Below are 136,891 nucleotides of genomic sequence, written 5' to 3'. Positions count from 1 at the left end.
CCTTACATAGATTTCTTTATCTAACTCTGCATGTAGGTATGCAGTTTGTATATCATATTGAAATACATCAAGGTTAAGTGCTGATGCTACCACCAAAGCTGTTTTGACACTCTCTGTCCTCACAGTAGGAGAATATGTGTCTGTATAGTCCTCTGGGTATTTTTGTGCGTAGCCTTGGGCAACTAATCTAGCTTTGTACAGATTATTGCCTCCTTCCAAATTTTTAATCTTATATATCCACCTAGTACCAATAACAGTTTTGTCTTTAGGTGCGATTGTGGGAGTGAATACATTTAATCCTTTTAAACTTTCCATTTCCTTTTTCATGGCTAGTTCCCATTTCTCTTTTTCTTCACGAGGAAGTTTTAGTACTTCTTCGTATGTATTGGGTGTTATTGGTTCATTATTTACATTCATTACGTAATCTTTATATTTGTCTGGCATTTTGTTCCTGTTGTTCCTAATTGTTCTTTCTGGTTTACTATTGTTGTCATGCATGTATCTTGCTTCCTTTTTTGTTAGTGTATCAGTTTTTATTTTGTACTGGCTATTTGTCCAGGTTTTGGTCTTATTTTCATGTTTATTTGTACTTTGTTTATCTACAGTTCCTTCCTTGTGATATTTTGTTTCTATGTGTTGATTAGGAAATATTTCATTTAAATGTAATTTAGACCAGTTGGCCTGTTCATGGAACACGGCTGTTCTGGAAACTATAAATTTATTATTGCCATCAATGAATCTATATCCTTTTGTACCAGTTTCGTATCCCATGAATCTAAGTCTCCTGGATACATTTTCTCCCTTTCTTCTCAATTGTTTGGGTATGTGTACGTCTGCAGTGACCCCAAAAATATGCATATGTGCTAATTTTGGTTTTCTATTATACATTACTTCGTATGGTGTTTTATTTATAATACTGGACCAGGTTCTATTTTGTGTATAATTTGAATAGTGTAATGCCTCTGACCAAAATTGTTTACTTAAGCCAGCATCCTCTAATGTACATCTAATCATAGTTTGTAGTGTGGAATTTTTCCTCTCTGCAATTCCGTTCTGGAATGCAGAAAATGGACTGGAAGTGTAATGTAGCATTCCTCTATCCTTTAGCCATTGAGAGAATTCTCTAGACATAAATTCACATCCTCTATCTGTCATAATTTGCTTTATTCTAATATTATGCTGTGTTTCTATGCGCTTATAAAATTCCTTAAATTTTTGAAAAGTCTCATCTTTATGTTTCAATGTGTAAACAAAACCATAACGACTATAATCATCCACTATTGTTAGAAAATAACGTTTCTTATATGTGATTGATGGAGTAAGTGGTCCTACTAGGTCCATGTGTACTAAATCAAAAATTTTGTTAGTTGATCTGGCAGATTTTTTTGGTCTAGGGCTAGTTTTTAGTTTTGTAGACTTACATACTGAGCATTCCAAATAATTTTCACAATTTTTTATTTTGACACCTTCTGCGTGTTCAGTCATTTTTTGTACTACAGGAAAACTGGCATGGCCTAACTTCCTATGTAAGATGTGAGCACACTCATCATGGATTGGTTTACCTATCTTTGGTTTCTTTATGTTGGGTACGTCATTCTGATCATGTGGTATCATACAATCATCATTGTCACTATTGCTAACATTTTCATCATCTATTTCCATACATTCTTTAACATTTGAATCAATATTATGTAACCATTCTTCTTTTGTTATGAGGTAGGGCAAGCCCCCTTTAATTATCACAGTGCCTATTTTATTTTTATTTTTCTCTAGGAATGCTTCTCCCTTTGAGAAAGTTATATTGATATCAGAGTCTTTACTTAGTTTTATGGCACTCAATATGTTATGAGGTATTTCGGGTATTAACAATACCCCCTCTATTTTTCCTAAACCAGATAAAATCACATTTCCTCTGCCTAGTACTTGAACCTTTTCTTGATTGGCTACTTTTATTACAAATTTATCTTCTGTAAAAGAAGACAGTATATCTTTATTGTTAGTGGTATGATTTGTAGCCCCAGAATCGATGAGCCAATTATTATTTTCATTTTGTTGGGATTTTGTATTGTCATGTTTATTTAATCCATTTAGTGAACCAGATTTTTTATCTCTTAAGTTTTCTCTGCCCCCTCTATTTTCTCTATAATTTGGTGGGCTTCTACATCTATGCCTTTCTATAGAAGACTGTCTATGATTGTGTTTGTTCATGTATTCTGGTCTGTGCCTTTCTTTTGAGAATCTGGGACAATCTCTTCTGTTATGTTCTTTGGACCCACAATTATGGCATCTATATGTTTCATTATATTTTTCTTGGAAAGCTACTTTCCTAACAGGTCTAAGTTCTGAGTGATTGTTAGATCGATTTTTTCTCGAATTGTCTTCAGCTATCAATTTGTTGGATAAACTTTCTATTGACAAATATCCTAAGTTAATGGTATCAAGATGTGACATGAAATTATCCCATGATGGGTCAAGAGAGTTAATAATAACACTTTTCATTGTTTGGTCTGAAATAACTTCTCCCCTTAAATGCAGTTCAGCCCTTATTTTGTTTAAACATATTAAATGCTCACTTATAGAAACCCCTGGTTTTACTCTAGATGAAAAGAATTCCTTGGACATCCTTGTTGTAGTGGCTACACTGTCACTGTAGAATAAATTAAACATATATTGAACAATTTCTGAAACAGTCAGATTAGATTTGATGCTATAATACATTGCAGGAGATATGCTGGCTATTATTAGAAAAAAGGCTCTATGGTGTAATCTATCTATTTTTAAAGTCCAAGGTCTTCTTGGAGGATTAGTGATAAAAAATAATAAGTTCTCTTTCATGAAAATAACTTGAAGCTGCTGGTACCATTCTTGTAGATTAATACCATCAATTCTTAACTTTGGGAAGTCACTAGGTAAGTTTCCTGTGTTATTTTGACCATTACTTACAATCTGAGGCAGTTCGTGGTCTTGCAAGTGTAGAAATTCGCAGAATGGTGTAGGGATGTCAGCAACGAGTCTGTGTGGTTCCTTTACGAATTCAAATCTTCCTGGATTGTTTTCCTGACTTCGCGCATGCGCACTGCTCATTCTGCCCTTGACTCCGTCGTGGAAGGTTCTCTCCATTGCCGCTTGCTCGTTCGGCTCCTCTCCCGATGAGTCGGTCTCTGGCTCGGTTTTTGGTGTCCTGGTAACTGCGATCGTCCTTTTCTTTCTCTTTCTGGATATGTCGCTTGCTTCTGTTTTTGGAGTAGGAAGGAATCGGCAAGGTTCCCTGGGCTCTGGCGTCGTCGCTCTTGAAGTTGGGGTGGAGGCGTGCAGGTCTCGAGGCATCGATTTGTTCGCTTGCTTCTTCGGCGATTCCCTGGTGATTTTTAATTTTGGCCCAAATATAGTAAAGAGTGTTTTTATTGCTGATTCTATTTGTATCTCTGTTGGTGTTTCTTCAATTTCCGTGTCTGGTTTTTCTGAGTTATAAAGTCTTTCCTTTTCGTTTTCAGCATCGAGAGGATCTTTTCGCGCCAGAGATTTTGAATTTTGTCCTTTGATTGGTTCAGTTTCGCTCATCTTGGAAGTTTGTTGAGAACAAGATGGCTGCCATTCAAAATTTTGCGCGGGATCAGTGTTTCTCTCTTTCGTTGTAATTTTATTTGTAGGTAAATCGCTCACCGTTTTCGAGTCCTTATTTTCATTTGTGTGAATTTCTTTTCCTTTTGTCATTCCTTCGCTTTTTATGACGTTTTTGATTTTTGCTTTGAGTCTTAGCAGTTTTAATATCTCAGACCCGAGAGGACTGCTTTTCAATTCCTTTTCTTTTTGTTCATCTATTATTTCTTGATCTTCTTCCATTTCTTTGCTGTATGCCCTGGTGTTGGGCCTATCTTTTTTAGACATGTTTAAGTTCTTATTGAGTCAATCCAACCATCCTCTGCTACCAGATTGTTGCGATATTTTCTGGATCAGACTCAATAAATTATTAAAGAATTAAGAGTTCAAATATAACTCCTTTTATTTACACAAAGGCATTCTATATTCGCTGAATATTCATAGATAGAAGCAGGGAGCTTGTGGAGAGGAGCTCCTTATATACATAGGGGGTGGAGTCATGAAGATGGGTTATGAGTCATGAATACATTAGGGACCATAGAATAAATTAACTCTTGATATTCTTATATACACTATTTACACATTAGAGAATAAGGCATTTACATCTAACATGCACATGAAGAAGATGGAACTGCAAGATCTCAGCTCAGCTTTCCAATCAATGGGGAGCCCCCCAACTCCATCTGCAGACTTGGCTTAAGAGGGTCTCCATTTGCAGAGAAATGAAAGTTTGTGGCCACAATCTAGATCATTCCAAGCCAAGTACCCTGAAAGGAAGAAACACGAATGGTGATCATCTTAAGAGCCTGAGATGGCTTAGGATTCGGCTGTGTGCAGAGTATCTTTTCTCAAATACACCTGCCTGTCCACTCACGGGTGGTGTCAAGTACAAATAGCTCCAACACGCAAGAATCTAGCCAACTAACGGTCAGAGGTAAATTGGCTCTGGATAAGGGCCAGCAGACCTCCAGAGGACTGGACTTGCATCTCCTGTGGTGACACAAAGACTTCAAACAGATGACAAGCTTAACTCCGACTTCCAGCTCAGCTACAGGTGGGGTGGGGCCATGCTGCAGGCTCCCCTCATCTAAGCATTGCCACCTGATGGGATCTGGGAAGGGTCGGTGGCTGCCTCCCTGCTCTAGAACAATCTTCCTGCTGAGCTACAACGGACTCGACTCTTTCATGAAGGCAGTTAAGACCAGGGTCTTCCCTCAAGCATTTGGGTCTCTGCTTGGGGGATTCTGGGAGTTGAAGGCCACGCTTCTTAAAGTATTTAAATTACAGTTTTGGCACATCTGGGTTACTTTTTAAGATGAAATACAGTTGATGTTTTGGGTTGTATGTTTATTTTTGTTGCCACTCAGAGTCCCCTTGGTTGAACTGGGTGGCCATGGAAATATCAATGTCTGAAAGAAAATCAGGCATTCACAAACCTCTCCAGCTTTGAAATGGCAGAAAGAAGCAGTTAGACTAGGTTGCCTCTGCGACAAATGCTGAGATGAGGAAGTACCATTTTGTGACACTCTAGAAATGTCTAACTTTTGCCTCTTAAGGTTCTCCAATAAGTACTTTAAATCAGCCACACCAAAAAAGTCTCCTTCAATAGGAGCATTATTCCCAAGATCTGTATGGATATCTCCGTTTCCTTCCCTTCCCTTCCCTCCACTCTCCTCCCCTCCCCTCCCCTTTCCTTCCCTTCCCTTTTCCCATTCCCTTCCCTATCTTCCTTTCCCTTCCTTTTTCCCTTTCCTTTTTCCCTTTCCTTTTTTGCTTCCCTCCCCTTCCTGTCTTCCCTTCCTTGTCTTCCCATCCTTTCCCTCCCCTTCCCTATTTTCTCCCTTCCTTTTCCCTTTCTTTTTTCCCTTTTCTTTTTTGCTTCCCTTTTTTGCTTCCCTTTTTCTCTTCCCTTTTTTCCTTTCCTTTTCCCTTTCCTTTTTTCCTTCCCTTCCCTTATTCTCTCTCCTTTTTCCCTTCCCTTTTTCCCTTTCCTTTTTTCCTTCCCTCCCCTTTCCTGTCTTCCCTCCCCTCCCCTCCCCTTCTTTCCTGGAATTACAGATACAAACTCCGACCACCCTAAGGTATGAAGGCTTTTCATACTGACCAGATGAAGGATGGAGACAGACGCAATACTCATTAGGAGGCAAGTTGTTGGGTTCATAATACATCCACTTTCTATAGGTGTCTCGCGATCCATCAACCCAGCGCCATCCAGTACTCTGTGCAATGCAAAATAAAACATGTTGAGGTGGGTGAGTGGGGGACACAGGGAGGGGGAGTGGGAGAGAGAGAGAGATTTTCCGATTCTAAATTTAGCTTAATTTAATTCAAAGGGGGAAGTCCTGTTAAATAGGTTTTTGTGCAAGCGTGCACCACACGCCTGTTACAGAGACTCAGTTAGACTCTTTGGATACATAAAGCAGTATATAAGTCCAAGTGCTATTGCTACTGCTATCGCTCTTGCTATGCCCGGAATCCAAGGTCTCTGGGGCTGCAAGGACACCTGAGCCCTTGAGTCATGACCCATCTAGGAAACACCATCAGCATTGGAAGGGAGTGTGGGAGGAGGAGGAGGAAGAGGAAGAGGAGGAATGGTCTCAGGCGCTTCTTAGGAGAAGGAAGGGGAGGGGGTGGAAGCTCCCCTGTACCTGATCGTGCCTCCCTCATAATGAATAAACGGGAATAATAATAATAATAATAATAATAATAATAATAATAATAATAATAGTAATGAAAGAGCGGGGGAGGGCAGTAAGTGCCGGCTTCATCCAAAGGAGTTTTCAGGGAGGTTGTAAATCACTACTCAAGAAACATCCCTTTGGAAAGAGCTGCTAATTGCTCAGAGACAGGAGGACCAAATACTCACCACACTAGAACCTTCATCTCGTCGGAGCCCAATCCAGACACTACCACGTTCTATGCTTTCTTTATTGACATAGGCACCAACGGATTTTGACTGCTTGTCTGATTTGAAAGATGCTAAATGGCCTTTCCATCTGAACTGACACTCTTGCTGCAAAGAGAGAAGAACCAAAATTATCTTAGCACCAACAAACCATGTTGTCCCTCTCATGTCTGCTACTATCCAGGTCTACCAACCCAGGAGTCCTGCAGTTTGGGCAGACAAGGTCCTCTCAGCTATGTTCCTGCAGTAGAAGTTCTCCTAAGAGGAGCTGCAAATGCGAGCATGACTCTCTTGCCCAACAAGGAAAAATAAAGAGAAATATATATTGGGGAAGATGACTCTCAGGCTTATGAGCGAGGTAGGAGAGTGGTGTCAGCGGTGGGATATCCATGAAAAAGTGGCACATAAAAGCAAGGTGTGGGAGAAAGAGGAGAGGGAAGGAGGTGTGCGTTTGTGTGTGGACACTCTTAGAGACAAGGGGCCACTTTGGAACAACATGGCTTGAATTTTTGAAGGTCCACAATTGGGCTTGACAATTCAGTCATTTGGTGAAGCAATTGCTAAGTAACTGCAACTGCCATAAGTATCAGGATTGGCCATAAAGATACCTTTTCATTACGGTCATAACTGTGAATGGTTGCTAAGTGAGGACACCTGTTAACCCTATGATTGTTGGCCTTGTTCCCACAACATGGATAAGACAATAGCCGAGTTGCACAACTTGTTAAACCACACAATAACTAATACCATTTAAATGTAGCAGTTAGATGTCTCATTCGAGTTTTACTTTCCTTGACAAATTTCACTCAGATATTGAAGTGAAGCCATGCCTTTAATCCCATTAAACTGAAGGGAATCCAACAGAATTATTGAAATATTTTACTTGACTCTTTCTTGTAGACTTTTATCGTTATCCTTTTTTAAAAAAAGGAGAATCATACAGCAGGTGCTCTTCATTCAAAGAATGACATTTTGACGTGAAGTTTGGAAAAACTGGGCCAAAATAATGGGAATTCTTCCCACTCAGGTGAGTTACCTCAGCATCTTCAAAGGTGAACCGATCTTCATAGAATTTGAAGCAATTCCACTCACTTCCGTCTTTATAGGCAAAGGTGCCAGAAGGACAGATAGTCCGACCACGCGGACCTGCTGGGAAAACAGAATAAAAATGGACTTTTTCTTCAAGGACAATAACAAGGCTGAGAAATCCTTGAGCAAAAGAGACCTTTATAACTACTTAATAAACATTCCAGAGAAGAAAAAGATTTTATTCCATGAAAAAAAGCTGGAAGGAGTGACTTAAACCCAATGAGTCATTTGGAATTAGGATGGATTTTTATCGGTCTGAAATTTGTAATTGAAAAAGTCATAATGTAAAGTGGGTTTGAAAATGTATTTTTTTCCTTTTATATTTAATGCTTAAGTCATTCCTAAAGCTTGTAAAATATTACTGAAAGTGTGTTAGAAAGTATGTTAAGAGAAAATTGTAAAGAAAAAATGTATTAGCTTAAAGAAAAGTTTAGAGTTTTAAAAAGGATAAAACAGTTTTTTCCCCCTTTAAGGTTAAAGAATCTATAAGAATACAGTGAATTTCATGAATATAAATGGTGATAGTTTATAAAGATTATAAAATGCAAACAGAAATATATACTATTCCCACTGCAAGGAAGATAAAGCAGAAATGGTTAAATTGAATGCTTTATTCAAAGAAGAGAATATGTTTAATTAAGTTTTTTATTTGAATATCACTTCTGGATTTTGTGCTTGTGATTAAATTTTTTGGGGGCTGATTTGATAGATTTGTTGTTATAGAAACGGCTAGTTATATACTAATGCGTAGAAGTTAAAAGCTGAGCCTGTAAGGTTGCTATTTTGTACTGTGCTAAAAGGAGTCGGAAGTCAACATTTTTTTTGTTTTTCCCTTGTACCCCGTATTTTCTGTCCCCCCCCTCTTTTTCCTTCCCCCGATTTCCTATTTTCATTCTTCTTTGTATTTCATACTTTGAGAAAACAATAAAAGTAAAAACTTGAAATAGAAACAGAAAAACAGAATGAGAAAGCCAAGAGAACAAGAGCAGAAGTGAGAGACACCGAGATGGCTCTTGGGTTCAGTGGGCAATCAGTTTTCCCCAGGGGCCACATAAGAAACTGGGACTGTTCTGGAGGGCCAAACCACAGGGCTATGAAGGTCTGTAGGCACGCAGGCACCCACATACACAAACTGGAAATAAAAAGCTGCCTTCAAGATGAAAGCAGTGCATCGCATTGTGTGCATGACGTACACTTATTTGCATTTGATTTGTAACTTCCGACTGACCTCACGTGGGCCAGACAGAGAGAGCCGAGGGGCCAGATGTGTCCCAGGGGATGTAAAATGCCCAGGTCCTCTTTAGTGGGCAGATGCCAGCCTCATCCTGTAGGTACCAGTATTTGGGGTCCACATAATGAGACCCGGAGGCCTTCTGGAACTCCATGCCTTTCTGGGTTGGTCTAAATGGATCATGGCTAGAAGTAGAGGCTCCCCCATTAAGAATAAAACATTAAAATAAGCCAAGGACTAGATATATGGGGACTCAGGGGGAAACAGGATGGAGGTGGGATATATCAACTTTGCTGGCAACAACTTACCTGCCCAGGTAAGGCTGCCCAAAAGGCCAAAGATGAAGCAACTGATGAGAAGCATCTCCAGACCTGAGGAGGGAAACAGAAGTTGAGAAGAACCTTGAATGTCCTCCAACAATGCCAGGCCACCCCCTTTCGGGCGTCCCTTCCCAGAAGGAAGAACCGAGCACTCGTCTCAACCATGAAACCCACCTGTTCATCTCTGGATTGCAGCCCCCTCCCCTCCCCAATACTATCCTGAGCAATTGGTAGAGACCCCCGTTCTGCCAGGAACCACAGCCTGTAATTCTCAAAATGTTGGTTCTGAACTTCTGGCCCTCATAGTTGGTTTTCCCCCATTGTGACTATTAAGATCTGGGTCACAGCAGAGGTGATCCAGGACGTATGGATGGTGTAAAGTCAGAGCAGGCTACCTGGTAGAAGAATTTGGAGAAGGGACCCTTAACTAATCCTCAACCCCAATGAACTCAATGCCTAAATGGAAGGGATTCATGTTTTAAGGTCCCCGTCTTGATTTTCCTCTTCATCTCTACTGTGGACAAGAAAAGCAATCCTCCCTTTCACCCACCCACCCAGTGAACCACCTTGGCTGCCAAAAATGGACAAAGAAAGACATAAACACACACAATGCCAACCATCGATCTCTTATGAGAGATACAGGACTTTCAGTTGCTTATAACCCAAGATGCCTCGTCAGTCAAATAAATTATCTCTTCTATCTTTTTGTCCTGGAGTTCTTGCAAGGGATGTTGAAGAATTTCAAACTACAGGCATTCTTTAAAAGGGGGTGAAGCTTTTGCATCTGGAGATCTCCTGATTTTGTTGAAAACCCTTTTAATCAGAGCAAGAGACATACACGCATAGCTGTGAGAGCCGAAGTTCCCTGAAGCTATTGCTATTTGGTATTGAAACTTTTAAACAAGAACATTGAAAACCAATCTAAATGAATATAAAGTAAGGAAGTCAAAAGAAAGGAAAGAAAGATCAAAAGGGGGGTGGGGAGACTAAAGAAAAAGAGAAAAGAGAAAAGATAGGAAGAAGTAGCTTCTGATATTCTTCACAGCAATTATAAGTACAAATATGTTATAATCTCTCTCTCTCTCTCTCTCGTTACATCATGTTACCCTTATTTCTCTAATCTATGACTCTCACCTTCAAAGAGGGATCCAATCTGAAGGAGAAATCCTCTAGATCACCAAGGTCTGTGTTCCAGCTTATATACCCCAACTCACAGGCTCACACCCTGCCCGGCAAGATAAGGGGATCCAAAACAGGATGGAAATTTCTGGAAAGCAGGTGTCGCCCACATCCTGCAAAGGACAGAGAAACCTATCACTCAGCTGTTTTCTTGGGAAATCTCCAACTTTTATTATTTTATTATTAAGAATCCATCGAAGATGTTTGATCCTGGACAGATCAGGGATAATGATTGCAACAGTTTATGGTAGATTAGAAGCCATTGTGGACTGACTGCATGTAAATTATAAGAACAGATTGTAAACAGAGAGCTTTAAAGTTTAATTTTGTTGTTTGTTTTACTTGTTAATGTTTTTTTTAAAGAGTAAATAGTGGATAGGTCAAATTAGCTGGCCAAAGAGGGCTGTAGAAGTTTATAAACTGTAGGCCTGTTTTGCAAGGGAGGGGAATTCCCGTATTTTTTGAGTATAAGACGCCCCTTAGTTTTTGGGGAGGAAAATAAGAAAAAAGCTGATTGGCGGGTGGATCGGCCTCCCAGAATACCACCAATCAGCTGTTCGCAGAGATGAATTTTAGCAACAGGTTTGTTGGTTGTGAGCTCTGTGCCTTGCTTTTTTTTCTGCCTCTGAAACTTCTGAAAACTCCATTTCAGAAAAAACTTTTTTTTTTTGCCTCTGAAACAGAGCTTCAATTTCTGAGGCTTTTTTCCTGAAGCTCTGTTTGGCGGCTTTTTTTCTAAAGATTCATTTCTGATCCTTTTTTCAGCCTCAGAAACCTCCGTTTGTGAAGCTGGGCAGGGCTTTGGAGTATAAGATACTGTTAGGATTGATGGTTCTACCCCAACCTTTTATGACCTATGTCTTTCTCTTACAGATGTATGTCAAGAATTACCTGAGGATCACGTGGGAGAGTCCCTTTTATACTCAGAGGGAGGAGTTTAGAGGTAAAGTGGGACTATGGATGGTGAGATTAAATTAACCCTTGCTGGGGAGGATGAAACATGAACTTGAGAAAGATGAACTTGAGTTAGACATTTCATCTGACAGATACACCCAGATTCTCACCCTCTTTTTGGGGGGAAAAAGTGTGTCTTTACTCCAAAAAATACGGTATTATTGTTGAAATGTATTTATCAGTATTTAACTAAGAGAGACAATTTATGTGTATGGTCAGGTTTTAATTATTATTTATTTTTCAGGCATATTTTTTTTTAATCTTTTCTGGTTTTGTTTTGTTTTTGTTTCCTTTTTTTCTGTTGAAGTTTGTATTTTAACCTTGGAATGAAATTTTTAAAAAATAATTTTAAAAAAAGAAATTGCAAATGAGTTGTGTTTTGGACTGAATTTATCCTAGAATTTCCTCCTTTGATATGACCACTCATAATATGACCTTGATATGACCTGTCATAATATCTATGATTATGACCTATGATTTGCTCTTTATATGTACACTGTGAGCTTATGCACCAGAGACAAATTTGTTGTGTGTCCAATCACACTTGGCCAACAAAGAATTCTATTCTATTTTATATTATCCTGGTTTGGGGCCAAACGACCAAGAACAGCATGTCATAAAATAATATAACCACCAAGAACAGCATGTCATAAAATAGTATAACCATATAATCATCTTGGTATTAATAGTCTCTAAGATAATAAATCATAACCAGGATCTGCTTTTTACAGTGTTTTTATTTCTTTATGGTGTTTTGTGAGTGTGCATCTTTCTCTCTGTATACATGTGTGCATGCATTGGCATTCCACTTTATCCCATTAAGACCTCTGGTTGACCATGGTGAGAATAAGTGGACTGCAGAAATGTTTGGCCTGGCCTGGCATCAGGATCTTCTTGGGTACCACTTTATAAGAGCTTGGTAAGGCCACACTTGGAATATTGCATCCAGTTTTGGTTGCCATGATATAAAACAGATGTTGAGAATCTAGAAAGAGTGCAGAGAAGAGCAACAAAGAGGATTAAGGAGCTGGAGGCTAAAACATACAAACAACAGTTGCATGGTTTGGGTGTGTCTAGTCTAGTAAAAAGAAGGACCAGCATGACATGATAGAAGTCTTCCAATATTTGAGGGGCTGTCACAGAGAAGAGGGGGTCAACTATTGTCCAAAGCACCTGAAGGCAGGACAAGAAGGAATGGATGGATGGAAACTGATCAAGGAGACAACCAACCTAGAACTATAGAGAAATTTCCTGACAGTGAGGACAATCAGTCAATGGAATGGCTTCCCTCCAGAAGTTATGGGTACTCCATCACCGGAGATTTTAGAAGAGATTGGACAACCATTTGTCTGGAAGGGTCAAGGGTCTCCTGCTTGAGCAGGGGTTGGACTAGAAGACCTCCAAGGACTCTTCCAATTCTTTTATTCTGTTATCTACCAAGAAATACTTAGTTCTAGCACGGGGCCTGAACTGTTCCAGTTCACAATCGCTGTCAATTGAATCCTCTTCCACCCTCCATGCAGGTCAACTCTAAGGAGACATGATTTTTAGAGAGCTTTAGGGTTGATAGGAGGAGACCTTTTGGCATAGTACAAAGGGTGAACTTTCCTATGAGGTCATGTTCTTAACAATTAAAAATATATATGGGGGTTCCTGAATCCAAAGCAAAGGGCTTGAAATGTCAGCTGCTGGGAAACACAGTTGCTCTTGTCCTCCACTCCAAACTTGAGAGATTCCCAAGGGACCCACTTCTGGAGAAGGAGAAGAGGAAGAAGAGGAGGAGGAGGAGGAAGAGGAAGTGGAAGTGGAAGAAGAAGCAGCAGCAGCAGCTTGGATGAGAAATGTTTTCAAAGAAAACTTGGAATATTGCATTCAGTTTTGGTCGCCACACTGTAAAAAAGATGTGGAGACTCTAGAAAGAGTGCAGAGAAGAGCAGCCAAGATGATGAGGGGACTGGAGGCTAAAATATATGATGAACGGTTACAGGAACTGGGTATTTCTAGTCTAATGAAGAGATGAGAAGGACTAGGGGAGACATGATATCAGTGTTCCAACATCTCAGGGGCTGCCCCAAAGAAGAGGGAGTCAAGCTATTCGCCAAAGCACCTGAGGGCAGGACAAGAAGCAATGGGTGGAACCAGTGATGGGATTCAAGTAATTTAACAACCGGTTCTCTATCCTAATGTTTTCTTCCAACAACCGGTTTGCCAAACTGCTCAGAAAGTTAACAACCGGTTCTCCTGAAGGGGTGCAAACTGGCTGAATCCCACCACTGGTGGAAACTAATCAAGGAGCGAAGCAACTTAGAAGAAATTTCCTGACCATTAGAACAATTCATCAGTAGAACAACTTGCCTCCAGAAGTTGTGAATGCTCCAACACTGGATAACCTTAAGAGGTTATTTAACCTCTTAAGAAGAGGTTGGATAACCATTTGTCTGAAGTGGTGTAGGGTTTCCTGCCTAGGCAGGGGGTTGGACTAGATGACCCCCAAGGTCCCTTCCAACTCTGTTATTCTATTTCTATTCTAAAAAACCAAGAAAATTCAGTTGCTTTTGGAAAATCACCTTTGGGTCAACCATGACTTGGATTCTTGAGTATCTCCATAAAAGATAGTCTGGGAAGAATTTTAATAATTGTGGAATTTTAACTCACAATTAGATTTATTCCTATACTGTCTTTGACCCTCCTTTTGATTAGATGGAAAAATGAGGACCCAGAATGTTTGGGGCAACATGGTGACTCTGTAAACTGCTTAGAGGGGGCTGCAAAGCACTTTGGTGCAGTGAATGTCTAAGTGCTATTGGTTATTGCTATAAAGGACTTTCACCTTTCCTGTAAATATTACCAGTCTCTGTATCTCACATGGTAGCTACCACAAGTGCTGTTTCTATGCTCTTGAATAGATTTTTTCTAACTCTTCGAGTAGCATGTCCAATGTAATTCTTATGTGATCCTGGCTCAGATCAGACCAGAATTTTCTTCTAACACTACATTCAAGACTGCTAAATAAATTTCCCATGTCCATTGGGAAGTTTAGCAATTCTTCGATTTAAAATATGAGCCTCACACAAGCACCTTCCCAGGAGTCTCATACCTTTTATGTGGAAATATTCTGGACATACCAGATCTGGGGGTCTCCAGATATTCAACTCAAAACGCATTGATGTTGTCTCCTCAAATGGTGATGAAACGTTTGCAGCCAAATGGCCAAGCTCGGAGCTCAAACCAACAGCCTAATATATACAATGGCTTGTATGGCTTCATGGCCTGAAGATTGTTGGTTAAGGAACCAGGTTTTGGGTTTTACTCTGTTTTTCATTGTTGTTGTGAGTTACTCAAAGTTGTGTTTTGTGATGAGCAGCCATACCCTTAAATAAATAACTCGCCCTCCCATGACACCCCTGACATACCCCTGACGCTGGAGATATGACCTCTGTGTGGAAGACAAAGCTAAGTCCTTCAAAAACGTGGTGGCTGTTAACTACGGGTGTTGGAAGAAATGTCCTTCTGGGTTCAGTTCCAAGTGGGGGAAAAGACACTGGAAACACGGTGGCTACTTGGAAAGATGGTTTTAATGGTGGACAGGATCACATGGCTTGAAAATCTTGGGTGAAGAGGGGAAAAAAGGTAAGAGATGCTGAGGGTGCCTGGGTTTTATGCCCTCTCTGGGTTTTTGAATTTGAGCTTGTATTCTGATTGGTTGTCAGACTTCCATGGGGCCATGCAGGGGTAACTTTGTAGGTTGTCTTTTTGAGTCCCAAGCTTGGTTGAGCCTTGCTGGGTGATGATGCAATGAAGGGGCTTTGGGCAATTCCTACTATGGCTCTGCCTGAAGGAGGTAGATCTTTGTTATGTAGAATAGACTGGCCCAGGCCTTCATGGCCCATTGACAAAAGTGTGTGGGAGGGGGCTGAGTTTCTGCCTCCCTTTTATGGGAAATATTCTGCCCTTTTAATATTTCCTAAAATATCTCATTTTCCTAGGAGAGGGTGGGTGCTATCTTCCTACAACGGGGAGTGACTTCCAGGGTACAACTGCCTTCCATGTTTTACCTACTCCAATCTCTTCACTGGGGGTGGCCTCTTTACAACCTATGGACTTCAACTCCCAGAATTCCCGAGCCATGCTGGAATTGAATGGCTTAGGAGGAATGCTGGGAATTGAAGTCCACAGGTCATTAAAGGGCCATCATTGTTCATCCCTGCTCTTTGCTGTTGGGTTCCCTTAAGTCCTTACATTGCTAAACAAGGAGATCTTAGTCCTCGCAGCTGAATTGAACTGGCGTCATCTTTAGGGAAGGCTTCTTACTAATTAGCTAGTTAGTGTCAAGAACACTTAACTGGCAAAGTTGGATCAGGAAGTTTTCCAACTCTTCGTGTCTGAGGCTTTACTTGAACCTTGAAAGGGCCCCATTGGGGAGGCTGTTGATGGGGTGGAATTAGCATCTGGGGAGATGGCTTTGTCAACCAGGCTGTTTTTCTGGAAGGATTAAACAAGGTGCAAAGGGAGTTGTTAACTTTCTTGTCACAATCACAGCCCTCCGGTCTCCTGGGCTTCTTGAGTTCTTCCATGCCGGGGAGATGCCATCAACTTAATTGTTCTCTTCTTTGGGCATGAAAAGGAGGGATAAACTGAGGCACTCTCCCGACCAACTTCTTCACCTGCCCCCAAGGTGTGTTTCTATTCTGAGATCAACATGAACGTACAAAGTTGTAGGGATTTTTAACACCGCAGTTTAAGTTGGCTTTTTGACATTTTGACCATGTAGGTTTTTTTTTTTTTATTGCAAAAGTTTTACAATTACATTTTCACCCCTTTTCCTCCCCCACCCCCCCAAACTTCCCAACCTCCCTAACCCTCCCTAACCCTCCCCTCCCCCCTGACTTCCCTATAATATACTCATACTCATAAAGAACTCTAATATAACACTTATATATAAACTTGAACCCCTTCCTCCCCTGTATAATTTCTCTCTTTATCTCATTACATTAAAAAATTTCTAGTACATTATTTTCAAATAAAAGCTATTTGATACTTTCTAGTTTGATATTTGTTCTGAACATATTCTATCCACCTTTTCCATTCCCATTCATAAATCTCTTGTGAACAGTCTTTTAAGTATGCTGAAATCTTCGCCATCTCTGCAAAACTGGCCATCTTCAAAGTCCATTCCTCGATAGCGGGCAAAGCTTCATTCTTCCAGTATTTACCTATCAACAATCTTGCTGCTGTTATCATATACAATATCAATTTTGTTTCACCCCGTGTAAAACCCTTAACTATACCCAATAAAAACAGTTGTGGAGAAAATTGAATTTTTTTTCTCAAAACATTCTGCATGACCCACCAAATTTTTATCCAAAAAGCCTTAACTTTCCTACAGGTCCACCAAACATGATAATACGTAGCATCCAAACATTCACATCTCCAACATTTTGGCTGAACATTAGGGTACATACATGACAACTTTTTGGGATCTAAATGCCATCTATAAAACATTTTATAAAAGTTTTCCCTCAGGTTCTGCGACTGTGTAAATTTTACATTCTGAACCCAAATTTTTTCCCATGTTTCCAACATCACTGGTTCTTCAAAATTTTGTGCCCACTTAATCATACAGTCTTTAACTAATTCAGTTTCTGAATCCCTTTCTAGCAAAACATTATAAAGCCTTTTGATATGCATTGGACCTTTCTCTCTTATATGTCTAACCAATTCTTCCTCGTGCAACATAATACCAGTTTTTTGGTCCTCTTTCCATCTCAATTGTAATTGATTATATTGAAACCAAGTTAAATTAATCCCTTCGTCCAACAGTGTCTGCAATGTCTTCAGCTGCCATCTGCCCGCATCTGTAAAAAGAACCTCTTTGTATAAAAACCCCCCGAGTGACATTATATTTGTATTCCACAAAGTATGACCAAGATCCAGCCATAGCGGTATTTTATAATCCCATTTGAGTCGGTGCTTCTTCCAAACTCTCATCAAAGAATCTCTAAGTATATGACTTTTAAATACTTTATCTATTTTATCGTCGTAAAATAAGTAAGCATGCCATCCAAATTCAAGATCAAAACTTTCTGCGTTCAATATTCCAGTCTTTTTCCTTCCAAACCAATCACTTGTTAAAGTTAAAGCTGCTGCATCATAATATAGCTGTAGGTTTGGAAGTTTAAGACCTCCTCTTTCTGGAACATCTTGCATAATTTTCAATTTCACTCTCGGCTTTTTCTCATTCCAAACAAACTTATTAAGTCCAGTTTGCCAGACTTTCAATTGTTTATCGCTTTTAAGCACCGGAATCATTTGAAACAAAAAAAGAAATCTTGGCAAAATGTTCATCTTAATTGCCGCTATTCTTCCAAGTAGAGACAGCTGCAGTTTTTTCCATGTCTCCATATCTTTCTGCACCTCTCGCCACAACACCTCATAGTTATTTTGAAACAATTTCATGTTTGATTCTGCAACCTGAACTCCTAGATATTTTACCTTAGGTACAGTTTCAAAACCTGCCCTTCTTTCAAGCTCATGTTTACGATCTTGCGTCATGTTTTTAGCTATCATTTTAGTTTTTTTTGGATTCAGTCTAAAACCTGAAAGTTTACCATAGTCTTGTATAATGTCCTTCATCAGGATTATTGATTCCGTTGGTTGTGATAGGGTAACAACCAGATCATCTGCAAATGCCTTTATTCTGTAATCCTCTTGCCTAATCTTTATACCTTTCAAGATATTAGAGTCCCTTATTGTATTTAACAAGACTTCTAGTGTTAAAATAAATAAAAGTGGGGACAGCGGACATCCCTGTCTTGTTCCTTTTTCAATTTTAAACTCTGTTGTCAAGCTTCCATTAATAATAATCTGTGCCTTTTGCTCTTGATAAATTGCTGAAATCGCCTGTATAAATTGATCCCCAAAGTCCATCTTTTTTAAAGTCTTTAGTAGAAAATTCCAATCCACTCTATCAAAGGCCTTCTCTGCATCCAAAAAGACCAGCACTGCAGGAATCTGTTTATTCTTCTCAAGATATTCCAATAAATCTATTACTTGCCTTACATTGTCCTTCATGTGTCTGCCCTCGATAAATCCCGCTTGATCCTCATGAATCACCTTTTGAATTACTGGCATCAACCTGTTGGCTAATACTTTCGCATAGATTTTATAATCTGTATTCAAAAGAGATATTGGTCTATAATTCTCTGGTTTTTTAGGACCGATTTGTTCTTTTGGTATCAAAGATATGTAAGCTGTTGTCCATGATGGGGGTATTTTACCCCCTTGTTGAATATTGCAAAATAAATCTCTAAGTTGTTCCACCATTTCAGCTTGCAAAGTTTTGTAATACACTGCAGTCAAACCGTCCGTGCCAGGAGCTTTAGCTGTTTTTAACTGTTTAATTGCTACTATTATCTCCTCCTCTGTTATAGGATAATTCATTCTTTCCTTTTGTTGTTCAGTAATTTTTGTAACTCTTTTATCATTTAAATATTTTTCTATAAGTCCATTCTGCACCTCCTCTTTGGCATATAGTTTAGTATAATAGTCCACAAAAGCTTCTTTAATTAATTTTTGTTGAAAAATTTCTTTCCCTCCAATATCAATACTATCTATAATCCGTATACTTTGTTTTTTCCTCAATGTGTAGGCCAACCATCTGCCCGGTTTATTAGCGTTACAAAATGTATTATGCTTCGCATATTGTAAGTTTGTTGCAACTTGTTCCGCCATAAGCATTTGAAATTGGTCTTTCAAAAGTTTTATAGCACTACTTATTCTTTCATCTGTTGGATTTTTAATAAGTAACTGTTCTTTATTCTTTATTTCTATTTCCAGTTCAGATCTTTTCTTTTGTCGAAACAGTCTGTGTTTAGAGTTCATGTAGATAAGTACCCCTCTCATATAAGCTTTACTTGCGTCCCAAACAATTTCAATTGGGGTACCTTTATTCAAATTTATTTCAAAAAATTCTTTCAGATGCTTTTTAAGTTCCGTTGTATTTTTTTCATATCTAAACAAGTTCTCATTTAATCTCCAAGAACGTCTCTCAACCTTATCCATCTCAATTTCTATCCATACTGGGCTATGGTCAGTCAAAGTTCTTGGAAAAATCTTTGTTCTTTTTGTCTTGACAAGTAAATCATTTGACAGCAAGATAAAATCAATCCTAGAGAAGGATCTATGTCTATCAGAAAAGAAAGTGTAGTCCAATTCTTTTGGATTATGTATTCTCCAAACATCTTTTAGTTCCATATCTTCTTTCATATCAAAAAAGGTCTGTGATAATCTGATTCTAGACTTTGCCAAACTCTTTTTATCTAATTTAGAATCGATTACTCCGTTCCAGTCTCCCATAATTAAAATAGATCTGTAATCCCATTGCAATATTTTAGTATGTAACATCTTATAGAAATAGTCCTGTTGTTGATTGGGAGCATAAATTCCAATCAGAAGAATTTGGCCATTTGCTGTAAGCAATTCAATTGCTACAAACCTACCATCTTCATCTGCTTCTATAACTTTAGCTGTTAACTTTTTATTTACATAAATAACCACACCGTTCTTTTTTTGCGAAGTTGAGGATATAAAATGTGTTCCTAGTTTGGAGTTTATCAGATATTTTTGATCTTGAGTTGTGATATGCGTTTCTTGTAAACAAATTATATCATTATTAAATTGTTTCAAATATGTAAATAATTTCTTCCTTTTCTGTGCTGAATTCAACCCATTAACATTCCAAGATAAACACTTAAAGGTCATCAGCCTCTTTCTGGAGCACAGAGCAAAATACTTGAAGATCATCCGAAAGCTTCGATCTCGCTCCTCCCACAGCTCCAATCTCTTGTGCAGTAGTCTTAACTGCCTCCTTATTTTGTCTTTCCTGTTGTTGTTGTTGCTTTTGTTTAAGTAACTTAGATTGAGCTCGAGTTATACGTTGGTCCTTAACTTCAATCATCCGAGTCGGGTCCAAAATTGGAGAAGATTCCAGCAAGGGATCATCCAAAAAACCTCCTTCTGCACCTTGCACTTCTACTAATTCCTGCTTGGACTGTTCTTGCAGTTCTCGTTGAGGTTGCTTCTCTTCACTCTCTTTAATCTCCAAAACTGTGGATGTACGTGGAGATGGTGTTCTTTCCTTAAGAATAGTAGTATAAAAGTGTTGTGCCTTCTCCACGGTATTCAAACGGCATCTTTCTCCCTTATATCTAAAAATTATCCCTGCTGGTGCGTCCCACCGGAAGGGTATCTGTAAATTTTGCAGTTCCTTGACAAGAAAGCCAAATTCCTTTCTAGCTTTCAGCATTTTAGGAGGCAATTCTTTATAAATTCCAATTCGTGAGCCCCCCACTTGTACAGAAGTGAAAAAGGATTTTTGCAGGATATCATTTCTTATTTCTCTATCTGTGAAATATATGACCACATCTCTAGGTAATTGTCTTTGTCTGGCCACCCAAGAGTTCACTCTGTAAATTTTATCCATTTTATGAAAAACCACATCAGGATTAACTTGTAGAATCTTGGCCAAGGCCTCAGAACAAACTTGTCTCAAATCCTGTCTCTCCTCCTCTCGAATTCCCCGAAGCCGTATGGCGAACTCCATTGCCCTGAATTGTATCATAACAATCTCGTCTTCAACTCTCTGCATTTTATTATCAACATCAGCAATTTTATAATCATTGTCTTTCATCTTGACATTAACTTCTGATTTAAGTTCTTCAACTTTAAAGTCAACTTTCCCAATAAATTCTGCCAGGCCAGATGCCACTTCTGATATTTTTTTGGTCACCTTGTTCTGATTCTGTTTCACCATATCTTTAACTTCATTAATTTCCTGCATAAATTCCTGGTGTGATTTTTGAAGTTTATCATCTATCCCCTGATGTGATTTTTGAAGTTTATCATCTATCTCCTGTTGAGATTTTTGAAATTTGTCATCCAGAGTTTTAGAAATAAATTCTTTTAAATCTCCCACATCAAATTCTTTTTTCTGAGTCTGTAACTGCTGAGCAGGGGGAAGTTGTGTCTCATGTTTATGTGTGGGGGATCCCCCCCCTGTTGCCTTCCCTTCCTGCTTCTTTGAGGCCATCCTACCACGTGATCTAGTTTTTCTAAAGAGGGAAGTTCCTTTTCCTTTCCCTCCTGCACAAAGACTTCTAAAAAAATCCCCCAGATTTGATCAAATAAAGGTTGAAGTAGAACAGAGTCAAATATTAAAAGGGAGATATTTTCCAATTGTTTCTCTTGTGACAAGCAGAACAACTTTGTAACAACTTGGAAACTTTGTAACGAAGCAAAGTAACTTCACCAATCCACACTCGCTGGCTCGTTAACTCTGAAGCTAAGCGCCATGTTTTTTTCAAAGCACTTTCACTCATTCACGTTTTCTCAGTTTGAAAAGTCAACAAAGCGCTAATACTTGCGTTTCCAAGGTTCAGGATTCAGTAGTTTCACTGTTGATTAAAGCTGGTTCTTTCGCTTTAAATTTCCTGCAGCCGGCTTGTTCTGCGAAAGCAGAATCGTCCCACGTCGCCCGGAGTTTCAGCAGGTTGGAAGGGAACCACGCCTGTTCTCTCCCCAGAAAGGTCCCTGGGGGGGTTACAGGGGCTCGACCTGTGCCCTGCGATCTCTCCTTCTTCAATCCTGTGGATTTAGAAGTTTTCGAGCCGTTTCTTCGTCTCGAAGCGGCTCTACAGGCGGCGGGGCTGGCGGAGCTTCAAAGGACACCGCCGTCGCCGAGAACCAGGAAACCGGAAGTCGGCCTACCATGTAGGTTTTTTAAGAGTTGGTCTTTGGAAGCAAAAGTCTTCCTTCCTTCCTTCCTTCCTTCGTTTCCTTCCTCCCTCCCTCCCTCCCTCCCTCTCTCTCTTTTTCTTTCTTGCTTGCTTGCTTTCCTTCCTTCCTTCTTTCCTTCCCACCGTCCCTTCCTTTCTTCCTTCCTTCTTTCCTTCCTGGCATAAAATGACTTTACTCCCATCTGCCCATTTTTTCATAAACATATTTTTTGTTGTGGTTGATGGGCAAAACTTTGGGGAAATTGCAAGGCAACTTCTATACGCTCATTATTGGAAGAATGTGACAATACCCACAATGCAAGTGTGGTTGTTAAAGCTGGGGGAGCTGGCTGGGACAGCAAAACTTTCAGCTCTGGTTAGAAAAAAAGAGACAAGCCAAATTTAATACCAATTAGAAGATACATTTGAAGCTTTTTCAAGAAACAGAAACCATGACATACTGAGTTGATGACCAGTAATATTTACAAGTTATAAAGACAAATGGGAGTTTACATTCCAATTGTAAAGTGGAGTTTTATCTATATCTGCTATAAAGGGAACTGGAATTCTTTGTTTGTCTTTTTTTTATTGCACCTGTCATTTCTTTGTTTATTCTGTCTTCTAGCCTGCTTGACTATTTATTGTTAGGTTTTTATTTCTCCTTTTAATAAGCTAATAAAGATAATAAAGGTAAGACTCTGCATGGGATGTGCCCATCCACAGATAGCTGAGAGAATCTCTGGGCTTGGTGGTTTTCTTGCAAATGTTTCATTACTCAAACTAGGTAACATCATCAGTGCTAATTTGGGGAATGAAACATCCGCAAGAAAACCACCAAGTTCAGAGAGCATCAAAGACCCCTCAGCTCCCTCCCTGCAAACCCCACTCCCTTCCACTGATGATGTCACTTAATCAGGTAATGAAACGTCTGCAAGAAAACCACCCAGCTCAGGGAGCACCGGGGACCCCTCATTTCAGCCCTGAGCTACAAATGTTCCCCTACGGATAGCTGAGGTGGCCAGACATGGGGAAATCCTACCCATAACTGGAAAGGGCTGAGGCTCTGATCATGGCAGCAGCCGAAGAGGCACTGAGCGCCAGACCCATAGAAGCAGGCCTCCACCACCACCTGCAGCCAAGGGGCAGCCTACGCCGGGAGGCCTCCAAGGCAGCCCAACACCCAGCGGCAGGGGGTAAGATGGCACTGAACAGCACAACCAGGTAGCTGGCATTGTGTAGTAGAGAAATATTTACATCATAAGTCTAGATGGGAGATCCACAAGAGGTCAAGGAGAACAAGAAAGTTGAGGTCCTATGACCCAGACAGACAAGCCAAGTGTCCCAAAGGTGCTTTCTTTCAAGAGACAACTGGACTTTGTTTTTTCTTTGAAGATGTTTCGCTTCTCACGCAAGAAGCATCAAAGAACATCAAAAGACAACATCCAAGAAAAAGTATAGCATCAAAGGACACTACAACAGAACACTCATCACAGCATCAAAGGACGGCACCAAAGAACAATCAGAAGCATCAAAGGACACTCCAACAGCCAGACAGAAGCTACTTGAGGAAGTAATATTCATTTACTACCAAACCCTTTCATACTACTTTACTTCATTACTCATTGATTAAATGATATTTAATGATGTTTATTGATTTATTAATTAATTGATTAGCATTGATTAATTGATTGTCTAGTTGATTAATTGATTGTCTAGTTGATTAAGATAGATTATTGGATAGATTCACGAGGTTGAAATGAATGTCATAAATAAAAATTAACTCAAATGTCCTAGTGACATTTCAACCTAGAACATGTGGTTGCTCCTGTTCTAGTTTTTGGGAGTTTGAGTAGCATTTTCCCTTCCCTTGCCCCCTCCCCGCTCCCAGAAAAAAACCCATGCAGGTATCTTCTTTGCACAATGATCTGTCTGTAGCATTCTTGGTGCTCTCTGAGCTTGATGGTTTGAGGCAGCATTGATGATGTTGGAGTGTGGTGGTGGCCTAATGGTGAAGATGCTCACCTCCCCCTTGGACGGATGTTTCTCTCTCAGGGCACAAAGAGAAAATATCTGCTGTGAACTCCATGTAGGTGACAGGAAGGGCATCTGGCCAGTAAATGCTCAGCTCTATTCAGTCAGAGTGTCAGCCAGCCTGCTGCTTGCTGCCATGGAAACGGGGGGAGGGCTCAGTGGAGAATTTTTCTTTGCAGCTTTGCAACTCCAGTCAGGACATTGCTTATCTCCCCAAGCTCATTCCTTCTAGCTTTGGTATGCAGCAGCCAGATGCTTGCCCTCTGGTTGCCTAGCTACCAAGGGGGTTGAGCTCTACAGTTTGTTTCAATTTGCTGCTTCGCACGCTTTTGACTCAGATCTTGCCTGAAACTTGTTGCATTCAGTACTCTCCTAGTCTCAGCTCAAACACCCTAGAAGACACACAACCTGAGGACCCAGTTTGTGGGGGCAATAAGCTGACTTTGTATAAAATATACAAAAGTATGAAGGCTATTGCTTAACGCATTGTAAGCCGCCCTGAGTCTCCGGAGAAGGGCGGCATATAAATCAAATTAAAAAAAAAAAAAAAAAAACCTCTGGCTCCCCAGACCCTGCAGGAGGTGCCAATGAACCAGAATACGGACATCCTGAATGCATTTCTTTCCTTCCGCTTTTGCTGGTAAAGTTTTTGGTCTGGTTTGGTTCAGGGATTCTCCAGCTACCCACCCTGTGTGGATCCTTTTCTCTCCAGGGGGACATTATTCCCACAAATCCCTATTTCTCCTCTCATTAATCTCACATTTCCCTCTGAGAAAAAAGGCAGGAGAGAAGAGTATATTCATGAATTGGAATAGAGGCATGGTAACAAGGTCAGCCAATGAATAGGCATAGCAACAAAGTCAGCCAGTTGGGAACTGAGACTGGAGCCAGGGCATGTCTTAGTCTGCAGCTTCTGAGTCTGTGCAGAGAAACCGAAACCAGTGTGTAAACTTGCCTGCTCTGTGCTCAGATCTAAAATGAAACTAACTGTTCTCTCCTGCCTTGTGTTCTGCCTGAAGAATCAACTATCTGTTATTATATAAATAAAGAAGTTAATGAATCCAGCTGAATCATTTAGCTGCGTGTGCTTCTGGATTTGATTTTTGCAAGAAACTCTGACAAGAAGGACCCCAGGAAAGGAGCTGATAAGGTTGCATTGTGTGTTTTGTGACCAGAAAGTCATCTGCAGAGACAACACCCTCTTTCCTCTGAGGCTCATTCAGTGAGGGGCCCTGGACCCCCTGGGAGAGAAAAGCCAAACTCAAGACAAGGGCAGAGCAATAGACTTTATTATCAAGGAGGGGGCAAGTTCTTCAGAAAGAGGGGAAGAGAAGCAAGTCTAGAGGGCAGAGAGGAACCAACTGCTTGACCTTCAGATGGTCTTTGTGGAAAAGAGGTTTTGCACATGAAGAAGATGGAACTGCAAGATCTCAGCTCAGCTTTCCAATCAATGGGGAGCCCCCCAACTCCATCTGCAGACTTGGCTTAAGAGGGTCTCCATTTGCAGAGAAATGAAAGTTTGTGGCCACAATCTAGATCATTCCAAGCCAAGTACCCTGAAAGGAAGAAACACGAATGGTGATCATCTTAAGAGCCTGAGATGGCTTAGGATTCGGCTGTGTGCAGAGTATCTTTTCTCAAATACACCTGCCTGTCCACTCACGGGTGGTGTCAAGTACAAATAGCTCCAACACGCAAGAATCTAGCCAACTAACGGTCAGAGGTAAATTGGCTCTGGATAAGGGCCAGCAGACCTCCAGAGGACTGGACTTGCATCTCCTGTGGTGACACAAAGACTTCAAACAGATGACAAGCTTAACTCCGACTTCCAGCTCAGCTACAGGTGGGGTGGGGCCATGCTGCAGGCTCCCCTCATCTAAGCATTGCCACCTGATGGGATCTGGGAAGGGTCGGTGGCTGCCTCCCTGCTCTAGAACAATCTTCCTGCTGAGCTACAACGGACTCGACTCTTTCATGAAGGCAGTTAAGACCAGGGTCTTCCCTCAAGCATTTGGGTCTCTGCTTGGGGGATTCTGGGAGTTGAAGGCCACGCTTCTTAAAGTATTTAAATTACAGTTTTGGCACATCTGGGTTACTTTTTAAGATGAAATACAGTTGATGTTTTGGGTTGTATGTTTATTTTTGTTGCCACTCAGAGTCCCCTTGGTTGAACTGGGTGGCCATGGAAATATCAATGTCTGAAAGAAAATCAGGCATTCACAAACCTCTCCAGCTTTGAAATGGCAGAAAGAAGCAGTTAGACTAGGTTGCCTCTGCGACAAATGCTGAGATGAGGAAGTACCATTTTGTGACACTCTAGAAATGTCTAACTTTTGCCTCTTAAGGTTCTCCAATAAGTACTTTAAATCAGCCACACCAAAAAAGTCTCCTTCAATAGGAGCATTATTCCCAAGATCTGTATGGATATCTCCGTTTCCTTCCCTTCCCTTCCCTCCACTCTCCTCCCCTCCCCTCCCCTTTCCTTCCCTTCCCTTTTCCCATTCCCTTCCCTATCTTCCTTTCCCTTCCTTTTTCCCTTTCCTTTTTCCCTTTCCTTTTTTGCTTCCCTCCCCTTCCTGTCTTCCCTTCCTTGTCTTCCCATCCTTTCCCTCCCCTTCCCTATTTTCTCCCTTCCTTTTCCCTTTCTTTTTTCCCTTTTCTTTTTTGCTTCCCTTTTTTGCTTCCCTTTTTCTCTTCCCTTTTTTCCTTTCCTTTTCCCTTTCCTTTTTTCCTTCCCTTCCCTTATTCTCTCTCCTTTTTCCCTTCCCTTTTTCCCTTTCCTTTTTTCCTTCCCTCCCCTTTCCTGTCTTCCCTCCCCTCCCCTCCCCTTCTTTCCTGGAATTACAGATACAAACTTCGACCACCCTAAGGTATGAAGGCTTTTCATACTGACCAGATGAAGGATGGAGACAGACGCAATACTCATTAGGAGGCAAGTTGTTGGGTTCATAATACATCCACTTTCTATAGGTGTCTCGCGATCCATCAACCCAGCGCCATCCAGTACTCTGTGCAATGCAAAATAAAACATGTTGAGGTGGGTGAGTGGGGGACACAGGGAGGGGGAGTGGGAGAGAGAGAGAGATTTTCCGATTCTAAATTTAGCTTAATTTAATTCAAAGGGGGAAGTCCTGTTAAATAGGTTTTTGTGCAAGCGTGCACCACACGCCTGTTACAGAGACTCAGTTAGACTCTTTGGATACATAAAGCAGTATATAAGTCCAAGTGCTATTGCTACTGCTATCGCTCTTGCTATGCCCGGAATCCAAGGTCTCTGGGGCTGCAAGGACACCTGAGCCCTTGAGTCATGACCCATCTAGGAAACACCATCAGCATTGGAAGGGAGTGTGGGAGGAGGAGGAGGAAGAGGAAGAGGAGGAATGGTCTCAGGCGCTTCTTAGGAGAAGGAAGGGGAGGGGGTGGAAGCTCCCCTGTACCTGATCGTGCCTCCCTCATAATGAATAAACGGGAATAATAATAATAATAATAATAATAATAATAATAATAATAATAGTAATGAAAGAGCGGGGGAGGGCAGTAAGTGCCGGCTTCATCCAAAGGAGTTTTCAGGGAGGTTGTAAATCACTACTCAAGAAACATCCCTTTGGAAAGAGCTGCTAATTGCTCAGAGACAGGAGGACCAAATACTCACCACACTAGAACCTTCATCTCGTCGGAGCCCAATCCAGACACTACCACGTTCTATGCTTTCTTTATTGACATAGGCACCAACGGATTTTGACTGCTTGTCTGATTTGAAAGATGCTAAATGGCCTTTCCATCTGAACTGACACTCTTGCTGCAAAGAGAGAAGAACCAAAATTATCTTAGCACCAACAAACCATGTTGTCCCTCTCATGTCTGCTACTATCCAGGTCTACCAACCCAGGAGTCCTGCAGTTTGGGCAGACAAGGTCCTCTCAGCTATATTCCTGCAGTAGAAGTTCTCCTAAGAGGAGCTGCAAATGCGAGCATGACTCTCTTGCCCAACAAGGAAAAATAAAGAGAAATATATATTGGGGAAGATGACTCTCAGGCTTATGAGCGAGGTAGGAGAGTGGTGTCAGCGGTGGGATATCCATGAAAAAGTGGCACATAAAAGCAAGGTGTGGGAGAAAGAGGAGAGGGAAGGAGGTGTGCGTTTGTGTGTGGACACTCTTAGAGACAAGGGGCCACTTTGGAACAACATGGCTTGAATTTTTGAAGGTCCACAATTGGGCTTGACAATTCAGTCATTTGGTGAAGCAATTGCTAAGTAACTGCAACTGCCATAAGTATCAGGATTGGCCATAAAGATACCTTTTCATTACGGTCATAACTGTGAATGGTTGCTAAGTGAGGACACCTGTTAACCCTATGATTGTTGGCCTTGTTCCCACAACATGGATAAGACAATAGCCGAGTTGCACAACTTGTTAAACCACACAATAACTAATACCATTTAAATGTAGCAGTTAGATGTCTCATTCGAGTTTTACTTTCCTTGACAAATTTCACTCAGATATTGAAGTGAAGCCATGCCTTTAATCCCATTAAACTGAAGGGAATCCAACAGAATTATTGAAATATTTTACTTGACTCTTTCTTGTAGACTTTTATCGTTATCTTTTTTTAAAAAAAGGAGAATCATACAGCAGGTGCTCTTCATTCAAAGAATGACATTTTGACGTGAAGTTTGGAAAAACTGGGCCAAAATAATGGGAATTCTTCCCACTCAGGTGAGTTACCTCAGCATCTTCAAAGGTGAACCGATCTTCATAGAATTTGAAGCAATTCCACTCACTTCCGTCTTTATAGGCAAAGGTGCCAGAAGGACAGATAGTCCGACCACGCGGACCTGCTGGGAAAACAGAATAAAAATGGACTTTTTCTTCAAGGACAATAACAAGGCTGAGAAATCCTTGAGCAAAAGAGACCTTTATAACTACTTAATAAACATTCCAGAGAAGAAAAAGATTTTATTCCATGAAAAAAAGCTGGAAGGAGTGACTTAAACCCAATGAGTCATTTGGAATTAGGATGGATTTTTATCGGTCTGAAATTTGTAATTGAAAAAGTCATAATGTAAAGTGGGTTTGAAAATGTATTTTTTTCCTTTTATATTTAATGCTTAAGTCATTCCTAAAGCTTGTAAAATATTACTGAAAGTGTGTTAGAAAGTATGTTAAGAGAAAATTGTAAAGAAAAAATGTATTAGCTTAAAGAAAAGTTTAGAGTTTTAAAAAGGATAAAACAGTTTTTTCCCCCTTTAAGGTTAAAGAATCTATAAGAATACAGTGAATTTCATGAATATAAATGGTGATAGTTTATAAAGGTTATAAAATGCAAACAGAAATATATACTATTCCCACTGCAAGGAAGATAAAGCAGAAATGGTTAAATTGAATGCTTTATTCAAAGAAGAGAATATGTTTAATTAAGTTTTTTATTTGAATATCACTTCTGGATTTTGTGCTTGTGATTAAATTTTTTGGGGGCTGATTTGATAGATTTGTTGTTATAGAAACGGCTAGTTATATACTAATGCGTAGAAGTTAAAAGCTGAGCCTGTAAGGTTGCTATTTTGTACTGTGCTAAAAGGAGTCGGAAGTCAACATTTTTTTTGTTTTTCCCTTGTACCCCGTATTTTCTGTCCCCCTCTCTTTTTCCTTCCCCCGATTTCCTATTTTCATTCTTCTTTGTATTTCATACTTTGAGAAAACAATAAAAGTAAAAACTTGAAATAGAAACAGAAAAACAGAATGAGAAAGCCAAGAGAACAAGAGCAGAAGTGAGAGACACCGAGATGGCTCTTGGGTTCAGTGGGCAATCAGTTTTCCCCAGGGGCCACATAAGAAACTGGGACTGTTCTGGAGGGCCAAACCACAGGGCTATGAAGGTCTGTAGGCACGCAGGCACCCACATACACAAACTGGAAATAAAAAGCTGCCTTCAAGATGAAAGCAGTGCATCGCATTGTGTGCATGACGTACACTTATTTGCATTTGATTTGTAACTTCCGACTGACCTCACGTGGGCCAGACAGAGAGAGCCGAGGGGCCAGATGTGTCCCAGGGGATGTAAAATGCCCAGGTCCTCTTTAGTGGGCAGATGCCAGCCTCATCCTGTAGGTACCAGTATTTGGGGTCCATATAATGAGACCCGGAGGCCTTCTGGAACTCCATGCCTTTCTGGGTTGGTCTAAATGGATCATGGCTAGAAGTAGAGGCTCCCCCATTAAGAATAAAACATTAAAATAAGCCAAGGACTAGATAAATGGGGACTCGGGGGGGGAAACAGGATGGAGGTGGGATATATCAACTTTGCTGGCAACAACTTACCTGCCCAGGTAAGGCTGCCCAAAAGGCCAAAGATGAAGCAAGTGATGAGAAACATCTCCAGACCTGAGGAGGGAAACAGAAGTTGAGAAGAACCTTGAATGTCCTCCAACAATGCCAGGCCACCCCCTTTCGGGCGTCCCTTCCCAGAAGGAAGAACCGAGCACTCGTCTCAACCGTGAAACCCACCTGTTCATCTCTGGATTGCAGCCCCCTCCCCTCCCCAATACTACCCTGAGCAATTGGTAGAGACCCCCGTTCTGCCAGGAACCACAGCCTGTAATTCTCAAAATGTTGGTTCTGAGCTTCTGGCCCTCATAGTTGGTTTTCCCCCATTGTGACCATTAAGATCTGGGTCACAGCAGAGGTGATCCAGGACATATGGATGGTGTAAAGTCAGAGCAGGCTACCTGGTAGAAGAATTTGGAGAAGGGACCCTTAGCTAATCCTCAACCCCAATGAACTCAATGCCTAAATGGAAGGGATTCATGTTTTAAGGCCCCCGTCTTGATTTATCCTCTTCATCTCTACTGTGGACAAGAAAAGGAATCCTCCCTTTCACCCACCCACCCAGTGAACCACCTTGGCTGCCAAAAATGGACAAAGAAAGACATAAACACACACAATGCCAACCATCGATCTCTTATGAGAGATACAGGACTTTCAGTTGCTTATAACCCAAGATGCCTCGTCAGTCAAATAAATTATCTCTTCTATCTTTTTGTCCTGGAGTTCTTGCAAGGGATGTTGAAGAATTTCAAACTACAGGCATTCTTTAAAAGGGGTGAAGGTTTTGCATCTCCTGATTTTGTTGAAAACCCTTTTAATCAGAGCAAGAGACATACACGCATAGCTGTGAGAGCCGAAGTTCCCTGAAGCTATTGCTATTTGGTATTAAAACTTTTAAACAAGAACATTGAAAACCAATCTAAATGAATATAAAGTAAGGAAGCCAAAAGAAAGAAAAGAAAGATCAAAAGAGGGTGGGAGAGACTAAAGAAAAAGAGAAAAGATAGGAAGAAGTAGCTTCTGATATTCTTCACAGCAATTATAAGTACAAATATGTTATAATCTCTCAAGTTAAATCATGTTACCCTTCTGTCTCTAATCTATGACTCTCACCTTCAAAGAGGGATCCAATCTGAAGGAGAAATCCTCTAGATCACCAAGGTCTGTGTTCCAGCTTATATACCCCAACTCACAGGCTCACACCCTGCCCGGCAAGATAAGGGGATCCAAAACAGGATGGAAATTTCTGGAAAGCAGGTGTCGCCCACATCCTGCAAAGGACAGAGAAACCTACCACTCAGCTGTTTTCTCGGGAAATCTCCAACTTTTATTATTTTATTATTAAGAATCCATCGAAGATGTTTGATCCTGGACAGATCAGGGATAATGATTTCAACTGTTTATGGTAGATTAGAAGCCGTTGTGGACTGACTGCGTGTAAATTACAAGAACAGATTGTAAACAGAGAGCTTTAAAGTTTAATTTTGTTCTTTGTTTCTTTTTCCTCATTTGGAGCTGAACCCCAATGGACATTTCTTCCAACAGAGCAAAGTTGAGTTTTATCTATATCTGCTATAAAGGGAACTGGAATTCTTTGTGTGTCTTTTTTTTTTATTGCACCTGTCATTTCTTTGTTTATTCTGTCTTCTAGCCTGCTTGACTATTTATTGTTAGGTTTTTATTTCTCCTTTTAATAAGCTAATAAAGATAATAAAGGTAAGACTCTGCATGGGATGTGCCCATCCACAGAGAGCTGAGAGAGTCCTTGGTGCTCTCTGGGCTTGGTGGTTTTCTTGCAAATGTTTCATTACTCAAACTAGGTAACATCATCAGTGCTAATTTGGGGAATGAAACATCCGCAAGAAAACCACCAAGTTCAGAGAGCATCAAGGACCCCTCAGCTCCCTCCCTGCAAACCCCACTCCCTTCCAGGACTGATGATGTCACTTAATCAGGTAATGAAACGTCTGCAAGAAAACCACCCAGCTCAGGGAGCACCGGGGACCCCTCATTTCAGCCCTGAGCTACAAATGTTCCCCTACAGATAGCTGAGGTGGCCAGACATGGGGAAATCCTACCCATAACTGGAAAGGGCTGAGGCTCTGATCATGGCAGCAGCCGAAGAGGCACTGAGCGCCAGACCCATAGAAGCAGGCCTCCACCACCACCTGCAGCCAAGGGGCAGCCTACGCCGGGAGGCCTCCAAGGCAGCCCAACACCCAGCGGCAGGGGGTAAGATGGCACTGAACAGCACAACCAGGTAGCTGGCATTGTGTAGTAGAGAAACATCTTCGCAGAATATGGGCTGACCATCATAAGTCTAGTTGGGAGATCCACAAAAGATCAAGGAGAACAAGAAAGTTGAGGTCCTATGTCCCAGACAGACAAGCCAAGTGTCCCAAAAGTGCTTTTTTTCAAGAGGAAAAAAGGGCAGGAAAAGGACTGCAGAAGGCCATCGTGGCTGAAAACAGAGCCTGAATGGGCCGTGTGCTGCCTCCCCGAGCTCTGTTTTCAGTGGCAGAGGGCTGCAGGAGGCTGTTGTGGCTGAAAACGGAGCCTCAATGAGTGACAACGAACTGGCCATGTCCACCCTGGCCATGCCGTCCCCCCTGGTCCCCCGAGGTCAAACACAACCCTGATGCGGCCCTCAATGAAATGGACTTTGACACCCCTGTTCCAGTGGGTCTCCTGCTAACTGCGCTCCGATTTTCTGCAGCTCGTTGCATCTTTGGCGGATTGTGGTGGGAGCCACCGATCTCTCCAAGCTGCCAGATGACGTGCAGACACACACCGTGAGCAAAGTGGTCCTCCATCAAGATTATAATCCCCTCACGGAGGAAAACGACATCGCGCTGATCAAGCTGGACAGCCCAGTGACGTTCAGTGACTACGTGCAACCAGCCTGCTTGCCTCGGGTGACCATGGGCTCCGAAACCAACTTCACCAGCTGCTTTGCTACAGGCTGGGGAATCACGGCTGAAAACAGTAAGGAGACGGACTCCCGGAGGGCCAAAGGAGCCCTTGGCAAACCCTGCAGGGCATAGATTGCTGAGTTCCTAACGAGCTTTCCTTTTCTTCCCACAGTATCCCAGCTGTGGCCTTACGGAGGCTTCGTAAAGAGTTATTGTCCCTTGGACACCTGTGGGGGTCTTGTTCTTGGTTCTGAAGGAATGTGGGGCGGGGGGTGTTGGGAAGGGAGGAAGTGTGAGCCTCCACCAGGTGGCAGAAGCCAAATTAATCCACTCCCTTTATCTACTCGGAGGTGTGAGGACCTCCGATGTCTTGCAGGAAGCCAAACTGAACATCTTGGACACCCAGAAATGCAACAGCAGCGATTGGTACAATGGGGCGATGAGCCCCCACACCTTGTGTGCTGGCTATGAGGAAGGAGGGATCGACACTTGCCAGGTAAGGATCCCCCTACTCTTACTCTGCTAGCCTCGGTCTTCTGCTCCGTCTTGTCCCCAAGGTACTTTTTCAGGAGGCAACTGGACTTTCTGGTTTTTTTCTTTTGAAGATGTTTTGCTTCTCATCCAAGAAGCTTCTTCGGCTCTGGATGGATGGAGCGGAATGGAAGGAAATATATTCCTTGCAGATAGCTGGTCATTTGCATCCTTTGAGAGAAAGTCCGGTTGCCTCCTGAAAAAGTACCTTTGGGACAACCATACCTGGATGGCTAAGAATCTCGACAGACTTTTAGGCAAGCCAAGTACTGGCCAATCAAGTAGACATAGCAATAGTAGACAAGAAGACAGTGATGGTGATACATGTAGTGGTGCCAGGAGGCAGCAACATCAGGAAAGAGGAGAAGTAGCAGAGCCTGGAGGAGGAACTGGAGGGGATGTGGAAAGGCCAAAGTGGTCCCTGTGTGGTAGGAGCACTCGGGGCTTGTGATTAAGCTAGAAGTGGTTCTCCAACAGATCCCAGGGAGGACATCCGAGCTCCCTGTCCAGAAGAGTGCTAGGAACAACTAAGATCCTGACCAGAACCCTCAAATTCCCAGGCCTCTGGGAGGGGACCCAAGATTGAGGAAGACAGACTCCCCATCAAAGGGAAAAGGCTTTCTTTACAAAAAGATGTAATGCTATGCATCGTTTTGCAGGATTCATGTCATCTCCAATATGGCAGAATGGGACAAAGATGATTGGGGGACTGGAGATTCACACATATAAAGAACAGTTACTGGAATTGGATATTTCTGGTTTCATGAAGAGGAGGAGTGACATAATAGTCTTCCAGTATTTGAGGGGCTTCCCCAAAGAAAAGGGAGTCAAGCTATTCTGCAAAGCACCTGAAGGCAGGACAAGAAGCAATGGGTGGAAACTCATCAAGGAGAGAAGAAACTTAGAACTAAGGAGAAATTTCCTGATAGTGAGAACAACTAATCAGTGGAACAACTTGCCTCCAGAAGTTATAAATGTTCCAACACTGGAAGTTTTTAAGGAGAGATTGGATAACCATTTGTTTGAAGTGGTGTAGGGTTTCCTGCCTAGGCAGGGGGCTGGACTAGAAGACCTCCAAGGCCCCTTCTAACTCACCACGACCAATTCACTGTGGGACAACTCGCCACAGGACAACCTCTCTGGGACAATTCGATTCTTTAAAATAATTACAAAATATTTTAAGTTTTGTCATTCCCATTTCATTTCCCCCTCCTTTGGCATCCTTTCTTTAATGATTCTATTCCACCATTTCTTCAATATTAGTGTAACTCTTGTCCTGTGCAGAGTTGGCTCAGGTGAATTGTCCGGCCGTGAGCTGTCATAGACCCAGAGCACGGGACGTTTCCTTCCCCGACACCTGACCAGAGTCACTGGTCCATTTCACTGCCTGGATTTCATGTGCTTTGCCGTACCAGAATTCTTCCTTTTGCTTTGTTGAAGAAACTGTGGTGGTCTGGTTTGTCCAGAATGCTCAACTCCGAGATTTTATGGATCATTACGGTTCTGTCTTGTGAACCAGGCTTTAATTTCAGTCCTGAGAAGGTTCTAGAACAGGGGTCTCCAACCTTGGCAACTTTAAGACTTGTAGCCTTCAACTCCCAGAGTTCCTCAGCCGGCAACTCTGGGAGTTGAGGTCCACAAGTCTTAAGGTTGCCAAGGTTGGAGACCCCTGTTCTAGAATGTGTCTACCCCCAATGTGGGTTGAGTCTTCTTTGCTTCAGGCGCTTGGCTTCCCACATCCTTTCTCTCCAATTTGCTTTGATCTCCTTCATGAACCAGCGTCCTCCACCTCAGTTGCAAATTAACTGCAATTTATAATAGTAATCACAGAGTATAATGATGGGAAGTTGCAATCTTATAATTAAAAATTATAAATGATAGTTATAGAAGTTCCCAACTCTGCTATTTATCAATTCCGCGCTGAAGTGTTGAGAAAAATTGGTATCTCAGTTAATAAAACGTCTGTAAAATCATATCATTTTGAACTCAGGGGTGTCATTTTCCCTTCTTTCAACTTGGAGAGGGCTTTCATCCTCAGGAAAGAATCCTTCTTTGCACTTTTGAGAGTGTTATGTGGTTTTCAAAAAAAAAAAAAAACAAGATGGAGGCTTCGAACACACAGCTGGGGGGTTAAGGCACCAAGCTAGAAAGTGAGAGACCGTGAGTTCAAGTCCCACCTTAGGCATGAAAGCCAACTGGGTGACTTTGGGCCAGCCACTCCCTCTCAGCCCAACCTACCTCATGGTGGTGTTGTTGTTGTGAGGAAAATAGGAGCGTCAGAAAATTGTTGTGTTTGATATGTTCGCCACCTTGAGTTATATGTAAAAATAAGAAAGGCAGGAAAATAATAATAAAATAATAAATAAAATAATGAAGTATTAAAAATATAAATGAAATGAAATGAAATGAAAAATAAAATAAAATATAAAATTATAAATTAAAATATAAAAAATATAAAAATTAAATAAATATAATAAAATAAAATAATCACAGCCCAATTCCCATGCATGATTAAAAAAATCATTTGATTGGGCAGTTTTTATGGCTACCTGGGCACTTAATTCCTCCTGCGACCCTCTCATTGGCATCCTTACCATTCCCTTGACAATTTGCTAATGCTTTGCCACTTGCTCAGATTCGGTGCCACTTTTTCGTCTTATCTAACAATATATTTATTTTTATGTCATTAAGAAAATTTATAAGGCTGACCCACAGGGACTCCGAGTGGCTTACAGACATAAAACCCCAATACAAAACCCAATTAAACCCTGAAAGGACAGGAATAATTTACCAATAAGATAAATAAGTTTGGAGAATTTGTACCCAAAATAGGGATGAATGTAATTAATATTTTTTAAAAAATCCTTGCTAATTGTTCCATAATATGGACTCTGGGCAAATATAACCTCATTTTTCATTTCTGGGGAAGTTCCAGCTGCCCACACCTGGGATTGAGCAGGTGTCGCCCTTCCATTGAACAAGGATGTATTTGACCATCGGGTCTAAAAAGCAGCAGAGTCCGCTTGGTTGGCCAGAGAGAGAGACTCATAAATAATCTAATTTATCTGTTGGTTTTCAGGGTGAAAACCCTTTATCTCCTTCCCAGATGGTAACAAATATTTACTGTCCAGGTGGAGGCCAAGGCGGAACAGGTGAAGTCTTTCCTTAAGGTTGGTTCCCTTTTGGAAAAATGCAACTCTCTTGGGTTTGATACTTTAGAATAGGGGTCCCCAAACTTGGCAGCTTTAAGACTTGTGGACTTCAACTTCCAGAATTCTCCAGCCAGCTATGCTGGCTGGAGAATTCTGGGAGTTGAAGTCCACAAGTCTTAAAGCTGCCAAGTTTGAAGACCTCTGCTTTAGAAAGATATAAAATACGGAGATCAAACTCCAAACTCTCCAAAGGAGGAGATGATGCTTGGAGGATCACAAGGGAGGGACTTTCTGGGGTCCTTTGCTGGACAACCCAGAGTCTAAGGCAGGCGTGTCCATCCTTGGCAACCTTAAGACTCCCAGACTTCAACTCCCAGAATTCCCCAGCCAGTTATGCAAGAGGTCAGAGGTCTTAAGCACAAGGTGGGGAGGGCGCACGTCCATCTTACAGCTGCCTGGGGCAAGACTGCCCTCCCCCTCCAAAGGGGTTCAGGGTGTAAATCCGCAAGGCAAAAGGCGCTTTGGCATGTGGGCAAAATCTGTCCCAGAAACCAGGAACCTAAGAGTCAATAAAAATTCTAAGGCATCTACCTAAAGTTGCCTGGAAGTTGAGTCCTGGCAACTGGACTTCCAGTTCTCCTGAGAAGATCTTCCAGTTCTCCTTAGAAGTCCACCAGTTGCCATGACTCAACTTCCAGATAGTAACCCAAGACATTCTAGATTGGAGGCAGGTCTATCCCGGTTAGGGTCCCACCTTCTGGACGTCATCCTCGGTCCCAGGTGCTTCAAGAGATCCAATGCAGACTGATCCGCCCAGCCTGGAAACCCTGCCCTTCTGTGAAACATCCCAGGGAAGGTGAGAATCAGTGAAGACTGTACATGGTTCACACACGTGTGTCTGATCTTTGGCATAGGAAGTGGGGCAAAAACCACTCTCCACTGGGCATCTTCCAACAGCAAAGTTCGCACGCTGTAAGGAAGCCTCAGTTCATGAGGACCACCTGCTGGTCATGGCAGAACCTCAGTTGACATCCATGAGAGGAACTTCAAGGTGGCTAATCCTGCTCCATGTAGCCATCTTGCAGGTGGCAACCGATGACTGCATGAGCTCCAACTGTTTCTCTACGGAGCTGTGGCTCCTCGTGTTGGTACCACTCCTCTTCACTGAAATCTGGGAAGAAGAAGGCAATTTCCTTGCTGGCTGAGGCTGCAGAATCTGGGGGGAAGGAGAGAATAACAGAGTCGGAAGGGGCCTTAGAGGTCTTCTAGTCCAACCCCCTGCTCAGGAAGGAGACCCTATACTATTCCAGACAAATGGCTGTCCAGTCACTTCTTAAAAACCTCCAGTGTTGGAGCACCCACAACTTCTGGAGGCCTTCAAGAGCCACCTGTGCCACCCTTTTCTACGCATTCAGCTCTGGGGCTCACCTGAGCCATGGACAGTGTTCCGGGTATCGGTGAGGCCCAAAGTCCCACGGATGGAGTCTGGAGCCATGTGGCGGGCACGATAAACCTTGGTGGGACCCATCAATGATCTCCACCGTGTGATGGCTTCCTCGTGAGCCAGGATATAAACTCTCATGGGGCCACTGAAAAGGCAAGGAGAGATAAATCAACGAGACTCCCTGGTCTCTGCGTATTTCAAAATCCTTATCCTTCCTTCCCTCCCTCTTCTCCTTTTCTTCCTTCTTTCCTTCTTTCCTTCCTCTCTCCCCATCACTCTTTCCTTCCTTCCTCCTGCCTTCCATCTTCCTTCTTTCCTTCCTCCAAACCTAGTACCCTTACAATCTAGAACAACACCTGCGTTCCCCCATTTGGAATATCAAGAGAAAAAGTGCCTTGATCTACAGTAGCCCTGGAGAGTTCCTCAAACCTCATAGAATAATTTCTGGCCATTTATGAGTGGGCTTCTGCTGCCTCCTGGTGGTCAACACAACACAACACAACACAACACAACACACAAGTGCTTTTTGATTAGGTGCCACACATCCATCCAGTTAGGGGCCAGACAGAAGGGCCCCTGCCTGGTCTTCCAGGTCTCCCAACCAGGCTAACAGAGTCCATCCACCTTATACATAGATTCCTAAATTATAGGAGAAGTTTTATTAGCTGTTGTGTTGCCTTTGAGATATTTGTACCTGTGTTTTTTTTTAATGTGTGTTATATACACACACAAACACACACATACACAGGTACAAATATCTTGATAGAAGAGGCAACACAACAGCTAGTAAAACTTCCTACAATTAAAAAAAAAATTCTCACAAAACAATCTAAACATTAAAAAAGGTGCATAAAAATAAAATAACGCCCCACATCCTACACATTAAACACTTTTCTATATATATATATATTTTCTTTTTTGTCTTCTTGGATTTTTTTTTTTTTAATTCTGTATTTTTGTATTTTAACTTTGTTTTATATAAAATAAAAAATATGCATGAAAAAAAAAGAGAAAAATTTCTCATCTTTCCCATTGCGAATCTGTTGGGAATTTCTGCTATTTCTCAACTGGACATACGCGTGGATGGGGTGAGTTATTTATTTATTTATTTATTTATTTATTTATTTATTTATTTATTTAATGAATTTTAGCTGCTCCTGCCCTTTCCATCTGGTGGAGAACTGAGGCCCCCGTTCTAATGACATGGTAAATTTTTAGGGCACCAGGCCTCTCCGCCTCTTTTGCGTCAGGAGACCAAGGTATAATATGGACAAGGGTCTCCCCAAAAAGAAAAAAGCCAAGATGGTGGCTGGGACCAAATGAGTCCTGTCCTTTTTCCCTACTTTTTCAACATTCCCCTTCCTCATCTCGCCCTCCTTTAGAACAAAACTATTAAGTGTTTGGTGTGAAGGCAACTGGGGGAACCAGAGGCCTTTGAGGGGGAACAGGAAGGAGGTCTTCTCACCACCAGCTCTGGACCTACCTGGACATGAACTCCACCAGCCTCTGGTAGAAAAAGCGCCCTGGAAGAAGAAGAAGAAGAAGAAGATGATGAAGAACAAGGAAGTTTCTGCTCTGCTCGCTCTCCACCCTGCTGGACCTCAATGCAAGCAAGGCCCCACCGCATGACTGAGGTGTAGGGCTGGTGTGCTCCAAAGTGGCTTGGATCCAGCATGGAGGGCCCAGCACATCAGCTCGCCCCAACTTTCAGGTAGGGATGCAGCAGCCAAGATGGCCAAGGCTTACAAGAACATTGTGGACTTCAGCTTTGATCCCTGACCCCAGGATGTCATCCGACCCACAGAAAGGACCTGGAGGAAGGATCTGACCCATCCTTTTCTTCAGCCCAACTACATGATTGTCTGCCCATACCTGGATCAGGTTCACCCAGGACGACTCTCATCTCCATGCCCCATGAAAGACACGGACATGGTCAACATTAGGAGGCCCAAATTTTAATCTCTAGAAAGCTGGAGATTATTTCTTCAAGGCCCCAAAATGGGGACTTGGGGTTTTTAGGCTCCCTCTACGGAACCCCTATGGACTTCCTTTACCTGGATATGAAGATATTTGGGGGATAGGAAGCCTCAGACCATCAGAGGAACTCTGAACTGGATCAAACCCAAGGGTCATCTACTCCAGCTTCTGTGACATCCACAGGCCAACTGGGCTGCACTGGGGAGGATCTCAAGACTGGACTGGAGGACAAGAGACCCTTCCCCAGTCTTTCCCAGTAACCAGGATTTCAGCCCCTGATGCACCTGGAAGCCTTCACACCAACCTGAGTGCTCCTGGTAGAACCTCTGACTGTCCTCCTTACTCCAGAGAAGGTCCTTTGTCCGGACGATCAAGAATTTGTGGCTCAGGATAGTTTCATGCACAGCCTAAGAGAAGGCAGGAAAGAATATAAGGGGAATGTCTGTGGAGACTCTCAAGTCATCCTGGTCCTGGTTGTCCCAAAGATGCTTCTTTTTCACGAGGCAACTGGACTTTCTGGTTCTTCTTTGAAGATGTTGCGCTTCTCCAAAACATTTTTGAAGTGGGTCATCACTTATTTGCCTAAGACTGGTCCCAAAATGGAGAAGACCTTAGCTCTCCAACAACCAATTTCCCCTGGAGGTCTGCTGGACTACTAGAACTCACACTGAATGACCCTAATCCCAATTTTTAGAGAGAAATAATCCAGGCACAAAATGCACAAAATCATCCAAGCAGTGGAAACCTCAAATCAGGGCCAGCCAATTGCACCAGGAGGAGGTATCACAGCAACAGAAGGTCTAAGCTTCCTCATCTACCCAGCTTGATGGTGACCCATGGTCTACCTGATGCACCACTGGAAAATCAGAACCTGACCTGGACCTCCAACTCCTTCTATAAAAGGAAGGGAAGGGAAGGGAAGGGAAGGGAAGGGAAGGGAAGGGAAGGGAAGGGAAGGGAAGGGAAGGGAAGGGAAGGTGGGGAGACACCTTACTGTGGGTTCATGAATGTGCTGGAGAATGTGGTGTGGGTGAGGGTCTCTTCAAAGACTGGGGTGCCACCAATGAAGCTCTTTGAGGGGACCTTGGAAACCCAGCATAGCAAACCGCTCTCGGTGCAACCCAAATAAATCTTCATGCCCTCAAAATGCGGGGAAAGCCATGTCAACTGCAATCCCGAGAGGACAAGATCCTCCTTGACCAGTGGACCTCTGGAGGTGACCCTTGTTCACCCATCACAGCTCTTAACTCTACCAAACTTCAGATGAGGCAGGGGGGCAGCTTTCCATCCGTGGCTTGCACCCACCCTCGAGGGTGGACCACCAGGGCTGGATCAAGGTCAACAGATGTCCTAAGCGGAGGCCAAGCATGGAGTTATCGGGTCCTTCCGCTGCTTAACTGGCCGGATGTGAAGACTCCATAATGGCTGAAAACTGGAGTGGAGTGTGGCACTGAAAGAGTTATGGGGGCGATTGGCTGGGTCCCTCTTTCCTTGGGGGTCCTGTGCACCTGTTGCTTCATGCAGGCGTGTTGAACACCCTCAAGAACAAGCCTGACTTCAACCACAGCTCTTAACGGTTTCTCCGCCTTGGTCTCTTTAAGGAAGGTGGACTTCAACTCCCAGAATTCCTCAGCCAGCTTTGGAACTCTGGGAGTTGAAGTCCTCCAGGCTTAAAGAGACCCAGGTGGAGAAACCTTGCTCTAGAACAGGGGTCTCCGAGCTTTGCTGGCTGGGGAATGCTGGGAGTTGAAGTCCTCCAGGCTTAAAGGGGCCAAGGTTGGAGAGCCCTGCTCTAGAAGGCCCACTTGGGCTGCGGGTGGGGGGGATTGCACGAGTGTGCCAGCCCCTCCCCCGGCCTGCCCTTTGCCTTACCTCCAGCACCAGCGGGTGGGCCACCGCGTCGGGCTTGACGACGGCCAGGGTCAGCTGCAGGGCCCGCCGCAGCCCCGGCCAGGAGGCTCTCATCGTGGCCCCCGGGGGTCTCGCTCTGCCAGTCGCTCCGTTGCAAAGGGCGGCGCACCAGCACGGGCCCTTCCGCGGCTGGGACGCCTTTGCACGCTCTTGCACGCCCCTCCCCCGAGCGGCCAGGAGGAGCCGGAAGGGAGGGGTGGCCGGGACGCCTTTGCGCGCTTTTGCACGCGTGGACCCCACACTCGCTGCCCCCCCGCACACGCACGCACGCGCACATAGGTGCCCAGGGGGCAGGAGCTGTGACACCGTTGCACATTTTGGCACCTCCCTCTCGCTTGCGAGGCTCCTTTGCACACCCTGGCACGCCCTTTCCACGCTTCCCCCTCCCCGAAACGCAGCCCGGTTTGCCAAGGGGCGCAGGACGAGAGAAGCCCCCGGGACGCTTTGGCACACTCGGCGTCCCCCTCCGGCTTGCAAGGGGGAGCGGGAGGCCGGGGCCCACTTCTGCACGCTTTGCCAAGGGGCGCAGGGCGAGAGAAGCAGGGGCGGCGCTTTGGCACACTTCCTGGTTCGCAGGGGCGGCCGGGACGGCTTTGCACGCTTTTGCACGCCCGGCGCCCCCCCGCCCCCTTCCAGGGCTGGCCAAGGGAAGCGGGAAGGGAGGGGCGGCCGCCTTCCCCGAGTCCCGCGGGGCCGCGCGCAGCATCCGGCCGGTCGCCTGGCAGCCGAGGCGGCGTCTCCTGGGCGGGGAGCGGGGCTGGGGGGCGGCGGTGGGAGAGGCGCCCGCGGGCGCAGCCTTGCAGAGCCGGGGGAGCGAGGCTGCTTTGACTTCCCTTCCCGGGAGCCCCGCCGTCCCTCGCCAGCCGGTGCGCGGCGTTGCATGGCCAAGGCGGGGGGTCCCCAGGGGGAGCCCCCCAACGCCGGGCTGGACCAGGACAAGTACGACGCGGCGGAGAACGTGAAGATCATCTGCCTGGGCGACAGCGCCGTCGGCAAGTCCAAGTGAGTGGGGGGGGGGCTCCCCTTCCCCCCCCCACGGAGGAGGGTCTTCTTCTCGCTCAGCCCCCCCCGCCCCCCGCGCAACCGTTGGGCAGCGCTCCGCTGCTCTGCGCCCCTCCCCTCCGGAGCCCGAGCCACGGGAGAGGGTCGCGACCCCCCTAACTCTGCAGCCCAGGATGGGGTCCCTGACATCGCCCGGCCCCCCCCCCAGAGAGCCCCAACGGCCGATGGGGGCTTCGGAGCAGAGCGGGCTCAACTGCCCCACGGGTGGTCCCGGGAGGGGAGGGGGGCTCCCAGGGTGGCCACCTGAGGACGCAGCCGCTCCGCTAGATGCTCCAGGTGCTCTGATAGGCACGTCTAGACGATCTCTAAGGCGACCTCTGGCTGGGGAATCCTGGGGATTGAAGCCCCTCCGCCCCACCGCTGGCTCGGGTGGGTTATGGATGCGGGTCTGGTTGCGTCCCTCCAGACAGGTTGCCCAAGCTCAGCACCGGGTCCCTGGGAAAAGGAGGCAGCTGCCTTCACCCCATCCGCTGAGATGCTTTCCGGCTCCCTCCTTGGTCCTCTCTGAGCCTGGTGGAGACATTTTCTTGGAGACATCTCATGACCCAACTAGGGAGCGTCATCAGTGCTGGAAGGGAGTGGAGTTTATGGAGGAAGGGGAGGAGAAGGGGTGGAAGAGGAGAAGGAGGGAAAGGAGGAGAGGAGAAGGGGCAGGAGGAGTGGAGGAAGGAGGAGGAGTGATGGAGGAGAAAGGGAGAGGGCGGAGGATGGGCAAGGACAGTGGGGTCCTTGGAGTTCTCTGAGCCTGGTGGTTTTCTTGGAGACATTTCATCACCCAAACTAGGTAACAATAATCGGTGGTAGTGCTAGCCCTGATGATGTTATCTGGTTGGGTCATGAAAGGTCTGCAAGAAAACCACCAGGCTCAGAGAGCACCAGAGTTCAACCCTACAAATATTCTCCTTTATTGCTTCTGCTTTTCTTTCTTTCTTTTTTCTTCTTTTTTGGTGACGCTGGCTTAGCACGTTTTGTGGATCCCAGCAACACACCAGGGGGGGGGGGGTGTCCAGTGGGATCAGGTGGTTGTGGTTATGCAAGGCGAGCTTGAAGGTGCGGTGGGGAAGCAGGCTATGGTGTGAATCCACCCAGGCTTGCAATGGCTTGGTGGAGCCTTCGGTCCTTGCGTGTAAATTTGCTAAGGGGTCTTCCTATCGGGGTCAGCTGCCTTCCTCCAGGTGGACTTCAGTTGGGCATTAGGGGTGTGGTGGTGCCAGGGAAGGTAGGATGGTCAGTGGTTGATCCGAAATCTGTGGGGCTCAGGAAACCAGAAGCCAGGACTGAGTTTGAGAACAATGAGAATTTATTCCATGGTACCCACAGGCAGTCCTCGACTTACGACCAGAATCGAGCCCAGAATTTACATTGCTCAGACATTTGTGAAGTGAGTTTTGCCCCATTTTATGACTTTCCTTGCCACATTTGTTAAGTGAGTTGTTAAATCAGTAACTTGGCTGTTAAGTGAATCTGGTTTCCTCCATGGACTTTGCAAAAGGGGGTTATGTGACCCCCCCCCGCCCCCCGCCCCAGACACTGCAACTGTCATAAATATGAGTCAGTTGCCAAGTGTTCAAATTTTGATCACGTAACCATGGGAACGCTGAAACAGTCGTGTGATAAATGGTCATAAGTCGCTTTTTTCAGTGCCGTCGTAACTTCGTAACTAAAAAAAGTGTTGTAAATCCAGGACTACCTGTACACATAATAATCTGATCTAGTAATGGTCAAGGGAAATGAGAGTCAATGGACTTCATGGGGAGGGGGAGGCTGGTCTTAGGTCTCTTTTGGGGGTGTAAGGACTCCAGACCAATGATGCCTTTGACCCCCACCCCACCCCCACCCTGGGCTCTGCCTGGCCCTCTCCTACAGAAGCTGGACCCGGTTTCCTCAATGGGGCGTTTTCCCTCTTTTCCAGATTGATGGAACGCTTTCTCATGGAGGGATTGTATCCTTTGACACTTGGCCAACGGGGGGAAATCCCACCCCAGGAAAAGCGTGCGGAGGAGTCTCCTCGGCTCTTGGGGGACTAAAACCAGCTGGAGTTTCTTCCAGCATCCAGAAGGAACCTGGCCTTCCCGAATGGACGAGCCCAGAAGATTCGGATGGCCCAAAGAAGGAGAGAATTGGAAATTAGCCAGGGCCTTTCTTCCAATCTCTCCTCTATCTCTCCATCCATCCCTCTTTCTTCTATCTATCTATCCATCCATCTATTGTGTTCTATCTATCTATCTATCTATCTATCTATCTATCTATCTACCCTGTTTCCCCCAAAATAAGACCTCCCCTGATAATTAGTCCAATCGGGCTTTTGAGCGCATGGCAATAAGGCCAAGTGCTTATTTCAGGGTTCAAAAAAATATAAGACAGGGTCATATTTTCAGAGAAACACGGTATCTATCTATCTATCTATCTATCTATCTATCTATCTATCTATATCATCCATCCATCCCTCTCTTTCTTCTATCCATCCATCCGTTATGTACTATCTATCTGTTTGTCTGTCTAGCCATCATATGTTCTATCTATCTTTATATCTATCTCTACCTCTGATCACTGTATTATATCTAATCACTATCTTCGATCTATCCATCCATCCATCCATCCCTATAATCTCTCATGTATCTATATATTTATCTACCTACCTACTGTACCGACCTATCTACCTTCTACCTACCCAGGAAATAATTTAATGAAATAATTAAAGCTGTAATTAAGATACAGGTAGCCCTTTACTTGTGACCACAAATGAGCCCAAAACTTCCACTGCTAAGCAGGTCAGTGGTTAAACGAGTTTTGCCCCATTTTATGACCTTTCTTGCCCCAGTCTGTAAGTGAGTAACATGGTTGTGAAATGAATCTGGCTTCCTCCTTGACTTTGCGTTGTCAGAAGATTGACCAGGAATGATACAAGGTCTCCAGCCTTGAGCAGGGGGTTAGACTAGAAGACCTCTGAGTCCCTTCTAGCCGTATGATTCTACGTCCTGTTCTAAAACTGTCCTAAACTCGCTCTAGGGTTGGGTGGGCTGATGCTGCATTGATGGGCTCGCCTCTTCTGAGGAACCTCTACTTCGCGCCTTTCTTTCTGAAGACCACCGTGGTTTTCCGCCTCCTTTCCTTGACCCTGACCCACAGCAAACCACAGCAGCTCTCGACCTTTGCCCTGACCCTCTACAAGTACACAGCCAACGTGGACGGCAAGACAGTTCTTGTGGGTAAGCGCCTGCTGGACGCAGTTGGGGAGACCATCGTGTAGAGTCCACTCCCTGATCTCATTGGGTGGGACCCCATTCTGATAACACATCTGTCCATGGCTTGAAGTTGCCCATTGAGGGACTGAGAAGCTTGCTGGATGGGAGATGCCCCTGGTCATTGGGTCTCAGCAGCAGATCCTTCATCTCTTTCTCTCTCTCTCTCTCCCCGGCACCTACAAGGGGCTCAGAGAGTCCACACATGTTCAGAAGATCCCAGGTTCGAGGAGGCTGACTTAATGGATCTTCTGATTTAGAGAAGCGGCCCATTTGAAGATGGGTGGACTTCCAACTCCCTGCTGGCTGAGGAATTCTGAGAGTTGAAGTCCACCCATCTTCAAGCTGCCGAGGTTGAGAAATATTGACCCAGAGAGATTCTGTTACTTAAGTGGGTCCTTTGTGAGCTGTGGAATTCCTGCCTTCCAGACTTCTGGGACACTGCCGGCCAGGAGCGTTTCCAGAGCATGCACCCGTCCTACTATCACAAGGCCCATGCTTGCATCATGGTAAGGAAACGGGCACATGGGGTTTGGGGTGGGAGTTGTCCAGTGAGAGCCAGGGGGTTTTTCCGAGCAGGCAAAATGCTTGAGTGAGGGATCTCTTCAGGATGATAGAGATCCTCCTCCTGACTCCAGGGCTCCGTTGTCTTCACCATTTTTCTGATGCTGGTGGGACAAAGTCTTCCATTTTTTTCTTGGCCCTCCACACGGGAGGTGCCACAGAGCCAGAAGAGCATCTTCTCCAGCTCATTCCACAATCCCTCTTCCCACCCATTCCACTGCAGCCATGGAGCCACCACACTCGGTCCTGATCAATGAGAGTGGGAAGATTGCTCGGCTGATGTTTGGAGCGAGTAACCAAATCCACGTGTAAAGGGTTCGGTTAGCTACTTCATTTGCTCGTGCCTGTTTCACAGGAATCTTCCCAGACCGGTAATCTGCTCCTGGACCAAACTAGAAAAGGTTCAGTGGCATTCAAGGAAGATTGGATCTCGCTGCCAGTCCTGCCTCGACTTGAACCCAAGGCAAGGACGATCCATGACTTCATTTTTAGAGTCGGGTATAGTTTTACTACAGTCAAGTGGAAGTACAGTGAAACAAAACCAACTCTGAGGTTCCCGCACCAATTCCCTAGAGAAATCCCCCGTTTCCTACCTCTGCCCTCCTGCTGCTCCCCTTGTGTGCAATCATATTCAAAACAGATGTTTTGGGAACGGTCGTCCTTGGAATTGCAGCTGCATTTTTCTCTCTGGCCAAGCATCCCTGAAGCCTTGTCTCCAGCTGGCATAAAGTACTTCGGAGTTTCCCCCCCCTTCCCCTCTCCCAAACAGTTTCCCTCCCCCGGGAGTCTATGACAGGCTGGCACTGAGGCAAGCGGGAGCGAGGTGGCAGATCTGGTACTTGCCCTTTTTTGCCTACGTAAGGATTCCAGACTAATTCCCCACCTGACTCCTTCTCCAGTCTTGGCTGGTCTCTCACTCTGGCATGTTGAAATGTTGAACAAGCCTACAACGTCTAGTGCAGGGGTCTCTAACCTTTCTCCAACCAGCCAGCTGAGGAATTCTGGGAGCTGAAGTCCAGAAGTCTTAAAGTTGCCAAGATTGGAGACCCCTGGTCTAGTAGATGTTTCTTCCTGGGATTATTTGCACCCTGAGCTTTGTCTCACCAGGATCTGAGATTTTGGTTGTAGTTGGATTAGCTCACGATAAGCTGTCCTCTTCTTCTCCCCCCTGCCCTTTCCAGGTCTTTGATGTCCAGAGGAAGGTCACCTACAAGAACCTGACCAACTGGTATAAGGAGCTGCGTGAATTCCGGCCTCAAATCCCTTGTATCGTCGTGGCCAACAAAATAGATGGTGGGCCTCCTCCCCTTTTCACCTCTGGGAAGTCCACCGGGGGAGGAGATCTGATTCTTGGACGAGGGGGAAATCTTCTGGCCTTCAGGTTTTTAAGGCCACACAACACCCATTGCCCCAAGACTGCTTCCTCTTAAAGCTGCACCAACCGGTCTAGAACGAAAAGGATGTTTTCCATTGGAAAATGCAATATAGCAGAAAGTTGGAAGGGATCTTGGAGGTCTTCTAGTCCAACCCCCCTGCTCAAGCAGGAAACTCTATACCGTATCAGACAAACGGTTGTCCAATCCCTTCTTAAAGTTGTAAATGTGAACTCCTGGGGGCGATGTCTCTGGTGAGGAGCTTAGGGGAGGTGTCAGCCTGCAGGGCTGCAGTTCCCCAACTCAAAGTTGTCGCTCCCATCCAGCCTCTCTGAAATGGTAGCGGTTTTCCTGCCTGAGTAGAGGGTTGGACTAGAAGACCTCCAAAGGTCCCTTCCAACTCTGTTACCCTGTAAGAACCTGCCATGTTTGGGCAATTCATTCCTCGGTGCTTCTTGTTGAAAACTCGGCAGTTGGGTTATTTCAGTCACCGTATTAAGCCCGTAGATCCTTCCTTGTCTTGGGCTGCGTCACCTGGGACCTTCCTGGGTGAAATGGGCTTCGGCCCCTCCTGGAAAGGCTCTGAGGTCACCCAATATTCTCTCTTGCTTTTTTCTAGCCGACCTGAAGGCCACGCAGAAAAGTTTCAACTTTCCCAAGAAGCTCAACCTGCCTCTCTACTTCGTGTCTGCAGCAGATGGCACCAACGTTGTGAAGGTGGGGGAGGAAGACTCGGATTCCTGGCTGAGGGGGGATGGCGGGGGGGCAGGGAAGGGGTGCCCAGCGGGGGTCTCCCTGGTTGACCTCTGCGTTCTCTTCCGCAGCTCTTCAGCGATGCCATCAAGCTGGCCGTGGCCTACAAGCAGAACTCGGGGGATTTTATGGATGAAGTCCTGAAGGAACTGGAGGTAAGAGAGCGCCTTGGGCGGCTGTGTGGGGCTGGAGGCACATTCTCAGGTGGGGAAACCCCTCCCTTCCCTCCCCTCCCTCTTTCCTTCCCATCTCCCTCCCTCTTTCTTTCCTTCCTCCATACCTCTTGCCTGCCTGCCTTTCTCCTCTCCTTCCCCATCCCTCTCTTCCTGTCTCTTCCTTTCCCTCCTTTTTTTTTATTTATTTTTGAAAAAAAAATTTTTTTTAAACAAAACTTAAAATATAAAACAACTATCATCCATTACAATTACCGAAAGTGTATTGATTGGTTACAAATCTTTTGTGCTTAATCCCCTATCCAGCATTTTCTTATTTATTTATTTATTTTATTAGTCATATTTCTATGCCGCCCACTCTCCAAGGACTCTGGGCGGCTTACACCAAAGACAGTATCCTAAATAGCATATTGCCCCCAACAATCTGGGTCCTCATTTTACCCACCTCGGAAGGATGGAAGGCTGAGTCAACCTTGAGCCGGTGAGATTTGATCCACTGATCTGCTGAACTAGCAGTCAGCTGAAGTAGCTGCAGTACTGCACCCTAACCACTGCGCCACCTCGGCTCATTTTCCTGCCTCTCTTCCTCTTTCTTTCCTTCCCTCCTCCCTCTCTCCTGCCTCCCTTTCTTCTTTTCTTCCCTCCTTTCTTTTCTTCTCTCCTTCCTTCCTCCCTCCCTCCCTCCCTTCTGTCCATCTGGAAGCCTTCTCTTGCCATGACCCTTTGCCATGTGGCTGCAGAGATGGTAATTGCAGGCCACTGCCCTAGAAGAGCCCAGGCGTGGCGCATCTGTTTGGATCTTCTTTCTCGTTTCCTTGTAGAACTTTGAGCTAGAGGCGAAGGAGGAGGACTCCCCCGCAGAGGAGGCCAGTCAAGGGGAGCCTTCCCCGGTCCACCTGAGCCCCGGGAACGAGTAACCGTGGGCAGCCCTCCCTGCTCAGCAGAGGCCGCCAGGGACCTTGGAGAAGGCCAGCAGATGGAGGTCAGCTCTGCTGCCCTGGGAGGAGGCGGAGGGCGGACCAGGCTTCCTAGCCCAGAGAGGAGGGGCTGCCGGCTCTGGTAGAGACCTCGATGCTCATCAAGGCCCCCGTTTCACTTCTAGAAGGACCCTTAGTCTCTGTTGTTGTTGTTGTTGTTGTTGTTGCAAAGATTCCACCTGGAGAAATAAATTTTGGAAGTCTGGAAACCAAGCCTGGTAGCTTCTCTGAGAAAGCAAAGGGGCAACCTCTGGTTGTGTTGCACCCTGAGAAAGGGAAGGAACTCAGGCGGCCTTTCATTGGGTTGCGTCTTCTGCAGCACAACTCCTGGAGGAACACAAGCACAGCAGGCCCCGCAGTCTAGGAAGGTTGTGTGAAACCATCACGGTCCAGTGTGATGTCTTTACGGAGACTCTGATCCCCTCCGAAAATGGAAATTGTCTCATGCCCCCACCCCACCCCCACCCCCCTCCGGCACCTTTTCCAGACTAGATGATGCCAAGAAACCCTCATCTCCACAACAGGTGAGGAATAGGTATCCGAAACTCTTTGAATACAGGTAGTCCTCGGCCTACGACTAACACGGAGCCCAAAATTTATGTTGCTAAGCGGAAAATTTGTTAAGCGAATTTTGCCCCATTTTACGACCTTTCTTGCCATGGTTGGTAAGTGAATCTGGACTCCCCCACTGACTTTGCTTGTCAGGAGGTTGCAAAAGGGGATCACACGATCCCAGGGACACTGCGACCGTCATAAATACGAACCAGTTGCCAAGCGTCCGAATTTTGATCATGTGACCACAGGGATGCCACAGTGGTCGTATGTGTGAAAAACTTTTCTCCTGGGTCATTGTAACTTTGAACGGTCACTAAATGAACTGTCGTAAGTCGAGGACTACCTGTGTTTCATCAACGTTGGGACAACATGTCCCATCGGATCCATTTGCTCACATGATTCGGTCATGGAGGGTTCATTGGGATCGCTCCCCAAGGCTGCTTCCCACAATCGTTGGTTGAGTTGTACTTACCATAAAGTTAGGTCCCGAGGCAAAGTCCTAGAGAGGTCCTGTAAAACAGGGATCTCCAACCTTGGCAACTTTAAGACTGGTGGACTTCAACTCTTTGCTTTGCTGGCTGAGGAATTCTGGGAGTTGTAGCCCATCAGTCTTAAAAGTTGCCAAGGTTGGAGACCCCTGCTGTTTTAAAGCTAGCCTTCTCTAGGAATTCTGACACGGTCTTCTTTTCCTCAAATGGCCCCTCCCCGGTTCTCTGGGTTTCACAGAGACTGACCGTTAGGTGGAGAAAGACTTGGTGGTCAGCCGTAATGGGCTAAAAGGGCCGCCATGAAACAGTTTTGATTTGTGATAGCTGATCATTAGGAAATTCCTGAGCCTAGCAGGACTCACCTGAGCAAAGGACCCTTCACCTTTTCAGGAATGGGGGACGTTGTGAAGTAAAGGACCCCCAACAGTAACTAGCATGGGTAGGTGGTCTTTATTGAAAAGGCAGCACCCCCACCCCAAACAACAGCTGGCCTCGGAAGTGGAGAAGGTTGATGCTTCCTGGCACTCCGATCATCAGTAGCTGTGCTCCAGATCCAGCAGTTCTGCCCTTTGGTCAAGCTGACCAAGTCTACCTTTGGGTGAAGATCTGAAGTAGAGAAGATCCACCTCCAATCTTCACCCAAAGGCAAGTTTGGCCGGGTCAACCCAAGTGAAAGAATGGACGCTTGGCAAGGGTAAAACTGCTGGATCTGAAGATGGCACCGCTACCGATGAACAGACTGACAGTAAGCATGTTGTGGTGCAAGGAAAGGTGCCAGATGCGGGGTTGGCCACGGGGCAGATTGCACCGCCCAACTATATTTGTCTGTGGATGCTGGATGCACAAGCACCTGCCAACTCTTCAATGCCCTTCAGATGGTTGCTCATGGCCAGGTGGAACAGTGGAAGGGACAACAGTGAACTGGGCCAACTTAACTGATCCTTCCATGCTTCAGGGAGCTAAACTGGGAAGTTGTACAAGATGCGTGGGACATCCCATCACAGCAGAGCCATCAGACAGGTCACTTTTAAGTCCCTACAGAGTCAGGGTGAGGACACCTTCATGACGCTGCACTGCTGTTGGGCGGCCTAAACGTGTCCGGAGTTTTATACGTGCAACAGGGACCCAACAGCCGCTGATCAAGTGTGCAGAACTGAACAACTTTTACAGCCGACTTGACAAACAGAAGTTCTCCGGTTAGGAAAGATGGGTTTAGAGCAGAGGTCTTCAAACTTGGCAGCTTTAAGACTTGTGGACTTCAACTCCCAGAGCTGGCTGGAGAATTCTGGGAGTTGAAGTCCACAAGCCTTAAAGCTGCCAGGTTTGAAGACCTCTGGTTTAGAGGCATACAGGGGGGCAAAAGGGGAAAATGAAGAGCCTGGGACCAGAACGGGTACATTTTGTAAACACATTTTGATATTTACATTTTGTAAACAATAAAACACATTGCCAAACATCTGTTACAAAGAAAATTGGGGGGAGACGGGGACAGGATTTAAACTTACAGGGATATAGATTCCGATTCTTAGCCTTTGTAGAAGCTGATCTTCATATTAAGGGTTGCTTGTGTGCGCAACAAAATAGTTACGCAACCCAACGCAACCTTGCCTTCTCCAGACGGTGCTGAGGTCCCAGGGAAAGATTAGATGCAGTGGCCTCTTAATCCATTTTTGTGCAGCCTGCAGGTCTGGCCCTGCCTGTGGTCACCACACTGCTGCCTCAGAAGCACCAGGCACGGAGGGAGCTCGGCTCACCACCCTGAGCTGTGTAAAATTGCCCCAGAGACCCAGCACTCGTGAGATTAGCAGAACCCTGAACAAAACTTTCGTTTCTGGTTTCGATAAGCGTGCTGCCACAGCTCCCCGGAGGATCTTGCTGGCATTGCCAAGAGTTCTCAACTTCGGTGGCACACCTGCCTGTCAAAGGCACGCTGGCTCTCCTTCCAGCTCACCAGGACTCACCAGGCAGGTCACCCTCCGGTGGGCTTTCCGACTCCTCGAGAGAAGCCAGATCGCTGTCCTTGATGAGTTTCAGGTTCGACAAATCGGGCCAGACCCACACGACGTCTTTCAACTTCCTAATGATGTGCAAGAACTTCTGAATCACCCTCAAGAACTTTAGCACGATGTTGTCAGTATGGGAGATTTCAATGATGGGTATGATTTTACGCTCAGCAATCAGGTGGGATGGGGCCTGGGGGCTTTGGGGGTTCGGATGAGCTTCGGGGTGAGGTTGCCCGGAGGTTTCGGGTTGAGCCACCATTTCTGGTGAGGATGGAGACGTGGGCAGTGAGGTTGCAGATTGGAGTGTTATGGATAGAAGGGGAGTTTCAGGCTCCAGTTTGGGTTCTGTTGGATGGGTCTCAGAGTGAGTTGGGGCTCCTGATGTACTTTGAAGTAGAACTACATCATGAGCCGTGGTTTCAGGTTCTGGTTCTGATGTGGTTTGAGGAGAAGGTTGGGTCTCAGGGTGAGTCGGGGCTTCCGATGTACTGTGAATTACAATTACAACATGAGCTGGAGTGTCAGTTTCCGGTTCTGATGTGGTTTGAGGGGAAGGTTGGGTCTCAGAGGGATTCGGGGCTTCCGATGTAGTTTGAGGTATAGTCAAAGGCTGAGTTGTGGCTTCAAGTTCTGGTTGAGACTCTGTTTGAGAAGATGGTTGAGGTGGAGCTTGGGATGTAGGTTGAGATGTGGTTATAGACTGATGTGAAGCTTCAGGTTCTGGATTTGTTCCAGGAGAAGGTTGGGATTCAGTTTCAGATGTGGAGCCAACCTCTGTTGGAATTTCAGGTTCGGGAAGAGGTTCGGTTTTGTGTTGAGGTGTGATGTGGAGAGTAGATTGAATTACAGGTGCGAGTGGAGATGTGCCTTCAGTCTTCAATGGAGATGGAGGTTGAGGTGGAGTTTTGGATTCCATCTCAGATATTATTTCAATTTCAAGTAGAGGAGTGGCCTCGGATTGAACTGTGGATTCAGATAGGACTTTGGCATGAGAGGAAGATGAAGATGACAGGACGTGGGATGTTGTCTGACTTGAGGTTTCAGTCTTGGGTGAAGTTGGAGATGAAGGTTGAGGTGATGTTTGGAGTATGGATTGAATTATAGATGCAAGCAGAGGTGTGACTTCAGCCTTCAATGGAGTTGGAGGCTGAGGTGGAGACTTGGATATGGGCTCAGATATCTCAATTTCAAGTAGAGGAGTGGTCTCAGGTTGAACTGTGGATTCATATAGGATTTTGACATGAGAGGAAGATGAAGATGACAGGACGTGAGATGTTGTCTGACTTGAGGTTTCAGTCTTGGGTGAAGTTGGAGATGAAGGTTGAGATGACGTTTGGAGTACGGATTGAATTATAGATGCAAGTAGAGATGTGACTTTAGTCTTCGATGGAGTTGGAGGTGGAGACTTGGATATGGGCTCAGATATCTCAATTTCAAGTAGAGGAGTGGTCTCAGGTTGAACTGTGGATTCATATAGGACTTTGGCATGAGAGGAAGATGAAGATGACAGGATGTGGGATGTTGTCTGACTTGAGGTTTCAGTCTTGGGTGAAGTTGGAGATGAAGGTTGAGGTGACGTTTGGAGTACGGATTGAATTATAGATGCAAGTAGAGATGTGACTTTAGTCTTCGATGGAGTTGGAGGCTGAGGTGGAGACTTGGATATGGGCTCAGATATTATCTCAATTTCAAGCAGAGGAGTGGCCTCGGATTGAACTGTGGATTCAGATAGGACTTTGGCATGAGTGGAAGACAAAGGTGACAAGGCCTGAGATGTTGTGTGAGTTGGAGAAGAAGATGAAGGTTTGGCATGAGGTGAAGTTGGCGCTTGGGTTGTTTGAAAGAGGACTTCAATTTGGAACGTGTTTGGAGATCTGGCATGAGGTTGGGTTGTGGGCTTCGATGGGACTTCAGAGGTGGACTGGGACAAAGGTTGTGTGTTAGGCCAAAGCAGAGGTTGTGCAGTGGTTGGAGGCCAGAAGAAGACTAAAGGCTGTTTTTGAGAAGTGGTTTGCAACGGAGTTGAGGGTTCCGTTGGGGTTTTGGTGGCTTCGGGAGCTGAGGGGGGAGAGCTTGGGTGGGGAGTTGATTCGCTCTGGAGTGAAACCTTGATTGTGGGCATGGGCATGGGCGTGGGAGGGGGCTGAGGCATTGGGCCCGCCAACTGCTTTATCCACGGGTAGAAGTGTTGTGTGTCAGTATAGACTCCCGGCTTGTGTGCTTTCCCACAGCCCTGCCCCCAGCTTGTGAGTCCAATGATCCAGAAGGGTTGAGAGCCATCTTCCTGACACATGAGGGGGCCACCACTGTCTCCCTGGAACAAAACACAGGGAGGAGGAGGAGTGAGGGTCGGTCTCGGACTCGAAACCAAACAAGGATGCCCCCAAAGGAGGAAGAGTATGGCGGGCGGAGAGTTAGGTGATTACCATCTCCCTAGGCACCCAAAGAGGTAAAAGAGGCAGCCTTTGGATGGACATGAAAGAGGGAGCTCATAATACAGGCAGTCCTTGACTTACAACAGTTCATTTAGTGACCGTTCAGAGTTACAACGGTTCTTTGAATGGTACAGGATCGTTTTTCACAGTTACGACCATTGCAGCATCCCCGTATTGTAGTGGAGAGCCATCTGTCTGGGAGGGTAGAAGGGCTCCTGCCTTGGGCAAGGGATTAGAGTAGATGACCTCCAAGTTCCCTTCTAGCCCTAGGAGTCTATGCTTACAGGCAGCCCTTGACTTACAATAGTTTGTTCAGTGACTGCTCAACATTACAACGGCACTGAAAAATGTGACTTATGACCATTTTCCACAGTTACGACCTTTTGATCAATCACAAGGTCCCAATCACGTGATCAAAATTCAGATGCTTGGCAACTGGTTCATACTTACGACGGTGTCAGTGTGTCCCGGAAGTCAGGTGATTCCCTTTTGCGACCTTCTGACGAGCAAAATCCACGGGGGAAGCTGGATTCGCTTAACCAACCGTGTTCCTAACTTAACTCCTGCCACGATTCGCTTACCAACTGTGGCTGGAAAGGTTGCAAAACAGGGCGAAACTCACTTAAGAAATGCCTCGCTGAACAACATAAATGTGGGGCTCGGTTGTGGTCGTAAGTCGAGGACTACCTGTATGCGGAAACTTTCCTAGTGCTGAAGGAAGGCAAACGAGAAGTGATGGCCGATTCTGAAGCACCCCAGTCAGGAAGTCTCCGCAAGACCATTGGCATCCATAAGGCGGGGATGTCTGCCCCTCCCAATGCCAGCCCTGGCAGAATCGAGACGGCCATCCCGGTCACCGTTGACCTAAGGATGCTACCTACCCCGAGAACTGCCTGTTCCTGCCTCAGTTTATACTCCAGAAACCAATAAGACAAGCTGGAGTAGGGCTACAAGTGGTTAGAGTGCAGTACTGCAGGCTACTTCTGCTGACTGCCGGCTGCCAGACGTTTGGCAGCTCAAATCTCACACCAGGCTCAAGGTTGACTCAGCCTTCCATCCTTCCGAGGTGGGCACAATGAGGACCCAAATTGTAGGGGGCAAGAGGCTGACTCTGTAAACCGCTATAGCTATATGCTGACATTCGGATCTCTCTAAAGTTCCCAGTTCTAAAAACGCAAACCAGGAGGCCAATGCAAAAAAAAAAAATCCCCTCATTAGATGTGTAAATTAAGAGAAAGAGGACACAACGTGCAGAGCGGGAAAGGTGCATAGAAAAATTTGGGAAATGCACACAAGTGTATGCAGAAGGACAATGCAGGGGAAGGAATGGCAGAACCCAGCGGTGGGGTTAAAAGATGGATTAGCCTAGAACCAATACATAGCCACAAGCAAATTAAGTGCAAACCCCCCCCCTTGAATTCCATTGACCGTTGTCTAAGTCCTCGCAGGTGTTGTCCATTAGTTCAGAATAACAGAGTTGGAAGGGACCTTGGAGGTCTTCTAGTCCAACCCTCTGCTCAAGCAAGAGACCCTATGCCATTCCAGACAAGTGGCTGTCCAATCTCTATTTACAAGCTTCCAGTCTAGGACCAAAAGCATTTGGACTTTCTTAGGGGTTTCACGTCTCCGCCAAGAAGCTTCTTCGGTTCTCCAGAATGAAGAACTTCTCCAGAACGGAAGAAGCTTCTTGGATGAGAAGCAAAACATTTTCCAAAGAAAAAACAAATGTCCAGTTGCCTTTTAGAAAAGCACCTGTGGGACAACCATGAATGGATGATGGAGAATCTCCATAGATACGTATAGTTGGTTGACTCTTGCTATAGGAAGACCTTGTGCCTTCTTCAACCTGGTGCCCCATATTGGGGTTTCAATTGTGATGGCCCCGCAGCCTTCCAGGACTGAACCTTGGGCCCAGAAGGACCGTGTAAGGGAAGGGGGTGCAATGTATTCCCAGGCATCATTTTGGGGCCCAAGTGGGAGTCCCCCCGGGGTCTTTACCTGGCAGATATCCGCTCCTCCTTCCTCGTAACCTGCACAGAGAGTGTGTTCCTCAATGGCCCCATTGTACCAGTCGCTGCTGTTGCACTGAGCCACAGAGAAGCGGTTGACCTTCACTTCGTGCATGATGTCGGACACCTCCCTGGCTGCTGAAATGGAAGGCAGATGCTTAGCAGATGCAGCCCCACTTTCCCCTTCATCCCGGAGGGGCTTTCAGCCAAGGGCCTTCCTGGGCGAGAGCAGCAGGGTCTTGGCGCTGGTGACCCTCGAGAGATGTAAGGGCCAGCATCCCCCAGGCTATCCTAAGTGGCCTTGAAGGAGGGGGAGCCTCCTTGAGGCCGGGAGGTGGGAGAAGAGAAGGAAAGGAGAGGAAAAGAGGAGAGGAAAACAAGAGAAGAAGACAATGAAAAGATAAGAAAACATCAAGTTTTCTTGGCGAGGAGAGCAGAGAGAGAAGGGGAGGGGAGAGGAGGGGAGGGGAGGGGAGAGGGAGGAAGGAGATGAGAGAAGGAGAGAAGAAGGGAAAGAAGAGGCAAAACCCAGAATGGTTCCAAGCAGATGATGGTGGTGATGATGATGCATCAGAAACTGGCAAACTGCAAAGAAATTATTTGCAGGAATGCAAATAATTTTTGTTTCACAAAGGTACACTAGGATGGTATAAAGCATCAGGGAAGAAGTGTGTGTGTGTGTGAGAGAGAGAGAGAGAGAGGGAGAGGGAGAGAGTGATTGGCTGAGTGTGCCTTCTGTCCAGTCCATGCTCACTGTCACAGCTATTTAGGGGAACCAGGAAGTCTCCCCTAGCAGCCGCGTTGTGAGTGCAGACCACACTCACTTTGAACTTCTAAAAGAGCTCCAGATTCCACAAACTTCTTCGCCACCAGTTAGTATCACAGAATGGCGCTTCAATCCCACCCAGCCACACCCTCAACGCCCAGCAGGAAAATGCCACACGTGAAGGAACAGAGAAGCTGCCAAGGGCACCCGGTGAAGGATGCAGCTGTTTTCAGTCTCCCTTTGGTGGAGAGCGAAGGAAGACCCTTCCTGGGGTTGGGCTTCTAAGGTGCGGGGAGGTGGCCATGCCCGGGTGGCACAGAGGAGGGGTTCTCACCAGCTTTTCCTAGGATGCCCCAGCCGCTGATGTAGCAGTGGTTCAGGAGAGAGACGGTGACAGTCATGTCAGGCAAGCAAGCCGGCTGGATGTAGTCGCTGCATTTCACCGGCTGGTCCAGCTCCATCAGAGCGATGTCACTGGTCTCCGTGCTCCTCTGGTACTCCTCATGGATGACTATCCGCTTGATGTAGCGCACGTGGACCTCGGAGCCGAGTGAAGAAAGCCTCCATGCGCCAATCACCGCACGCCAATGCGGGAGGTCCCTGGGGAGAGACGGAGGGTCAGCCCTTTCTGACACCTCAACAGCTGGGTCCCAGAGGTGCTTTTGGGGTTTTTTTGTCAATAAGGCAACTGGGCTTTCTTGTTTTCCCTTGAAGACTATTTCCTTTGGGCCACTCACTCACGTAAGAATCCACATCCCCACCGTTTTGATTTTCCGAAAAGGCCTGAAGACCCAACTCTGGCACCTGGCCCAGGGCCCCACAGGGACATGTCATTCTGAAGGTGGTTAATGGACAAAGGTAGGATCCCACCTTTCCATCTTCGTCAGTTGACATCCTCTCCTTTGGGGCAGCCCCTCAAATATTAGAAGATCGCTATCCTGTCACCCCTAGTGCTTCTCTTCATTAAACTAGACACCTCCAGTTCCTGCAACCGTTCTTCCTATGTCTTGGCCTTCGGTCCCCTAATCTTCCTCTCCCCTTGGAGTCCGTATGAAGCCCATCCCTCTGAGAGGCCCTTCCCCTTCTGACGCTTGGTGCCACCGCATGGCAAAGGTCTCACCTTTTGTTTGAGAAGCAGTGGGCCGCAGTGAGAATCCATCGGCCAGAAACGAGGGAGCCTCCGCAGCTGTGCTTGTGTCCTGTTATCGTGGGGAGCTGCAAACTGACGACCCAAGGCCACGCCCCAGGCTGGACATCGGCTCCGCCCACCACCTGCTCACTTCGCCCATGTCTGAGCACTAAGGGGTGTCTTCCGCAAACACTGGATGGAGAAATAAGCATTGCTTCCTGTTCACAGTGCTTTACAGCCCTCTCTAAGCGGTTTACAGAATCAACCTCTTGCCCCTAATAATCTGGGTCCTCATTTTACCAGCGTTGGAAGGATGGAAGGCTGAGTCAACCTTAAATTGGTCAGGATTGAACTCCTGGCAGGAAGCAGAATTAGCCTGCAATGCTACATTCTAACCACTGCGCCACCACGGCCCTTCCTTCCTTCCTTCCTTCCTTCCTTCCTTCCTTCCTTCCTTCCTTCCTTCCTTCCTTCCTTCCTTCCTTCCTTCCCACTTAGCAGTAGCACTTAGACTTATATACTGCTTCACAGTGCTTTACAGTCCTCTCTTATTGGTTTACAGAGTCGGCATAATTGCCGCCAACAATCTGGCTCCTTGTTTTACCAACCTAGGAAGGATGGAAGCCTAAACCAACCTTGAGCCAATCAGGATCGAACTCCTGGCTGCAGGCAGCCGACACTCAGCAGAATTAGCCTGCAGTACTGCATTCTAACCACTGCGCCACCACGGCTCTATAACCCTAACAGTGCTAGCCAAGATGGTGCTTGGCCCCTCACCCACATGTCCTCCTTTCTTCTCCCGAGCACTGGTCTGCTTGGAAGCCTCATTCCAAGGGCTGCCTCTTGGAACCCTTCCTGGATCGGGCCCATCCCTCCTTTCCCCTTCTTCTCTCTTACTTACTCGCAAGTATCAACTATGGTGTGAGTGGGCCAGACGGCAGCCAGAATCTGGAGTGGGAGGAGAATGCATCTCATCCTCTTGATGGCTCCAGAGGCTCCTCTGATTGCCGCATTCTCCCACCGGCCGTGACGTCACAAGCGCCCCCAGCCCGATTGCAGCCAATCAGCACTCAGGCAGTATGACCTCACACGGAATGTGCCAGCTGCAAGCAAGCATTGGTCTCCTTCCAAAAGCCTTGGAACATCTGGCCCAGATGATGGTGGAGACAAAGCCGCGTCATTGGAGGAGTAGCTAGCCACGATCTGGCCTGCATTTTGGGAGGTTCTTCTGAGAAGCACCCATCATTCGTGGTCCTCCCTCTGTGGGCAGCAGGACAGAAATGGAGGAGGGATGAATGAAGGCAAATATAGGTGTCCTAGGATAATATTACAGGATCCAATCTGGATCTGTCACTGGGACCAGAAGTTTACTCTTCCGAGCTCTTGGACTCATGCTAGAACCCATCCTAAGGGAACTTCTCTCTTCCAGAATATGTTCTTTGGGCTATTCTATGAGAGAAAAGGAAGGAAGGAAGGAAGGAAGGAAGGAAGGAAGGAAGGAAGGAAGGAAGGAAGGAAGGAAGGAAGGAAGGAGAATTCCACAGTCAACCTGACAACTTCTCAACCTTGGCAACTTGAAGGTGTGTGGACTTCAACTCCCAGAATTCTCCAGTCATAAATATGGCTTCAGTGTTGGCTGGCTGGGGAATTCTGGGAGTTGAAGTCCACACATCTTCAAATTGACATGGTTGAGAAACACTGACCTACCACACCAAGAAAGCAGGGCCTTGGCCGGCATTTCTCCAAACTTTAAACAGTATTCATAACTGGCCCTTCTTTCAAAACCATTTTTTAAATATAGGCTCTTCTGCCAAAAAATCACTGTATGCAAATATTCTTCTGATTTCCTTTCTCAGTAGATTTCTCCAATCTCTGGCCAGGATCAACTACTGCTCTTCAATACCAGCACAATGTTAGGTGTTGCCTCTGCCCGGTGAAGCATCTTAGCATTCCTGCCACGAAATAAATAAGAGACATTTTCCGGAAGGAAACACTTTATTTTGGGTGTGTTTTTACAGGAGGACATCTGCCAGAATTCATTGGGTCTCAGCTAACCAAGGTGATGGTGTGAAGCCAGGGGGGCTCTGGTGAAGCTCTTTCTCCTTCCAAAAATGGGAGTACAGGCTGGGTAGATGTTTGCCAGAACATTAGCTCCTGCGCCATGAAACCAGCCATTTGCGCCCTAAGGTTGCCTGAAGATCTTGTCTGGGCTCATGAAGAAAGTTGGCAACCATGTTCCTAAGCCTTCTGAAATTTGGCTGGCGTTGGAGCTTGGGGCAGGAGCTAGGTGCCAACTCTGTTTCCAATGGCGCATTTATAAAAGTGGCTACAGAAATCTGATAAATGATAAAATATGGGGCAAATGAAAAACAGGACGCAGGTTGTCAAAAGTTCAGGAGCTGGGTGGTAGGGATTACACCAGAAGGATGCTGGTCACGGATGCTTCATCTGGGCCATGATGGGATGGAAGTCCCTGGTTTCCTTAGAGTTTGGGCCTGTTCCAGTAATGAGGCCTGGGCCAGCGAAATTGCGTGGTGTAAGGAGCAGCTGTGAACCTTTTCCGGGGCATCCTATAAATTATACTAGGTCCCATGCCCCAGCCTAGGAAGGCGGTAGTGGGAGTGGCCCACTGGGGTGTCATCGGAAAGAAGGTGAAGGGTGTAAATTTCTTGGGGGGTCCTGTGTACCTGGGCCTGGTGGTGAGTTTGACACCCCACTGGCGTGTTGGAAGGCTGTACGTATTGGCTGCGGGGAAGTACCCAACTAGCCTCCCGTTGACCTTTTTGTAAATGGGGTTGAGGTAATACGCTCCCGTGAACCGGCTTGGGGGTGGAGGAGTGGGGGTGCGTGGGGTGGTTGGTCTGAATGGAGGAGAAAGACCAGAGGCGGGGGGGTTCGCCATGATGTCTTTGATCCAGGTGAGGAAGAACTGGGTGGAGGTGAAGACTCCCGGCACTCTGCCACTGGAGCAGCCGGTGCCCCAGCTGTTGAGACCGATCAGCCAGTAGCGCTCGGTATGGGACTCCCTGCACATCAGGGGCCCACCACCATCGCCCTGCAGGAAAGAGGAAGAAGACACATCGTGTGATGACCCGGGACACGGCACAGAGAGAACACAGGCAGCTGGCAGTTCAAAATTGTTCCAAATTTCCCCAAATGCTCCCACGTTTCTGGCAAGTCCCAGAGCAAAGTGATCACACAAACACACACCTCAAGCAGCCTCTGGCTGCATATAGTCCAGCCCAACACTCTGAGCAGTGCAACTGCAAATCAAGAAATCCAAAAAGAATGCAAGGACTCTTGGGAAGTTTAAAGGTTGGCATTCAACACTCCAGGAATTCAGTGTTGCTTCCCCACAAATGCCCCTCCCCACAGTGTCTTCTTAAGGCTCAATCCCCAGATATGCCTTGTGAAGAGGGGCGGGACACTCTCCTCCTCAGTAGTTGGGTCAGCCTGCGCTGTTCTCGCCTTCTCTCCACTCTCCGTGCTCGAGGATCAGGAATGGGCAGTCCTTGCTCATCGCCTGAGCTCTGTCTTTTATGTTCACTGCTTAGCCTCTCTTGGTCATCCTTCCCCACCTCTCCCTGCCTACAAGCCGTCCCAATCCTGAAAGGCCCTGGCCTGACTGGCCCTGCTCCTCCCCATTTTCCTCCCAAGCCAATGAAGCCGCCCCCTCAATCTCTGTACGCTTCAGTTCTGGCTCATCTTCCTCTGCCAATTCAGGCTCCGACGGGGACATGGCACATCACCCAGTGGTGTAGCATCACCCATGTGCACGCAACAGCACAAGGCTAGAGTCTCAGCAATCACTTTTATACCGCTTTAGAAATGCTTATAAACAATGGACGAAGGGCTGCCAAAGTTGATGGAGTTAGCAGGGAGGGCTAAATTGGCTGCTTCGTTGTGATTACCCATTTGTGGTCTTCCTCTTAACTTTGTTGTTGACAATGAAGTTTACAAATAGGGGTCCCATGACCATGGGATCCCACAGGTGTCATAATTGGGAGTCAATTGCCAAGCACCTGAATTGTGATCACATGACCCCAGGGACGCTATGATGGCCACAGCTATGAGGACCAGTCATAAGTCCCCTTGTTGTCTCCACCCCCCAGGTCATGGTTGTCCCAAAGATGCTTTTTTCCCCCCACAAAAGGCAACTGAACTTCTTTGGTTTTTATTTGAAAATGTTTTGCTTCTCATCCAAGAAGCTTCTTCAGTTCTAGGTGAAGAACTAAGAACTGAAGTTAGAACTGAAGAAGCTTCTTAGATGAGAAGTGAAAAGTTTTCCAACAAAAAAACCCAAGTCTAGTGGCCTTTTTGGTAAAAGCATCTTTGGAAAAGTGTCCTTGTTCAGCGCCGTCGTAACTTCTAATGATCGCTGAACAAGCAGCCCTTAAACGAGGACTACCTCTGGTTCTCTCTGCAACACCTCTCGAACCTTGGAGAAGGCCAGGAGAGAGCCTCTGAAGACCAGGCCCGATGGAGGGAGATCTCTGCTCTTGGCAACTCACCCGGCAGCTGCCCTTGGTGGGATCCTCCGAGATGGCACAGAGGTGCTCCTCCCTGATGAGGGTGGCATACTGTTCGGAGCTGTTGCAGGTATCCCTGGAGACCAGCGACACTTCGGCCTCTTGCATGATATCCGAATACGGGGCCTTCTCTGTGGACAGAAGAGAGGGCTGCATCACCCCACCACGATCCCCTTGGCTGACCAGCTACCCGCTCACATCACCCTGGCCTCAGCGGAGGTCTCGACCCCCAGCTTCAGGTGGGGTCAAACGGAAGGGCTGATAGGCAGAGAACCATCATGGAAAGTCCCCCTGCTTATACAGGTAGTCCTCAGCTTACGACCACAATTGAGCCCCAAAATTCTGTTGCTAAGTGAGACATTTGTTAAGTGAATTTTTCCCCATTTTATCCGCTTTCTTGCCACAGTCAGTAAGTGAATCACTGCAGTTGTTAAGTTAGTAACACCGTTGTTAAGTGAATCTGACCTCCCCATTGACTTTGCTCATCAGAAGGTCACAAAAGTGGGTCAAGTGACCCCAACCGTCATAAATATGGATCAGTTGCCAAGTGTCTGAATTTTGATTGTGTGTCCATGGGGATGCTGCAACGGTCATAAGTGTGAAAAATGGTCATAAGTCACTTTTTTCAGTGCCGTTGTAACTTTGAATGGTCACTAAAGGAACTGTTGTAAGTCAAGGACTACCTGTGGTTTGATTAAGCTCCCATAACACCGTTGACCTTGTTATTGAAATAAGTCATTTGCTGGCTTCACACTGTGCAGCCAATCCTAAACTAACAAAGTTGGATTAACACAACAAACGAACACCCTCTCTCTGCTTTAAATTAACCAAGTTCCACTGCACAACCCTTTGACTGGGAGAAGGCTCCTGCCTGGAGTGCGGGGTTGGACTAGAGGACCTCCAAGGTCCCTTCCTTCTAGGATTCTATTTCTATTCTATTTCTATGTTTAGATCAGGGTGTGAATGGGACTGCTACCTTTTAAAGCCCACCTTGGGAGGGCAGCCGGGGGGATAGGATAGTTATTGGTTTCTAAGTCCTGTTCTTCAAAAGAAGGCATTGAAACATCAAACTCAACTCACCTCTGTCTATGCAAGAGAAGCATTTTTTAAAAAATATTATTTTTGGTTCTCTGGATCAGCTTCTGTCAATCACTGAACGTGGCAGGGAGAGCCGGTGCCCCAAAGCAATGCCATACCTTTAAGGAGATGCATGCAAAGGTTCCTGATTGGCCAAGCTCTGGGTCAACTGTAGGAGAATGTTCTCCTTCCTGCCCTCACTAGGACCAAGGATGCCATCAGAGAGGGAGGGGGGGGTTCCTTAAGGGACACAGGAGACCCATTTTTCCTCTCCCTGCTTCCCTTCTGATACTCCTGTGCTCAACCTCAGCACCACGTAGTTTTTAATACATCCCCAAACTATGGCGTGATGCCTTCAAGAGCTCCTGACCGATGGTCGGGTGACTCTCAGACTTTCCTCCAAACACCTGACAAGGTGTTGGGGAACGGAACCCAGAGAGTGCCTAGAGCCCCAGTGTTCCTAGGGATGGGGATAAGGGGCGGGTGGGGTTTCTTTATCGATGGATTTAATTTTTGGAGGCTCTCACTCCGCATGATCGTGATGCCCCAGCCGCAGATGTAGCAGTGGGTGAGCAAATCTATGACCAGGTCTTCCTCCGGCAAGCAGGCGGGCTGGACATAATCGTTGCAAATCACGGGTTTGTCCAGCTCTACCAAGGCGATGTTATTCAAGTGATTGCCCTGGTCGTAACGTTTGTGGTCCACGAGCCTCTTGATGACCCGGTTCTGGGCATCAGGCCCAGGTTTGGAGCGCTGGGTGGCCCCAATCTGTATCCTGAAATACTCCACCTTCAGGTACCTGGGTGAAAGGGGAGACAGGAGATCACGTTAGAGAAGAGGAGGTCAACTTTGAAGAGGTCCAATGACGTCCTGGAATGGGGAAGGCAATAGCCGGGATCCTGACCTCACCGTACAATCCCCACGTGAGCCCTTGCAGTTTAGGAAGTTGGGATGCCAATGGGGAAGGAGGAGAACTTCAGGCTTGGCTGAAAGAAGGGAGCCTTCCTCCTTCTCTGAGAAAAACAGCAATCATCTACCTGGCAAGGTGATCGTGTAGCCACTCATTCATTACCTGCTGGGTGAAAGAAGCCCTGAAGGAAGTCTTCTTGTGCTTCTTCCTAAGATTATTTCTTATGCTGAGGGGAGTGGGGGACAAGCAGAAGTGTTGTGCCTGTCGGCCACCAATCGCTCTAGCAGGCGACTCAGAGGAGGAGAAGGAGGGTGGGAGTTGGGGTCAGCATCAAGGCAACCTGAGAGCTCTGAGGGGGAAGAGGAAATGGAGCTGGCTGAGAGAGAGAGAGAGAGAGAGGAGGAGCCTGGGCCGTCCGTCAGCCCTTAGATGGAGGGTCAAGAGCCCCCAGGTCTGGAGGAGGCTGATGTGGAAGAGGAGGAACAGCTGGGCCCAGTGCCTGACATGTGGCTGCACAGAAGTCAGAGGAGAGGAGAGCAGTGGAAATCTATGGACCGGTCCTTGGGAGGGAAGAGCCACCGCTGCTAGCGAAGCCTCATTCTAGCTCTGGGGATAAAAGGTAGGTGGGGGGAGATGAAGAGGTGTGGCCGACAACTATTCATCTCCCTGCTGGACAGACTTGTTAGCCTGCTGTGAGAGGGGGAACATTTATTTAACTACAGAGGGTTTGCCGTGTTTGGGAACCGGGTTAGAACAGTGAGAAAAAGCTGAGACTCAAGAGAAGACAAAGAGTCTCAAAAAAAGCCCCAGCAAATCAAGCAATAATAATGTTGAGTCTGGGTTGAAATGCCAAAAGGGACACTATGAAAAGACATGTGGTAGAAGACCTCCACGGTCCCTCCCAACCATATTGCTCTATGTTCTAACTGAAAAGAATCTTCTGGAGGTATCTCTGGACTTCTGTGGCTTACTTTTCTCTATAAATTTGCATGTTTCTACACTTCTCCCTTTTGGAGGAGACCCCTTAAGAAGTTCTGAGTGGACTCTACTTTAAAGTTGGAAGCATGCAACTTTCTGGCGATGGTTGGACTGTGATAACCATGCTTCTAGTGCTGAATGCTTAGAATGGTGGCATCCACAGATCAACCTCGATAACCGTGCTTCTAGAGCTGAAGTCATCTGGAATGGTGGCATCCAGAGATCATTATGGAGGGCTCATGTCTTGCAGAAAATGGAACTAAGTTGGATCTCGTCTCCTTGATAAGATAGTTGACACAATACAATTTCTCTTAAAGGTCAGTCTGGAAGAAGACAAGGCCAAGAAGGTGCCAATTAAGTCCAAGAGATAAAAAGAGTCATCAACTCCTTCCTCCTCATATGATAGCTTCTCGACCTTGGCAACCAGAAGACATGTGGACTCCAACTCCCAGAATTCCTCAGCTAGTATGACATCTTCTGAAGTTCTCAACCTTGGCAACTTGAAGAAGTGTGAACTCCACTCCCAGTATTCTCCAGTCAGCTGACTGGGGAATTCTGGGAGTTGGAGTCCACACATCTTCAAGTTGCTAGAGTTGAGAAACATTGACCTAGAGACTCTGGTCCCCATTTCTGCTCTTGGGACACCTGGACCTCCTGCCCTCTGCTGAGTTGGGTGTTTGGGGTTTCACTCACTTTTGAATGAGGAAGCATTGAGCCGTTGAAATGACCCAGCGAGAATTGATCAAGGAGCCAGCACAAAAATGGCGGAATCCCTGCCGGGTCGGGAACTGGAAGCTGACTGCCCAGGGCCAAGTTCCTGGCAGGGAATCGACCCCGCCCACAATCCGCAACATGCCATGGCTCATGGCTAATGGCCGGCTACCACACACCCTCCTGCAAAGGAAGATGGGATGAGTGATTGATTGATTGATTGATTGATTGATGGAGCGTATGGCCTCCACAGAGGTCCTGCAATCTCTGATGCACAAAACTAATAAAACACATTATACATACAAACACAAATAATATCAGGCTATGCACAGGTATGCGACTTGCAACACTTCATTTAGTGACCGTTTGAATTTGCAATGGCTCTGAAAAAAGTGACCTCTGACCAGTTTTCACACTTATGACCGTTGTAGCATCCCCCGTGGTCACGTGATCAAAATTTAGGCACTTGGCAATTGATTCATATTTACGACGGTTGCGGTGTCCCAGGGTCACGTGATCCCCTTTTACGACCTTCTGACAAGCAAAGTCCATGGAGGAAGCCAGATTCACTTAACAACATTGACTACTGTAACAACTATAGTGATTTACTTAACAACAGTGGAAAGAAAGGTTATAAATGGGGCAAACTCACTTAAATGTTTCACTTAGCAACAGAAATTTTGGGTGCAATTGTGGTCGTAAATTAAGGATTACCTCTAGTGCATCAGCAAATACACACACAGAGAGAGAGAGAGTTGTATGAACCCAGCCCATGGATGTGACTGAACTAAGACTGAAAGGTGACTATGGAGATTCTCCCTCAGGCAGGTCCTCATTGCCCCAAAAGTGCTTTTTCCAAAAGGACAACTGGACTTTCTTGGATTTTGTTTTCCTTCGACAATGTTCATCTTCTCACCCAGAAACTTCTTTCACCAAGATGTTCTTCTCAGAAGAAACTTCAGGAGGATGCTTTCTGTTAGAATAGAATAACAGAGTTGTAGGGTCTTCTAGTCCAACCCCCTGCTTAGGCAGGAAACCCTCTACCATTTCAGACAAATCTTTGTCCAGCCTCTTCTTAAAAACTTCCAGTCTTGGAGAATTCACAACTTCTGGAGGCAAGTTGTTCCACCGGTTAATTGTTCTCACTGTTGCAAAATTTCTCCTAGTTCTAGGTTGTTTCTCTCCTTGGTTAGTTTCCATCTGTTGCTTCGTGTCCTGCCTTCAGGTGCTTAGGAGAATAGTTTGACTTCCTCTTCTTTGTGGCAGCCCTTGAGATATGGGAACTCTGCTATCATGTCCCCCCAGGTCCTTCTTTTCATCAAACTAGACCTACCCAATTCCAGCAACCGTTCTTCATATGTTTTTGCCTCCAATCCCCTAATCATCTTTGTTGCTCTTCTCAAGAATGGTAGGAAAGAAATATGGGAGACCCAGGTTTTTTCCTCTTCTTCCTCCTCCTCCAGGGTCCAGTCATGGCAGTCTGGAAACTTCTGGGACAATCCCAGCAGCACCTCAAGGTCACACTTCCTACTGCTGCTTTCCTTGCCCAGCTCCAACAACCATCCATCTGGCTGAAGTACGCAGGCCCCATGGCACCAGGACAACCAAATGTCGCCAATGGAGTCACCCACTCCAGCTGTGGCCCTCACTTACGTGCAAGTGTCCTCTTCATCATCATAGATTAGACAGAGCACATCAACAGCCCAAAGGAGCAGCAACAGCTTCTTCATCCTACATCGCTCAACAAATGTCAGGCCCCACCTCCTGCTCCCAGGGCTCCTGACGTCACAAACTGTCCTTTCAGTCCCCGGCCAATCAGCCAACAGACAATATGACATCACACTGAAGAACCACAATTCTTTGCTGCCATTGGCTTTAGAAGGGTTAATGGCAGGGTCCCAGTTTGGGCATCTGGGCGTGGCCTTCAAAACTCTTCAACCTTGCCTAGGAATGGAACCCATGGCACGTGTGGGGGGGGGGCAGAGAGGGCTCAGGAACGCTAACTGTCTTGCTGAGTCAGCAACAACAGGAGACCTGAGCAAGAAGCAAGCTGTGAAGGAAGTGGTGGCATGGAAGATGCTTTTGTAGACCTGCAATCATGGCTTTGCAGTCATCTGCAAACATATTTTGCTAGGAAGTCGTTTGCATCATTCTGCCCATCAGAATAACGAAATAACAAGTTGGAAAGGACCTTGGAGGTCTTCTAGTCCAACTCCCTACTCAGCAGGAAATCCTAAATGCATTTTAGAGAAGTATCTTCTTTGAAACCTCCAGTGTTGGAGCACCCATAACTTCTGGAGACAAGTTGTTCCACTGATTAGTTGGATCAGGAAATTACTCCTTAATTCTAAATAGAACATAGAATCATAGGGAAGGGAACTTGGAGGTCTTCTAGTCCAACCTCTGCTCAAGCAAGAGACCTAGACCATTTCAGACAAATGACTGTCCAATCTCTTCTTTAAAACCTGCAGTGTTGGAGCACCCACAACTTCTGGTGGCAAGCTGTTCCACTGGTTGATCGTTTTCACGGTCAGGAAATTTCTCCTTAGTTCTAGGTTGCTTCTCTCCTTGATTTCCACTCATTGCTTCTTGTTCTGCTGGTTTCTCTTTTGACAAATGAAAAGAAGGCCTGCTTATCTGTGGTTTGTTCTGGGAAAGCCTTAAAGCGACTAACAACAACAAAACTGTAAGAAAATTGGTTGTGCAGCCAGTTATGTCTTCTCCTCACCTACTTTCAGTAAGAACAATACCAGGACTCCCATTTCTGCCAATTGAGCCCAGGTTCTGCCACTCTGAGGCTACTGAGAGACCTGCAAAGCCGCCCAACCCAAGCTTGCTGCCTCTAAGGTTCTCCAGATGCAGGTGACACAGTATCCACACACCCCATAAGCTGCTAATCTTTGGATAACCACTAAATGATGGCAACTTGAAACAAAACTGTCAACTCTTTGCTATCTCTTGGTTGTCTCAGTTTTCTGCAGCCCATCTACAGGAGCCCTACGGTCTGCCAGATGTTGCTAAATTAGATCTCTGAGGAGTCCAAGCCAGCTTGGCTAAGAGGGAAGGATGATGGAATTTGGAATACATCAAGCTCTTTTGGGGCCAGAGGTTCCTCACTCCAAGTTAAGTGTAGCAGCTAATACTTTCCACTTTCAGGATTAATAATTGAGAAGTAACATTAGATGTCAGATCATGTTTACTATGTGTTCTTCAGTTGCCATTAAAGAAGAATTGCTCCCAGATCATGGGAGGTCATTGTTACTTTGGATTCTTGGACTGTTTTTGGAGGACTTTGTCTAGTTATATTTACAAAAAATGTAAAGAAACCGGAACAGATTCTGAGAAGAGCTGCCAAAATGGGAAAGGGCATGGAAGCCAAGTCTCTTGAGAATGGTGAAAGAATACAGATGTTACTGATAGAAGAGAATATTTGTAGCTCAGGGTCCTTGATGCTCTCCGAGCTTAGTGGTTTTCTTGCAGGCATTTCATGACCAGGTAACATCATCAAAGCTATCCTCAACAGTATCATTAATGATATTACTTAGCTGGATCAGGCAAGAACGACAACCAAGGCTAGAGAGCACTAAGGACCCCACAGATGTTGTTGTTGTTGTTGTCCTCCTCCATCCTTGTAGCACTAATGGAGTTTCCTAGTTGAGTAGTTTGCTGAAGAGATGATGGAGGAGAAATATAATAGCAGCATACAAACATCTAAAGGGTTCTCCTGTACAAGAGGACATCTGCTCTGTTGAGAAGGACAACATAACCTCCATCCTCTCTGCACCATCAACTTTTGCCCAGCTTCTCATTGGCTTCAACTTTCTTGGGAGGAGGAAAATGGGAATTCCTTTCTCAATTCTCTAATCCACGATGGCACCATTTTTACATAAATCTGAAGAGGCTAAATTTCCCAGTGTATAATTCCAGACCACAAACATCTTCACATGTTCAATATTAATTTTAATTTTTTTTTTATTTTAACGTGCACTTTGAAGAACCCAGTATGAATAAAGTCCTATGAGAAATTCCAAGGAAAGTTAGTTATAAGAAGGCGAAGTCCATGTTGCAAGATAGCCTAACTTTAACCGGGAATGTTGGAAAGAATGAGGGGTTGGGATTGGGGATCCCAGCAGAAGAAATGACTTTTGGTTTATGGCCAAACAAGGATGGGGACCAGGCCATCATCTTCCTTCCTGTTCTCTTCTGTCTTGCTTCTCTTAAGAGATCTACCCCCTTTCTGGTCCTCTAGGGGGCAAGAGCATAGCAGACTGACTGCCAGGCTGGGCAAAACTTGGATTCCAATTGTGAGAGATATAATGACCAGGGGGTGATAATTGTGGGTTTGGTTGCAGTTGTAATTGACGTGAGGCCCAAGTTGCCCCAAACCGCCCAGGAGCCCTTGTCCTATGATACCACTTTCTGGGAGTTGTCCTCAAAGGTAGGGTCATTCCCCATAGGGCAGGCCCCGTCCAGGGACGGTGAGTAGTATGGGGTCTTCTCCAAGAAGGAGTCATGGTTCCCCACTTTGACGGTCTTTGAGGAACTAAGTACCATCGTGTGGGAGGAATGAGGTACCATCGTGAGGGCTTCCACACAGGAGGAGGCCTGAGAGCAGGGTTGAACCAAGGAGGAGTTGAAGGCTTGGGGCGAGCCGTGAACCTAGAGGAAGGTGGAGGCCTGTACCCAGGTGTGAACCGAGGGGGAGGCCTAAACCCAGGTATGAACAGAGGGGGAGGCCTGGGCCTAGGTGTGAACCGAGGGGTAGGTGGAACCATGGGCCCAGGGGTGAGCGAAGGGAAAGCTGAAGGCTTCCACATCACCTTTTGGGTGCTGGATTGGATCGGGGATGTTGGCTTTGCAGGAGGCCAGACCTCAGCCAGTACTGGCTTGTGGGTAGCCTTGTAAAGATTGTTTTTGGTCATGGCTGTGATCCAGTCAATGTAGACTTGTGTGGAGGTGAAGACACCTGGCTTCCGAACTTCAACACAGCTCATTGGTCCCCAGCTGGTGACTCCAATGACCAAGTACCGCTCGGACCTTTCTTCCCTGCACATGAGAGGCCCTCCGCTGTCACCCTTAGGGAGGAAGAAAACATTCAAAATTAAAAGCAGCTCCAAAAGAAAGGCCTAAACATTCCAGAGATCAACTTTTGAAACTCTTCTCAAGTCACTGAAAGACACGGGGCCCAACTAAGTCACCAGCCTAGATCCACCTACCTGACATGTAGTAACTTCTCCAGTCTCGTGTCCAGCGCATATGTTCTCAGGCCGGATACGCTTGTTCCACCAGAATAAGCTGCTGCATGTGTTGTGAGGTATGAGTTTAACAACCCCCTCTTGCATCACGTCTGGCCGCCTTTGGGCTGTGAACAGAAGAAATCACCAGCCTGCATTTCTCCCATGCCCAAAGATTCATGGGATGGAACACTCTCTCCCAGGGAGAACCAGAACAACAGAACAGCAGGAGCTGGAGGTCTTCTAATGCAACCCACTGCTCAAGCAGGAGATAGGCCGGGTCTCCTGATGGAGCAGAAGGTTGCGTAGAAGACCTCCATGGTCTCTTCCAACTCTGATATTCTATTATTCCCCATGCCTTCCCCAGTGTGGAGACCATTTCAGGTCTTTCACACTCTCTTTTCTGTTGGAGGTGCCAGAGGTACGTTGACTCGAACCCCTGAGCTGAGCCCCTTTTCCCCCAAGTCTCTCACATTTGACTTCCATGGTTCCCCAGCCACTGACAGAACATTGGACCAGCTTTGAGATTGTCACACTCTCGTCAGGCAAACAAGCCGGCTGGATGTAGTCATTGCAGCTGACCGGCTCAGTCAACTCCACCAAGGAAATGTCGTGTTGGATCCCTCCGTCTGTGCTGTTGAGTTCGTTCTTGTAGAGCTTGTGGTTGATCACCCTCTTGATTAAACGGTTCTGGGCATCAGGACCAGGCTGGGAGATCCGGTTGAGCCCAAGCACCACCCTATACCATGTGATCTCACTGGAATGAAGAAGAGATCCATGTCAACAGACGTTGAGGGTCTGCCCAGAGCCCTGGACCCTCCTCCTTACAAGCAGGAGGCTCTGCTGGTAAGGACAACAGAAATAGAAAGTCTGGACAGCCCTTCCTTCCTTCCTTCTTTCCTTCCCTCCCTCTCCTTCCTTCCCTCTCCTTCCTTCCCTCCTTCCTTCTTTCTTTCTTTCCCTCCCTCCCTCTCCTTCCTTCCCTGCCTTCGTCTCCTTCCTTCCTTCTTTCCCTGCCTCCATCTCCTTCTATTCTTTCCTTCCTTCCTTCCCTACCTCCTTCTCCTTCCTTCCTTCCCTCCTTCCCTCCCTTCTTTCCTCCCTTCCTCTGTTCCTTCATTGAAACTAATGTAAGATGAGAGAAACACTGAAGATAGGAATATAACTTTTATAAGGAAACATTTGTGCATGAAAAAGAAAAAGAGAGAAGGTGTGAGGGAGATAGGAAAGAGAGAGAGAGAGAGAGAGAGAGAGAGAGAGAGAGAGAGAAAGTAAGTTTATTCGGGAAATCATAAGGTAATCTGAAGTTATTTCAGCCTACCTACAGTGTGGGACCTGTTCTTTGCTGTCCTCCTTTCTGGAGAGATCAAATTCTCAAATTAAAGAGATCAGACTGAGAAAGGAAGCCGGAGAGGAAGGAAGGAGGGAACCCTTGATAACCTCCGGATTAGAGGAAAGCAGAAGAAGAGACCTGCATCTGGATCAACGCCAGACTGGCCCTATCAAAGGACCAAGGACTTAACTCCCATAAGGATCCAGGCTACCTGGTTGGAAGATCCTGCAGCATCACACCGACACACACACCCCGCTCCCCCAAGAGGCAGCAACTCTTTTGCTCACTCTTCCAACTGAAAGCAGTGGGCGGCAGTCAGGACCCAGCGAGAGCTGAGCAGGGTTCCTCCACAGGCGTTGACGAAGCCCATTGGCGATGGTAGCTGGAAGCAAACCTGCCAAGGCCACGTCCCCGGGAGAGCATCTGTGCCCCCCACAACTCGCAGCAGGCCATGGCTAGCTGCCATCGGACGCCGTCCACAGACGCCACTGAAGAGAAGCACAAATGGAGAATGGTCAGGAGATGAAAGCTGTAGATCCTAAGGATAAGCAACCCACTCCACCCTGGAGAACAATGTCATGTCCCGGTCAAACCCTGAATTTGCGGAAGAAGACGAGCAGGAGTTGGAGCCGAGGGAGACCAAGTGGGTGACTTCATTGGCTTTGGAGGAATGTGGGGAGGAGGCAGGCCAGGGCCCCTCAAGAGTGGGACAGTTTGCTAGCAGGGAGGAACAGGGGCAGGAGGACCAAGAGAGGCTAAACAGTGAAGAATGAGAGACAGAGCTCAGGCGATGAGCAAGAACCACCCCCTCCTGATCCTCGATCACAGAGAGTGGAGAGGAGGCAGGAACAGTGCAGACCAACCCGACGACTCAGGAGGAGAGAGCCCCACCCCTCTTCACCTGGGGATAGAGACTTAAGGAGACTCTGTGGGGAGGGGCGTTTGCCAGGAATAAACGCTGAATTCATGGAGTTTTGTGTGCCGTTGCCAATGTTTGGCGTTTCCTGGACTTCTTGCTTTATTTCTTGCTTCCTGGATTAATTGCCTTGTCCCTTTGCTTCCTGGACTGACTGACTTATTCCCTTGCCCCGCTGGATTTCTTACTTTGCAGCCATGGTGCTCACAGCTTTTTGCTGGACTACTTGCAGCCAGAGGTTGCTGAAGGGGTGTGTGTGTGTGTGTGTGTGTGTGTGTGTGTGTGTGTGTGTTCCTAGTCCTTTGCTCTAGGACTTGCCATAAGGTGGGAGCGTTTGGGGGAAAGTTGGAGTGATAAAGGGGCAATTTGAACTACCAGCTGACTGTTGCCTCTGTGCCTTGCCCCGGGTCTTCACACACAGATTCTTCCTTCCCAGAGCTTTGATGCTATTAATCTGGAATGTTTGCTTGGCCCCATCTCTGCCTCCAGTACCTGTCAGGTCTTGCAGGTAGGGCAGTCACATCTGGCAGAAGGCAGAAGCCCAGGGATGCTTCCCATGGGACAGGGGTGTTACCCACAGGGCCCTCCTTTGCCACTTACTCGCAGGTGTTCTCTTTGGCTGGCAAAGCGGCCCCAGAGGCGTGCTTCTCCTGCAACATGGCAAGGACCAGGACTGGCAAGAGCTGCCATCCCATCTCCGGACAGGCTCGGGTGCTGCTGCTCCTCCTGCATCTTCCTAGAACCCATGACATCATAAAACCCAGGTTTCCTGGTTCTCTTCCCTCAGCAACCCAGCTGGACATCAATGCCCACCTGGGAGGAGGCAAGTGGGTGATTGGACAAGCAAGATGAGATAGAACCACCGGGAAGACCTGGGAAAACAAGAACAAGAAACCAGAGACATCTCAGCAAGTGAGATGATGAACCACCCATGACGGTTCAATTTAACTGATTTATTGCTAAATGCCCTTGTGCAAGAATCTTCTCAACCATGTGGGCACCTGGTTAGAATTAAATAAAGCTCAATGGCACTCAAGGGTAGTTGGATTTAGTTCATTGGTGACTACGTAGTGATTCTAGGCTGATCCCTCTTTTCATCACTCCCCTTGTTCTGCCAGTCCTTCTCCCACAATCCAGCCGTATCCCATTTTTCTTTAGGAAAGTTTTGTTTGCTTGTTTTTTTTAAAAAAAAGTAGTCAGCCCATCAAATCCAATCAGTAACACTAGCATCTGCTCTCTGGAGACTGTAGATTGGAGAAAGGGAAGTGAGACAGCATTTGAAAAGCGTAAGCAAATACTTCAGCCCAAAATTTCTAATCCTTGAGTTTCCCAAATAAATCTGGTTTGGAAAAAAGAATTTGGGTCTACCCATTTCTCAAATCAGAATCCGTATTGGTGAATTTGAGTTTTATCAGCCTCCCAGTGAATGTTGTCTGACAGCATTTGGGAAGAAAAGTAGTTAGAGGAAGCGAGTAAAGTATCTGTAAAATATTTCATTTAGGATATGTTTTGCTTACGCACAAAGTGAGCATTTTCTAAGCATTTTGTTAGTGTACTTTAAAGTTAGGATTGCAAAGTGTCCCCATCTCTGCTCCACCCTCACAACCCTTTAAAGCATTGTCTCCCAACCTTGGCAACTTTAAAATATGTGGACTCAACTCCCAGAATTGCTGGCTGGGGGATTCTGGGACTGAAGGCCAGATATCTTAAAGTTGCAAGGTTGGGAGACACTGCTTTAAAGCAATGCAGTGCAATCAACCTGAGAGCTACAGAATAACAGTGTTGGAAGGGACCTGGGAGGTCTTCTAGTCCAACCCCCTGTTCTGGCGAAACCCTGTACCATTTCAGACAAATGGTTGTCCAATCATCTCTTGAAAACTTCCAGTGTTGGAGAATTCACAACTTCTGGAGGCAAATTGTTCCGCTGATTAATTTTTCTAACTGTCAGGAAATTTCAGCTGTCTTAACTATGCTTCCATACCTTGCCTTTAAAAAGGAAGGTGTGGTTGTTTTAACTGGAGGATTACAGGAAAGCGGGGCAAGAACCACCGGCTTCACCTAGTGTTTAGGGCAGGGGTCGGCAACCTTAAACACTCAAAGAGCCATAAAGGTCCTAACCGGAAGCCCCCTGTTCAATTCTGGAGCTGACCGGAAGTCCGGTTCCCCCACCATAGAGTTTCCTCCTAGCACGGCGTCTTTTTTCCTATGCTGACTGGAAGTCTGGTTCCCCCACCACCACCATAGAGTCTCCTCCTAGCGTGGCATCCTTTTTCCTCTACCTGTCCTAACCAAAAGCCCTATCAATTGTGTAACCGGCGACAAGGAGCCGCAGCAGAGGGGTGGAAAAACCACATGTGGCTGCGGGTTGCTGATCAGCCGCGGGTTGCTGATCCCTGGTCTACGGCTTCTCTAAGAGGGACTCCAATTTTGACCAGGATGGACTTTTCCTGATTCTGGCTCCAGACAGCGTTCAGGTCAAAGCTACCATAGCACAATCTAGATCAGTCTGGATGCCCACTGTGTTCTGGAGAAGATCGGTGGATCCTTGAACTTCCTCAGCCTGTGATTTGTAACTCAGTCACCTGATTGGGGAATGGTGGGAAAAAAATCTTCAAATAGGGTTCATTATTGATTGGATTTGGTGGCTAAGAACACGTTTGAGAGTCACTAAAAGCCAAGAACAAATATCCAAGTCCTTAAGACAGTGGCAATGGTTAGGAGCAACCAAAGAGCACCAAGAGTGTTTGCAAATTGCCCTGTGCATTAGGGAAGCCCTGACAGATAACTTGGATCATCTTGTAGATTTTGACTCCCCCCCCACTCCTTTCTCCACCCCACAAGAAACCTTCCTGCTCAAGAACCTTTGGTGAAGAAACTAGTCCTAAGTGCACTGAACGTATGTAGTTAAAGTTCAAGAGAACCATGAGGAAGTTCATGACCAAAAGAATGCTTGAACTTTTATGGCTAAGAATATTTGAGACGTAAAACTTCCAGGGGAGATATGGTGGTGAACTAAAGACAGCTCTTCAAAAGTGGCGAGGACGTGGGAACTTGTGAATAAATCTGTTCTTTGGAACCTCTCCTGATGAAGAGAGGATGGGTGATTACCCACAGGTACTCTGGACGGCTGATCCTCACAAGGAGACTGCAGGGCAGCAATTCTCCATGGGTTTAAGTGCCAGGAGACGACAGGACTAGGCTATACTTCAAGTTCTTATATCCATGGTTTGCCAGGAGTGCCAACTGTACCCTGTCTGTCAACGCAGAAGCTACCGCACAGATATTAACTTTATTCTATCTAGGCTGAACATCTGCAGGTAAGAGCTGATTCATCTCACTAATGGGCTTGATCCACTCAGACATTTAGAGGGAGGCTTTCATCCAAGCTGTGAAGATCAAACACAGCGAGAAAGTTGTCCTGTGGCATTCCTGTCATCATCTTATGCCGAAAGCTAGATAGTTTCTCATTTCACCCAACTTTTTCTAGGCTGAAATTTTAACAAGCCACCATTTATTGGAGTAAATAAATTTCTATTTTAGCTGGATGTTGGGCCCAGAAAGATAGGACGCCAACATTTTAAAGGCTCTAATAAATGAAGATCATTGTGTAGTGGAATAAGCCGTGCAACCCATTAGAAGAAGCACCACTTTATTGCTAATATAGAATTACAAATGCTGCTCAACAGAAGACCAGCCTGCCCCAGGAAAGGGGCAGCCTCCAGTCTTTTCTTTGAAATAGTTGGTAGGCATGAATGAAGCCAGCTGCTGAGCGATCCAGGTGTCTCCTTATCCAGGTAGGCTCTCCCCGTGAGTCCTCCAAAACATCAAGGCCTCAGAACCAAGCATCCACAGCCAATCCTGCAGCAGCGGCTGTTTTACTACTGCAACCTCCAGCATCTGTTGTGTCTCCTCTCTCTCTCTCTGTTTACATCGATCTGTTAAAGGGTGACTATCTTCTCTTGGGCAACCCAGCTTGAGACTGGAGTAGGAGGAAGGGAGGGGACAGACCCCCCCAAACTGTATGCTCTTGAAGCTTGCTTGACAGATGGGAAGGGGAAGGCAGAAAATGACTGGCTGATTATGGAGTGGGGCACTGGGCCTACTTAGGGGACCTGCTCCATCTCGAGTACCAGATGTAACTCAAGGGGGTCGTTGGGCGAGACCATTTCTGGACCTGCCACCCTGAAGGGGCAGTGGTTTGAAGGGGAGGCCTGGGCATGTTCCAGTTAGGGTAGTATCCACCATAATAGGGAGCTCTTGTCCTAGTCACAGCCACGTTGCCCCACGTCTGGGGTTGCTGTGCACCATATCCTGGCCAAGGCACCGCGGTGGGCCTGGTTCTGGGGGGAGGCCGGTAAACTGGAGCCCAGCCTTGGTTCCAGTTCTGCACATCCTGTGAACCCCATGGGGACAGGGTCTGAACAGGAAGTGGGGGTGGGGGCGGGGGTGGGGGTGCTAGTGGCTGTGATGACAGAAGGTCCTGAGGCCAAGGCATGGTGAACGGTGGGGTGGGTTGCGTACTAGGCCTTGTCTGAGCTGCAGCCCAGTTCTCAAACTGTTGGATTTCATTTGCGGAAGGTGGCCTTGGAGGAGACATTATTGGCTTTGGCCTGGGTTGAACCCAGTTCTCAAGCTGCTGGTTTCCATTCGAGGGGGTGGTTTGTTGCCACAGCTGATCAAGCGGCTTTGACGGGGGTCTTTTTTTGGGTGGGCGAGGAGTCTTGAAAAAGTTCTCCTTGGTCATGTCTTTGATCCAGTTCAGGAAAAGTTGTGTGGAGGAATAGATGCCGGGCCTCATGGACCTGGCACAGCCAGCCCCCCAGCTGGTGACACCGACAAGCCAGAAACGCTCGGACCTTTGCTCCCGACACATGAGAGGACCACCACTGTCACCCTGCGCGAACAAGAAGAGGAAGAACATCAAATACAGGAACTGTCAGGTGCAAGAAATCAGGAAGCCAGGCTGTTCAAATGTGTACAAGTTTAATCCGTGTTAGTTCTCTACAAGAACCTGATCTACTAATGATCAAGGCAAATTGGCAGCTGATAAGAGTTAATGGAATTCAAGGAGGACTAGGCTTAGATTTCTTGTGGGTGCAAAGGCAGATGGCAGTCTTCCAACATCCTGAGGGGCTGCCACAAAGAAGAGGGGGTCCACCAAAGCACCTGAAGGCAGGACAAGAAGCAACGGATGGAAATTAACCAAGGAGAGAAGCAACCTAGAACTAAGGAGGAATTTCCTGACAGTGAGAACAATTAACAAGCGGAACGACTTGCATCCAGAAGTTGTAGTTGCTCCAACACTGGAGGTTTTTAAGAAGAGACTGGACAACCGTTTGATTGAAATGGCATCAAGTCTGCTATCAAATCATTTTAGCCCTACTTCGCTTTGATAGTAGCCTGCCACACAAAGTGAGGAGTGGTAATAGCGGGATGTAGGGAGGGGGCCTGATAGGAACCAGAGGTGCCAAACCTTAGGACTGTTACCAAAATAACTAATTTGAATCTCATTGGACAGAAGCAGGATAACCAGAGGGCCTGGGAGAAAGGGAAATAATGGGTTTACACAGGACGTCTCAGATCTGGCTTTGCTTACGCTGTAACCACTTGGCTTTAGTAAAAGTATAGTAAAAGTATACCTTTCACTACAACATATGGAGTTGTGGGTCTCTCTTTCCTAAAGGCCCAAGCTGGGACCGGACTGATATAGGGTATAGGGCAGAGACACCAAGTGCCAAAACTGGAACATTCGTGTATGCATGCCGGAGCCTGGAAACCAGAAGAACAGCTGGCCCTGGCACATGCGTGTGCTGGAAACCAGAAGAGAAGCGTGCCATAGGTTCACCATCATGGGCATGGGGTCTCCTGCCTGAGCAGGGGGTTGGACTAGAAGACCTCCAAAGTACCTGCCAACTCTGTTATTCTGTTCTTCTGTTACCTGGCAAGTGTCAATGCCTCCTTCCTCATGCCCAGCACAGAGATTGTTGTGATGGATTTTCTTGTCGTACCAGGCAGTGCTGTTACATGTGGTTGTGGGGATGAGGTTTACTTTGGCTTCTTGCAGGATATCCGAGGTCACATTTGGCTCTGTAAGCAAAAAAGATGTATCTATTTGTTAAATTTATCTATTTAAATTTATTTAAATGAATGATAAAGGGAAGAAAAATGAAAGGCAGGTAAACAAAAAAAAGGAAAAAAAAAAAAAGGAAAACAAAGACTAAGGAACGCATGTTCACCAGAATAAACATCACAGGTGATACTGGCCTACACAAGCCCATTCCCTCAAGTGTCACCCTAGACACGGGTGTCAAACTCAAGGCCCCGGGCACATCCGGCCCGTGGGGGACTTAGATCTGGCCTGCAAGGCCACCCTGGGAACAGTGAAGGACCGGCCCACAGTGCTTCTGACACACAAACAGAGCTCGGGGGGGGGGGGCTGCACACAGTCTCCCAGGGCCCTGTTTTCAGCCTAGATGGCCTCCTGGTGCCCTCTGCCAACAAAAACGGAGCCCGAGGGAGCATGCCCACCCCAGCCACGCCCACCTTCCCCCCCCCCAGGGTCAAACACAACCCTGATGCGGCCCTCAATGAAATCAAGTCTGACATCCCTGCCCGAGAATTAGCACGTACACACATCTACACCAAGGACAAGCTCCCCTCTAAAGCAGCCCTTCCGTTCTCCAGTCTCTCTGTAGCTACCTCCACAGGCAAGGCTCTTTGCTTTTGCGAATAAATAAGCCTCCTTTCCTCCCAACGTCTCTGGATTTCATTTTGATTTGCTCCTGCCCAACCCTGACTCGAGTTGGAACCCCAAATTATTCTTCGGTTGAGGGAAGATCTCAGAGAGAACGAGTGCTAAGATCTGGCTAAGATCTGAAAAAGCTGTTTGCCTTGAACGGCTTTCCAACATCTCAGGTCTGGAAGAACCAGAAAGCCCCACCAGAGAAGAAAACAGCTGCTCAAGTTGTGTTGTGACTGGAGATTCCTTCTTGATGGACATGCTGGAGGACTCACTTGAGACATCGGTTACTCCCCAGCCGCTGACGTAGCAGTGGGTCAGCGATGAAACCTCCACACCCATGTCCGGCAGGCAGGCAGGTTGGATGTAGTCACTGCAGTTGATTGGGTGGCTTAGCTCCATCAAGGCCACGTCGTTGAAGTGGGTGGAACGTACGTATTGCTGGTGCTCCACCAGGTTCTTGATGGTGCGTTCCTGGGCATCCGGACCAGGCCGAGAAAGCTGAGCAGCACCCAAAACCAGCTTCCAGTGTTCTAGGTATCTGGAGCAGAGAAGGCAAAGGGAGGCCGTAAGCGTATGGAAAACGGGGGGAAAGTGGGATTAAACTAAAGCTAAGAAAGGCTGACAAGGGGATGGAGATGGTTCATGGACTTTACTACAAGGAGTTAGGAATCAAAATCTGTGTGTGTCTTCTGCGTCTGGGAAGGTGCTCAGACCATCAGCCTGTCCACTTAGAGTAGATTTGATCCTACAACCCTATTAACTACTCAATCAATCAGAATAGAGCTGGAAGGGACCTTGGAGGTCTTCTAGTCCAACCCCCACCCCTACCCCGGCCTAGCAGGAGACCCTACACCATTCCAGACAAGTGGCTGTCCAGTGTGCAGAGAAGAGCAACAAAGATGATTAGGGGTCTGGATGCTGAACTGTGCAATGAACAGTTGCAGGAGCTCAGATTTTAACAGATTAATAGAGTTAGAAGGGATCTTTTAGGTCATCTAGTCCAACCTCCCGCCCAAGCAGGAAACCCTACACTATTTCTGACAGTCTTGAGTGTTTGGTATGCAGAAAGAGGTGCAGGATAGGTTGTCCCTCAAGCTTTATAGGATTTTTCTGATGGTTATTCAGATAGTTGCTTTAGTTTGGCAAGATTCCTGCCTATGGGTGAACAGCAATAAGGAAACTATTCTGAGCCATTCATCGTGTCATTCTTGATTCCTTGTGCCTGACCATCTCCATCTGCAAGCCTAACTAGACACCCCTGACTCAGCCAATCGGGACAGGAGGCCCTTCCTTCCCCTCACCTTTTGTTGAGGAAGCAGTGGGCCGCTGTGATGACCCAGCGAGGGCTGATGAGGGACCCCCCACAGGTGTGCTTGTAGCCAGTCAGGGTGGGTATCTGGATGCTGACAATCCAAGGCCACGTTCCTGGGAGCGCATCAGTGCCACCCACGATCCGCAGGTTGCTACTGTGACTGGAGGCCAAAGGACGGCGGCCACAGACATCCCTAGGGAAGAGAGAAATGTTGGTTAGATGTGGGGCAGGAGAGCCTGTGAGAAGAGGGCTGAAAAGGTCAAGATCGTGGTCACAGTCAGAAGAAGAGAAGAACAGAGTTGGAACATGTCAGGGCATTGATTAATCCCATGTTTGGCTCTGGGACAAATCACCCTGGTTAATTAGAGGATGGATCGTGGCTCCTCCTTGTTGCAATATTCTGAAAAGAAACGCGAAGAAAATTTCTCTAATAAAACTCATTTATTTGTTATAAAGAAAATAAAACACCTCACTAACTAAGTAAAGTAATTGCTACATTTTGGCAAGCGAGGTCTCCTGCCGGTCCAGACGGACCTTTCTGGCAAGAGAACAAAGGAAAGAGTGTGTGTGAAGCAAGTGAAAGGAATGCAGACATGCGTAGTAACTTTTGATAACAATTCTTGGCAAGGTACGGAAAGTCTGATAGTCCAGAAATGATGAGCTCAGCTGGTAAATAAAAGAACGCAGTGACAGAACGGACCTTGGAGGTCTTCTAGCCCAACCCCCCGTGTTTGGGGATTGTTATGTGTGTTGGACCTGGTCTTTGGGTCTTAAGTGAATTTCATTTTATGGATATACTGTGTATACACATAAAATGACAATACTGTTGTCATTAAACATCCAATGTCGGAGCACTCATAACTTCTATTCCACTGGTTAATTGTTCTCACTGTCAGGAAATTCCTCCTTAGTTCTAGGTTGCTTCTCTCCTTGGTTAGTTTCCATCCGTTGCCTTCAGGTGCTTTGGAAAATAGGTGGACCCCCTCTTCTCTGTGACAGCCCCTTAGATATTGGAACACCCCATCATATCATGTGAGCAAGGCCCCACTGTAGACCCCACTAATGCAAAGGAGGCTCAGGGTGGCAAGGAGACAGATGAAGGAGGCCTAAAGCAACATCTGCCATCCTACAGAGTCATACTCATAGACACATTCCACATTGGAATGGAGCAGTTTAAAACCCTGAAAGGAGAAATCTGCAACTGGAAAACAGTAGCACACTCAAAATCAAACCTCAACCATGCAACATATTGAAGCCGCTTCGTGGATGAAGTCTTAGGAGGCTGATTCTGTACTCTAAGCCAGGATGTTACTAGCATATTGTCCACATGCATCCGCTTGGTTTGTTGTCAATTCAATCATGTCGGCCATGTTCATCAGCTGAGCATCACCACCGTTTGCATGGATGCTGTCTTGGAACCCCACAGGGAGACATGAATCTTTCCACCACTGGAACCCAATAAACACATGAAGACCAAGAACAGGGCAGAGTTCTCCATCACAAAGGTTCAAGAGAAGCTGCCTGGCATTCATCCAGCTGAGAGCAATCTGATGGGGAAACTGCTCCTCCCTCTACTTATGGCCAAGCTAGACCTGCGTAGGTTCCAAGGAAGGTGGAGATACAGGAAGGGAACTGAAGCCTGGGGGTCTGCAGCAACCTGCCTTCCTTGCGCGATGTGGACATCTGATGTAAAGGAGGCCTAGGCAGGGTTTCCTCTGTGGGCCCAAGGGCTGCAGTTGGTGGATCTGGAGACCAGAGAAGCCAAGTCTGCTGAGGAACAGGCATTGTAGAGCATTAAAAGCACTTCCTCTGAACAACCCCTGGATCTGACATGACTCACCCACATCTGTTATCGTATGCATGTGTAGACCATAACAGAAAAAGGACCAAAATATGAAGAGGTAACTGCTTCATCCTACATGTCTCAAGAAGTGCTCAGTTCCATCTTGGGCTTACGACATTCCTCATGACGTCACAAACCACAGACCACTTGCCTTCCTCCAATCAGCATGCAGCCAATATGACATCACACCAGTTCTCTGCTTCCTTTCCAGAGGAGACCCTTAGTGAAAGTTCTCCAAGGGGCTGGCCTGGAGCATAGTTGCTTAGCAACTAAGGTTGACAGGCAATAGGCAGACTCATTTGATTTTCCTGCCACAGATTTGGTGGTCAGAGTGACATTTTTAGTAAGATTCCAAACTCACATCATGAGTCAACAAGAAAACATTGGGTGGGTTGGACCCTCTTAGTACCACCCCTCTTAAGAGGTAACAGTGGGTGGACAGTGACTGTCTTAGGCTCCGGACTCTTCAACTTCTTCATTAATGACTTAGATGAGGGGTAGAAGGGGAACTCATCAAATCTGCAGATGACACTATACTAGCAGGAACAGCCAACACCCCAGAAGACAAGCTCAGGATCCAAAAAGATCTTGAGAGACTTGAACAATGGGCCCCATCCAACAAAATGAAATTTAATGTGGAGAAAAGCAAGTTTTTACACTTAATCAGGAGAAACCAAAGATACCAGTATAGACTAGGTGAAACCTGGCTCAAAAACAGGGAGTGAAGGAGGGACCTTGGAGTCCTAGTGGACGATCACTTAAACAAGAGCCAGCCGTGTGCAACGGCAGCCAAAAAAGCTAATACAATTTGTGGTTGTATAAACAGAGGCATAGAATCAAAATCACGTGAAGGATTAGTGCCGCTTTATAAAGCCTTAGTAAGGCCACACATAGAATACTTGCATCCAGTTTTGGTCACCACATTACAAAAATGATGTTGAGACTTTGGAAGAAGTGCAGAGAAGAGCAACTAAGATGATTAAAGGCTTGGAGACAAAAACATACGAAGAACGGCTGCAGGAATTGGGCACGGCCAGTCTAGAGAAAAGGAGGACAGGGGGCGACATTTTTAGCATTTCATCTCTGATATAAGAATTAAGTCCAGTAGAGCTGGCCTTCTACTTCCCTCCTCTACCTTTTAGATGACCAAATTGTCAGCTAGGCTCATAAGGAACCTCTCCAATCTCCCAATTGATGCCGGAGTAGTTAAAGTCCCCCATTACTACTGTGGTGTGTTTCCTACATATAGATGGAAAAGTTCATCTATTTCTTCTGCTTGGTTGGGTGGCCTTTAATATACACCTGTGGGAATGTTATTCTTTGACACTGCCGTAGTACGTACTTTGACACAACCATCGAAATTCTTGTCACTGGTCTTTGCCCAATTCTTTGGGACCAGAAAAAGGAAAAGCAGTTGCAACCAGTCTTGTACATTTTTACAAAAATTTATTTGAAGTACATGCATTTTAATCATCTCTTACATTCATTGGATCACTTGAGAAGTTCCGTTGCACAGAATACTTTACCTGCACAAGGGAAGACCCCCTTCAGCAAATAAAGTGGGCCGCTGACCAGCAACAGTTGGGTCTGGGATTGGGTTCAAGAATGTGGGCGGCGTCTGAAAGGCCAATGCTTGGGCCAGTTGGAACTCCCACTGTAGCCATAGTAGGAGCCCACCGTAATCGTCTTTCGTTTGGGCTTGGGAGGTGGGACTTGTGGCTGAGGAGCTTTGGTGGTGGTGGTGGGAGTGGTGCTGGTTGTACTACTTTCAGTGGTGGATTCGGTGGTGGATTCGGTGATGGTTTCAATGGTGACTTCAATGATTTCTTCCGTGGTGGCCTCGGTGGTGGATTCAGTGATGGTTTCAATGGTGACTTCAATGATTTCTTCCGTGGTGGCCTCGGTGGTGGTTTCAGTGGTAGTAGCAGTGGTTGTTGAAGTGGTCATCAAAGAACGAGTAGTATTTTCTGTTTGTAAGTAAGGCCATGGATTTCGCAGTAAGGCTGTTGTCTTTGTTTCGGAGGTTGGCTGGGTTTGGATAGATATTTCTTGCTTCCTTGGAGTTTGTTCGGGTGGAGGTGCGCTTGTTTCTTCTGTGGACGTTGTTGGTTTAGGTGTCGATGGACTAGATGTGGTTGATGGTGTTGTCTCTGGGAGCACCTGCAGCACCACCTTCTCATGGGTAGTCTTTTCTTTTGTGTAGCCTAGGATCCAGTCGTAGAAGTTCTGGGTAGAAGTGTAGACTCCAGGTTTCTGGGCCCTGGCACAGCCCAGTCCCCAGGCAGTCACTCCCACAATCCAGTAGCGTTCGGACCGGTTTTCCCTACACATCAGAGGCCCTCCACTGTCACCCTGCAGGAGGAAGAGAGATCAGCTATGAAGGGAACAACCAGGAAGAGAAGTGAGGAACAAAGAACTTGCTGCTGTGTTGGAAAGGAGGTGCAATAGAATAAGGAACATTGAATAACCAAGTAGGAAGGGACCTTGGAGGTCCTCTAGTCCAACCCCTTGCTTGAGCAGGAGAGCTACCCCCAAAGGTTATAGCTCTGGATGAATACCAAGACAGAACATGAAAATCATATAGCATGTGATTTTTATAACATTGTCATAAACATTAAATCAAAATTACCTACGTCTGAGATGAATGATCAGAATCAATCAATCAGAATGACAGCCCAGAATGGATGTGGGTATAACCTGCTCACACACCTGGCAAGTGTCAATGCCTCCTCCTTCAAATCCGGCACACAGGTTACTGGCGGAGATGCTTCCGTAATACCAGTTGCTGCTGTTGCACTTCTCGGTGGAGATGAGGTCCACCTTGGCCTCCTTCAAGACATCTGATGGAGCCTTGTCTGCAAAGGAAAAAATAGTGGCTGAATTTTTCCCGCACATTTTTTTGCTGATGGAAAAGAATATTTGTAGATCAGGGCTGAACTTTGGGATCCATGGTGCTCTGTGAGCTTAATGGTTTTCTTGCAGATGTTTCAGGACCCAACTAAAGGGCCTTCAGTGCTTGAAGGGAGGAGGAGGAGGGGGGGAAGAGGTGTCTTTGGTGCTCTCTGAGCCTGGTGGTTTGCAGATGTTTCATAGCCCAACTAGGTAATATCAGTGCTAGAGGGGAGGGGAACATTTAAACAAAGAGCAAAGTCACTTCCTTCCAGCACTGATGATGTTCCTTAGTGGGGCAGTGAAATGTCAGCAAGAACGCCACCAATCTCAGAGACCATCAAAGACCCCACTTTCCTTTGCATTGAACTGCCGTCTTCTTTTTCTTTATTATTTAAGCAGTTCCCATGTTCCACTGCCAAAAATCAGCAGGCCTTCCCCTCTCCCTGGGGTAGTGATGTTCAGTGGGCAGTTGTCTCTGATGGGAGAAGTCATGAGGTGAAATCCTCCTACAGTCACTCAAGCAACTGTGCCCTTAGGAATTGTGCAGCCAATCTGAAGTCTACACGTGGGGGTCCAGTTGTTTGTGCCTGATAGACTCTCACCTTTCTCCCGCGTATAGCCCCACCCGGCAATGTAGCAATGGATCATGCTGGAGACGTCCACTGAGCTGTCCGGAAAGCAGGCGGGCTGAATGTAGTCGGTGCACTTCACAGGGTCATCCAACTCTACCAGGGCAATGTCATTGATCTGCTGGCGGGGCTGGTAGTTCTCGTGCTGCACCACCCTCTTGGGGAAGCGGACCTCTGCATCGGGGCCTGGGTGGGACAGTTTGTTCGTGCCAAACACCAGCTCCCAATTGGTCAGGTGCCTGGGAGAGAGAAGAGCACGGAAGCTTCATGGATTCCTGCCCCAAGTTACTGTTCTGTCTACATCACCATCCAACCGCACAAAGCAGGCAGCCGTCCCAAGAGAGCCCTTGAGGCAGAAGGAGAGCGGGCATCTTCAAGCAGCCTCAAAATAATGAGCCCCCAGCCTGTGGCGGGAGATCAAGGCGAAATCAAGGAGAGGACCAACCTAGAACTAAGGACAAATTTCCTGAGAGAACAAATAATCAGTGGAACAGCTTGACTCAGAAGTTGTCGATGCTCCAACGCTGGAGGTTTTTAAGAAGGGACTGGACAGCTATCAGAATGGCATGGGATCTCCTGCTTGAGCAGGGGGTTGGACCAGAAGACCTCCAAGGTCCCATCCAACTCTGCTATTCTGTTTTTATGTGGCATGAGGAAAGATGCTGTTGGGGAATTCCCAGCCAAGTGCGGAGGGAGGTATCCAGTGGGGAACTAGCCTTGAGTCACTGCGCAGCTACAAGAGATTAGGACTTGCTAAATTCCATGGGGCCTTATCTGTTTGTTCCCAAGAGAAAGAGAGCAGTCTGGGGAGGTTCTTGTACATATACTCATTGAATACTCAGGGGTATCTACGGAGTGCGGTCAAGATGGCAGCTGTGATGGCGTGATGAAAGCTTCACTTATTTATTTATTTAGCCTATGGCATTTATAGAGGTCAGGCAATCACTTAAATAAAGCATCAGCAAATTAGATAGACAGACAGACGATAGATAGATAGATAGATAGATAGATAGATAGATAGATAGATAGATAGATAGATAGATGACAGACAGACAGACGATAGAGACAGAGAGAGAGGGGACAATACAATATACAAGATAAAATATTAAATGAAGATAAAACTATAATAAAACCACCATAATATGGCACCATAGAGTAGCAATGGGATAGATAGGGCATGCAGATTACCTTCACAATGGTGCACCCCAGACAGCGTTCTGTCTTAACTCGTGGCTAAAAGGCTAAACATGCAGCAACTGAATTGGATATTTCCTCCCTTACGGTCAAAAACTACAGAGGCAGCAATTAGATTATGTGTTTTATGTGCCCACATGATGTTCCTACAAAACAGGCAGCGCTTCCTGCACACCTCCTGAGCTAAGCACCTGGCCCCTCCCTCACCTGATCTCACTCACCTTATGTCTCTGAAGCAGTGGGCTGCCGTGAGGATCCACCTGGCGCCAATGAGCGACCCTCCGCAGGTGTGTTGGTAGCCAGACTTGAATGGGGTCCGGATGCTGACCATCCAGGGCCAGGTGCCTGGCATAGTGTCCATGCCTCCCACAACGGGGAGGGAGTGGCTGGGTGCCAAGGGGCGCCTGCCGCAAAGACCTCTAGAAACAGCAAGAGCAAGGAAACCTTGGTAGCCTTTGCAGGCAATCCTCCACTTACGACTGGGTGCTTAGTGACTGTTTGAAGTTACAATGGGCCTCTCCAGAGCTACTTACAACCCAGTTTCATAAGTTCCAATGGCCATTCCCTTGCCATGAACATGTGGCCTTTTATTTATGGTATCCTATGATTTTTGGCATTATTTTTCCAGAAACCAGAGTTTACTTCCAGCTCCCAGCAAAAGACAATTGCTGGATATAATGGATTCTCTCGAACAGCTTCATGCTTGAAGAACCTACATCGTTGAGAACAACTAGCTTGGGGAGCGAAGGGGTGATGAAAGTGGTGATGAAGGAGCAATGATTGCCCTACAGAGGGCGCACTTCCAAAAGCTATTCCCTTACTGAGCTGCTGGAAACCCACCACTAGGTGGCAGAAGAGTGCAATGCACCCGTTGGTTGGTGGATTTATCTTACTCATAATTTCTCTATCTCTGCGTTGATGTCTGTGTGTTTGTGTGTTTTTGTGTGTGTTCTTGTAACAAGACACATCGCTGCCCCCTTCAAATCAAGGAGCTAGCAGCTCTTTCTCAATGTCATTGGAATAACAGAATAACAGAGTTGGAGGGGACTTTGGAGGTCATCTAGTCCAACCCTCTGTCCTAGCAGGATACCCTATCCCAATCTAGACAAGTGAGTTTTCAGTCTTTTCTTAAAAGCCTCCAGTGATGGAAACCAGTGGCTTCAGAGTCGTGAATGCAAAGGAGGAGATGATCTGGATCTTGGTGGAAAATCTCCAGAAAGGTGGACCGGAGGGGAGAAGGAAATATAGATGGAGGAACACCTGCTCCCCTTTTGCTCTGCAGCTTCTAATTTTAAGGGGGGCATTCACTTTCACCCCGCTAGGTGTGTCCAAAATGCAAAACCTGGACAGGTTGGAGAAGATCCACCTGTCAGCGGCCATGCTGGAAGCCTCCTGGGCTCATCTCCATCTTATTCCACAGCCCACACTGGGGGGAGTTGGCCTGCCCCACATTGCCCCACCACAAATTTTGGGTTCTGATTGGGCTTTTTCTTGACTGACTGATGGTTGCTGAGGAGCCTGAGACTGCCTGGCAATGGATCTCCAAGTTAGGAGAGGTTCTCCCTTGTAACCTGTGGAACTGCCAGACGTCCCTCTTCCTCTGCAGAGAGAGGGGACTGGACAGGGACCCAACCTGCTCAGCTTGCTGCCACCTACTTGCAGTTGTCCTCCTGGGCATGCATCGTCCGGATTGTGATGAGGGCCAGAAGACAGAGGAGCAGCCTCCTCATCCTCCAGGTCTCTCGTGCTTGACATCATAGAATGTGTGCTGTGTGACATCAGGCAGAGCCACCTGCGGTCCTTAACATTCTCTGTGGAATGTGGGAGCGAGGGAGACCAGCCGGCTGAATGGAGGCCTTCAAGGCTGGGCAGGACAGAGGGACAGCCAACCGCATGGGAGACCTTCACCACACGCCGAGGCTAGGTGGAAGAAAAAAGGCTCTGTCTATGCTTGGTGCTCTCTGAGCTGGGTTGTTTCCTTGCACAGATTTCATGACCCAACGAGGCAACCTACTCACTTCTAGAAGGGACGGGGGGTTTGCAAAAGAGGAGCAGGAGGGGGATTGCAGAAAGGAGGAGGAGGAGGAGGAGGAGGAGGAGGAGGAGAAGGAGGAGGACTGTGGTGCTGTCTGAGCTGGGTTGTTTCCTTGCACAGATTTCATGACCCAACTAGGCAACCTACTCAGTGCTAGAAGGGACAGGGGGTTTGCAAAAGAGGAGCAGGAGGGGGGGTTGCAGAAAGGAGGAGGAGGAGGAGGAGGAGGAGGAGGAGGAGGAGGAGGAGGAGGAGGAGGAGGAGGAGGAGGAGGAGGAGGAGGAGGACTGTGGTGCTCTCTGAGCTGGGTTGTTTCCTTGCACAGATTTCATGACCCAACTAGGCAACCTACTCACTGCTAGAAGGGACGGGGGGGTTTGCAAAAAGAGGAGCGGGGAGGGGGATTGCAGAAAGGAGGAGGAGGAGGAGGCTATTCTCATCATCCTCTAGCACAGGGGTCCCCAACCTCTCGGCTATGGGCCACTACTGGGCCGTGGTCTGTTTGCAACTGGGCTGTGCATACAGTGGGCTGGTACATGCATGCACGCATGGAGTTCAACCTGGGCGAGTGGCAGGCTGGCGTGTGTGCACATGTGTGTGCAGCTCAGGTTGTGGAAGTTGTGCACACCAGCCTAATGCTCATGCAAGTTGAGCTGCACATGCACACCAGCCTGACCCTCGCCTGGCCTGGTTCCCCTCTCCCGCCCTCCGCCAGGCTGCCAAGCCACAAACATTGGGACTGCAGCTACCCGCTTTATGGTTGTCCAGCCAGCCCGTGTTCTTTGATGGCCTGGTTTCCTTTGACCGCTAACTCTTCCCCACATAATTGCTTCCACTGGTGAATTCCCCCACATGACGTGGCCAAAATAAGTGAGATGCAGTTTTGTGGTTTTGCCTTCCAGTGACGTGTCTGGTGTTGTGCTCTCCAGGACTTGCTTGTGGGTCACCTTTGCTGTCCGAGGAAGACACAGGAGCATCTTCTCCAGGACCGCAGCTCAACCGAGTCTTGCTTTTTTAAGGTCCAGCTTTCACAGCCATCGGTAGCTACGGGGGACACGATAAGTGGAACAGCCTCCGTTTAGTGGCCAGGCTGACGTTTCTCCAGTTGTGCACCTACACAGCTGCATTTCCAGCTGATCCTGCCCGTGTCACCCTCCACCACACCATGCTTACTCTTCTGGATGGCAGCACCCCTCCCCCACCTCCCACCCCAGCCAGCAATGAAGACTCTTGAGAAGAAGATTCAGAGCCCACCATGACAGGATGTAGACAGGCAGGCAGGCTCTGCACGTGGCTGTCCGAGCTGCCTGGGCTGCTGAGCTCTAGCAATGCAATTTCATTGACCTTGATGTGTGGACTCCCCATCCCTTCCCTTCCCTTCCTTTCCTCTTTTCTTCCTTCCTTCCCTTCTCTTCCTGTCTTCCCTTCCCTTCTCCCTTCCCTTCCTTTTCCTTTCCTCTTTCCTTTCCTTCCCTTCCCTTTCTTCCCTTTCCTTCCCTTTCATCTTCCTCCCTCCCTCCCCCTTTCCTTCTCTTCCCCTTTCCCTTTCCTCTTTCCTTTTGTATCATCTCATTACATTCTATTTTTAATAACCTGGTGCTTTGATCGACTTCAGATGGCACACCCTCCCATTCTCAGCTGGCCCAATTAGATGCACCTCATCTAAGAACCTGGAGAAATTCATTGCTGCAAGATGTTAATGACTTTAGTCAACTGGATGGGACAAGGAGCTCTTTTCCTGCAAGAGAAGGAGAACCAAAACCCCAGATATGGTTTCCCCTCCCCCGCCCCAACTGTTTCCTGTGCTTCCTTGGTACTCAACTGCTTTGAAACTCATCAAATTTCATACGCCACGCATTTTTCCCAGGACTCGTTTGTTTGACACTCAAGCTAGAACATGTCGGTGTTGGCTGCTTTGTGACTCACTACATTATTTCTTATGGGAAAAACTTGTTTTGTACTCATTGTTTTTGGTACTCATTGTGCCTTCCGGAGCCAATTAACAAAGAGTATCAAAGGTACCACTGTACTTGTCTTGGGTTGTTTTTTTTTTTTTTTTTTTTTTGCAAAGGAAGCAGACTTGTTCAAACAACAGAGAATCACATTTAATTACATATGAGATCCACAAATGCCTAAGCACCATGTTTTCTGGCCACTAATATGGCTGACACCGCAGTGGAAGGAAGTTTTGTGCTGTTTGCCTCAGTCTTCATGTTTACCAGGAAGGAAAGGGATTCTTGGCACATCTCCTGACCTTTGTAATCCTCCGAACCCCCTTACAGTCCCAAAGTCATCAGTGAAACAAAGGACGCCAAAGCAGAGAGCTTGTTGGCCTGGTGTATTGGCCATTCAGTCAGATGTCCATGTGTTATAGTGATGTCCAGGGCTTAATTTGGGGGCCTTTGTCCAAAGATGCTCATTAAAAGATCTGATCCTGATAAAACATCTGACGTAGGCTGTATCACAATTGTGTTTTCCCATCATCACTGCATCTTTGGGAACACACAGCACCAGCCCTGAAGGATGGGGCCAAATAATTGTCTTGGGCAAAGGGCTGGCATCTGCTCCTACATGTCCTCAGAGGCAACGGGCCAGTTGAGGAGACCCTGAGGAAGGGCCATTGAGAATGGAGGTGCTGCTTTGGCCAAAGGACACAGAAAGTGACCATGGAGCTTGGAGGTAAACTCTAGGGCCTAGACATGCATCTCTGGGAACCTAGACACAAGTATCCGTTTTGCAGTCTCTGGAGGTTCCCAAATCAATGTTACTTTTAGAAGATGGATAAAGAATATCAGGTTTCTCAAGAACTTTCACATTTCAGCTGCCTCTAAAGGAACCTCTGAGGACTTTGGAGAATGTTTGGTTACTCTGCAGTAGTAGACACACAATCCACAAAGAGGCAACTAGGCAACTATTTAGGGAGAATTTGGATGAGTGAGCTGGTGCTTCACAGTATCTCTTTGGACCTTTACGGATCCTCCAATATAGCAGCTCTGACATATCTATGGAGTTGCCACGTCATCTTCTATATTGGGGGTGGGGAACCTTGGCCCTTTTATGACTTGTGGACTTCAACTCCCAGAATTCCTGAGCCAACATGGAAGAAGAAGAATTCTGGAAGTTGAAGGGCCAAGGTTCTATATAAAAGTTCTATCTACAGCATCAGCAAATGGTGGACATTGGTGTCTGATCAAGCTGCTTCTGATAGAGACAATCCAAATTTGCTTTTACTCCTGAAGTGAAGTAGGAGATCTATCACTAGGCTTGATCTGCAGGGATATTGAGAGGGGCTAGAGCTGTGGGTCTGATTTGGGGGAAAACTACGTGCAGGTTCTAAGGTGAGCATTGCCTCTACGGAGATGTCTAGAAGTTCAAGAGATGAGGATAAAGTGTTAGGGTGGATGGATGCAGAGGGCAGAAGGATGCTCGGTTTGTCTCTGGGGAAAGGCACGTCTAGAGATTGGGGGCAGTGTTATAATTTGGCCTTCTGAAAAGCTTTGGGGAGTGTCATGTTCTGCTGGGGGAGTATCTAGGACGATTTGCTATCACCATCTCTGGGTTCAGAGGTGGGGAGGAAGGGACTTCTGTGGGCAGAAGCACTCTGTCTGTCTCCTGCGTGATGCCAGGGGCTTCTGGAGGGGGTTCTTTGGGCAAAGGGATGGCGTCCACCTCTGGAAGTTCAGTCTCAGGGAAGTAGATCAGGTCTTCCTTCAAATATTTCTCGGGGTGCTGTGTGAACGCAATTTTGAACTCTGGAAACACTGTTGCATGTTTAGCCCAAGCTTCCTTTGAGGGTCTCTTTTCCTCCTGGAGAGGCTCCCGCTCCGTCTTCGACATTTCCCCCTGGATCCACTCGAGGAAGGGCTGCGTGGAAGTGTAGACTTCTGGGTTGGTTCCCTCACCACAGCCCTTGCCCCAGCTGGTAATCCCAACCACGTAGAAGGGAGAGGTGGGGGAGGTCTTGCACATTAAGGGTCCTCCACTGTCCCCCTGGAGAGAGAGAAAGAGAGCAAGAGAGAGAGAGAGAGTCCCCTTGCGTGAAGGAAAGCTATAAAACAGAGGTCTTCAAACTTGGTAGCTTTAAGACTTGTGGACTTCAACTCCCAGAAGAAGTCCACAAGTCTTAAAGCTGCCAAGCTTGAAGACCTCTGCTATAAAGCATTGAATGCAGTATCTTCACTTGCTGTGGAGCGTCCAATCCTTGGGAAACAAAACACCCACACAATATTTCTGAGTCTTTCTTTTTGCAAGCTGAAGGGCTCAACTCCTTGAACCTTCCTTGATCAGATTTGCTTCCAAGCCAGGATCCTCCCGGGAGGCCCCACGTTTCTGCTCTGGCTTCTCCACCTTCCACTTAAGTTGCCGTGTCCAGAACCAGACCTGGGACTGCAAGGCTATCCAATCTATGTCTAGCCCAATGGTACTTGGCCTGATATGAACTCAGTGCCTCTAGGAATCCATTCCAAAGCCACCCTGGCCCTCTGCCTGCGGTATTGCACGTCTGACAATGCACCAGGTCCTCTAGATCAGAGGTGTCCAACCTTGACAACTTTAAAACCTGTGGACTTCAACTCCCAGAATTCCCCAACCAGGAGGAAGAGGGGGAAGGGAGGGAGGGGGTACATAGAACATAGAATAACAGAGTTGGAAGGGACCTTGGAGGTCTTCTAGCCCAACCCCCATCTCGAGCAGGAGACCCTAGTCTCTTTTGTGAAAACCTCCAGTGATGGAGCCCCCACAACTTCTGAAGGCAAGTTGTTCCACTGGTTGATTGCTCTCTCCATTAGGAAATTTCTCCTTAGTTCTAAGTTGCATCTCTCCTTGACTAGTTTCCACCCATTGTCTTTTGCTGCTTTGGAAAATAGTTTGACCCCCTTCGCCTTTGTAGGAGCCTTTCAGAAAAAGCACCTTTGGGACAACCGTGACCTTGGTGGCTCAGAAGGTCCATGGTCATCTAGAGAAGATCGTCCCTAGGCTGACTCATAGGGAGAAAGCAGGAGATGAGCAGAGCTACTCAGAGGCCCAGTGAACTATCAACCATCAGGGTTAGAAGAAAGAGCTCCTTACATGGCAAGTGTCAATGCCCCGATCCTCATATCGGGCGCACAAGGTGTAAGGACTCATGGCCCCCTTGTACCACCAGCTGCTGTTGCATTTGCTGGTCTCCAGAATCTTCACTCTGGCCTCCTGCAAGATAGCAGAGGTCTGCCTGCCTAGAGCAAAAATGAAAGATTAGCTGGATATTATTTTTCCCGAGATTTTTGCTCTTTGTGACTGACTCTTCCTTCTGTAAGAACCTTTCGCCTCCTTTCACCCTCCCCCTCCCCCATTTTCCTCTGCACCTGGGAGCTCCAAAGCCATTCTCTGCTGGGTACGTCACTGGGCAAGCCCAGAAAGCCCAATGAACTGCAAATCCACAATAGCGTCACAACCCCAAGGGTGGCCACCCACTTCCTGGGTGTGTGTAATAGTAAGGCAGGAGCCTGAAGAAGCAGAGTTCACCACACAAACCGTCACTTGTAGCACCGACAACATTTTCTTTTTCTTTCTTTTTTTTTTATTGAAAAAGTTTTTCAAATACAGATTTTTCCCCCTTTTTTTCCCCCCCTCCTCCCCACCCCACCCCGCCCCACCCCCCCTCCCCTTTGACTTCCTCATAGTAAAACCCTAGTTCATAACAGATTATATCATACTTTACTATCCACATACTCAATCTCCATATACTGACCCTTTCATTTTAATAAGATTATCATACCCCCCTTATACTATGCTATAATAAGCATTTCAAAGTGGCATTCTATTATAACATTGTCTAATAACTCCTGATTTAACATAATATTATTATATCTCCCAATTTAACAATTTCTACTCGTAGTCTACCCTTTTACTACCCCCCAGACTATATGACATTTCAAAACATACTTCCATTCTAAGTATTCAAAAAATCCCATATCATTTCGGACAAATGGTTGTCCAATCTTAGAAACCTCCAGTGAGGGAGCACCCACAACTTCAGGAGGGAAGCCGTTCCACTGATTTATTGTTCTCATTGTCAGGAAATTCCTAGGAGTGGTGCGGTGGCCTAGAGGTAGAGCTCTCGCCTCACAATCAGGAGGCTGTGAGTTCGATCCTAGGTAGGGGCAGATATTTCTCTCTCTGGGCACAATGAGAATAGATCTGCTGAACAAAACTCCGCATTGGTGACAAGAAGGGCATCCGGCCAGTAAACACTCTGCTAGCTCCATTCAGTTGCCCAGATTCCACCCCACGCAAGGGATTATGGGGTCGTTAAATGATGATGATGATCGTCAGGAAATTCCTCCTTAGTTCTAGATTGGTTCCCTTACCCACCTCCTCACTTACCCCTCTGTGTGGTGGTGCGCCAGCCACTGACGTAGCAGTCGGAGAACAAGGCTTCGGAATCCATGTTGCTGTGCGGCAGGCAAGCTGGCTGGACATAGTCGTTGAAAGCCAGTGGGTTGCTGAGTTCTACCAGGGCAATGTCGTTGGCCTCACTCTGTGGGTTGTAGTCTTGGTAGGGGACGATGCGGTACACGGAGCGTAACTGTACGGTGTCCAGCAGGCTGGAAATGTCTGTGGCACCAATGACAATCCTCTGGGACTGCAACGACCTGTGAGTGGGAGGCCAATTGATGATGTTTCAAAGTGAGCTCTCCACGTTAGCATCAACTTCCTCTGGGAGGAAGGGGAGAGGCAATTGCTCCATGTGAGTAGTAGGTGCGCAGGCGCACCCACACAACTCCATTTCTGTGAATGGCACAAGCGCCCGTCACTTGCACAAGTGGAGATTCACATGCGAGTGCAAGCACCCACTGCTGGCGCGAGTGACGATGGCCACGAGAGCACCAGTGGCTGCTGCTCCCACGCGTGATGGTTCAGACACACACTGCCCCACCGCCTGTGCCGTCCAGTTCCAAACAGGCCGCAGCCAACGGGGGTTGGGGACCTCTGATCTAAACTCTTGCAGTGCACCTCCCAAACTCCTGAGCTCTGAAGGCCATGGCACATGTAAATCCTTAGTATGTCACATGCGAATGACGTGTGGACTGAAAATAATTGCTTTGAGGGCACATGTTAAACTTGGAAAGGAAGTACATCTTCAGTATTGTGACAATACTGCAGCCCTGGAGAGTTAGCTAAACATTCATAGAATTATAGGGCTAGAACTTGGAGGTCATCTTGCCCAAGGCAGGCATCCTTCTACCGTGTTTCCCCCCAAAAAAGACCCTGTCTTATATTTTTTGAACCCCGAAATAAGCAGTTGGCCTTATTTCTGGGGAGGTCTTATTATTTTGGGGTGCATGGAGCAAGACAGGGCTCCTCTTGCCATCTTATCTGATTTCCAGCTCTGTCTCCCTAATCCTAACCAGAGGAAATGGCGGGGACTGGCTGCACATGCGTTTAAATATTTTCAGGGAGGGGCTTATTTTAGTGCATGCACACAAAAGCCCGACTGGGCTTATTATCAGGGGCTGTCTTATTTTAGGGGAAGCAGGGTACTATCCCAGACAAATGGTTGTCCAATCTTTTCTTGAAGGCCTCCAGCAATGGAGAACCTACAATTCTGGAAGAGAAGCTGTTGAATTGATTAATTGTTCTCACTGTCAGGAAATTTCTCCTTAGTTTTTGGTTGGTTCTCTCCTCGATTAGTTTCCATCCGTTGCTTCTTGTCCTGCCCTTCAAGAAGTGAAAGTTGCTACCATGTCCCCCCTAATCCTTCTCTTCGTAAGGCTAAGCATACTCTTAGCTGCTCTTCCTAGGGTTTAACCTCCAGCGCCCTGCCTTCTTTCTTGCTCTTCTCTGCCATCTTTCTAAGGTCTCCCCATCTCTTTTGTATCACGTACTGTGTTATCATAGATGAATGATGGAATGTACATTTGGGATAACTGGGAGGGGGCTTCCAAATCCTGAATTCTGCATCTAGGAAAACGGAAACTAGTGGATGCAAACTAATCACAGGGAGAAGCAACCTGGGATTGAGGAGAAACTTCCTGACAGTGAGAACAATTAACCAGTGGAACAGAAGTTGCCTTCAGAAGTTTTGGAGACTTTTAAGAAGAGGCTGGAATGTTACAGGGTCTTCTGCTTGAGCAGAGGGTTGGACTAGATGACCTCTAAGGTTCCTTCCAGCTCCATTCTGATTGGATTGAAATTGAATTTCTTAAACGTTTCCCCACAGGGACAAAATCCAAGCCAACCTCACCCACTCCTGGTCTTGCCGAGGCCTTTGGGGCAGACGGATGTTGGCTTCTTACCTCGTCCCTGATTTGAAGCAGTGAGCGGCTGTGAGCACCCAGTGGGGGGGTCAGGATGGATCCTGCACACAGGTGCTGAGGTCCCTTGGAAGGCGGCACCTGAATGCTGACCAGCCATGGCCACGTTCCAGGCAAGGCGTTGACGCTACCCACAATCTGCACGCTCTTGCCCTGGTCGGGGGCCAAAGGCCGCTCCCCGCAGGCTGAGAGGAAACAAGAAGTTCAAGCGTCAGGTCTGGTTTGGGTGGAAAAATGTCCTCGACTTACAACCGCAATTGAGCCCAACATTTCTGTTGCTAAGTGAGACAATTGCCAAGTGAGTTTCGCCCCATTTTATAACCTTTCTTTCTTGCCACGGTCGTTGAGTGAATCAGTGCAGTTGCTAAGTGAGTCACACGGTCGTTAAGTAAATCTGGCAACTCCATTGACTGTGCTCATCAGGAGGTCGCAAAAGGGGAACACGGTGACCGTCATACGTACGAGCCAGTTGCCAAGCATCCGAATTTTGATCACGTGACCACAGGGATGCTACAACGGTTGTAAGTGTGAAAAACGGTTGTGTCACTTTTTTCGGTGCTGTTGTAACTTCGAGCGGTCGCTAAGTGGATGGCTGTAAGTCAAGGATTTCTTGTAACCGGAGCAAATCCTTGAAGGAAGTGCTAAATAATTGATGGGACTTAATGGCCTCTTGTTTACCCCAGTATTCGGCGTGAGCCAGTTCCCCCAAAAGCTGTTTTGGCCCCTCCCGCTTCAGAAGCGCTAACGGTTCCAGCTTTGGATAACTGGGTTCCCCAAAACCTCCTTCCCCAACAAATAAGAGCCGCGGTGGCGCAGTGGTTAGAGGGCAGGACTGCAGGCTCCTTCTGCTGCCTGCCGGCTGCCTGCAATTTGGCAGTTCGAATCTCACCAGGCTCAAGGTTGACTCGGCCTTCCATCCTTCCGAGGTGGGTAAAATGGGGACCCAGATTGTTGGGGTCAATGGGCTGACTCTGCAAACCGCTTAGAGAGGGCTGGAAAGCAGTATATAAGTCTAAGTGCTAGTGCTATTGCTAATTGGAAGGGGATGCTGACCCATAACCCTCACCCACGTCTCCCTGATAAGGAGTCCTGAGGAATGGGCGAAGGCAGCCTGCAAGCAGACGGGAGAAGGTCCCGAGGGAATGGGACAACTCATCGTGGCCAACTTGCCGCGGGACAATTTAACAATTCTATTTAACGATTTACAATAAATAAAAATTATTTTCGTTTTTGCCATTCGCATTTCATTCTGTCCCTCCTTTTGCATCCTGTCTTTCATGATTCCACCGTTTCTTCAATATTAGTGTAAGTCTTGTCCTGCGGTGAGTTGTCCGTGGTGAATTGTGATAGACCCAGTCCTGAGCAGAGCTGCTGAGGTGTCCCCAGCCATAGCTGCTAATCAGAACACACAGGCGACCCCTTTCCTCCCCACCGTCCCTGGCTTACTCTTTGGACTGTCACTGCGTGTTGCCACCAGCTGCAACAAGGCCCCGGCCAGCCAAAGACACTCCCCTGGCACAGCCATCCTGAGCGACAGCTCCGGGCATCTGTTCCACATTGTTCAAGTCATCCCCAGGATCCAGAGGCTGACATCAGTGGGTTCTCCTCCAGGGTTGCCAGGAGACGGGGCTGGGCTGGGGCAGTCGATGGGGGGGCCCAGGAGGTCCTGACTTTCTCCCAAGTGGGGACTGGCGAAGACACAACCCAAGGGGCCACCCTCTCTTGTTCACAGCTGGCATGGTCGGTACGCCAGTGTAGAATCACAGGCTCAGCTATCAACTCTGGAAGAGTCCCAGGGAAGAAGTGGGCTCAATTATATGAAACTATATTCTTACATCTTTTCTCTGTGAGTTTTCTTACTTGACTCTCTCTGAGCTTGGTGGTCTCTTTGCAGACATCTCATCACCCAACATCCTCAGTGCTAGAAGGGAGAGGGCTTTGCAGAGAGGAGGAGGGGGACGAGGTTGAAGGACAGAAGGAGGAGGAGGAGAAAGAGGAAGAAGAGAAAGGGGAGGAAGCAAAAATGGAGGCAAAAGAGGAGAAAAAAGAGGAGGAAGAGGAAGAGGAGGGGGTTGAAGGAGAGGAGGAGGAGAAAGCGAAGGAGGCAAAAGAAGAGAAAAAGGAGGAGGAGGAGGAGAATAACTATGGGGTGCTTGGTGCTCTTTGAGCTTTTCTTGCAGACATTTCATCACCCAACAAGCAGTGGTGGATTTCTACTGGTTCACTCTGGTTCTGGCGAACCGGTAGCGGCGGTAGTGGGAGGCTCCGCCCACCTACCCAGATGTCATCATGGATGCTCTGGGCATATGCAGAAGGTTCTGCGCATGTGCAGAAGCACTGAGTGCAAAGTGCGTGGGCGCACACTCACAGTTCTGAACCGGTAGCAAAGGTAAGTGAAACCCACTCCTGCCAACAAGGTAACAACATCAGTGCTAGTTTGCAAACCCCTCCTAGCCTTTGTTTCTCCATGTCATTTGTTGCCCTTGGCAAAGCAGAGTGCACCCCCGGTTGGAAAAGAGCCCCACTGCCCTGGGACACAGAAAGGGGTCACGGCCCAAAGGAATTATTTGGAAGCGTTTGAGCCCCCCCAGAGAGGAGGACTGGGAATCAAACCAGCCCGCAAAGCGACCTGTGAAGGGGCCAATGGAAGGGAAAGAGGGAGGAAGCTGTGGAAGGATGAAGTCTAGAAGGGAGAGCTGAAGACCTTCAAGAATTGCTGAGCACATTGTAAGCCGCCCTGAGTCTTCGGAGAAGGGCGGCATATAAATCAAATAAAAAAAAAAAAAAGAACACAACGCTGTACCCAACACTCTGCACGGTTGTGGTGGATGCGAGGATGGTTTGCAAGGTAGACAAGCACAACCAGGGATACTGGGTTACACTGGTTTTCCTCGCATCCCTTTAGCTAATTGTCCCCGTCTTTGTTAACCGGCATCATTTCTTTGCTTTCCTGCTACTCACCCTTTCTCTACTTAGCATTGTTTAACATGAAAGAGAATATCTTAAGTCACTGCATAGAATCATAAAATCCTAGGGCTGGAAGGGACTTTAGAGGTCATCTAGTCCCACCCCCTGCTCAAGCAGGAGATTCTATATCATTATAGAGTCTATAGACTATAGCAAGGATCCAGTTGATCCCAAAGACCAACCTTCTCTAGAAATGCAAATAGCATTTAGCAATAGCATTTAGACTTATATAGCACTTCACAGGGCTTCACAGCCCTCCCCAAGCACTTTACAGAGCCAGCCTCTTGCCCTCAACAATCTGGGTCCTCATTTTACCCACCTCGGAAGGACAGAAGGCTGAGTCAACCTTGAGCTTGGCGAGATTCGAACTGCTGAATTGCATCAGCCGGCAGTCAGCAGAAGCAGCCGGCAGTACTGCACTCTAACTACTGAGCCACCATGGCTCCGAAATCACCAGGAGACCTGGAAGATATTTGACCATCCGGGATATAAACTGAGTGTTTGCAATTCACAACTGCCAGACTCAAGAATAGCAAGAAACTACTTCAAGGTTAGATTTGTTGGTTTATATACTTCCCCTTTCAGAGGTTTCCCAGGGCAGCTTAAATAGCATCCTTTTAAAAAATAATAATAATAATAATAATAACAAAGTCCATTAGGAGAAACAGAGGCGGCCTGCCCAAACGGAAGCAGTGATGGTTGTAGCTGGCTTTTTCGCTTGCTGGCACCGTGATGGGGTTATTTGAAGGGGCCCCAACAGGCTGCACCAAAGTGGGCGGCTCCTTTCTCAATCAACCCATTGATTGTTTGAGTGCCGTCATAGGTCCTTTGGCTCCCAGTGGATCTCCAAGGTTTCCAGTAGAGAGGCCGTGTGCTCCACCTAGTGCTCATTCATCACATCTTGAGAAGATGCGAGGATTTCAGAGTTTGTCTGGAGGAGTTTCTTGCTGCTTTTGGAGCTCAAATATCTCTGGGGTGAGATATGGGGCCTTCAGGTCCACGGGCACTTCCTCCTTTTGTGGGTCAGCTGGAGGACCAGCTAAGAACTGCTGAGGGACATCCCTCGGGGGCATCTTTGGTGGCTCCAGGGAGTGAGTTTTCCTTCGGTGGGAGTAGAAGGGCTCTAGAAATCCAACCTTCTCTGGAGGAACATCCATGGGCTCCAGAGGTGCTTCTCTCTTCACAGAGTTGTGTGGAAACCATGTGGGAGTCAGGAGGGGCTTTGGAGGGCCATGAGGTCTTGCTGGAGGAAGATACGGTTGCTCCAGGAGAGCGGTTTCCTCTTCAGGAATGAAGGGGGGCTGTAGAGGAGTGTATGGGGGCTGCTTGGGGGTGTAGGGATGCTCCAATGACATATGGCTCTCTGGAGGAACAAAGGGGGGCTCTGGAGGAACGTATAGGTCTTCTGGAGGTGTATAAGGGCGCTCGATGTGGTGATGTGTCTCAGGAGGAATGTAGGGGCGCTCCAGAGGGACGGTTGATGCTGGGGGGATAAACCGAAGGCGTGGAGGAGTGTAGGGAAGATCCGGAGGAGTGTGGGGGGGCTCTAGAGAAGTGTCTGGGTGATCTGGAGGAGTGCGTGGGGGACTTGGAGGAGTGTAAGGGGGATCTAGAGGGATGTAGGGTTCCTCAATTGAGGGGGGGGTTTGTGAGTGAATATGGGGAGGTTCTAGAGCACTTCTAGGAGAGGCCTGTGCAAATAGAAAGAGATGGGACTCTGTCTTGTCAGCTGATAGGGTGGAGACATATTTGGGCTGTGTGGGGAGGACAGGGGGCTCCGGAGTGATATAAGGTTGCTGTTCAGGAATGTATGGAGGTTCCAGACTGATCTTGACTTCAGGAGGAACGAAGGGGGGCTTCAGAGATGTCGGGGGGATTTCTCTAGGGATATAAGGAAGAGGCAATGATGTCGGAGAGAGTTCTTTAGGATAGAAGGGTGGTTCCAAGGTGACCAGTCGCTCCAGAGGGATATAGGGAGGTTCTAGAGATGGAGGTAAGACCCCCGAAGGAATGAAGGGATCTTGAAGAGCAATGGTGGGCTCCGTTTCTCTCAACAGAGTCTTCAAAGTGGCCTCCTCTTGCTGATCCTCGTCCTCGTTGGGGAAGGGTTCCAGAGAGCTGTCTATGAAGTTTCCTTCCAGATCTTCTACGGGTTGTGCAGTCCCCATCTTGATAGGAAGGAGGGTCACGGAGCTCTTCGGTCTATGCTTTAGATGTCCCTCCCTTGGGGCTGTTCCTTCATCAATTTCAATCATTTCACCCAGGATCCACTCCAGGAATTGCTGGACAGAAGTGTAAATTCCCGGGCTGTTGGCTTCACCGCAGCCCTTGCCCCAGCTGGTGATCCCCAAAATGTAGAAGAGAGAGGTGGGGGACGTCTTGCACATCAACGGGCCTCCGCTGTCCCCCTGCAGAGAGAGAGAGCAAAGGGGGAAACGTCAGTTGGGCAAAGGGAAACGGGGAAACCAGACCTCGACTTACAACCACAAATGAGCCCAGGAGTTAGGTTGCTAAGGGGGAAATTTGTTAGGTGAGTTTTGTCCCATTTTACAACTTTTCTTGCCACAGCTGTTAAGTGGATCACTGCAGTTGTTAAATTAATAACACGGTTCTTAAGTGAATCCGGCTTCCCCCTTGACCTGCCACCAAAAAATGATCACATGACCCCGGGGCAGCATAACCCTCATAAATGTGAGTCAGATGTCAAGCATCCGAATGTAAATCACATGACCAATGGGATACTGCAACGGTCATAAGTGTGAAAAATGGTCCTAGGCAGTGGTGGATTCTCCCCGGTTCTCCCCGGTTCTCCCCGGTTCTATAGAACTGGTAGTAAAACTGGCAGGAGGCTCCTCAAAATGCTTCTGCACAGAAGATAGATAGATAGATAGATAGATAGATAGATAGATAGATAGATAGAGAGAGAGAGAAGTGCGGCCCCGTTGCAAACCGGTAGTAAAGGTAAGTGGAACCCACCCCTGGTCCTAGGTCCCTTTTTTCAGTGCCATTGTAACTTTGAACGGTCAGTAAACCAACCGTAGTAAGTCAAGGACTCTCTGTCCCAATAGTCCTAGGCGCCTTTGGGATAGGTGCAATCCCAGAACATCTGGAGCACCCCTTGAACACCATCGGCATTGACAATATCACCCTCGGCCAATTGCAAAAAGCGGCTTGACTTGGAACAGCTGGCATCTTGCAATGGGACCTTCAACAAGAACTTTCCTCTGTCCCTTGGTCCTTGGGAAGGACAAATATGCCAAATTCAGTCGGGGCATCGGACTGAATGTGCCACAAAACATAAGAAGAAGTACCAAAGTATTAGGAGCCTTGGGCGCAATCCCAGAACATCTGGAGCACCCCTTGAACACCATCAGGATGGACAAATTCCCCATCAGTCAATTGCAAAAGGCTTGGAACAGCTGACATCCAGTGCAGATAGTTGTAACACCATCAAACATCCACCTCTGCCTCTCCCAGGTCCCTGGGAAGGACTCAGTAGGTGGACAAAAGCGAAGCCCCACCCTAGCTCTGGGGATAAGAGGCAGGGGGCGGAGAGGAAGAGATGTGGCAGGCAGCTATTCATCTTCCGGCTGGATGGACTTGTTAGCCTGCATTGAGAGAGAGAGAGTTTGCCGGGGCTGCTGGCGCTCCTAATAAAGGAGCCTTTGAGTTCACTTCAGAGGGTTTGTCTTGTTTGGGGAGCTGGCTCAGAACACACCCATTAGTATTTCTGTGCCCCTTAAAGATGCTGGTTTTAGCATCTCTTGCCCCTGGCCATGGCAGGCAAGTTCTTCTACCACTTCAGCTATCATCAAAGGTGACTAACAAGCAAGCACATAAGACCAGACATGTCTCCGGAAGGCAAAATCACGAAACTGCATCTCACTTATTTTGGCCACGTCATGCAGGGGAATTCACTGGAGGAAACAAATATATTTGGAAGAGTTAGCGATAAAAGGAAACCAGGCCCCAAAGAACACAGTGGCTGGACACCATCAAAGCTGACATCAGCCTTCCGAAGCATAGAAAGGCTCAGAGAAATAGTGTGAGATTGGAAAGCAGGGAGAGTCCTGGCCCAAAGAATTGCCAGGAGTCAGAGACGACTGGATGGATAACATCACCGTCCTGTTTGGTAACATGAATGCTGCCTGAATAGCCATAGATTGGATCTGAGTCTCAATCAATCAGAATAGAGCTGAAGGGACCTTGGAGGTCTTCTAGTCCAACCCCTGCTTAAGCAGGAGACCCTAACCAGTTTGAGACAAGTGACTGTCCAGACTCTTCTTCAAAACCTTCTGTGATGGAGCAGCCACAACTTCTGGAGGCAAAAGCTGTTCCACTGGTTAATTGTCCTCACTGTTAGGAAGTTTCTCCTTAGTTCTAGGTTGCTTCTCTCCTTGGTTGGTTTCCATCCATTGTTTCTTGTCCTGCCTTCTGGTTCTTTGGAGAAGAGGTTGACGCCCACTCTTCTTTGTGGCAGCCCCTCAAATACCGGAAGGCTGCTATCATATCACCCCAGTCCTCCTTTTCTCTAGACTAGCCAGACCCAATTCCTGCAACCATTCTTCATATGCTTTTGTCTCCAGGGCTTTCATCATCTTAGTTGCTCTTTATTTATTCATGTACACCATTTTCTTTTTGAGTTTTAGAACTTTTCCATTCATTCATCTGGGCTCATGCATGTATCACCAACAGGGGTGAAATCCAGCAGATTCTGACAGGTTCTGGAGAATGGGTAGCGGAAATTTTGAGTAGTTTGGAGAACCGGCAAATGCTGGCCCCAAGAGTGGGGAGGGAATGGAAATTTAGCAGTATCCGTCTCCTGCCACGCCCACCAAGCCACGCCTACCAAGCCGCACCCCCAGAACTGGTAGTAAAAAAATTTGAATTTCACCACTGATAACCAACTGTTTGATAGAAAGTGGCCCTTTCAGATCCGTTTAAACACCTAACAGAATGCACCACGTTTCGGCTTTAACAGCAGCATTTTTTATGTCAAGTTTAAAAATTAATAATTATTTAAAAAGTGGATTTTCTTGATTAAAACATTTTTTTTCTTCGAATCTCGGATCCAGTGTCAGCGGAAAATTGCACTGCACTTGAGATTGCGGCTGCCCTTTAAACTGATTGTTAGGCGGAAACCTTGATGAACGAAGCAGAAGCAGATAATAAAATGCAGGCTTGCATTTCGAGGGCTGTGGGGAAAGGGTCAGTTTGTCATAAAATAGGAAGGAAAGCAAACCAGGATTGACCACACGACCGAGACTACTTCCGGCTGACCACCATATTGCTGATATTGTTAAGGGGGCATTTCCTGCATAGGTGAGGTTCTTGTTGCTCTTATTTTATGCCATGTTTTTTTTTTTTTTATGTACAACTCCAGGTGGAAAGCATGCCTAATCTCCCTGACCCTTATGCTCCCCATCACAGCAAACCTGTGAGGTGGTCTCGGGCCAAGCCCAAAGACCTCCCCGTGAAATCCAATCCTTTATTTGCTTGTGCCTAATGGACAGAATCTTGCCAGACTAAAGCTATCACCTTCTAAAATACCAGATATGGGAGACCCTGGAGTGTGGCCCCCCAAACCTCCCTCCCATCCAGCCTAGGACTGTGCAGTCTCTTGTCTTGGGACCCTCTCTGGAACGGGGAAACCTCGATACTTGGGACCTTCTCCTCTCTGGGAAACCTCGGCGCTCCTTCTCCTTCCCCAAGGGGTCCTTCCACCACAAGTAGACTGGGCTGAGAGGGAGGGACTGGCCCAAAGTCCCCCAGCCAGTTTCTAGCCCAGTACCTTCACCTACACCAAACTGGGAATTAATTATCCATTATTTTTCATGCCCCTTCTCTATCCTGGTACAATCCTTTGTCCGACTTTTCTCAGGATTCTGAGTCACTTAGAGTGGCAGCCCAGAAATCTCATATTAGGGCATTTTCATAACATTGTTTTTGTTTTTTGATTTTTTAAACCTCTGTTCCTTCAAATCTCTACCATTTGGCTTCATATTAAAGCGGATTGCTATTGTTTTTCATAACAACTGGGCATAACATGGCAGAGTCATGTGATCTAGACAAGTGCAGGACTCAGGACGTGTCTCTGCCTGTTGAAGGCGACCAAGCTATTTTTTCTGATGTATACACACACACACACACACTTTTACCTGGAAGTACCTGAAGATCCTGGGTGGAGACGCATAGAGGATGCTGAAGGAGCAAGTCTGAAGTGCGTAAGACTTTAGAATTTTAGATTTTAGAATAACAGAGTTGGAAGGGACCTTGGAGGTCTTCTAGTCCAACCCCCTGCTCAGGCAGGAAACCCAACACTACTTCAGACAAATGGTTGTCCAATCTCTTCTTAAAAACTTCCAGTGTTGGAGCATTTACAACTTGGGTTTGACCAGTCTAAAGGAAAGAAGGACTGGGGGAGAGGGGAGAGATGACATGATAGCAGAATTCCAGTATTTGAGGGGCTGCCAAAAAGAAGAGGGAGTCAACCTATTTTCTAAAAAACAGAAGGCAAGTCAAGAAATGACAGATTGAAACTCATCAAGGAGAGAAGCAACCTGGAATTAAGGAGAAACTTCCTAACACTAAGGACAATTAACCAGTGGAACAGCTTTTGCCTCCAGGAGTTGTGGGGGCTCCATCACTGGAGGTTTTTAAGAAGAAACTGGACAGTCATTTATCTGAAATTGTAGAGATTTTCCTGCTTGGAAAATCTCCAGCTCTATTCTATTCTAAAGAATTGTCACATCAGACTACGTGCAAAGGAGACTCTTTATAAAAGTACCACTTTATAAATAGAATAGAATAGAATAGAATTCTTTATTGGTCAAGTATGATTGGACACACAAGGAATTTGTCTTGGTGCATACGCTCTCGGAGTACATAAAAGAAAAGATACATTCGTCAAGAATCATAAGGTACAACTCTTAATGATAGTCACAGGGAAACAGTCAATATAAATCTTAAGGATACCAGCAACAAGGTTAAGTCATACAGTCATAAGTGGGAGGAGATGGGTGGTGGGAACGATGAGAAGATTAATAGTAATGCAGACTTAGTGAATAGTTTGACAGTGTTGTGGAAATTATTTCTTTAGCAGAGTGATGGCGTTCAGGAAAAAACTGTTCTTGTGTCTAGTTGTTCTGGTGTGCAGTGCTCTATAGTGTCATTTTGAGGGGAGGAGTTGAAACGGTTGATGTCCAGGGTGCGAGGGGGTCTGTAAATATTTTCCCAGCCCTCTTTTTGACTCGTGCAGTATACAGGTCCTCCATGGAAGGCAGTTTGGTAGCCATGGTTTTTTCTGCAGTTCTAATGATCCTCTGAAGTCTCTGTCTGTCTTGTTGGGTTGCAGAGCCAAACCAGACAGTTATGGAGATGCAGATGACAGACTCCATCATTCCTCTGTAGAACTGGATCAGCAGCTCCTTGGGCAGTTTGAGCTTCCTGAGTTGGCGCAGAAAGAACATTCCTTGTTGTGCTTTTTTGATGATGGTTTTGATGTTGGGTGTCCATTTTAGATCTTGCAATATGGTAGAACCTACAAATTTGAAGGCCTCTACTGTTGATACTGTGTTGTCTGGTATTGTGAGAGGTGGAAGTATGGGAGGGTTTCTCCTGAAGTCTACCACCATTTCTACGGTTTTGAGTGTGTTCAGTTCCAGATGGCTCCAGTCGCACCACGAGGCTAGTTGTTCAACCTCCCGTCTCTATGCGGATTCATCGTTGTCTCCAATGAGACCAATCACTGTAAAACCTTAGTAAGACCAAACACCTGGAACACTGTGTCCAGTTTTGACCACCAGGCAGTTCTTCCCATCTTTCTGGTTCCCACAGTTTGCTTTGACCCTTCCAAAACAATCCTCCCCTTTGTCCTAAGATGGTCTCAACCTATGACTCAGCTGAGTCACCTTTTTATGAATCTGGACATGTTTGGAGAGAGATAAAGGAAAATGGAGCCACGTGCAGTCAATTAAAAAGTTACAATCCTTTAAAAATAGATTTCCTCATTTAAGACATTGATTTTTCTGTTTGAATCCCGTTTTCCCGTGTCAGCGGAAAATTGCACTGCCCTCAAACAGAGGCTGGCATTCAGACTGCCCTTTAAACTGATTGTAATGGGGACACCTTGATTAACGAAGCAGACACAGATAACAAGATGGAAGCTTGCATTTCAAGGGCTGTGGGGAAAGGGCCACTTCATCATAAAGTAGGGAGGAAAGCAAACCAGGATTGACCACAAGTCTGTAGAGAATCTCCATCCTCCAGGTCAGGGTTGTCCCAAAGGTGCTTTTTCAGGAGGCAACTGGACTTTCTGGTTTTTTCTTTTGAAGACATTTCACTTCTCATCCAAGAAGCTTCTTCAGTTCTGACAGGATAGTGGGGAATGGAAGGATTTATATTCCCTGCAGACAGCTGGTCATTTGCATCGTTTTGGTGGGTCGTTGAAAGAGGAAAAATTGCAAACTACAAGAACCAGGAGCAAAGGTGACCCTGAGGACACAGAGAAACCTCCAAGTGGCCTCAACGACCCTCTCAAAGGATGCAAATGACCAGCTATCTGCAAGGAATATATTTCCTTCCATTCCGCTCCATCCATCCAGAGCCGAAGAAGCTTCTTGGATGAGAAGCAAAACATCTTCAAAAGAAAAAAACCAGAAAGTCCAGTTGCCTCCTGAAAAAGCACCTTTGGGACAAGACGGAGCAGAAGACCGAGGCTAGCAGAGTAAGAGTAGGGGGATCCTTACCTGGCAAGTGTCGATCCCTCCTTCCTCATAGCCAGCACACAAGGTGTGGGGGCTCATCGCCCCATTGTACCAATCGCTGCTGTTGCATTTCTGGGTGTCCAAGATGTTCAGTTTGGCTTCCTGCAAGACATCGGAGGTCCTCACACCTCCGAGTAGATAAAGGGAGTGGATTAATTTGGCTTCTGCCACCTGGTGGAGGCTCACACTTCCTCCCTTCCCAACACCCCCCGCCCCACATTCCTTCAGAACCAAGAACAAGACCCCCACAGGTGTCCAAGGGACAATAACTCTTTACGAAGCCTCCGTAAGGCCACAGCTGGGATACTGTGGGAAGAAAAGGAAAGCTCATTAGGAACTCAGCAATCTATGCCCTGCAGGGTTTGCCAAGGGCTCCTTTGGCCCTCCGGAAGTCCGTCTCCTTACTGTTTTCAGCCGTGATTCCCCAGCCTGTAGCAAAGCAGCTGGTGAAGTTGGTTTCGGAGCCCATGGTCACCCGAGGCAAGCAGGCTGGTTGCACGTAGTCACTGAACGTCACTGGGCTGTCCAGCTTGATCAGCGCGATGTCGTTTTCCTCCGTGAGGGGATTATAATCTTGATGGAGGACCACTTTGCTCACGGTGTGGGTCTGCACGTCATCTGGCAGCTTGGAGAGATCGGTGGCTCCCACCACAATCCGCCAAAGATGCAACGAGCTGCAGAAAATCGGAGCGCAGTTAGCAGGAGACTCAATGGAACAGGGGTGTCAAACTCCATTACATTGAGGGCCGCATCAGGGTTGTGTTTGACCTCGGGGGACCAGGGGGGACGGCATGGCCAGGGTGGACATGGCCAGTTCGTTGTCACTCATTGAGGCTCCGTTTTCAGCCACAACAGCCTCCTGCAGCCCTCTGCCACTGAAAACAGAGCTTGGGGAGGCTGCACACGACCCATTCGGGCTCTGTTTTCGGCCACGGTCGCCTTCTGCAGTCCTTTTCCAGAGAAAACGGAGCTCAGGGAGGCCACACCTGTTTTCGCTGGCAGAGGCAGCAGGCCAGTCCTTCGCTGTTTCTAGGGTGGGCCCATGGGCCAGATCTAAGCGCCCAGTGGGCCGCATCCGGCCCATGGGCCTTCAGTTTGAAACCCCTACATATCATGTGATGGAATGTGCACCTGGTGAAGGAGTGGGGGGAATCTTAGGAGCACCCCAGTTTCCCAGGGTAGATCCAGCACATTCCAGGGTGCACAGACCAGAGGCTGCACAGTCCTGAGCTGGATGGGGAAGGGGAGAAGAGGTTAGGGTACCCCCACCCTGAAATCTGTCAGGGTATATATAGCAAGTTAGAAGGTTATAACTTTACTCTGGCAAGATTCCGTCCATTAGGTCTAAGCAAATAAAGGATGCAAAGGATTAGGATCATATATGAAGTTGCAGTTCTGAAAGGATTTATTGTTCAAGCCTATATAACTTAAGAATCTGGTCAACTAAAGTTCAATAATAAATTGGTGCCAGATAATAGTCAACAGAATTTAAGAAGGATTCGACTTGAATCATTTGTGGCAATGTAACAACTCTAAGCTAATGATGCACTTAACTCCATCCCTCTGCCTCCTCTTCTTCTATATCCACTACATCCAATCAGTCTCACAGGTGTCAACTTCAAACTAGCGACTTCATTGTTCACTGCCTATAATACAGGAATCTTCCCAAACTGGCAGTTTTCACATGGGAACAACCAGATAAGGGTCTCAGGCATTCAAGGGGGCGAGAGTCAGAATTCTCCCTCTTGTGTTTATGTAGTGAGTCTGGGCTGATTCCACACTTAAGCCACTGCTCCCGACCAGGATGGTGGCTCTCCAATATGCTCAACTGGGTTTCGTTGTGCCGTCTTTGCCTTTGGGTCTGACGCTGCAAAGGAAGGAGAGCACCGTTCCCTGGATTGAGGCCAGAAGAAGAAGAAGATAAGACTTATTGGGCCACAAATAAGAAACAGCACCATTGTGCTGTGTTCCCAGGAGAAAATATGTTGTTCTTGGTTCCCAGTCCATTTTATGGGATGATGGAGGCAGCCAGAGACCCTGAAGAGAAATCCTGTGTAGATAACCCCACCTGGATTTTGTTAGGTATCTGATGGAACAGAGAGAAAATGGGATGGTCTTTGAGGTTGATGGGAGCCCTTTGGGAAAGGTCAAGTCAAGGTTTCAGGGATTTCAGGAATTGCTACCCTTAATTTAGGGTGAAGTAACAGAATCTAGAAAATCTGGGGTTACCTTCAGTTTCTTTCTCACGCTTCCTTCAAACTCTGGACTGTGCAATCTTTATTTGAAAATCCATCCTGAATGGCTCACTTCTTCCTATCCCAAAGTCAACTCCATATTCCTCTAGCCCAGCCTCTGAAGACACCACGCTGAAGGCTGATTAGGTTATGTACATGCCCAGAAAGATCATATATTACTCACCCAGGACTGACGCCTCAATAGGTCAATATTATTTGTTAAATTTATATCTCCCCAATGAGTGACTCTGTGGGTTTACCCAGGGACAGCCTCACCAGCCTCTTCGTTACAGAGACCCAGGCAGATGCCAACTTTGTACACACCTCTTCTTTGTCTTGAAGCAATGAGCTGCGGTGAGGACCCAATGCTCGGCCAGGAGGGATCCCCCACACGAGTGCCGAGGTCCGTTGGAAGAGGGGATCTGGATGCTGACAAGCCAAGGCCACATTCCTGGCATGGCGTCGACGCCACCCACAATCCGCACATTTCTGCCATGCTTGGGCGCCAAGGGCCGCTTCCCGCAGGCTGAAAGGGAAACAGAGAAATGAGTCAGATTGAGGCTAAGACAATCCCATTCTAGCTGTGTGGAACTGTCAGAGCAAAACTTGGTAGAAGCCACCCAACCATCATGGGATTGCATGGCATGGCTAGTCTGGTGAAGAGAAGGACCAGGGGAGACAGGATAGCAGGGTTCCATGAGCGGCTGCCACAGAAGGGAGGGGGGGGGGTCAAGCTATTTTCCAAAGCACCCGAAGGCCAGGCAAGGAATGATGGATGGAAACTGAACATGGAGAGATTCAACCTAGAAATAAGGAGGAATTTTCTGACAGTGAGAGCAATCAACCAATGGAACAGAGGAAGTTGTGGGAGCTTCATCACTGGAAGCTTTCAAGAAGAGACTGGACTGACATCTGTCAGAAACGGTGTAGGGTCTCCTGCTTGTGTGAGGAGTTGAACTAGAAGACCTACAAGGTCCCTTCCAACCAGTGGTGGGTTTCAAAAATTTTTAGTACCGATTTTGTGGGTGTGGCTTGGTGGGCATGGCTTGGTGGGCATGGCAGGGGGAGGATACTGTAAAATCTCCATTCCCACCCCACTCCAGGGGAAGGTTACTGCAAAATCCCCATTTCCTCCCGATCAGCTGGGACTTGGGAGGCAGTGAATAGATGGGGGCGGGGCCAGTCAGAATTTTTACTACCGGTTCTCCGAACTACTCAAAATTTCCACTGCCGTTTCTCCAGAACTGGTCGGAACCTGCTGAAACCCACCTCTGCTTCCAACTCTGTTGATCTGTTAAATTCACATATCCAATAGTATTGGAAACATCTCAAACTAACATCTCAAACTTCAGTTTGAGATGCAGACAACACAGGCTGCCTGTGCCAACGGTGAAGGGACAGAGGGCAGAAAACATCCTGCAGCCAAGAAGGCCCCATACCCATTTGCACCACTCAGGTGACCCTGAGGCGTGTTGTGTTTTTTTAAGCAACTGTGAAGGCCTCTGGGTGGGTGATTCACAGCCCACAGCACATGTGGTTGCTAGAAGTAGCAAACCTGAACTCTGGATCTGGAATTAAAAGTCTTAAGTAACAACTGAACTTAATAAGATAATTAACCTGAGCTGCATTTAAGGGTACCTCAAGCAGCAACACAACTGCTCTTGGCACTGAGACAATCTGGGCACAAAATTGTTGTGTTTGGTCTTTTTCTGATTTTAGAGGATGGTTAGATCAGGTAAGAACCTTTGATGGGTCCTCTTTGGTTCTCCCCAGTTCCCACACCTGCGTCCCAAGGATATTGAGAAGCCCCAGGTGGACTTAAAACAGGACCCTACTGGGCAGTCAACGTTGTGTGGGCCTCAATGTCCTCCTCCTCCTCCTCCTCCTCCTCCTCCTCTTCCTCCAGACTCTACTCACTCTCTGGATTGTAGCCCTGTGTCCCCCACAACTGCAACAAGACCACGATTGGCAGGAGCAGCCTTGATTGGGTCTCCATCCCCAGCTATGGTCCTTGGTATCTGTTCCCCATTGTTCAAGTCGTGCCACAGCAGGGAGATGTCGACATCAGTGGGTTCTCCTTCTGAGTTGCTAGGAGACGGGTCTGGCCCTGGTTCATGAGGGCAGGCTGGGAGGAACGGGCCACTCAACCACTCCTGGCCCAGACTCGTGGCCTTCAGCGTGGGAAGAGCTCCTTGGGTGAAGTCAACCCTGTCTTGGATTCACACAGCACCTGCCATAATGGCGGCCCCAAAGAACTACTTAGAAGATGGCTGGTGGTCATGGCAAAGCTGGTGGAATGTCTACACACAATAGAGCGAGGCTGACTGGGGAATTCTGGGAATTGAAGTCCACAACTCTTAAAGTCGCCATGTTTGAAACCTATTGTGATAGAGCTTCTAGAAGCTTGAAGATCTTCTGCGAGGGGTTCTTTATAGATCTCTTGCTAAAAGATCTTCTTCTACAGAGTCCACCGATCAAGGACTTAAAATTGGAGGAAATGCTACTTCACATGTGTAGGTAGTCTTTGACTTACAACAGCTCATTTAGTGATGGTGCAAAGTTATAATGGCGTGGAAAAAAGTGACTTATGACTGTTCACAGTTATGACAGTTGCAGTATCCCCATGGTCACATGAACAAAATTCAGACGCTTGGCAACTGATTCATATTTATGATCATTGCAGTGTCCCGGGGTCGTGTGATCCCCTTTTATTTATTTATTTATTTATTTTATTTTATTTTTATACCGCCCTTCTCCCGAAGGAATCAGGGCGGTGAACAGCCATAATAAAACAGTGTACAAAATAGAATTTAAAAGCAGATTAAAATAATTAAATCATAGGCCGAATTAAAAACACTCATTTAAAACCAATTTTAAAACCCCATTAAATTAAAACCATTTATCCCATCAGAGCAGCTTGCTGGAATAACAGGGTCTTCACTGCACGACGGAAGGCGCGGAGGTCGGGGATCCTTCGTATGTCCGGGGGTAATTCATTCAAGAGGGCAGGGGCCCCCACAGAGAAGGCTGTCCCCCTGGGGGTCGCCAGTCTACATTGTTTGGCTGACGGCATCCTGAGGAGGCCCTCTCTATGTGAGCGTACCGGTCGGTGGGAGGCAATCGGTGGCAGAATGCGGTCTTGTAGATAGCCAGGTCCTAAGCCATGGAGCGCTTTAAAGATGGTAACCAACACCTTGAAGCGCCCCCGGAAGGCCACTGGGAGCCAGTGCAGCTCGCGCAAGAGGGGTGTTACATGGGAGCGACGGGTCGCCCCCATTATTACTTGTGCGGCCACATTCTGGACCAGTTGGAGCCTCCGGGTGCTCCTCAAGGGGAGCCCCATGTAGAGAGCGTTACAATAGTCCAGACGGGAAGTGACGAGGGCATGAGTGACTGTGTGCAAGGCGTCCCGATCCAGAAAGGGGCACAACTGGCGGATCAGGCGAACCTGATAAAAAGCCCCCCTGGCCTCTCTTAGGGGGGTTGCGACCTTCAGACAAGCAAAGTCAGTGGAGAAACCAGATTCATTTAACAACCAAGTTATTAACTTAATAAGTACAATGACTCACTTAACAACTGTGGCAAGAAAGGTCATAAAATGGGGCAAACTCGCTTAACATTTCGCTTAGCAACATAAATGTTGGCTCCATTATGGTCATAACTCGAGGACCACCTGAAGCTAAAACGGCCTGCTTTTGAAAACTGTTTCGAGAGTTTTATTGTAGCCACGACTGCAGTACCCAACCCTTCGCCATATCAGAAACTGGTGGGAACGGATTGTGGTATAGGCACTTCCACGGACAAAATGATCTGGATCTCAGCAAACCCAAGAGATCCTCTATGGGAAAAAGGGAGATCCTGGCTGAAGGTGTATGAACGATTAATCAGTGGGAAAATTTGCTTCTGGAAGTTGTGGCTTTTCAGAAGAGACTGGACAGCCATTGGTCTAGGTTCCCCTGCTTGAGGAAGGGGCTGGACTAGAAGACCTCCAAGGTCCCTTCCAACGCTGTTATTCTGTATTCTAAGGTCCTGTAATGGCACAGCACTGGATACCATCCAGCAGGTTTGTTTGTAGTCTTGGGATTCCAAGACAGAAAGAAACGGCCATTGCGGTTTATGTCCATAAAGGTACAGATGGACCTCGACTTATAAACAGCCACTTCACAACTTAACAGCCCTGTTGCTAACTTAACAACTGCAATGATTCACTTAAGTGTGACAAGAAAGATCGTAAAAAGGGGCAAGGCTCACTTAAAAAACTGTTTATTTACAGAAATGTGAGGCTCAGTTGAGATTGTAAATTGAGGACTGTGGTTGTCAGTCAAGAACTACAAACTTCAGTTAACTGAAGAAAGAACGTTAAACATAGAAGGTGATGATTTGTTATATGGATGGCATGCTTATTTGTTATATGAAAAAAAAGTGGATAAAGTGTTTAAGGGTCATATACTCAGAAATGCGTTGTTGAGGGTTTGGAAAAAGTACCAATACAAGCTGAACTATAAGATACCCATTTGGGCAAATCCCAGACATGCAATAGAAAATATAAGTATAGAGCAAAAAACAGAGGTGATTACTTATAAAGAGCTTCTTTTCTTGGAAAGGGGTAAATTGCAATTGAAATATTTAGATGAATTAAAAGAAGAAGGGATAATTTATACTTGGTTTCAGTATGGTCAGCTTCAAGCTAGATGGAGGGAAGATCAAAAATTTGGTGTTATATGCAAAATGAGGAAAATCTGGTGAAACAGATTAGAGATCAAAGCCAGATGCATATTAAAAGGTTGTATAATGCATTATTGGAAATAGATTCAGAAACGGAATTGGTTAAGGATTGTATGATAAAATGGGCACAAAACTTTCAGGAACCAGTGATGATGGAAACGTGGGAAAAGATTTGGGTCAGAAATGTTAAATTTATGCAAGCACAAAATTTCAGAGAGAATTTTTATAAAATGTTTTATAGATGGCACTTAGATCCTAAAAAATTATCATGTATGTACTCTAATTTGCAAGCTAAATGTTGGAGATGTGAATGTAATGATGCAACCTATTATCATATATGGTGGACCTGTAAGAAAATCAAGGCATTTTGGATAAAAATTTGGTGGGTGATGCAGAATATTCTGAAAAGAAGGTTGAAATTTACTCAATTGTTCCTATTGGGTATAACTACGGACTGTACAGTATCAGAGACTAAACTGATTTTGAATCTAATATCAGCAGCTAAGCTGTTGGTAGCGCAACAGTTAGTAGTCTGAGGATAAGTAGGTTAATCTATTTTATGATTGTTAAATGAAACACTTTGTATTTTGCTCTGGGAAGTCTGGGGGGGGAGGGGGGGATGAGGGGAGGGAAAGGGTGGGGGGAATATGGGGAGGAAGAAAATTTTTGTTTTTTGTAAAACTTTTCAATAAAAAAAAAAAGAACTACAAACTTCACTGTGGTTTAAGTCAAGGACTGGTACCTGTAACTGTATTACAGTTAATAGTTATAATAATAAAATAATATATTTCTTGATTCACAATTGTGATTGAGTCAGTAATTATGGTCCTATGCTGTGCTGGTTGTTAAAGCAGGTCATCGCATGAATCATCATCATCTTTTAACGACCCCCTAACCCCTGGTGGGGTGGAGTCTGGGCACCTGAATGGAGCTAGCAGTGTTTACTGGCCAGATGCCCTTCCTGTCACCCATGAGGAGTTATATTCTCATTGTGCCCAGAGAGAGAAATATCTGCCTCTACCTAGAATTGAACTCACAGCTTCCTGATTGCAAAGCGAGACCTCCATTTCTAGGCCACCGCACCACTCAGGTCATCCCATGAATGATCTGATTTTGTGACTTTTTTTCCCCGATGTTGTTAAGCAAACAGACTGTCTGCAAAGGGGTGTTTTTTCCCCAGAAACCAGAAATAGGTTATGTTATGCAAACAGCCTTAGAGGCAGGCCAGTTGGGAGCCCCCAAAATGGGATCCTGAGAGCGCAGGTGGGGGGCAGCTGCTGGAACTTTGAATCTGGGTCGTCAGTACTTTTTGGAGAAGGTCCATCATAACTTTGAACGGTCGCTAAGAGAGCGGTCATAACTCAAGGAATTCAATTTCAATTTCAATTTAATTCAATTTATATGCCGCCCCTCTCCGAAGACTCAGGGTGGCATATACAGGAATACCTGTGTCTGAAAAAAAAAACACCATATTGCATATTTAAGAAATCAAGAATTTATTTTCCAAATATAGAAAAATCACACGGGATTTCTCTTTGTCATAATGTCCACAGTTTAACCTTTTTTTAAAAAAAAAATATTAAAATTAAACTTCAAATTAAACAATTAGCATTTTCGGATCTTTGAAGAAAGCAGCAGAAAGAAACCCAACATCATAGATGTCAATGCCTGGGCTGTCCCTTAGGGTTTTTTAAAAGTGCTTTTGTTAGACATAATCCTAGGAATTTTGGAAGAGCCTTCCAGGGGGAAGGGGGGGTAGCAGCGAATTAAGAAAAGAGGGGAAAGTTAGTTGGGAACCTTCTCTGAGCTTGTAATAAAGCGTAATAAAACGCTTCCAAACGTTTTATTACCAGACTAGGTGACACCTTCAGTGGAGTTTAAGGGGTGTCAGCGTTGATATTCTCTGCTTCTAAGGGCCTCGTGTGGCCAGTAGGTCTAGTATTTATTTATTTATTTATTTATTTATTTATTTATTAAATTTATATACCGCCCTATTCCTAAGGGACTCAGTGATGGGAGGTCACGTCAGGTGAGGGTCACGTTACGTGAGGGTCTTGTGATGGGTCAAGGGATCCATCTCTAGAGCCAGGCAACCCCAATATCAAATCTAATCAATAAATAATAAATCAAGAATGGCCAATATAGGTGGGATCTTGCTGAGGTCCCACTGGGCCAAGGACTCAAGGGGGGCCATCACAGACGTGACCCAATTGAGAAACAGGACATGTTCACTCAAAGCAGCAGCTCCTTCTATGACGGGACCCTCCCCTGACACCACCTTCCCATCACAAGATCTACTGACCACACGGGGCCCTTTACAAGCAGAAAAAACACCAACACTGACCTCCCCTAAACTCTACTGAAGATGTTACTGTCAACCCTGAAGTGAACCTGGCTGAAGCCGTCTTGGGTTGCCACATAAGAGGGGGGGGGAATAACTAGATGGGGTTTTGTAGCCAAAACAATAAAGCTTTCCTGTGGGAACCAAGGACATTCTCACAGGCCAGGGGAGGGGCCAAGTAACCAAGCAACCGGCCAGCACCTGGGATTGGACAGCAGTGTCTTGGGAGAAAGGGAAAACTTTTACTTTTTAATTCAGTGAAAGCCCCAGGAACTTTCAGAGTCGGCTTTCACCAGTTGTGCCAATATGATGTATCCAATAAAACTGTTCTTGGGGGAAATTGCCTGCCTTGGAGTTCTGCTTTCTATGGGTGCCTTGCTTGGAACCCTGACAGTTACCTAGCCTGGTAATGAAACATTTGGAAACCAACCCACAACCTCAAGAGAATGAACCCCCCAACCCTCATCCTCCACCCGAGCTACAGATATTCACCCCCATGGCAGGGGAAAAGTTATTTTACAACCTCAGAGTCCAGGCGGGCAACATGGCTTCAACCATCTCTCCATCCTAACACGCCTGTGGGTGCCCCATCCCTGGAGGTTTTTAAGAGGTGATTGGACGGCCATTTGTCCAGAGTGGTACAGGATCTCCTGCTCGAGCAGGGGGTTGGACTAGAAGACCTCCGAGGCCCCTTCCAGCTCAGTTATTTTGTTGTTACTCTCTCTCCAGCTTGATGGGGCTGTACAACCACCTTGCAAGGAAGCTGCAAATGCATTTGCTGCAGGTTGCAGAGATGGGGAGGGCTGAGGCAGCTTCCAAATGCAGAGATTCGTGATTTCATGTCTCTTTTCCCTCTGTGTGAGTGGCCGCCTTCCCCCACCCCTGGCTCTGGACTCATCCTCACATTCCATAGAGCAGTGTTTCTCAACCTTGGAAGCTTGAAGATGGGTGGACTTCAACTCCCAGAATCCCCCAGCCAGCGCTGCTGGCTGGGGGATTCTGGGAGTTGAAGTCCACCCATCTTCAAGCTTCCAAGGTTGAGAAACACTGCCATAGAGCAATCCTCGCTAGCTCGTCTACCTCAGCCTGGAAACTGGAGGGCTGCTTAAGCATGAGCCAGCCGTGTGCTGCAGCTGCCAAAAAGGCCAATGCAATCCTGGGTTGCATCAACACAGGGATGACTTCAAGGTTGGCCCTGCTTTATGCCACTCTGGTAAGGCCACCTTGGAATACGGCATCCAGTTTTGGTCACCACGATACAGAAAAAGATCCCTTCAGCCTCCAACCCCGATAGTCTTTGACGGGGAAGAATGGGACATGATCTCCATTCCTGGTGAGTTTGGAGTTTTAAAGAAGGGAAGAAATGCAGCTGCAGGAGAGACATTCTCCCCTCGCTGCTAAGAGGGGAAGGGGGGGCACCTGGACTTCTCATCCAGCAGAAGAGGTTGCTCAGGAGCACGGAACTTGCCTGTGTCAGAAAGCAAGATGGGATTAAATTTTGTTTGCCGATTTAAAAAAAATTGCAAAAACTCCTTGGGAGTTGTTGTGGCTCCGTTACCTGAGCCTGTGTCATCGGCAGGAGAGGACTCCGAGAGTGAAGAAGAGGAGTTGGCAAGGCCTTCCTCTCCAGGACCCTCCTCTCTGGCAATGCCTCCAGAGGACACCGAAGGCCAAGAGATAGGTCCAGAGCCAAGCACGTCCCCGCAGCCACAGGTGGACAGCGACAAAGGAGATAAGTGCTGGCTGGATCCTCGACAGCGGCGCAGGGAGAAGCGTGCGCAGCAGAGGGGAAGGCGTGCCAGAGATTAGCTGAGTCACTGGACCACACCCCACAGGATATAAAAGGGAGCGTGGTGGCCGGTCAAACCTTGTGACGAACAAAGCTGAAAGCTTCCACGCCATTCTGCATTGCCGGACTTTTGCTTTAAGACTTTGCTGGAGTATCTCTGGACTTGATTAATTCCGTAATTATTGAGCTGCTTTCCTTTGATGTATCAGAAGTGGGGAGAAGTTATCTCTCCTCTTCGTAAATAATAAACGCTTGGCAGGCAGCCACTAGGTTGTTGCCAAGTTCCGTTATCATAAGGAAAAGGATTTTGCCGGCTGGTTTGGTCTTTAACTCTTGAACGTCTGTTGGCGTGTGTGCGTGGGGTTGGGGACAGAACAGGAGTGTACTAAACCGAACCCGGCTCTTCTGCCAGGGGAAGAAGAGCAAGACGTGGATCACAGATGGGGGGTGCGAGGAAAGAGTAGGGGGCTAAGAGCCACAGTGGCAGCAGGAGGGCTTGGGGCTGCACTGGGGGCTGCAGCACGGTTGAAGCGAGGGGTCGCTCCCCAAGGCCAGCTGGCTTTCCCCAAAGGTCATGTCCTGGTCAAAGGCAGCTTTCAGCAGGCGGGCCTCCTTAAGGACCTTCAGGATTCCGGGCTTCTGGGCCCCGGCTGGCAGGAGGTTGTAGTTCTCCGCAGGGTCCATCTCGAGGTCGAAGAGCAAGGGGGGCTCCTGGGGGGTGAGAGCAGTGAAGCCGCTGCAGGCCCGGTCAGGGGTTGCAGCGCTTGCGAAGGCTCCTGGAGATCGAAAGAGAGACGGGAGGCTGGTTGGGTATGGAGCATTTTATGGCGCATAGGCTTTGTGGTGTGGTTATCTTTTTAATATTGTAAACCACCCAGAGGTAGGATGGGTGGCAAATAAAGAGAGAGAGAGAGGGGTGAAAGAGAGAAGGATGAGAGAGGGATGGGGGAGGGAGGGGGAGAAAGAAGGATGAGAGAGGAGAGAGAAAGATGGGCGAGAGCGAGGGGGGAGGGAGGGGGGAGAGAAGAATGAGAGGGGAGAGAGAAAGGGAGAGAGAGGGATGAGAGGGGGAGAGGGGAGGAGGGAGAGAAAGGGATGAGAGGGAAGAGAGAGGAGAGAGCGAGGGGGAGAGGGAGGGGAGAGAGAAGGATGAGAGAGGGGAGAGAAAGATGGGAGAGAAAGAAGAATGAGAGAGGGGAGGGAGGGAGAGAAAGGGATGAGAGAGGGAAGAAAGAGGGATGAAACAGGGGAGAGAGAGGGGAGAGAAATGAGAGAGAGAATCTATCTATCTACCCATCTTTCCATCTGTCTCTGTTTCTGCCTCCCTGCCTGCCCATCTCTCCATCTCCATCTCTATCTCAGGACTGGAAGTTTCACTCCTGACCACTTTAGGCAGGCAGCAAAGAACTGGTTGCCAGTTTGCTTCCAATTCAAGGAGTTGGTTGTGACATTTGAAGCCCTTTGTGGCCAGGGACCCAGGTATCCAAGGAACCATCTTGCCCCAGTGGTTCTGGCAGAAGAGACCTCCTGCAGACCCCGCCGGTCGAGGAATTCCGGCTGATGGGTGCCAGGAGAAGGGCCTTTCCTGCTGTGGCTCCCACCCCCGGGAGCACCCTGGAAGTGAGATCTCCCCCAGCCTCCTGGCCTCCCAGAAGGGCCTTAAACCCGGCTCTGCCAACTGGCTTGGGGTTCCGATGGGGGCATCCCATCCTGGAGGTAGTCAGTAGGCTAGGAAGGACATCTCACCCCCATCCCGAATATCCTGGCTTTAAACTTAATCAATCTTTGTTCATTTTGATGGCTAATGTTTTCCACGTCTGCTTTTAGGATACGATAAGCCAGCCAGAGTCTCTTGAGAGTGAGATGGCCAGCATGTAAATCTAATCAATAAACAAAGGGCTCACCTTTGGTGAAGAAGTGGGCCTTGTACTTTCCGTAGCGGACAGCAAAAACCCCACACAGCTCATCAGGAGCTGACGGGTAGAAGAACATGGTCTGACGGGGGCTCTGTCAGAAGAATCAGACAAGACAACATCACCCTAGCCCTGATGACATTACCTAGTTTGGCAATGAAAGGTCTGCAAGTAAACAACCAAGCTCAGAAAGCATCAGGACCCCACAGTCCTCCTCCTCCTCCTCTCCAAAACTCCCACTCCCTTCTAGCACTGATGACACTACCTAGTTGGGTCATGAAACGTTTGCATGAAAGCAGCCAAGCTCAGAGAGCACCGAGGACCTCACAGTCGTCATCTTCCTCCTCCTCCTTCCCCCCTCTTCCCTCCCTTCTAGCACTGATGACGCTACCTAGTTGGGTCGTGAAACGTCTACATGAAAGCAGCCAAGCTCTGAGAGCACCGAGGACCCCAGAGAAGTCGTTGTCGTTGTGGTCATCCTCCTCCCCCACCCCACAAATCCTATTCCCTTCTAGCATTGATAATGTTACCTAGTTGGGTCATGAAATGTCTGCCTGTAAGCAGCCAAGTTCAGAGAGCACCAAGGACCCCCGTTCTCCTCCTCCTCCTCCTCTTTCCCCTTCTCCTCCCCTCCTTCCTTCTAGCACTGATGACGTTACCTAGTTGGGACATGAAACGTCTGCATGAAAACATCCAAGAAGAACTGAAGAAGCTTCTTGGATGAGAAGCGAAACGTTTTCAAGGAAAAACGGAGAACTTCCCGTTGCCTCTTGGAAAAGCACCTCTGGGACAACTGTGACCTGGATGATGGAGGATCTCCATGGACATCCAAGGGCATGGAAAGCGAGGCCCTCGCGGCCTCACAGCTGCCCCCCGAAGCCTACCTCTCCTTTCCCGAAGAGGACGGGGCTCAGGTCATATCCATCCAGCGTGACGTTGGGGAGACGCACCCCAGCCAGAGCAGCCACCGTGGGCAGGATGTCCAAGGTACTGGCCAGTTCATGGGTCACACCTGGCTCCAAGAGAAAGCAGTCAGGGAGGGCTGATTGAAGGAGCACCCCCTCTGCCCCTGCCCCATGGCAAGCTGAGGTCCTCCCGTCCCACCGGCTCACCTGGCGCAATGCGACCTGGCCAATAAGCCACAGCTGGTTCCCTCATGCCCCCTTCGTAGGTCGTCCCCTTCCCACATTTGAGCAAGCCAGAACTTCCTCCTCGGCACCCGCGCATCGTCTCTGGGCTGTCGAGAAATGAGAAATGAAATTTTAGCAAATGACTTTGAACCTCAGCAGCAGTCCAGCAAGTCCTCAACAGTAAGCAATTTATAAACAGTTTTGTTTTAATCCCCAATTTTTGAAAACTTTTGCCGCTCCAGCATTTATAAACTCTGGGCCTGTTTTGCAAGGTGGGGGGAGGGGGGTAGAAACTATTATTGTTGTAATATATCTATTGGTATTCAACTGGGGGGGGGGGGGGGCGGCACGCAGTGGTGAAATTCAAATTTTTTTTACTACCGGTTCTGGGGGCGTGGCTTGGTGGGCGTGGCAGGATACTGCAAAATCCCCATTCCCTCCCCATTTCAGAAAAAGGATATTTATTTATTTATTATTTATTTATTATTCAAATTTCTATACCGCCCTTCTCCTTTCGGACTCAGGGCGGTGAACAGCCAAGATAAAAACATCGATACAAACATCACAATTAAAATAAAGTTAAAATAATTTATAAATTTGGCCCATAATTTAAAACTTGTCAACTAAAATCAATATTAAAATTTTAAAACTAACCCTAAAATCAAGACAGACCGGCTAACTGGAAAAAATAAGTTTTTAGGGGCCGACGAAAAATCCGAAGGTCGGAGATCACTCGTATCTCTGGGGGTAGATTGTTCCATAGGGTAGGTGCCACCACAGAGAAGGCTCTCCTCATTGCAAAATCCCCATTCCCACCTCACTCTGGGGCCAGCCAGAGGTGGCAAATTTGAACTACTCAAAATTTCTGCTACCGGTTCTCCAGAACCTGCTGGATTTCACCCCTGGGGGACGATATGTGTGTGTGTGTTTTTGTCTCTTTTTTTAAGTGCCCAATTTCTTTAAAAAGGTTTTGTTTTTTAAGTTTGCCAAACTAGACTTCTTTGGGGGGTTTCCCCCTTGAAAACGTTTCTCTTCTCATCCAAGAAGCTTCTTCTGTTCTGAAAAATTGAAGAACTTCTCCAGAATGGAAGAAGCTTCTAGGGTGAGAAGCGAAATGTTTTCAAGGAAAAAACCCAAGAAAGTCTAGCTGCCTTTTGGAAAAGCACATTTGGGGCCCTGCCATGAGGTTCTGTTAAACTGGATTTTCTGGTGTTATAAGAACCCGCCCAAGCTATGCAGAGATGCTTTCATGGCAGCAGGATTCATCACCGATGGTCAGAAAGGACTGCCTGGCCTTTGCCAACCCTTGAGGCTAAACTGACCACCTTCCTGCAGCCCTCTCTCCATTCCTGAGCCAAAGGCTGGCCCCGGCTGCACACTTACCCATTGTCGGATGTGAAAAACACCAGGGAATTTTTGTGGACCCCGGCATCCTGCAAAGCTTGCAAGAGGAAGCTGACTGTTCCATCAAACTCCAGGAGGGAGTCACCATACGGTCCTCTAGAGGATCGGCCAGTGTAGTTTTGGCTCCCGAACTGGGGATAATGGGTATGCTGGAAAGAGGGGGGGAAAGACACAACCCTCAATACTGAAAGCCTCCCAGAGTCACTGACTGAGATGGGCAGCTATAGAAATTGGATGGATGAATAGAAGAGTCTCAAAAAGGATGAGGGGACTGGAGGCTGAAACATATGAAGAATGGTTGCAGGAACTGGATAGGTCTAGTTTAATGAAGAGAAGGACCAGGGGAGACATGATAGCAGTGTTGCAATATCTCAGGGGCTGCCCCAAAGAAGAGGGAGTCAAGCTATTCTCCAAAGCCCCTGAAGGCAGGAGAAGAAGCAACGGGTGGAAACTAACCAAGGAGAGAAGCAACCTGGAACTAAGGAGAAATTTCCTGGCAGTGAGGACAATCAACCAGTGGAACGGCTTGTCTTCAGAAGCTGTGGATGCTCCATCACTGGAGTCTCAAAGGTGCTTTTTCAGGAGGCAACTGGACTTTCTGGTTTTTTCTTTTGGAGATGTTTCGCTTCTCATCCAAGAAGCTTCTTCAGCTCTGACAGGATAGTGGGGAATGGAGGGATTTATATTCCTTCTCCATCCAATCAGAGCTGAAGAAGCTTCTTGGATGAGAAGCGAAACCTCTCCAAAACAAAAAACCAGAAAGTCCAGTTGCCTCCTGAAAAAGCACCTCTGGGACAACCCTGACCTGGAGGACTGAGAATCTCTACAGACTTCCATCACTGGAGGCCTCCAAAAATAACCATTTGTCTGGAACGGCATAGGGTCTCCTGTTTGAGCAGGGGGCTGGACTAGAAGACCTCCAAGGTCCCTTCCAGCTCTCTTACGCTATGATTCTATGTTGGTGTGAAAAACTGAATGACTATATGGAGACTTCTGCTTTCCAAACCCAGCAACCTAAAAGGAGCTCCAGAGCAGCCCCCGGCAGGCCCAGCCATCCCACTCAGCAGAACAAGCGCAATGGATCCCCAAAACGGATCCCCAAATCACAGGGCAGATTCCCACCAATTCTAGGAAGCTGCAACGCATCAACTAAATCCCTAAAAAAGCTCTCTAGACAGAAAGACTGCAAACATCGGCCTCCACTACAGGTAGTCCTCAAGTTAGGAGCACAGTTGAGCCCAAAATGTCTGTTGTTAAGCGAGACAGTTGTTAAGTGACCCTTTTTACGACCTTTCTTGCCACAGCTGTTAAGTGTATGGCTGCAACTGTTAAGTTAGTAACGCGGATGGGTTGCCAAAGAGGTCATGAGACCCCGGGACACTGCAACTGTCATAAGTACGAGTCAGCTGCCAAGCGTCTGAATTTTGATCATGTGACCACAGGGATGCTGCAATGGTCGTAAGTGTGAAAAACGGTCCTAGGTCCCTTTTTCAGCTCCCCTTGTAACTTCGGATAGTCACTAAGCGAACGGTTGCTAAGTCAAGGGCTACCTCTACCTGCAATCAGACTTAAGAGATAAAAGTTGGGACGTTTGTGAGATTGCCAAGTGTGGGAATATGGAATATGGAAACTTCCAGCCCCTGTTTGATCTGCAAGGCATTTTCTGCTCAGGATCGAAGGCCAAAGAGGACTGGCTGGATCAAAGGAGCCGAGCCATAAAGTTGGAGAAGGACTTTGGTCTTGGTGTGGCTTCCGCAGGGTGTGTGTCTGTGCGTGTGTGAGAGAAAGGGGGGGGGGGAGTGAGGGGAGCAGCGGAGACAGAGAAGCAGCAACACCCCCCCCCCAACAGAGAGGCTTCCTGCGCAGGACACCCAGGGCCAAAGGCCACCAAGCTTTCCATCGGACTCTCCAGATGAATGGAGACCGCAGGTTGTCCTCGATTTACGAGAGTTTAGCGTCGTTTGAAAAAAAAAATTCAGACGCTTGCCAACTGACTCCTATTTATGACGTTCGCAGCATCCGGGGGTCACAGGATGCCTTTGGTGACCTTCTGATGAGCAAAGTCAAGGGGGAAACCAGATTCATTTAACGATCGTGTCACCAACTTAAAAACTGCACTTAACAACGGTGGCAAGCGAGGTCGTAGAATGGTGCAAAATTCACTGAGCCACAGAAATGTTGGGCTCAATTGTGGTCGTACGTTGAGGACTACCTGTATACAATGGGCTGAGGTTACCCCACCCCACCCTTCCTGCTCATGCCCCCCACCACCCCCACCCCCCGCCCCAGGAGACTCACGTGGGAGGCGTAGTAGAGGAAGAAGGGCTGCTTGCGCTGGGCAGAAGCCATGATGAAATCTCGTGCAAATGCGTTGTAGTGGCCCTCCAGGTGCGGGAAGTAAATCGGCTGCTGCACAATACTCCGGTTCAGGAAGAGGGGGACGAGGACCCCCCCCTGGTCACAGACCCCAAAGCACAGAGTGCTGGGAGGGAAGCAGGTTAGGTTCTGGCAGGGGCCCTGCGAAAGAGGCGGGAGGGGTGAGGAAGGGGAGGGCAAGGGAGGAGGCACGCAGCGGAGCCCTCCCTGCAAGCCACACGGCCCCTTCCCCTCCTTTAAGCAACCCCCCACTCCCTCCGTTGGGAAACTTACAGTCAGGCTAGAAGGAGGGGGCAAGGGGGCAAGTAGCCTTGAGTCTTTGCACAGCCACAAGAGGCATAAGCCTGACAACCATCACTCCCACTTTCCCTCCTCCTTCTCTTCCTCCTTCTCCTTCTTCCACCTCCTCCTCCTCCTCCCCTCCCTCCTATCTATTTGCAAAGTGTGGCGGTGTGTTTTAATCTTCTCTCTGGGGTCCTTGGTGCTCTCTGAGTTTGGTTGTTTTCTTGCAGACGTTTCATGACCCAACTAGGTATCATAATCAGTGCTAGAAGGGAAGGGATATTTAAACAGAAAGCAAGCCCTCCCCCCTCCCTTCTAGCACTGATGATGTTCCCTAGCTGGGTCATGAAAGTCCAACCCTTCTATTGGGGATTCAGACCCTTCCACCCAAGGAGATGACAGTCCCAGGGAGCCCGGAATCCCCCCCCCCCGTCACCCCTGCAGCTTCTCACCTGGTCGTGTGAGTAGGGCACCCCCAAGAAGTGGTCAAAGCCTTGGTTGGTGGGCAGGAACATGCCGTTGGGACCCAGGCCCAGATGCCACTTGCCAACCATGGCGGTGGCATAGCTCTGCTCCTTCAGCAATTCGGCCACCGTCACCTCGGCCAGCGGGAGGCCTCCCCGCGACCCCGGATAAAAGACGCCCGGATAGATGCCGGACCGGGTCTGATAGCGTCCAGTCAGGAGGGCTGCCCTGCACAGAGAGAAACGCAGAGTCCTGGACTTACCACCATTCATTGAGGGACCATTCTAAGCTCCAACGGCACTGAAAAAAGTGGCATATGACCGTTTCTTCTGAGCCAGCTCCCCAAACCCCACAAACCCTCTGAAGAAGGGAACTCAAAGGTTCCTTTATGAGGAGCACCAGCAGCCCCGGCAAAAAGTTTCTCTCTCGCCGCAAGCTAACAAGTCCATCCAGCAGGAAATATTTTGAAGACCTAAATTAGTTGATATTAAAAATTTGTACGGCAAAGGAAAAAGGCGAGAATAAAATTAAAAATGCTGCAAGCTCTTAAAAGTAGAGGTGGTTTTGGTCTTCCAGATTGGGAACTATATTACCAAGCATCGGCACTTTCGTGGGTGAAAGAGTGGGCTAATTTGAGGAATAAAAGGCTATTAGCGTTGGAAGGGCATCCTCTGCCTGCCTTTTTATGGCACGAGAAGGGCAAGATGCACCACTACTTCCAGAGGCATCACATTAGAAATGCATTACTGCTAGCATGGACCAAAATCAAAGAACACTATTTGAAAATGCCAGAATGTTTACCTATAATGGAGGTGTGGATATAGCCCAATGTCATAAATTTGGACAAAATTATAAGATATAAGGACATATTAAACAAAAGGGGAGAACTAAAAACAAAACAAGAACTAAAAGGATTAGGAATTGATCTATTATGGTGGCCACAGTTGCAGATAAAATCAGATATGAAAAAGACAGGCAGGAGTACGGGTTTTATAATGAACCAAATGAACTGGACCAGATCTTAATGGGAACAAATCAAAAATTAATCAAGCGGACATACAGTTATTTATTGACTTACAAGTTGGAGGAGGAACAAGTAAAGGAAGCAATGATAATTTGGGCTAAGAATTTTGGTTACACAATAGATTTGGACAGGTGGCAGAAATTGTGGAATAGAAATCATAAAATCTTACAATGTCAACAGCATGCAAAGAAAACATGGACACCTAGAGAACGCACTGCTCAACATAGAAATGGAATGTATGATATTAAAAAAAATTTTTTTTTATTAAATCTGTCCAGCAGGGAGATGAATAGCTGCCTGCCACAGCTATTCATCTCCACCCCCTGCCTTTTATCCTCAAGAGCTAGGTGGGATTTCGCTAGCAGCGGTGGCTCTTCCGTCCCGAGGACCGGCCCATAGATTTCCAATGCTCTCCTCTCCTCTGCCTTCTGCACATCCGGCACTAGACCCAGCTGTTCCTCCTCTTCCTCATCAGCCACCTCCAGACCTGGGGACTGTTAACTCTCCATCTGAGGGCTGACGGACAACCTAGGTTCCACCTCTGTCCCTCTCTCTCCGCCAGCTCCATTCCCTCTTCCCTCTCGGAGCTCTCAGGTTGCCCTGATGCTGACCCTGACTCCCACACCTCCTCCTCCTCCGATTCGGCTGTTGGAGGGGCCTGCAGTCGACAGACCACAACACTGTTGTTCACACTGACGACCCTTGCAGCGTCCCCAAGGTCACGGGATCAAAATTCGTATGCTTGGCAGCTGACTCATATTATGACGGTCGCAGTGTCCCAGGGTCGCGTGATCCCCTTTTGCGACCTCCTAACAAGCAAAGTCCACGGGGAACCAAGATTCACTTGATAACCATATAACTAACTTAGCCACTTAAAAACGGCGGCATCAAAAAATTTAAAGTGGGGCAAAAACTCACTTGACCACTGTCTCACTTAGCAACAGAAATTTTGAACTCAATTTGTGGTCGTAAATCAAAGTCTACCTGTAGATGGTTAGGTCCAATCATCCTCAGAGCCAGAGCCCAGGGAAGCCAAGAGCTGAAAGGTCTCCACCTTGGACACAGAGGGCATCTCAAGAGGTTCAGCACCTCTCTTGATGCCTGTTTCCCTTTCCCTTGGGCTTTGAGGACTGCTTCATGGACAGCCTTGAACCCTCTTGACAAAAGAGGCGCCTCAGACTCTTCTGGGGTGACTCTCGGAAGAAGAGAAGGAGACCACTCTACCTGGAAGGGCTGCAGACGGAGCTGCTGCTGTAGAAGTCCGTGAAGCGCAGGCCCTCGGCAGCCATCTTGTCCAGGTTGGGGGTGGCAGAGGTGGGATGTCCATAGCTGCCCAGGTCTCCAAAGCCCAGGTCATCCGCAAAAATCAGGACGATGTTGGGGGGTTGGTAGGCTGACCCAAGGGAGGCCAGCAGCCCCAGGGAGCACAGGGCGAGGAGCCAGGATGGAGGCAAGGCTGACATGTTGCCCAGAAGGAAGCAGGAAGCCTGTCCAAGCCACGAGGTCACCAACTAGAGTGGGGCGCCAGAGGTCCAGCCCACAGCATGCCCCACTGCTCTCCAATCAGGAGAAGAGCAGTCCGGATTCAACCGTCACCGGGAGGATCTTCAGCCCGAGGTTGACTCTTCCAAGTTCTCCGGAGACCCTGCGCTCGGTCCAAGGCTGCAAAAGGAGAGAAGACTCAGGAAAAGTAGGAGAAACACCCTAGGAGAAAACAGAGCAATAAAGAAAATAATCAGTATTTCAAGAGCAGGAAGCAGCCCTGGCACTGGAAAAGCTGCCGGGAGGGGTCTAGAAATGGTTGTGCTTTTTTTTTAAAGAACAGAATAAATTCACCAACAAGCACAATGAACTCGACCGAGGAAAACAGGTTAGAACAATGGGGGCTAAGACGGAACGTTCTAGAACAGGGATCCCTACCTGATGGGTCAGACTACGTCACGCAGCATAGCTCGCCCAGCATAGCCACGATGGGAGTTGTAGTCCACCCTGGAAGTGGTGGGTTTAGCCCCCCTTGAAAAATGGAAGCCGCTGATCCGAGATGAGCCAACGGATTGCTAATCTCAAATAACACATGCAAGTCAGAGTCCCAGGGTTGGAAGGGACTTGGAGGTCTTCTAGTCCAACCCCAGGCCCCGACTGGACTTCTTAGGCCATCTGTTATTCTGTTATCCCAGACCAATGGGATAGGGTGAGAGCAATTAGCCAGTGGAAGAGAAATTGCCTCCAGAAGTTGTGGGAGTTTTTAAGAAGAGGCTGGACAACCATTTGTCTGAAGCGGTGCAGGGCTTCCTGCTTGAGCAGAGTCTAGAAGACCTCCAAGGTCCCTTCCGTCTCTCTGGTTCTATTATTTTGTAGAAAGCAAGAGCCCCTCACCCGGGGCCCTCCAAAGGTCATGCATAAGTGTCTCAGCACTACAGGGGAGTCTTTGACTTGCGACCACAATTGTGCCCAAATTTTCCATGGCTAAGCAAGACAGTTGTTCAGTGAGTTTTGCCCCATTTTACAGCCTTTCTTCCCACAGTCATTAAGTGAATCGCTGCAGTTGTGAAGTTAGTTAGTAGCACGGTTGTTAAATGAATCTGGCTTCCCCGTTGACTTTGCTTGTCAGAAGGTCACAAAATGGGAACCCGGGACGCTGCGACCGTCCTAAATATGAACCCATGGCCAAGCATCCAAATTTTGGTCCCGTGACCATGGGGATGCTGCAACGGTCACAAGTGTGAAAAGCAGCCATAAATCACTTGTTTTCCAGCGCTGCTGTAACTTTGAACAGTCTCTAAATGTAAACGTTGTAAGTCGAGGACTACTGCACAGCTTGATCTGAATCCTGACTGCTTCTCTCTTGCTGGGAGGGAGTCACCCCCCCTCCCCAACCCTTCCCTAAAAAGCCTTAGAGCAGTGTTTCTCAACCTTGGAAGCTTGAAGATGGGTGGACTTCAACTCCCAGAATCCCCCAGCCAGCGCTGCTGGCTGGGGGATTCTGGGAGTTGAAGTCCACCCATCTTCAAGCTACCAAGGTTGAGAAACACTGCCTTAGAGGAAGCCCAGCCACTTTCAGGGAGCGCCTCCAGATGCCTGGGAGGGTCCCCCAAAGGCCTCCCGGATCCCACCCGAAAGAGCTTTCCCAGCTGCGGCAGACGGAGAGCTCCTGCGGGCTGGCTCCGATGGACCCGAAGCCCCGGTGGCTAAGGAAGAGGGGCGGCTGCTTGGTCTCCCCGCGGCGCTGCTCGGCCCGGCTTAGGGCAGGGAGGGACCCCCGAGGGAAGCCCCGGAGTGCCTGGGGAAGGCTGTCCAAGCAGCCGCCCCCGAGACCCCAACCCGGCTGCAAGCGCCCCGGCCTCGCCTCGCCTCGCCTCGCCTTTACCTCGGCCGCCCCGCGGAAGCTCCGCTCCTCCGCCGATCCAGCTGTGTCTGGCGGCCCCGGCTCGAGTCACGCGGGGCAGCGGGGCCGGCCTTCAAGTGCGGGGGAGGGGCTTCTCCGGGCGGAGGGGCGGGGCTACTGCGCTGCCCGGGGCTGCCGCTCGACCTTCGCCGCCCCACCTGGCCACGCGCGGAGCCGCCGGGCAGCCCCTCGGGCCAGCTGCAGCGAGACGCCCCGGCCCCCCTGCTCCGCCGCTGGAGTAGAGGAGGGTCTTCCCGCCCTTCCCCCGCCCGGAGTCCCCGGGGCTGGGCTGCGGGAGGGGCGCCGGGCGGGCCAAGGGCTGGGTGGAAGGCCCCTCCTCTACTCCGGGCTGGGGCTCTCTCGCTGCAGCTGGCCCGAGTGGCTGCGCCCGCCTTGGGCCGCGGAGGGTCCCGGGGCTCCGGCCAAGGGCTCCAGGCTGCCCGAGGCGAGCGGGCTGCCTGCTTCGCTTCCCCCTCTCGGTCAGGGTCGCCTTTCGGCGGCCAGAAAGCTTCGCCCCGCGGGACCCCCGAGAGCGCCCAGCCCAGCCCCGCCTGCCCCCCTCCCAGAGAGCGGCTGCTTCTGCCCAGGCGGCGCTGCACGGGGGGCGTGGGGGAGACCCCCCCCTCCTCCAGAGGCTAGTGGGGACCTTTCGAAGAAGACCCAGGCGAAGGGCGTCTTCCCACCTTTTCCCCAAGGAAATTGCGGCTGCGCATGGCCCATCCCACGTTGCCAGATGCACAGGCCCGGGGACGAAGGGCGAAGGTGGCATTGCCAGGCCGGAGGGAGGCAGCACCAGACGGCTAACGACAGGCCCCCTTCGCTTCGCTTCTCCCTCTTCTCAGCCAGGCTGGAGCTGCCCTGGCAAGGCTGAGCACAGCTGCCGCCGGGAAGCGGAGGAGACTTGGGGGGGGGGGGGGGGGGGGCGGGGCAGGAGCACAAGATTGGGTTGAAGGAAGCAAGTCGCTGTTATAAACGTGTGTCCTGATTCATAACTCCCCATAAAATACCTTGGTCTCATCCAGATGCAAATCTGGTTTATTAATGTCTCATTAATAGACATTAATAAAAATTCTAATTAATATTAATATTTCCTGGTTCAACAACTTCAGAGCAAGCGCAGAGGCTGCATGGAGGGGGGGCAGAGGAGGAATCCACCTGCTTGAAAAAGGAGGAATCAGAATGGCAAACACTGAGCTCATGTCATGTGCCAAGCCCTGGCATCTCTCTTTGTGCCAGGTTGCTCTGTATTAATAATAATTATTTACTGAACATTTTCAAACAAATAACAAAGATCTCCTGTATGGAGAATTAGTGCAGGGAAAGCGCCTGAGAGGGAGACCACAGCTGCGATACCAGGATATCTGCAAGAGGGACCTAAAGGCCCTGGGAATGGACATTAACCACTGGGAAACCTTGACCTCTGATCGTTCAGCTTGGAGGCTAAAGACGCAGCATGGCCTTCTCCAATTCGAAGAGACACTTGAGGCAAAGGGGCAGTCCCGGAACCAGCGAAATCTGGGGGCTGGGCAGGGGACAGAATGGATCTGCCCTCAGGGTGGAAGGGATTGAGAGCCACTCTCCAATTGGCCTTTTCAGTCA

The 136,891-nt window shown here is 47.4% G+C and overlaps 10 protein-coding genes and 1 long non-coding RNA gene across 12 annotated transcripts; 2 read left to right on the top strand and 9 right to left on the bottom strand.

Moving 5' to 3' along the window:
* Nucleotides 1–4,217: 4,217 nt before the first annotated feature.
* Nucleotides 4,218–9,188, bottom strand: LOC132711438 (C-type lectin lectoxin-Phi1-like). The gene is made up of 5 exons (XM_087873147.1): nucleotides 9,134–9,188; nucleotides 7,542–7,654; nucleotides 6,467–6,613; nucleotides 5,705–5,819; nucleotides 4,218–4,367 (listed from the first exon to the last, which is right to left on the bottom strand). Exons 1-5 carry the CDS (start codon nucleotides 9,186–9,188, stop codon nucleotides 4,297–4,299), a joined length of 501 nt encoding a protein of 166 aa, XP_087729273.1. The 3' UTR covers nucleotides 4,218–4,296.
* Nucleotides 9,189–25,456: 16,268 nt separating this feature from the next.
* On the bottom strand, nucleotides 25,457–30,464 carry LOC132711441 (C-type lectin lectoxin-Phi1-like). Its single transcript, XM_087873541.1, has 5 exons — nucleotides 30,402–30,464; nucleotides 28,809–28,921; nucleotides 27,734–27,880; nucleotides 26,975–27,089; nucleotides 25,457–25,637 (listed from the first exon to the last, which is right to left on the bottom strand). The coding sequence occupies exons 1-5, from the start codon at nucleotides 30,454–30,456 to the stop codon at nucleotides 25,567–25,569; spliced, it is 501 nt and encodes a 166-aa protein (XP_087729667.1). The 5' UTR covers nucleotides 30,457–30,464; the 3' UTR covers nucleotides 25,457–25,566.
* Nucleotides 30,465–42,673: 12,209 nt separating this feature from the next.
* Nucleotides 42,674–50,685, top strand: RABL2B (RAB, member of RAS oncogene family like 2B). Its single transcript, XM_060689242.2, has 8 exons — nucleotides 42,674–43,336; nucleotides 45,309–45,338; nucleotides 46,526–46,605; nucleotides 47,068–47,147; nucleotides 48,384–48,495; nucleotides 49,195–49,292; nucleotides 49,400–49,483; nucleotides 50,323–50,685. Exons 1-8 carry the CDS (start codon nucleotides 43,215–43,217, stop codon nucleotides 50,416–50,418), a joined length of 702 nt encoding a protein of 233 aa, XP_060545225.2. The 5' UTR covers nucleotides 42,674–43,214; the 3' UTR covers nucleotides 50,419–50,685.
* A 2,230-nt stretch (nucleotides 50,686–52,915) lies between these two features.
* Nucleotides 52,916–59,628, bottom strand: LOC117672958 (uncharacterized). Its single transcript, XM_087873489.1, has 4 exons — nucleotides 59,472–59,628; nucleotides 59,069–59,377; nucleotides 57,958–58,106; nucleotides 52,916–55,838 (listed from the first exon to the last, which is right to left on the bottom strand). Exons 1-4 carry the CDS (start codon nucleotides 59,626–59,628, stop codon nucleotides 53,469–53,471), a joined length of 2,985 nt encoding a protein of 994 aa, XP_087729615.1. The 3' UTR covers nucleotides 52,916–53,468.
* A 2,211-nt stretch (nucleotides 59,629–61,839) lies between these two features.
* LOC117672963 (acrosin-like) lies at nucleotides 61,840–69,886 on the bottom strand. Its single transcript, XM_034430057.2, has 5 exons — nucleotides 69,722–69,886; nucleotides 68,051–68,251; nucleotides 65,997–66,268; nucleotides 64,375–64,523; nucleotides 61,840–62,918 (listed from the first exon to the last, which is right to left on the bottom strand). The coding sequence occupies exons 1-5, from the start codon at nucleotides 69,796–69,798 to the stop codon at nucleotides 62,346–62,348; spliced, it is 1,272 nt and encodes a 423-aa protein (XP_034285948.1). The 5' UTR covers nucleotides 69,799–69,886; the 3' UTR covers nucleotides 61,840–62,345.
* Nucleotides 69,887–72,194: 2,308 nt separating this feature from the next.
* Nucleotides 72,195–75,120, bottom strand: LOC117672960 (chymotrypsin-like elastase family member 2A). The gene is made up of 4 exons (XM_034430052.3): nucleotides 74,923–75,120; nucleotides 73,776–74,059; nucleotides 73,285–73,430; nucleotides 72,195–73,143 (listed from the first exon to the last, which is right to left on the bottom strand). The coding sequence occupies exons 1-4, from the start codon at nucleotides 75,099–75,101 to the stop codon at nucleotides 72,295–72,297; spliced, it is 1,458 nt and encodes a 485-aa protein (XP_034285943.2). The 5' UTR covers nucleotides 75,102–75,120; the 3' UTR covers nucleotides 72,195–72,294.
* A 4,063-nt stretch (nucleotides 75,121–79,183) lies between these two features.
* Nucleotides 79,184–85,646, bottom strand: LOC117672961 (acrosin-like). The gene is made up of 5 exons (XM_034430053.3): nucleotides 85,446–85,646; nucleotides 83,595–83,798; nucleotides 82,566–82,831; nucleotides 81,490–81,638; nucleotides 79,184–80,445 (listed from the first exon to the last, which is right to left on the bottom strand). The coding sequence occupies exons 1-5, from the start codon at nucleotides 85,517–85,519 to the stop codon at nucleotides 79,651–79,653; spliced, it is 1,488 nt and encodes a 495-aa protein (XP_034285944.2). The 5' UTR covers nucleotides 85,520–85,646; the 3' UTR covers nucleotides 79,184–79,650.
* A 1,235-nt stretch (nucleotides 85,647–86,881) lies between these two features.
* On the bottom strand, nucleotides 86,882–91,935 carry LOC117672962 (acrosin-like). The gene is made up of 5 exons (XM_034430054.3): nucleotides 91,820–91,935; nucleotides 90,385–90,582; nucleotides 88,943–89,208; nucleotides 88,158–88,303; nucleotides 86,882–87,800 (listed from the first exon to the last, which is right to left on the bottom strand). Exons 1-5 carry the CDS (start codon nucleotides 91,891–91,893, stop codon nucleotides 87,048–87,050), a joined length of 1,437 nt encoding a protein of 478 aa, XP_034285945.2. The 5' UTR covers nucleotides 91,894–91,935; the 3' UTR covers nucleotides 86,882–87,047.
* Nucleotides 91,936–91,966: 31 nt separating this feature from the next.
* On the top strand, nucleotides 91,967–94,641 carry LOC117672965 (uncharacterized). The gene is made up of 2 exons (XR_015728828.1): nucleotides 91,967–92,087; nucleotides 93,101–94,641. It is a non-coding gene; the product is annotated as an uncharacterized LOC117672965 (long non-coding RNA).
* A 9,362-nt stretch (nucleotides 94,642–104,003) lies between these two features.
* LOC117672959 (uncharacterized) lies at nucleotides 104,004–116,766 on the bottom strand. Its single transcript, XM_087873540.1, has 5 exons — nucleotides 116,376–116,766; nucleotides 114,783–114,984; nucleotides 112,630–112,898; nucleotides 112,207–112,352; nucleotides 104,004–105,867 (listed from the first exon to the last, which is right to left on the bottom strand). Exons 1-5 carry the CDS (start codon nucleotides 116,452–116,454, stop codon nucleotides 104,380–104,382), a joined length of 2,184 nt encoding a protein of 727 aa, XP_087729666.1. The 5' UTR covers nucleotides 116,455–116,766; the 3' UTR covers nucleotides 104,004–104,379.
* Nucleotides 116,767–121,189: 4,423 nt separating this feature from the next.
* Nucleotides 121,190–135,375, bottom strand: ARSA (arylsulfatase A). Of its 2 annotated transcripts, none has more exons than XM_034430058.3 (9): nucleotides 135,275–135,375; nucleotides 133,132–133,611; nucleotides 130,871–131,111; nucleotides 130,059–130,277; nucleotides 127,740–127,909; nucleotides 126,339–126,463; nucleotides 126,111–126,238; nucleotides 125,218–125,320; nucleotides 121,190–124,089 (listed from the first exon to the last, which is right to left on the bottom strand). In XM_034430058.3, the coding sequence occupies exons 2-9, from the start codon at nucleotides 133,368–133,370 to the stop codon at nucleotides 123,782–123,784; spliced, it is 1,533 nt and encodes a 510-aa protein (XP_034285949.2). In that variant the 5' UTR covers nucleotides 133,371–133,611; nucleotides 135,275–135,375; the 3' UTR covers nucleotides 121,190–123,781. The 2 variants fall into 2 exon arrangements, with proteins under 2 accessions (XP_034285949.2, XP_034285952.2); XM_034430061.3 differs by having other exon boundaries at nucleotides 133,132–133,569; nucleotides 135,275–135,371.
* Between the last annotated feature and the right edge of the window lie 1,516 nt (nucleotides 135,376–136,891).

This window comes from Pantherophis guttatus, chromosome 7, assembly GCF_059756535.1.
Source record: "Pantherophis guttatus breed Tessera chromosome 7, ASM5975653v1, whole genome shotgun sequence".
Lineage (NCBI taxonomy): Eukaryota > Metazoa > Chordata > Lepidosauria > Squamata > Colubridae > Pantherophis > Pantherophis guttatus.
This window is presented reverse-complemented; position numbering and strand designations above follow the sequence as displayed.

What these genes read in the sequence shown, in the direction of transcription:
- LOC132711438 (XM_087873147.1), bottom strand. Translation starts at nt 9,188, where the DNA reads ATGCTTCTCATCAGTTGCTTCATCTTTGGCCTTTTGGGCAGCCTTACC. An exon ending in GGGCAGCCTTACCTGGGCAG is followed by an intron (nt 7,655 to 9,133) that starts GTAAGTTGTTGC and finishes CTGTTTTCCCAG; the next exon opens with CAGGTCCGCGTGGTCGGACT. An exon ending in TCACCTTTGAAGATGCTGAG is followed by an intron (nt 6,614 to 7,541) that starts GTAACTCACCTG and finishes CTCTCTTTGCAG; the next exon opens with CAAGAGTGTCAGTTCAGATG.
- LOC132711441 (XM_087873541.1), bottom strand. Translation starts at nt 30,456, where the DNA reads ATGTTTCTCATCACTTGCTTCATCTTTGGCCTTTTGGGCAGCCTTACC. An exon ending in GGGCAGCCTTACCTGGGCAG is followed by an intron (nt 28,922 to 30,401) that starts GTAAGTTGTTGC and finishes CTGTTTTCCCAG; the next exon opens with CAGGTCCGCGTGGTCGGACT. An exon ending in TCACCTTTGAAGATGCTGAG is followed by an intron (nt 27,881 to 28,808) that starts GTAACTCACCTG and finishes CTCTCTTTGCAG; the next exon opens with CAAGAGTGTCAGTTCAGATG.
- RABL2B (XM_060689242.2), top strand. Translation starts at nt 43,215, where the DNA reads ATGGCCAAGGCGGGGGGTCCCCAGGGGGAGCCCCCCAACGCCGGGCTG. An exon ending in AGGCCCATGCTTGCATCATG is followed by an intron (nt 47,148 to 48,383) that starts GTAAGGAAACGG and finishes TGCCCTTTCCAG; the next exon opens with GTCTTTGATGTCCAGAGGAA. An exon ending in ATGGCACCAACGTTGTGAAG is followed by an intron (nt 49,293 to 49,399) that starts GTGGGGGAGGAA and finishes TCTCTTCCGCAG; the next exon opens with CTCTTCAGCGATGCCATCAA.
- LOC117672958 (XM_087873489.1), bottom strand. Translation starts at nt 59,628, where the DNA reads ATGTCAACTGACGAAGATGGAAAGGTGGGATCCTACCTTTGTCCATTA. An exon ending in GGGCATCCTAGGAAAAGCTG is followed by an intron (nt 58,107 to 59,068) that starts GTGAGAACCCCT and finishes CTTCCATTTCAG; the next exon opens with CAGCCAGGGAGGTGTCCGAC. An exon ending in GAGGAGCGGATATCTGCCAG is followed by an intron (nt 55,839 to 57,957) that starts GTAAAGACCCCG and finishes GTTTTGTTCCAG; the next exon opens with GGAGACAGTGGTGGCCCCCT.
- LOC117672963 (XM_034430057.2), bottom strand. Translation starts at nt 69,798, where the DNA reads ATGAAGAAGCTGTTGCTGCTCCTTTGGGCTGTTGATGTGCTCTGTCTA. An exon ending in GGGCATCACGATCATGCGGA is followed by an intron (nt 64,524 to 65,996) that starts GTGAGAGCCTCC and finishes TTCTGTCCACAG; the next exon opens with AGAAGGCCCCGTATTCGGAT. An exon ending in CCACCAAGGGCAGCTGCCGG is followed by an intron (nt 62,919 to 64,374) that starts GTGAGTTGCCAA and finishes TCTTTCCTGCAG; the next exon opens with GGCGATGGTGGTGGGCCCCT.
- LOC117672960 (XM_034430052.3), bottom strand. Translation starts at nt 75,101, where the DNA reads ATGGCAGCTAGCCATGGCCTGCTGCGAGTTGTGGGGGGCACAGATGCT. An exon ending in CACTGCTTTCAGTTGGAAGA is followed by an intron (nt 74,060 to 74,922) that starts GTGAGCAAAAGA and finishes TCTTCATTCCAG; the next exon opens with TGAGATCACATGGTATAGGG. An exon ending in GAGAAGTTACTACATGTCAG is followed by an intron (nt 73,144 to 73,284) that starts GTAGGTGGATCT and finishes TTCCTCCCTAAG; the next exon opens with GGTGACAGCGGAGGGCCTCT.
- LOC117672961 (XM_034430053.3), bottom strand. Translation starts at nt 85,519, where the DNA reads ATGAAGCAGTTACCTCTTCATATTTTGGTCCTTTTTCTGTTATGGTCT. An exon ending in GCATACGATAACAGATGTGG is followed by an intron (nt 83,799 to 85,445) that starts GTGAGTCATGTC and finishes TCTCTTCCCTAG; the next exon opens with GGATGTCTGTGGCCGCCGTC. An exon ending in GAGGCATTGACACTTGCCAG is followed by an intron (nt 80,446 to 81,489) that starts GTAACAGAAGAA and finishes TTGTTCGCGCAG; the next exon opens with GGTGACAGTGGTGGTCCTCT.
- LOC117672962 (XM_034430054.3), bottom strand. Translation starts at nt 91,893, where the DNA reads ATGAGGAGGCTGCTCCTCTGTCTTCTGGCCCTCATCACAATCCGGACG. An exon ending in GCCCAGGAGGACAACTGCAA is followed by an intron (nt 90,583 to 91,819) that starts GTAGGTGGCAGC and finishes TGCTGTTTCTAG; the next exon opens with AGGTCTTTGCGGCAGGCGCC. An exon ending in GAGGCATTGACACTTGCCAG is followed by an intron (nt 87,801 to 88,157) that starts GTGTGTGAGCAG and finishes TTCCTCCTGCAG; the next exon opens with GGTGACAGTGGAGGGCCTCT.
- LOC117672959 (XM_087873540.1), bottom strand. Translation starts at nt 116,454, where the DNA reads ATGGAGACCCAATCAAGGCTGCTCCTGCCAATCGTGGTCTTGTTGCAG. An exon ending in ACAGGGCTACAATCCAGAGA is followed by an intron (nt 114,985 to 116,375) that starts GTGAGTAGAGTC and finishes TTTCCCTTTCAG; the next exon opens with CCTGCGGGAAGCGGCCCTTG. An exon ending in GAGGGATCGACACTTGCCAG is followed by an intron (nt 105,868 to 112,206) that starts GTAAGGATCCCC and finishes CTCTCTCTGCAG; the next exon opens with GGGGACAGCGGAGGCCCGTT.
- ARSA (XM_034430058.3), bottom strand. Translation starts at nt 133,370, where the DNA reads ATGTCAGCCTTGCCTCCATCCTGGCTCCTCGCCCTGTGCTCCCTGGGG. An exon ending in TTTTTCACATCCGACAATGG is followed by an intron (nt 126,464 to 127,739) that starts GTAAGTGTGCAG and finishes ATTTCTCGACAG; the next exon opens with CCCAGAGACGATGCGCGGGT. An exon ending in GCCAGGTCGCATTGCGCCAG is followed by an intron (nt 126,239 to 126,338) that starts GTGAGCCGGTGG and finishes TCTTGGAGCCAG; the next exon opens with GTGTGACCCATGAACTGGCC.